The 144,179-nt window shown below is 37.7% G+C and overlaps 1 pseudogene; it reads right to left on the reverse strand.

Moving 5' to 3' along the window:
* Positions 1 to 54,955: 54,955 nt before the first annotated feature.
* LOC100342880 (uncharacterized) lies at positions 54,956 to 109,122 on the reverse strand (annotated as a pseudogene).
* Between the last annotated feature and the right edge of the window lie 35,057 nt (positions 109,123 to 144,179).

Here is a 144,179-nt window from a genome sequence, read left to right on the forward strand (position 1 = left end):
AAATTGAACTGTATTATAAACATTCAAAAAGTGCCAAAATTTGTCTCAAAAATACAGTGAGTAGTAAATTACAGATGCTGTTATCTGATCACAGTTTAAATAGCTAACAAAATCCATAAGAATATGAAAGGACTGATTTTGACTAACATTACTTTTTTTTAATTTGATGGTTCTTTATTGCTGGCAGTAGAGAGCAGGCTCATGCCCTAAAGAACTCTCAACCCCAAAGCTCAAAGCATATAAAGTTTATAAAGGCTAATGGTTTATAAAGGCAAAAACCACAAGGAGGAAGGGCAATACATGGTTGCTAGGATTGCGGGGTAGGGGGAGCAGGATACATGGTTTTTAGGTTGGGGAAATACATACCATTACATATTTACCATGTTAGGATTTCCATAGCTGTTTATTCATTTCTTGTTAAAAAATAAAGAGCACAATATTTAGAGTCAACCACAAAGATAATAAATCCCAACTTTGCCAACAGCTATATGACTTCATATTTAACTTTAATAATATATTTTTATATATTTTACTATTACAGATTAACTAGTATGGACCAGATGGAATTACTGTAAAGAGTAAAAGAAATAATGTGTCCTATGAAAAGGCATTATAGGGGCCGGTGCTGTGGTGCAATGGGTTAATGCCCTGGCCTGAAGTGCCGGCATCCCATATGGACAGTTCTAGTCCCGGCTGCTCCTCTTCTGATCCAGCTCTCTGCTGTGGCCTGGGAAAGCAGTAGAAGATGGCCCAAGTCCTTGGGCCCCTGCACCAGTGTGGGAGACTTGGAAGAAGCTCCTGGCTCCTGGCTTCAGATTGGCGCAGCTCCTGCCGTTGCAGCCAATTGGGGAGTGAACCAGTGGATGGAAGACCTCTCTCTCTGTCTCTACCTCTCTCTGTAACTCTGTCTTTCAAATAAGTAAAATAAATCTTTAAAAAAAAGACATTATATTATTGTTAGCATCATTGATGCTTATGAGAGCACTAAACAATAGCTTTATGTATGTCAAGGTAAGATTGGTTCTTGGTGACCTTCATTTATTTACACAAGTATATGTATCAGGATAATATGATGTGCCTGGTTCTTTGAAGGCATTAAGATGGAAAGGAATAAAATATATTTTCCTCCCTGGGATCCTCCACTCCTATGTAGTTTCTACTCCCCCAGTGCCTACCAGTTTAACAAGAGAAAAGAATATCTAGCAATCCATTAGGGTATTAAGGTTGTTTTATTTGTTATTTGTTTTGCTTTACATTCTAAAAGATTTTAAAAGGTGTCTATGTGATTCTATTTAATAAGTAGGATAAGAGGGGTATGTTTGCATATACACACAATAGTCAGGAGTCCACTACAGTAGTCCATGGAAAAGCTTACAGTAGACTGGGAAAATCACTGGCATTGGAAATGGAGAGATGAGGATGAACTTGAGATATTGAAAAGAGGCATCATGAACAGGTCTTCTAACAGATAAGATATGTGAGGAGAGATAAGGGGAGGAAAAGAAGAATAGCTAATACTGGTTTGGGCCAAAGGGACTAAGGATGTAGTAGATTTCCATGGGGAAGCCAAAAGGTCAGCTTTGGATTTGCTGTATTTAAGATGTGTATGATGTATACGAACACAGCTGTAAAAATCCATCATTGTCTACAGGAAGGTGGAAGAGCTAGGAGAAGTTGACATGAAGATGTGTGTTTTGGAGTTTCTAATGGGCAAGTGTATTAAAAGTTGGTAAAATGTGAATTAGCATAGCTCTTGCTGGAGATGGTGTGGAAGTTTCTCAAAACTTAAAAGTAGAGCTACCAGGGGTGATGCTGGGGCTCAGTGGGTTAAGCAAATACTTGGGAAACCCATATCCCATATTTGAGTACCTGAGATTGAGGCCCAGACATAAAGAAAATATTTATATCTCCACTATGCAATATTATTAAGCTGTAAAGAAGAATATCCTGGATCGCATCTTGCCTCTGCTTCCGACAGATTCCTGCTAATGTGCCTGGGAGGCAGCAGATGGTGGCTTAAATACCTGGGTTTGTTCCACCAACATGGGAGACTGAAATGGAGGTCCTGACTCCTGGTACTGGCTTGTTACAGTTCTGTCTGTTGTGGGCATTTTTTTTCTCTCTCTCTCTTCTGTCTCTCCTCTCTCCCAGAACCATCATATGATCTGGGTATATATCAAAGGATCCAGTATCTCTGAAGACATAGATACACTACTGTGTTCATTGCAGCATTATTCACAACAGCTAAGGTACATAATCCCCCAAATGTTCATCAGTGGATGAATGGATTTAAAAAAAAAAACAAAATATATACATACAATGGAAAAGCATTAAGCCTAAAAATTCCTGTCTTTTTCTGACAATATCGATGAACCTGGAGAACATGTGCTTAGTGAAATGACCAGGCACAGAAGGACAAATACTATAGGATTTCACTTATGGGTGGAATCTTAAAAAGACTCATGGAAGCAGAGAGTACAATGGTGGATAATAAGCAGGTATTAGTCAAAGGATACAAAGTCTCAGAAGGAATAAACTCTGGAGATCTATAATACAGCATATTGGTTATAGTTAACAATGAAGAATAGTTAAAAATTGCTAAATGTTTCTTACCACAAAAAAGAGAAGTATGTGAGATGATAAATATGTTAATTAGTTTGATTTAGTCATACTACAATGTAAATATATATGAAAACATCATGTTGTATAAAATCAATATATACAATTTTTATTTATCAGTTTTAAAAAGTTGGTGAGAAAATAAAGGAGCATTTTACCAAGCTGTGAAAAAAATCCAATGTTTCAAGGTCAGATTAAAGAAGAGAGTAAATGTATGAAAGGCATTTGCAGAGTGCCTTATGCATATTTAAGTATAAATAAAACTTACTCAGGAGTAATAATTAATTACATTTTTTGCTTGCCTCAAATACCCAAGAAAGATTAATACTACAGTAAAAAGTAAGACAGCTAAATGCACCTTAAATATTTCAGTAGTTTGTAGTTTATCAGTAACAAGTTACAGTTAAGTGGTTGTAGACAACTATATCTTGCATCTGTTAGATTCCATTGATCTATTAACTCAATTTTGACTTGTATTACTTTTTCCACCTTTTTATTTCTCAGAGAAGTTGATAGCCTGTACTTTGTCTTACTTTTACTACTTAAACCAGAATAAGATTTTTTAGGCCAAAAACCTTTCTTTTTGATGTAGCTGAGCAAAAAGAAAGGCAGAGAACACTGCAAAGATGTTTAGAAATATGTTAGGTGGTCTTAGTTTTCTTCTTCCTCCTGCCTTATGATTTTGGATACTCTGAATGCTTTCATTTGGAATGCAAATCTGCTTTCCAATAAAGGCAACTTTGATTAAGTTCTATAAGTTGTTGGGTGAAATGTTAGCCAAATATTAAACTCTTCAGTAAATTTTCACTTTATTTTTTAGTTGTCTTCTGCCTTATTAAAATCTAGGACCTGTGAATTTTCTGAATGGGTGTCATTTACTCTTCATCTTTCAACTTACTAGGTGCTTTTTTGCTTCCATATTTTTTAGGAGAAAAAAACATGCGAATATTGGTTTTGCTTAGTCTGTAAAAGATGAAAAGTAATTTATGTTCATATTTGCATTTTTATCCATGTCTTTCAGACTTATTCATCATAGTTCATTTGTTTAAGGTTATTTCTGTCATGTTTTAAAATTTCATGACTGACAGGAAAACTTGGATGTGCCACTTTTTTCTGATGCTGAATATAGATGACAGGGAGCATTTGCTCAAAGGTCGCAGTACACAGATGTCTAAGCTATTGTCTTGGGCCAAACCCTCACTTATTTTGCCAAAAGCACATATCAATTAAATGGAGTCAAAACTTTCTGCAGTAGCGCATTCACATTCTGGCTCACTGCATGAATCAACATTAACATTTTTGGGTTTGTTTGTGGTTTCCCTGTGAATGATCTAGGCATTGTTTCAATCTTTGCTTGTTATCATTTTTTCCATCTTTTAAAACTACCAAAACTTTTTTCATGAATCCAAAGTTGTTTTTAGTCTGCTCCTAAATAAATTCATAAAACTTGAAAATAAAAATATCTCAAATTATCCTCATACATTTTCTGTTTTAGAGGAAGAAAGGAATAGTAGAAAGAATCCCCATTACCTGAACTTTTTTTTTTTTTTTTAAAGATTTTATTTGAGAGGTAGAGTTACAGACAGTGAGAGGGAGAGACAGAGAGAAAGGTCTTCCATCCGCTGGTTTCCTTCCCCAAATGGCTGCAAAGACCAGAGCTGAATTGATCTGAAGCCAGAAGCCAAGAACTTCTTCTGGGTCTCCTACATGGGTGCAGGGGCACAAATGCTTGGGCCATCTTCTACTGCTTTCCCATGCTTTAACAGAGAGCTAGATGGGAAGAGGAGCAGCCTAGACTAGAATTGGCATCCTTATGGGATTTCGGGGCCACAGGCAGAGGATTAACCTACTACACCACAGTGCCGACCTCTGAACATTTTTTTTTTTAATTGCTTATTTAAAAGTCAGAATCACAGACAAGGAGAGACACAGAGATCTTCCATCTACTAGTTCACTTCCCAGATAGTGTGAAGAGTCAGGAACTTCATCCGGGTCTCCCACATGGGTGATATGGGCCCAAGCACTTGGGCCATCTTCCACTGCTTTCCCAGGGCATTTGCAAAAGCAGGTTCAGAAGTGGAGCAGCTGGGATTCCAATGGGCTCTAACATGAGATGTAGGCATGGCAGGCAGGACTTCAATGGCTACTTTGTAACTTTACAAGGCCAGCACCCTGAACTGTTTTTGTGCCTGATGCTTTGCATAATTACATTTGTGGACTTGGGCATTAAAAAAATATTGTTTCTTTTAATTATTAGTTTATTTTTCACACAAAGGGAATAGTAAAATTGTAGGAAATCATTAGACAAGAATCTGAAAAGTCTTTCACAAGTCAGATTTGGATCTTGTAGGACCAGAAAGGCTAGCAGTGAATTCCTAGTGTGACAGCTTTCTGACTGCAGCAAGATGGTATTGTTCAAACATAGGTTAGCATACCACTTCACCTTTATCAGTCTCACAGCTCACTATTGTCTGAATGTGTCCCCCAATTCATCTTAAAATCTAGTTGCCAATATGATAGTATTCAGAAGTGAGATTCTCAGGGGGTGATTAATGCATGATGGCAAAACCCTCTCTGGATAGAATCTGGACCCCATCTTTCACAGATAGGATTATGCCCTCAGGTGGTACCTTGGTCTTGAACTTGCCAGTGTCAAAGACAGCACAAAATAAACTTCTATTGTTTATAAAGAACTATTGCATGTTTTTTTGTTACAGCAGCACAAACGGACTAGGAGTGTTTTCCCCAGTATTTCTACCTAGGATCACTTCTTGCTGCTTCCCCACCAATTCCATTATATGGCATTTCTTGGTGAATTTTTATACAATATTCCTTATTGAAGTCTTTCTTACTTTGTGTCACCAGAGTTGATTCTACAAATGATCAATACAGTATAGATTTATATATGACAAGTAAGCAAAATACATAATTTATATAAGGCACTGTTTTTTTTCTGTTGGAGGGGACATTCTTATTTCAGTTAAATTTTATAATCAGAAAAATTATTTTCAGGGATTAGAATTTGTAACATGAGACTGACTAAATGATATTAATATACCCATTCATATTTTAAAAGAAGAGTAAATATATGTATAAATATGAATATATTACACATAAAGCAAATATAGCAAGGTGCTATAAATTGTTAAATCTATGTGTGCTCATTTAAAAATGCAATAGATACCAAATATTTTTAAAAATAAGCATTAAAAAATCACATTGTATTTTCTTTGCTAATGATTTTTAAGTGATTTTTGTATCTATTTTCATGCAAAAGATTTGGCCTATGATTTCTGTTTTTGTTTTCATCAAATTTTGCTAATAAAGACTTGCTTCTCATAAGATAAGTGTATAAGTTTGGAAGTGGTCCCAGCCTTTGGACAAATTTGTTCACATTGTTATTTTTCTTTATTATTTATTTGGAGAAATTAATAAATTAAGATGTGTACTAAGGAGTTCCTTTATAGAAAATATTTTAGTAAAAATTCAATTTAGTTGGCAACAATATTAAATTTTTCATATTCTTTGGGTCCATTTTGAGCTTCAGCTTGTTTTTCTATATTATCAACTTCAGTACACTTATCCTCTGAATTTGTTTTGAATATTCCCTTTTCTGTTCCTGAAATTGAAAAATTTGTATCTTTTCTTTCCTGATATGTTTTACTGGAGATAATCTACCATATTAATGACTTTAAAGGGCAAACTTGTTTTTGTTAAATGTTCCCGTTATGTATTATATAATATTTTATTCTTTTATCTGGATTATTTCTTTTACTCTTTTCCCTTTATTTTAATTTGGTATCCTTTTCTAACTTATTGAAGTTGACATTCATATTATGGATTATCTGTCTTTTTCTTTTCATAACATATTAAATTAAGGCTAAAATTTTCTTCTTAATATGGCTTTGTCTGCATCACACACTTTATGCACTAAGGGATATTCTTGGATTCTGTGCTATCAATAATGACATTTTTATATAGGACTGAATCACATCTCAGAACAAGAGGATGGCAGTACTGAGTGGAACTCAGGTGCTGAACTAATGGCAGGAGGTAGCAGGGCAGCACCCCAGTCAGATCTACTGTGATGGGGTCTTCTCCTTAAGATAAATGCTGCAATGAGCCGGCAGAGGAGTTTGAAAAGAGGATCACAAACATTTATTCAACAGAATTTAGAAGCAAAGAGGGAGCTTAGAAATCAAAATGCAGACTCCTGACAGACACAGACTGTGTGGGTGGATTCGGTCATAATCACCAGTCCTGGTCCTGAGAAACCAATGTCAGACTGCAGTCCCCTCCCTTGCTTACAGTGCCTTATTTGGCAAAGCTTCAGCCTTTTGGTAAATCATCTATTAATACTGCACATGCCAATCTGAGTTTTGTCCTATGGTATGTATACCAGGCTTTCACATAGTATTTCTGCTCACTACTTAGCTTGGCAGTGTACTCATTAGTTTCAATCTAACACTTTCCCCATTGAGCTATTTTGGCAAAGATCACTAGTTTCAGTACATATTCCTAATCTTCCCACTTTTTTAAAAAAGGATTTATTTATTTATTTGAAAGGTAGAGTTACAGAGAGGCAGAGAGAAAGAGAGAGAAAGAGAGAGAGAGAGAGAGAGAGATCTTCCATCTGCTGGTTCACTTCCCAATTAGTGACAATGGCCAGAGCTGAGCCGATTCAAAGCCAGAAACCAGGAACTTCTTCAGGGTCTCCCACATGGAGAAGGGCCCAAGCACTTGGACCATCTTCTACTGCTTTTCCAGGCCATAGCAGAGAGCTGAATCAGAAGAGGAGCGGCCGGGACTTGAACCTGTGTCCATATGGGATGCCGGCCCCACTGGCAGCGGCTTTACATGCTACACCACAGTGCTGTCCTCCTGATATCCCTTCTTAGGGATTCATTTTTATATACCTTGGGTAGATATTATCATTCTAAAATTTACATTTGAAAGCTATTTATGAAATTTGTATAATTAATATTTTCACTCTTTGGCTCCTCCAGCAATCAAAGAAGTGAGACTTCTCTGATAGGTACTGATTCTTAGGGAAGTATGATTAATTTCCATCTTTTTTTTTTTTTTTTTAGAAAACCTGGGAAGTTATTGGAAGGAAAGGAATTATCCCATAAACAAAGAAATATTGCATAGCTTAAGGTATATTTTCAAATAATTATCAATCAACATAAAAACTTCTTAATCTACCAATCCAGCTTAGGAACAATTTTATCTCAAAAAACAATCACCTGAGATCAGGTTATCATTGTGTATTTCCTCCAAAAAATAGATCATGTGTGGTAAAATGAAGAGGAGTACATGTTCTTTGCCACTTTTCTCATTGAGAAATGAAGTTGTTTGCTCACCGGTTTTATGGGTGCTTAAATGTGAACTAGATTATGACTGCTCTGACCAACAGAATAGAGGAACAACGTGTGACAGAAATGACACTGCATGGTTACTGAGACGAAGTGCAAGAAGCCTGACTATCCTGTTATCTTTGAATGATCAGTTCAGAGACCCCCGAGTTACCATCTAAGAGTTCAAGGTACAATGAGACTGCTGTGGGCCCATGTTAATGGTATAGGATTTCTTTTTTGCTCTATATTCATGATCCTTTGACCACAGAATGCTCTCACACAGAGGGATGGAGGAAACCAGTACTAACAAGGGGACTATCTACTTGAGGGGCTGGAGAATATGGATACACTAGCTAGCAACACTGTTTGCTAATCATTTGGATTTCAGTTCTCTAGTGTTTGATTCAAAGATCCACTTGAGTGCCTGTGTTTTTACAGTGTTTGTAGTTCACAAATAAGATTTTTAAAGCCCATTATTGCTCTGAACTTCCTATTGACTATAGATAGGAACTTGACCTTCATTGTAAGGGTCAAAGAATACTGAGTCACAGAAGGATTAGGTGAGATAGAAATGTGCCCTTCTACTGCTGTAACATGGACAGATAAGATATAGAACATGGAGCAAGGCAATACAATGAAAAGGCTTCTTTTAGATGAGTGGAAAGAAGATGCTCAGTTTAATCTATCTCAGATTCTTGGCTTTCTTGTATCTGTCCACTGTTATGTTTTAAGTGGAACTAATTTTCCTTGTTTAATGAAGTTATATACCTGGTACTGATTTTGCCATTTAAAATTCTTTTTAGTTTTGCTAGTATGACCTAATGAAAACAACATTAGTGATGCTATTATGTTCTGTCACCATCACAAATAAGGAGAACTCATGTCCTCAGATAAAGTACACAACCCATGGTTCTTAGGGTCTAGAGGTAGTCAGGTAAGAGGGAACATCTTAAGCAGCCCATGGATGCCCAAAAGACTGGACAATACTTTTCCATAAGGGCAGAGGCATCGTTTCCATCAGAGGATCCTACTTTGTAGAGCAGTGACAACTGTGCCAGACAGTTCCTTCATTGTGTAAGATTGAGCTAAGAAATTCTGAGACTTTTCTTGATTTGTTGACACTGGATGCACTTAACCATTTGACTCACCACTTCATTATAACAAATAAACTTACTAATTCAACATTAAAACCAATGCTTGTCTTATCATAACAAAATATATTTGACTGCCTGACAGCAAACTCTAGGATATCTTAGAATATGATACATTAAAAAAATAAGAAAATCAGTCTCAAGAAAGGTTTTCCTGGGAATTCTTTAACTAAAGTATATTTTCCACACCTAATGGTTGCAATATCTTTTATGTACAGATCTGAAATATTACAGCAGTCCACACACATTAAGTCAATTAAGAAATACAGTAATGGCTTCCTTGTGACTACTTCTGGATTTGTCTTCATTCTACCTCATCTTCACTTTGTGTTTCAAAGAATTTAGGTTACCCTGGAGTAGTGCCATGTAACAATGTTCTTATTGCACAGTGCAGATCCAGTGTTGTAAACCAAAAGCAAAGTATCTGTTGATTCTACTTCTTCAAGGTAACTCCAGTCAACGATGTTAGATTGCAGAGTGTATTTGTTACTGAGGGTTTTTTTGCTTGATATAGATATATCCTGATGTTTGCATTTATTTCATTTTCATTTTAACCAACCTTTTGGTGCTTTCTGTAGTCACTTGGTTTTGTCTGATTTATTGTTGACACTTGTTTGCAGCTTCTATTACTTCCGCTATTCTTTTCATTTAATTATTTGAGTGATTAAACCATTTTCTGTTAAAATAGTGGTTCATTTTAAAGTCCTGCCAATTAGTATCTCACAACCTTATTGATGTTTACTATAACAAATAGCCAGATTTATTTCAGACCTCAATCTCTCTTCTCTCTTTCATCCTCTTCCTTCACTATTACTTTCTCTCTTGATAAAAATCTTAGAAAGAAAATTGAAACAATAATGTGATGAAAGAAACACGGTTTTGAAAAATTGTGTTCCAATCTTTCATTACTGAGAATTTCAGAAATTTACCAACTGAAAATAAATCACAAAAAAACTTGACAGTGAATGTGCAAGGATATGGACTCTAAGTGAGGTGAAAACAGAAAATAGAGATTGTGTTGCAATGTTGTAAAACCAAATGACCAATTAGGTTTTCCAAATATTACAAAAAATATATTTTATTATTCCTAATTCTTTTGAAGTATATCTCACGAGACTCAACATAGTAATTTCTCATGTAGGTGTATAATACTCAAAAATTTTTATGCACATATGGATACAAGAATCTTAGCAGACAAGAGTCATTAAATGTTGTTTTCAGGAAACTCTCATGTCATTTCTGATTAATGAAAAGCAAGAAATTATGATGTAATGTATCAGAGTGAATCGGTATCATTAACCTCATAGATATATTTCTACAACTTTGGGGTTTGTAGAAACATTATGCGTTTTAATTGAAGGAAGCTTTTTTGGCTCTTACTTTAAGCATCAATTTCATCTGCAAAGATCTTCTCTGTGGTGGATGCTACAAATCTGTAAAAAAAAAAAAATCCATGCTCCTCATCCACAGTGTAAAGGAGATGGAGAAAAGTGCTTGACCAAGCATTATACAATTATTTCTCAGTCCTTTTGTATCTCAGCAACAACTGAGATTAACTCTGGCTAATGATAACGTGGGCAAAAACAAGGAGTATCACTTATTCAATGAGTGAGTTACAGATGTTCTGTGCTGTCTTCATGCTTTCTCCCTTTGTGGCCCCAAGTGGAAGATTTCAACATTAGAAAATGCAAAGTGTCTGAGTCACTGAATCTGCTTAGAAGAAAGCTGTCTAGTCAAGCTTGCCTGTTTAGATAGGCACATTTTTTTCATGAAAGGTTCATTTTGTATGTATTTTGAACTTTGTGGACCAAAGTCTCTATTCCTCTCTCTCTCTACTACTCTTCCTCCTCCTTTCCTCTCCTTTTCCTTTTTCCCTTTAAAATATAAAAAAAAAATTAAAAACAAAGCAAAACAAAAACTTAAGAGCCACACAAAAACCATTCATGGGATAGATAGGTCCTAATTTGCTGATCTTCACATTAAGACACTAAAATTTGAAGGTTTTATAGAAACAATGAGTATATCCTGAGTAATTAGAGGATATTTTGAGAAATTCATGGAAAATGGGATTAAAAGATAAGTTCAGGGATGGGCATTTGCTATAGCAGTTAAGATGCTGCTTGGGACAACCATATCGCACAAGGGGATGCCTGGGTTCTGTGTCTGATTCCACCTTCCTGCTAATGGGAAACTTAGAAGGCAACTGGTGATGAGTCATGTACTTAGATCCTTGCCATCCATGTGGGAAACACGGATTGGATTCCAGTTTAGTGGTTTCAGCCTGGCCCAACACCTGCTGTTGTACATATTTGGGGAGTGAACCAATGAATCAGAGATCTCTGTCTGTCTGTCTCTATATGCCTTTCAAATAAAATAACAAGTCTATTTGGTACACTTTTTTTAAAGATTTATTTATTAATTTTGAAAGAGTTACACAGGGGTTGGGGGGGGGAGATATCTTCCATCTGCAGGTTCACTCCCCAGATGGCCTCAACAGCCAGTTCTAGGACAGGCAGAAGCCAGGATCCAAGAACTTCATCCAAGTCTCCCACATGGGTAGCAAGGGCCTAAACACTGGTCATCTTCCATTGCTTTTCCCAGGCCATTAGGAGGGAGCTGGATTAGAAGTGGAATATCTGGGACTTGAATCAGTGCCCATATGGAATGCTGGCACCTCAGGTGGTGGTGATGCCACTATACCACAATGATGATCCCCATTCAAAATTCTTTGCAATTCATACATATGACAGATCTTCAAAAAGTTCATGAAAATGTATAATATAAAGAAATCTCATGGATTTCAAAAAACATTTTGCATGAAAATAAATTTATCTTTTAATTTCATCTGCCTATTAAAGTTTTGAAATATCTTTGTATACTCTATTACCAGGGATTGGCAAACTTAATGCTACAAACAAAATACAGCCTGCCTCCTGTCTGTGAAAATAAAGTTTTATTGGAACACAGTCATAGCTGTTTACTTTCATATTTCTTGATAGCTGTTTTTGCACTTTAAGGGCAGAATTGAATGGTTGTGACAGCAGCAATATACCCAGAAAAGTCTGTTTACTACATGAAACTTCACCAAAAAAGCATCTGACCCTTTTTATTTAACTTTGATAATAAGTTCTCTGGTATCTAGAAGTGCTTCTTCACTAATGTGGCAGCCCCAACTCTCAAGGCAGCTAATTTTCCACCTTGATCGAAACTTTTTCCTCACAGTAAGCCTGAGTCTCTTTCCTGGTAACATCTCTGCATTGAGCCTAGTTCTTCCGCCTGCAACTTCAGAGTACAAGACAATAATTCCTCACTCAGAGCAGCCTCCCTAACACTGCAGAAATGCTGAACAGAGGAAAACGACTTACAGTGCTGTGTCACTTGTTCCCCACAACAGGTGCAGTTCATTCTCTTTTCCTTATAATAATTTCCTGAAGTGTTTGTTAGAGCACAAAAAAAAAAAGAAACACCTGGTTCAGGGTGACCGCAAAAATGACTTCTTGCATTAATATTAAATTTCAGCAACACAACAAAAAGAAAAATATCCAATTATGTTTCTACTCTGAGACATTGGATATGTTCCCTTGGTGTTATTGACATTTTGTGGAAGATTTTATGATGGAGTAGGGAAACTCTACGGTCAAGCTGACCTACACTTTACCCAAAACTTCATCACTTATAACTGTGTATCACTGGGCAGGGTTTTTTTTTTATTTTTAATTTATTTTTTATTTTTTTGACAGGCAGAGTGGACAGTGAGAGAGAGAGACAGAGAGAAAGGTCTTCCTTTGCCGTTGGTTCACCCTCCAATGGCCACCGCAGCCGGCGCGCTGCGGCCGGTGCACCGTGCTGATCCAATGGCAGGAGCCAGGAGCCAGGTGCTTTTCCTGGTCTCCCATGGGGTGCAGGGCCCAAGCACCTGGGCCATCATCTACTGCACTCCCTGGCCACAGCAGAGAGCTAGCCTGGAAGAGGGGCAACAGGGACAGAATCCGGCGCCCCAACCGGGACTAGAACCCCGTGTGCCGGTGCCGCTAGGCGGAGGATTAGCCTAGTGAGCCGCGGCGCCGGCCACTGGGCAAGTTTTTAAAGTCTTTTATGATTCCCTTTCTATTGTTTTTTTAAATGAGAAAATTATTTTATTCACAAACCTTGTATCTGAGGTGTGTTTTGAGAATTAAATAAGACAATACATGTGTGATGTCCTATTCTAGCCTCAGCACATTGAAGAATCAAGAAGATGTTATTGACCATGATGTTAAGGCATACTTTGGCTTCTGCTATAAATATGCACTAAGAATAGCAAATCTGCATTCATGCTGCCCACATATGCTATTATGCAAGGAGTATAGTGTGTGTATTTTGAAAATGCTTATTGAATTTAGCTCACATTTAACTTAAGAGCTTACTCATTGCACAAGTTTTCAGTGTTTTATGATTTCCCAATATGATTGCATGTTTTTGTATATACATAGTCTTAAATGCATAGGTATGATCCTTGTAAAGATTTAGAATGTTCTGAATACACAGCACACTCCTTGTACACACTGTCTCCTGTTTGGTGCCTTTATTAGTTCTGGGCTAAAAGGAGAGTCACCGATTTTTAGAGTGAATGAAAACTTAATCTCATGGCACTCCATCTAAAGTGCTAGTAGCTTCAGCAGCATTTTCTCAGTACTCAGCATGTGCTCACTAAGTACCTGTCTGTGCCTTACATAGTTCCCATTTTTCTCCTCTTTGAAAAGTTCAGCCTATTGGAGGAGAAAGACACTCAACAAGTTAACAATAGTAATATAGTAATGAGACTCAGTGACATTTCCTTTAAAAAAATTTGGGAGGGACAGTGTTGTAGCTCAATGGGTTAGGATGCCACATGCAGTGCTGGCATCCCATATGGGCACTAGTTCGAGTCCTGGCTGCTTCACTTCCTATACAATTTCCTGCTAATGCATCTAGGGGGGGAGTGGAAGATAGCCAAAGTGCTTGGCCCCTGCCACCCATGAGATAGACTGGGATGAATCTCCTGGCTTCAGCTTGGTGCAGCCTGGGTCACTGCAGCCATTTGGAGAATGAATCAGCAGATGGAAGATCTCTCTCTCTCTCTCTCTCTCTCTCTCTCTCTCTTTCTCTTCCTTCTAATCTCTCTCTCTCTCTGCTCTCTCTCTCTCTGACTCTGCCTTTCAAACAAATAAATAAATCTTTAAAAATTAATTAAAATGTAGGGACCAGTACTATGGCAAAGTAGGTTAAGCCTCTGCCTGTGATACCAGCATCCTATATGGGTGACAGTAAGAGTCCTGGCTGCTCCACTTCCAATCAGGCTCCTTGCTAATGGCCTGGGAAAGCAGTGGAAGATGGCCCATGTGCTTGGACCCCTGCACCCATGTGGGTGACCTGGAATAAGTCCCGGCTCCTCGCTTCTGATCAGCCTAGCTCCAGTTGTTGTGGCCATCTAGGTAGTGAACCAGCTGATGGAAGACTTCTCTCTGTCAATCCTTTTCTCTGTCTGTAACTCTGCCTCTCAAATAAATAAATCAATCTTTAAAAAAAGTTTTAAAAAGTCAGACATGCAAAACTGTACATATTTATGAGTACCATGTGATGTTTTATTGCATGTGTTCATTACATAATAAATAATGTATTTATGCTTTCACGCTGTCAGCATTTATTTATAGTAGAGCATCCAAAAATTGTATCTTATAGTTTTCATTTAACAGAGAAACATACAATAAATTAACATTATCTATCTTTACTCTAGTATATACTAGAACCCCAGAACTTCTTACTGATATTTATCTGTAACCTAGTACCCATCATCAACCTTTGTTATTCCCTTCCCCACTGCCCTCCCCAGCCATTGGTAACCACAGTTAGATTTTTAGATTGTATGTATTAGTGAGATTGTTTGATATTTCTCTTCCAGTCACAGTCCTAGCCCCACCTTGACATCTCCAGCTTAGCTCCATCTTGATATTTTCAACAACAATCAAAGAAGATGGCCCATGTGACTAAGGCTCAGCTCAAATGCTACTTCTTCAGAGAAGATACCAGGAAAGAGCCATCCAGAATAAGAATGAGAAATAAAACTTCGTGAGTCAGAAATGGGCTCACATGGGGCAATGTGGCATCAAGTGACAGGTCGTTGGCACATCTTTAAATTCTGTGTTCCAAGTGGTATTGCTAGTAGAAAGCCCTTATTACAGAAAAAATGTGTCTTTATTAACTTCCTAACAGTTGTTTCTAATTGATTTCTTTGGAATTGTGCATTATCAAATAATTCTAATATTTGTCTTCTTTAAAACTAAATTTCTTCAATTCTTTTGAACATGGCTAGGAAGTATGTTAGGAAATATACTGGCTTTGGTGTTAGATAAATCCAGTTCATTTTCCATATACATATATATGTGTGTGTGTGTGTATAATTTGTGATACAGGGAGAAATACTTATCTTTCTGAGCTCTAGTTCTCATTTTTTAAAAAATCACACTTAGCTTTCAGAAATATTGTGAGGATTAAGTGAGAAAATCAAATAAAACACATAAACAGCCCAAGGTCCATAGCCCGTGTTAAATGAAAAAGGATGAGAATAATTAATAATGGCTATTACATTCTTATTGTCCTCATTTTTTTGGTGGCTCTTCTGTTTGTTTATGTTCCTTTGGAATGGAGCTCTCCAAATTTTACACAGAATTTTAGGTGGTGTGCATTGAGGATGTGAGTTAAGGAGTATTGCAATTTTTGTTCTGAACACTTCACTTTTTTTTTTTTTTAATTTATTTTATTTTTTGACAGGCAGAGTGGACAGTGAGAGAGAGAGACAGAGAGAAAGGTCTTCCTTTGCCGTTGGTTCACCCTCCAATGGCTGCCGCGGCCAGCATGCTGCGGCCAGCACACCGCGATGATCTGATGGCAGGAGCCAGGTGCTTCTCCTGGTCTCCCATGGGGTGCAGGGCCCAAGCACTTGGGCCATCCTTCACTGCACTTCCTTGGCCACAGCAGAGAGCTGGCCTGGAAGAGGGGCAACTGGGACAGAATCCGGCGCCCTGACTGGGATTAGAACCCGGTGTGCCGGTGCCGCTAGGCAGAGGATTAGCCTAGTGAGCCACGGCGCCAGCCAACACTTCACTTTTAAAGGTGAAGTTTATGATGCTTTAACAGTTGTTGGTAAATATGTGATGCTTATGTGATCTCATGTTAGACTAAGATCCCTGACGTTCCCTGACTTACTTTGAAGAAAAGCACCTTTGCTCTCCTTTTTTAATTGAGAGATTTCTGGAACTCAAACAAAAGCCAGTGTAACACAGAGGCTCAGAATACCAACTTTTTGAGCAGATGTGAGTTTGAATGTTGGCTTTATCCTATCTGAACTAGGGCAAGTTGTTGAAAATTCTAAGAATTTTCCTTATTTGCTGAGTGTTCATATTAATAAATACTCTGTAGAGTTTGATAATGATCAAATGGTATAATATATTTAAAGTGTTTTGCATGAAGTCTAGAAATTATTAATTGAATGATAAATGGTAGTTATCATGAACATTCCATTAAAGTGTATTTTGTTAGTTTAATAATTTTACTTTTAGATCTTATTCTGTAAAATTTATGTTCCCCCATTTCTGAGTAAAACATAAATTTTAAGGGCCGGCGCCGTGGCTCACTTGGTTAATCCTCTGCCTGCAGCGCTGACATCCCATATGGGCACCGGGTTCAAAGTCCCCGTTACTCCTTTTCCAGTCCAGCTCTCAGCTGTGGCCCAGGAAGGCAGTGGAGCATGGCCCAGGTGCTTGGGCACCTGCACCCGTGTCAGAGACCAGGAAGAGGTATCTGGTTCCTGGCTTCAGATCTGTGTAGCTCTGGCTGTGGCAGCCATTTCAGGGGTGAACCAATGGAAGGAAGATCTTTCTCTCTCTCTCTCACTGTATAACTCTAGCTGTCAAATAAAAAAAAAAAAAAAAACATAAATTTTATTAGTGTTCTAATGACCTCAACTTTGAAAATGATAAGGTGATGTGTAAGAGCCTAGGACAACCCTCAATATATTTCCCTGTAAGCAAATAAGTCAATTATTAAGTATCTTTTGTTATGGATAATCAGTCCCAAAGATAACGTCCTTTGGAGAAATATTTAATTCATGTTTATTCTGGTTTTCTTTCAATTGATACATAGCTATCTAGCAGATAATGGCTAGAAATCAATATGAAAATTAGTTTTATTATCCTTAATTTGTAATGGATATTGATCAAGTTTTAAGACTACTAAAAGATTGTTTTATATTATTTGCACAAATAATTCTTTCACTTATCAGGAGCAAATGAGAATACATATGATGATCACATTTATTGCAGTCTCTATAGTGTTGCCATGTGCATTGGTTTATGTTTATTCATAATTTTGAACAGAGCAATACTTCATTGTAACAAATTGCAATAAAGATACCTGAGTATTTAAAAATCACTTTTTATTCTCTTACACAAAATTTATGGATATATTTTTATAAATGTTTTATTTGCTAAATTCTCAAACACATAATACTTTCTTTTTGTTACTTTGCTATTAGAAATCAATACTGCTAAGGTATCCTGGATTTCAAAGTACTATAATTTATGTCAATAGTTAGAGTATTGGTAATGATTCTGTAGACAAGTGGCACATTTTAGGGCTTCTCAATCACTAACAAGAAGAGCAATCCATTCCAATCTCATATAAAGAACAATCAAAGCTTTCATAAATATATAAAAGAATCAGTAAAGATGAATTCAAATAAGTCTGATTTAAATAATATAAACACTGTCAGGCAATATGTATATAAATTTATGTATAATTAATGATACAGAATATCTTTATTCAATAATAATATACATTCCCTTTTTATTTTAATCCTCAATTACAGGATTCATAGAACTGATAATTCCACTTTAAAGGGGAAAATTGCTTTGAATAAAATGTAAATTTTCAAATCTAAATAATTTATTATATTGTTTTTATTTTACATACAATAAAATCATTATTATGTGCAATTAAAAATATTGTTTTTGTCTGTAACATGAGATTTCAAAAAGACAAATATTACCAAAGAGAAAATTAAAGAACTGACTATGGAGGAACAAACCATAATTACTTTATAAACTTTTAACTAATCAGTCTTCCCTTTTGTCTTTTAATTTAAAATTTGCCTGAATATAAGTTAATAAAGGATTTGTAATTATTTCTCGAGGTTAATAGCATTTCTGGACAAACAAACTCATTGTTGTGGTTTATTGATATTGATATTGGCATTTTAAACTAATCAGACAATGTACACATAAATGAATTGGAGAGAGATAAAGTATCCATTTCTCTGAAAAGAGGTTGCCATATTCCATCAAGTTTAATTTTGGTTGATATCTATTGCATTGGATGTTTTTTAACAAAGTGTATTAGAGAAAATGAAATCCCACAGTGTATTAAGAAGGAGGCCAAGATGAGTGCACATAAGCTGTATTGATTTGAAATTATGCTGGACTTATTTTTTAATCATTTGCTTATTTGAGTTAAATAGAGTTCAATTTTGACTTAATTCACTGAGTGGCTTAAAACTTATTAAAAAGCACTGTTGAAAGACTGGGCTTTGGGAAAAATATGGCCTGCTATAATATTTGGCAGTTTTAGTAAATGGGCTTCCTTGAATCTGTGAGGTTAAGAGCTGGGTCTGGTTCACTGTTGCAATCCCACTCCTCCAAAGAGCTGAGCTGACTTAATATACTATAAAATTTTTCTCGATTAATGAACAAATGTTAGCAAATAGATTCATAAAAAATATTGGCAAGAAAGATAGCCTTGAGTTTTTATGTAGCAGTAAATACCAGTGGTCTTCAAAAAGTTCAAAGATGAAAAACCTGTGGCATGAATTTCAAAAAAATTTTTGTACCAGTATAAACTTGTCTTTTAATTCTGTTTTCCATAAACTGTTATTTTTATTTATTTATTCCGGAAGCAGAGAGAGACGATGCCCATCTGCTTGTTCACTCCCCAGTTGTCCCAGCAACCAGAGCCAGCCAACCTGGAGCCAAGAGCTGGGAATTCAGTCTGGGTCTCCCATGTGGGTAGCAGGGATCCAAATAATTGAGTCATCATCTGTTGCTTCCCAGGATCTTTAGCAATAGGAAGCTAAAATTGAGAGTTGGAGCTAGGAATTAAACCAGGTATTTTGATATGAGAGTTGGGTAGTGGGTATTATAACCATTGTCTTACCATCTAGGCAAAACACTCACTAGTTCACAAACTTTTTAAAGTTCCTTTGTGTATACTCATACACATATACACATAGATGCACTTGTATATATAAAGTCGTTAAGAATCACTTTGTTTTTTTTTATATTGTTATTTTATTTTAATTAGTTTTTATCAGAGTCAATGTGCCTTGTAGATACAATTCTATTTCTATGACCATGATTTTACCTTCCTCTCTCCCTCAATTGCTCCCCCCTCTCCCTCCCATCTTGTCTCCCTCTCCCTCTTCTTTTTTCATTTTTTATATAACATAATTTATAAATTTACCTTACAGTAAAAAGTCTAATTGCTTCACCAAATAAGAAGTTTAACAAGTAAAACACAAAAAGATCCTAGTTTAGTGGGAATATGGACAATGGCTATAAACAATAATTGGAAGGAAAGAATGACCATTTCACCCATATATGTACATTTTAAAGTAATTACAGACCATTAAACCTATAGTAGTATAACATTCTTTTTTTTTTTTGACAGGCAGGGTGGACAGGGAGAGAGAGAGAGACAGAGAGAAAGGTCTTCCTTTGCCGTTGGTTCACCCTCCAATGGCCGCCGCGGCCAGCGCGCTGCGGCTGGCGCACCGCGCTGATCCGATGGCAGGAGCCAAGAGCCAGGTGCTTCTCCTGGTCTCCCATGGGGTGCAGGGCCCAAGCACTTGGGCCATCCTCCACTGCACTCCCTGGCCACAGCAGAGGGCTGGCCTTGAAGAGGGGCAACAGGGACAGAATCCGGCGCCCCGACCGGGACTAGAACCCCGTGTGCCGGTGCCGCTAGGCGGAGGATTAGCCTAGTGAGCCGCGGCGCCAGCCCAGTTGTATAACATTCTTAACCATTGGTTTCACAAGGTTTAAAACAAACAGAACCCTATTTGCAGCAATACTGATACACACACAAACATTTCTTTTTTCTTTCTTCTTTTTTTTTGCTTGTTTTTTAAATTTTAGCTCTCACATGTAAGGCAGAATATGTGGTATTTGTCTTTCTGGGTCTGACTTATTTTATTCAACATGATATCTTTCAGCTGCATCCATTTTGCTGCAAATGGTAGAATTTCATTTTTTTTTTTTTTTTTTTTTTTTTTTTTTTTTTTTTTTTTTTTGCTGAATAGCATTCCATTGTGTATATATATCACAATTTCTTTATCCATTCATCTGATCATGGACACCTTGATTGGTTCCAAATTTTGGCTATTGGGGACCAATGCTGCCATGAACATGGTAGTACAAGTATCTCTTTGATACACTGTGTTCAAGTCTTTTGGGTATATACCCCAGTAGTGAGATTGCGGGATCATATGGCAAGTCTATTTCCAGATTTTTAATAAATCTCCACACTGTTTTCCACAGTGGATGCACTAATTTACATTCCCACCAACAGTGTTTGAGTGTTACCTTCATTCACATCTTTCCCAGCATTTGTTACTCTCTATTTTTTATTTCAGCCATTCTGACAGGGGTTAGGTGATATCTTATTGTAGTTTTGATTTATATTTCCCTGATCACTGGTGATGTTCAGCATTTCTTCATACATCTGTTGGCCATTTGTATTTCTTCTCTTGGGAATTGTCTATGGAAGTCCTTTGCCCATTTCTCAACTAGATTGGTTGTTCTTTTGTTGTTGAGTTTTTTTTTTTTTTTAAGTTGTTGACATACTCAGGATATTAATCCTTTGAAAGATACTTTGTAATCCATTGTACTTTAAAATTCTTTGTAACATATTTGCAAATAATTTTTCCCATTCTGTTGGATGTCTCTTTACTCAATTGATCATTTCCTTTGCTGTGCAAAAGCTTCTGACTTTGATATAGTCCTGTTTAGTTTTGCTTTCATTGCCTGGGCTGTGAGGATCTTTTCCAAGAAGTCATCCCCTACACCATCTTGGAGTATTTCCCCTATCTTTTCTTCCAGAAACTTCATAGTCTTAGGTCTTAAATTTAGATTTTTGATCCATATTAAGCTGATTTTTGTATATGGTAACAGGTATGGATCTAATTTCATTCTTCTACATATATATAAATCTAGTTTTGCCAGCATCATTGGTTGAAGCAACTATCCTTACGCCACTGTTACTCCACTGTCTGAGTACTTTTGTCAAAATTAAGTTGACTGTGTGTATGTAGATTAATTCTGGGTTCTCTATTCTGTTCCATTGATCTATATATTGGATTTTACACCAATAACATGCTGTTTTCATTACCATAGCTTTGTAGTATGTTTTGAAGTCAGGTATTCTGATGCTTCCAGCTTGACTTTTCTTATTCAGGATTGCTTTGTCTATTCTGGAACTTTTGTGATTCCATATGAATTTTAGGATTGCTTTTTCTAGTTCTATTAAGAATGTCATTGGTATTTTGATAGGAATTGCATTAATTTTTATTGCTTTTGCTAGGATGGACATTTTAATGATATTGATTCTTCTGATCCATGAGCAAAGAATATCTTTCCATTTTTTATGTATGTTCTTGATGAAGAATTAGTTTAGTTTTATTTCTGATTTTCAGTGACATAAAAAATATTCTCAGAAGTAAGTGATTAAAGATGAAGGAAAAATATGTGTCAGAATATAAAGTTAGAGTTAATATTTTGCAGGAAATCTCACCATGTATCCTATAAAGCTATACATGGCCCTAAGCTTCCCTACAGCTATATTAAAGAGGAAAACGGATTCAAAACATTTTTAAAAAGATTTATTTATTTATTTTAAAGACTGAATTATGGGATGGGGGAGAGGGAGGAGGAGGAAAGAGAGATATCTTCATCTGATGATTCACGCCCTAAATGGCCTCAGTGGCCATCCAGGGCTAAACCAGGCCAAAGCCAGCAGCCAAAAACTCCATCAGGGTCTCCCACATGGGTGACAGGAGCCCAAATATTTGCATGGAATTAGATTGGAAGTGTAGGAACCAGGGCTCTAACTGAAGCTCATATGAACTGGGGCTTATATGAATGGACAACCGTAATGTGATGGTAGTGTTGCATACAGTGGCTTAACCCACTGTGAAACAACAGTAGCCCCTGATTCACAGTGTCTTTACAGCAAGCTTTTTAGGTGAAGTTAACAGTTTTCCTAAAACTTAAATCTGAAAGGAATTTCTCTCATGGGTCCACAGTTAAATTTCTCTGACCAAAAATATGTCCTCCTACATATATTTGTGTGCTATTTCTCCTGTGAATATAGCACAGACAGTATGATAACCATAACCTATCTGAAATTTGGCCCAATGTACTCTGAATTGTACTCTTATCACTGATAAAATGAACTCTCTGGAGCAGCAATTTTATCCAGTATTCTGCAGATTGCAAGAGATACTGGCAAATAGGTCAGGGGCTTTCTTCAGGTACCTGAGTGAGAGGTGATTAAAGAGAAAGCAGTGAGAGTAGGAATCCCTTTGGTTTCTGGGTATGATTAGAGAAATGCTTCTTCTTCCATTAGAAAAGAAATTTAGAAAATCACTGATCTAAAGAAGTGTTAGATGGTGTGACTTTCAGACAATCAGTCACAAATTTTAGCTAAAATAACTTTCTCTTTTGGAAATAAAATGAACAATAGAAAGTTTAAGGTTTTTTGTCTATATGCACTCGAGGTTCAGAGAGGCATCAATATCAGTTAAGGAAAGAATTTAATGTGTTGTCAATTAATTATTATTTTGTTTTGGCCAAGAAACTTGTTTTTTTTTTTGGTGAAGAGCCACAAGATACTACAGTGTTCTCAGTTTTTGGATCGTCAAAGAGCAGACAGGGCTGCGACGTTGGTTTTCACACTCTTGTTCATCTAAGTGGCTTCCGTGTGACACACAGCTCTCTTTCTTTTTGAGGGCTCTATAGAACTTAGGTTCAACATCGCAGCAAAGGGGGTATGCAACAGAGTGGCTAAAATCCAGAGAGGAGACCACCACGACACAGAAGGTCTGTGCCATGCCCAGGGCAATGGACTTCAAAGGGTATCGTGACCTGCCTTGCCCCTTGGTAAACTCTAGCACCTACTGTACTTGTGAAGACTCCAGACTCCAGCAGTCACTGGTCCCATGAAGCCCATCAACAGGATGCTTCCACACGTGAACCTACCGTTTTGTGATGTCTGAGGGTGAAGAGGGCCAGTAATCCAGCAGGGACATGAAAGAAAAGGGACAACACTGGTGCCCCCAGGAACACACAGTACCACATCCCTGGGAAGAATAGGGAAGAGGAGTTGGGGCACAGGGTCCTTCTGTCCACCCGCGGCATTAGCTTCAGCCTGAGGATCTCTGCAGCAACCCCACCAAAACCCCACTGCCTTGGCCACCCTCCTTGTGCTCCCATCAAGCCACCATTCACACAGAGGGGAGGGCACCCCAAATGCTGTGGAGGTTCTCTGGCCGCATCTCCGTTGCCCCAGTGTCACCTTCCGCAGCACCTGCTGCCTATCTCCCACTTTTGTTCTCCCAAAGTAAAGCCTTGCAGGCGCTGGTGTTTGCAGGGCAGACAGGGGCGGCTGTTAGTGTGGGAGGCCATGCAACATGGTTCAGGCACCTCCCTTAGCTGCCAACGGTGGGCGAGCTGTCTGTGCATTAGTAGTCTAATGGCATGCTCTGACTATTACTGGGTCAAGGTGTTATGACGCCACCTTGTAACAACTTGGCTATTAGAATCTTCAATATTAAAGTGAAATACTCAAGGCTCTCCAGCAAAGCCCTCTTCCTCCTAAGGTGCCTTGTAAGGCTTTTATGTTTTTCAAAGCGCTGTTTTTGATCAACAGGTTTCTTACTATCATGAGCTCCCTCCTGCTGTTCAGTGATTTCAGCTAAAGGGGGTGCTGATCATTGATATTCTGTTGCTCCTGCCAGGAGTTTTTCCAAGGTTGCATACCAACTACTATGCACCCAAAAGCTATTGAGGTTAGTCCTACCGTGAAGTTTCGACTTGGGTGACTAGCACTCACCTCAGCCCTGAAAGCAGTCACAGTGGGACAAGCTTCATCTTTAAAATACTGAGCAGAGGGGCCCACATTGTTGCATAAGGACTTAAATGCTGCCTGCAATGCCAGCATCCCATATGGGCTGGTTTGAGTCCCAGCTGCTCCACTTCCTATCCAGCTTCTGGCTAATGAGCCTGCAAAAGCAGCAGAAAGTGACCCAAGTGTTTGGGTCCCTGTACCCACATGAGAGACCCAGAAGAATCTCCTGGCTCCTGGCTTGGTGTTGCTATTATGGCCATTTAGGTAGTGAGCCACAGAATGGAAATATTCTCTCTATTTCTAAGTCTCTCTCTCTGTGTAACTCTGCCTTCCAAATAAATAAAATAAATCTTTTTTTTTTTTTTTTAAGATACTGAGCAGAAAAGGGTTATGGAATAAGGGATTCTGCAGTTTGCAGATTTTTAACAACACAATGAACAGATTTTATGGGTCCATACTAAAATTGCTAAGTTTACAATTTGCTAATTGGGACATGTTCTACTTTTCTTCTCCTGGTCCTGGCAAAAGCCCTTGACAATTTTTCACATGTGAATATGCACCATAGAAATCTAACCACATTAATTTTCTAGCAAAACAAGAGATTATTTGGCCAGCGCCGCGGCTCACTAGGCTAATCCTCCGCCTAGCGGCACCGGCACACCGGGTTCTAGTCCCGGTCGGGACGCCGGATTCTATCCCGGTTGCCCCTCTTCCAGGCCAGCCCTCTGCTGTGGCCAGGGAGTGCAGTGGAGGATGGCCCAGGTGCTTGGGCCCTCCACCCCATGGGAGACCAGGAAAAGCACCTGGCTCCTGCCATCGGATCAGCGAGGTGCGCTGGACGCAGCGTGCTGGCCGCGGTGGCCATTGGAGGGTAAACCAAGGACAAAGGAAGACCTTTCTCTCTGTCTCTCTCTCTCTCACTGTCCACCCTGCCTGTCAAAAAAAAAAAAAAAAAAAAAACCAAGAGGTTATTTAATGTAAAGTATTGCTGGTGCTACTCTCTTTCAGCATTTCTTTTAAATAACCTCCACTGTCAATGTGTTCCTGTGGATGAATGCAATATTTCTGATTTCCCAATACTAAATAACTTAATTTAAAAATATCTTAGCATCCTATACCATACACTTGTTTCAACCTTTGTTTTCTTTTTTCTTTTCAACTTTTATTTAATAAACATAAATTTCCAAAGTACAACTTTTGAATTATAGCAGCTTTTCCCCCAATAACCTCCCTCCTACCCACAACCATCCCATCTCCTACTCCCTCTCCCATCCCATTCTTCTTCATGATTCATTTTCAATTATCTTTATATACAGAAGATCAACTTAGTATATACCAAGTAAAGATTTCAACAGACTGCACCCACAAAGACACACAAAGTATAGAGTACTGTTTGAATAGTAGTTTTACCATTAATTGTAATAGTACAACACATTAAGGGCAGAGATCCTACATGGGGAGCAGGTGCACAGTGACTCCGTTGTTGATTTATCAATTGACACTCTTATTTATGATGTCAGTAATCACCTGAGGCTCTTGTCATGAGCTGCCAAGGCTATGGAAGCCTCTTGAGTTCACCAACTCTGATCTTATTTAGACAAGGCCATAGTCAAAGTGGAAGTTCTCTCCTCCCTTCTTCGATGGCCCGTTCTTTCCATTGGGATCTCACCCATAGAGATCTTTCATTTAGGTCATTTTTTTGCCATAATGTCTTGGCATTCCATGCCTGAGAAACTCTCATGGGCTTTTTAGCCAGACCCAAATGCATTAAGGGCTGTTTCTGAGGCCAGAGTGCTGTTTAGGGCTTTTGCCGTTCTGAGTCTGCTGTGTATCTTGCTTCCCATGTAGGATCATTCTCTCCTTTTTAATTCTATCAATTATTTGCAGACACTGTCAACCTTTGTTTTCTACCTAGTGTATGATCTTGGTATGGTCAAATGCCACTATCAGTACTTCTATAATATGTCTTACTAAATTTTTTTAATGGCAGCAAGCAGAAATTGTTAAAATGCAGAGCAATACTTTTTCTGTTCATGCATAGTCAGCTCTGATTTGCTTCCACAAGAGGTAGACCAGTATATTATTTGGGTCATGCTGCCCTTCATAGATCAAGATGTTCTGCGTAAAGTGTAGACTTTGGACTGCTTTCTAATGAAAATGTTAATAAGTTACTATTATTCAGTGTTCTCATCCATACTGGTAGCTCCTTGTGTTAAGATGATTCTGCCAAAGATCACATGACTCAACCCAGATCCCTAAAGAACTAGATCCCCTTGGCTGATTCTGAGTACCTAGCTTGCAAATGTTACTTATAATAAAAAAAAAAAAAAAAAAAAAAAAAAAAAAAACACATTAAAATGTCAGAATCCACACTCTGGACTTCAAATGAATTAACTTTCAACATATTTCTGAATCATTTTAATGATTTTATGATTGATCACAAATTCAAGACTGCTTTCATTTTTCGAGAGCTAGTACTGTGGGTCAGACTCTATTTTCCAGTCATTCTTTGTCTGAGCCATAGACTTGAGCAGCTACAAGCCTGGACATGCCACCAACTGAGATTCAGAAGATCAGCAGTTAAGAACATTTTGGGATGTTCAGTTTGGGACAAGTTAACTTTTAGATGTCTACGGGGTAGCTGCCATGACTGTGCATCTAGAGTTCAATAGGAAGTCTTAAGAGGTAAAATGTACGAGTAAGGGTTTGGAGAATATCTGAAAAGCCATGAGACTAAATGAGATCTCAGTGGAGTGAATGTGCTGTAGAACACACATAAAATGGATAAGGAGGGTGACCTGATGCGTGTAGTCTCTAAGGGTAGGTACATTGGATAATGAGCAAGTGAGCTGGGAGTACAGTCCTCTAACATTGCAGGGGCCTTGACAGTTGAGATTTAAGATAATGTATAAAGCATTATCTTGGGCAATGTTGTAAAGCAAAGCTCAAACAAAAAAGTTTTGGATGAACCAAATTATTTGGTCCTTTTTATGCAGGTAATGATGCTACTGACTAGATATAGATGGATAGATAGATAGATATTCATTTTTTAAAAAACAAATAAGTGTGATTCATTGAAATATATTCTGAAACATACTTTATATCTGAAGTCATATACTAGGACCAAAAAGGCAGATATTGAAAAGAATCTATAAATTTTGAAAAGGGAGGCCTTTAACCAATCCTTTTCTTTTAAAGTTAATTAATTTATTTAAAAGCCAGAGTTACAGACAGAGAGAGGGAAAAATGAGAGAGAAAAAGAGAGAGAGAGAAAGAGAGGGAGAGAGAGAGCTTCCATCTACTGATTCACTCCCCAGATGACAGCAACAATCAGGGCTGGTCAGGCAGAAGCCAGGCAACACATTCAGGTATCCCGCAGTGGGTGTCAGGGGCCCAAACATTTGGGCCATCTTTCATTGCTTTGCCCAGGACATTAGCTGGGAGATGAATGGGAAGTGCAGCATCTGGGATAAGAATGAGTGTTCATATGGATTGCCAGCATAGTGGGTGGTAACTTTATCCACTATGCCACAAGGATGGCTCCATTGATCAAACCTTTGTTAATATTTGATGAACAAAAGCTCCTTTGTAGACTGAAAAAATTGAGAGTATCATTGGTTTGATTTTGAAATATTTAATAATGTAGGTTTTAAAAATATTTTTTTATTTGAAAGGCAGAATAACAGCAAGATAGGGAAACAGGGAGAGAGAAAGAGATCTTCACCCACTGGTTCACTAACCCAAATGGCCACCAGGGCTGGGAGCATGGCCAGGCAGAAGCAGGAGGCTGGAATTTCATCCACATCTCCCACATGGGTGGCAGTGACCCTCATCCTTGGGTCATCTTTCATCGCCTTTCCAGGCATATTGGTAGGTAACTGGAACCCAAGCAGAACAGTCTGGACTCAACTGTGCTTTAATATGGGGTGCTGGCATCGCAAGCAGCTGATTAATCTGCTGCACCTCAATACCAGCTCTGACAAGACAGCTTTGTTTTAACTGTAATGCTGACAAAAATAGGAGCATGCAAGACCGAGAGAAAAGTAGTTAACAAAAAGGAGCTTGATGGCTAAATCATAAAGATTTATAAGTACCTATTTGTATTTATGTATGTGTGTATACACTTGCATACATATGCATAGGCATATATATGAAACATTCCAATTTGAAAGAAGTATATATCCATTCACAAATTTACAAAAAGATGAAGAGATAATAAAGATATAGACTATGCCAATAAGAGATATTATTTCTTACCTGAAGTATTTCCTAATTTTCCTATGTATAGATGGATTTTTTTTTTTTTTTTGACAGGCAGAGTGGACAGTGAGAGAGAGAGACAGAGAGAAAGGTCTTCCTTTGCCGTTGGTTCACCCTCCAATGGCCGCCGCGGCCGGCGTGCTGTGGCTGGCACACCGTGCTGATCTGAAGGAAGGAGCCAGGTGCTTCTCCTGGTCTCCCATGGGGTGCAGGGCCCAAGTACTTGGGCCATCCTCCACTGCACTCCCGGGCCACAGCAGAGAGCTGGCCTGGAAGAGGGGCAACCTGGACAGAATCTGGCGCCCCGACCAGGACTAGAACCCGGTGTCCCAGCACCGCAAGGCGGAGGATTAGCCTATGGAGCCACGGCACCTGCCCCCTGTATAGATGGATTTTATAGTTAGATTATAGTTTTCAATATTATTTGCAAAATGTTATATAATAAATCTTTTAAAGTAAATATATAAATATTATAAACATAATTTTAATGGCTATGTAGCATAATATTTCTTGACTAAAACATAATTCATTTAGCCACATTTTGTTTTTGCAGAATTATGTATATCCCCTCTATACTCTAAGATTTGTACCTTAATGCATATTCACCAGCTTTGAGGTTTATATATATTAGTTTGAAAACAATAATAACAGGGCTTTATTTTGCATGTTTATGCTTAAAAGTAAGATTAAATATTAAGTTATATCATCTGTGCATTTTATATCTACTTACTCATTCATTTAGTTGAGTCTTAATGCTTACCTCTTATGACTTTCTGGATATTTTAAGTACTAATTTTGAAATCAAAGGAAAGTTTTTTTTTTCTTTAAATGAAAGAAGAAAGTGCTTTAAAGGCACGTATTTAAGTTCAATTTTTTTGTTTTATTTTTAAGATTTATTTATTTTTTGAAAGGCCAAGTTACAGAGAGGCAGAGGCAGAGAGAGAGAACTTCTGTCCCCTGTCTCCCCAAATGGCCACAATGGTTGGAACTGGGCCAAACCAAAGCCAGGAGCCAGGAGCTTCTTCCAGTTCTCCCACATGGGTGAAAGGGCCAAGGACTCGGCAATCTGCTGCTTTCCCAGGCTCATTAACAGGGAGCTGGGTTGGAATTGGAGCACCTGGGACTCCAACAGGCACCCATGTGGCATGCCAGCACTTACCCGCTGCACCACAGCATCAGCCATTTAAGTTAGGTTTAAAAGGTAAACCTATATATACATATACAACATATATATATATATGTATACGTATATATATGAACTAACTTTCCAAATTCAATTTCAGATGTCTGAAAGACAAGGTGGTATATATCCAATATGATCACAGTTTTGTGGAGTGCACTAAACCCTATATATGTACTCAATGTTTTAAAAAAATCTATTAGTCCTACCTTCCTTTACTTATCTCTTCTCACTTCAAAAAGTATCCTTGGAATAAATTGCATGATGAATCTTGATATTTTCCTAGATGAAGTTCAATTTTTTCAACTATATTAATTGGCTCATCAGAATAAAACAGAAGCATAATTAAGATGGTGACTAAAACCAGAAAGTCAGCATTTACATAATGAAACTTTGAGTTATTACTGGAAAATTTGGCATCAACACTCAAGTGCTCTTATTTCAAGATAAATCAATACATTACAAATACTTTGTACCTTCAAACAAGTCCAGAAGGAGTAAGTAAAATGAATGGGAGGAGAAATATGTATATTAGGTAAATATCCAATTTCTTGCATCATTGAAGATCAAATTCACTCTCTTGCCCAAAAAAATGAAATAAAACAAAAAATAAAATCTTTTGAAGTAGTGGCTAATAGCATGGTTCAAAATGAAGCTCCTCCAGGAAGGAGGAGGTCAATCAAGTTGCATAATGTCTCTGGCCACAGTTTTTCATGTTCATAATAATAGCACCTATTCATAGAATTGTTACTCTTGCTCCAATGCAGAAATTATACATGCAGGAAAGTTAATTCTTTACAAATGAGATCCAGGAAAAATCAAAGACAGATACTTTTAGTGCTCTATAAACAGTGGAAATATTCATTTGAAGTGTGTTGAAGAATGCAAGTAAGAAGAGGGAATTTATATTATGTCATGTTATGTAGTTAATTATTTCTCCAAAATGAAACAGATTCATTATCCATACAAGAAATGTGTAGCTAATTTTGTTTGGTATGTGAAATACACACACATGCATATATGTATATATATGTATACATATATATGTATGTACATACATATATATGTATATATGTGTATATATAGGAGTGTTGAAATACATGTGCTCATATATGCTTTCGAATCCATGAAAGTGAGCAAAATTATTTTGCATTTTATATCTTAGTATTTTATAAACTCGTACATATTAAGCCTAGACCTTTTTTCCAAATCAGAACGTAATTTTCTAGTATGCCATTGAATTTAGCAGATGAACACAGAGAAGCCTTAGCAATTAGTTTGAATTGATTATCACAGAGCTCCAGCCATTCTTGGAAATTGGAGACCTCAACTGTCAGCAGTATGTCCATAGATGAGGGTAATGAAATTTACTCATCCAGTATGATTTAGTTAGAATACCTCATAAAAGATGAGAGTGAGGAGATAGGAGGGGTCACGCTATTTTATGTTCTTTGAGAATTTTCTGGGTGTATTTTTAGGACATCCTCCTGTGTAGAACTATTTCTACCCATTGTATTGCTTTACAACATCAGTTTTGATTGATACTCTCTGATCCACCTTAATTTGTTTCAAGTGAAACTAACCCTGGGAAAGAATAGCTTCAGAAAGAAAGGAATTAATTATACCAGCAATTCAAAAACTACTGCCTTCTAAATTGGTGAATCTCTTTGTCTTGATTATTTTAACAAGACTCTCTCCATTTACATAATTTCCCCTTCCTGCAGTCAGTCCAATTACCTTATTTTCTTGTTTTATGACTCTGCTAATAGGCACCTCATTTATAATCCACCCAACTAGCTTTCCTATTCTGTTTGTTTTTATCTCCAACTCTCCTTCCCTTAAATACCATTTGGAAATAAAATATTTTTTAAAAGATGTGCTGTTTCCTGTCAGTTGTAACACATTCAAATTCTCACTCAGAACCACTGATACCTGTGTGTGCTGTAGTTTTAAGATCTGATTTAATTTTTACTTATTTCAGAAATTAATGGCAACACTAAAGGTGAGGCTATTATCTCCTATTTGCAAATTTATATGTTTTTATGAATACAAATCAAGCGAAGGAGTTAATGACCTGGTAAATATGCAGCATGTTGATAAAAATATTCTACTAAGACCAAACTAACAGCGTAATATAGATAAACCAGCTTTCCACTCTGTGATCAAACATACCCTGAGCTGCCAATGACTTATTCAAAGGTAATTTAATAATGGAGTAGCCAGATTGAGTTCGAGGAACTTTATACAAAAGGCTCTGAGAAGGGAATTTCCTAAAATGAGTCCCCTCTCATGTCCTTAGGACAAGATCTGGCCCTGAGGAGTGGATATGGTAGCTTAAGGTGTCATTATACGAAGGACTGTGCACGTGTGCTAGCAATGGAATCCCATGATGAACTATACAGAATTTCTTGCCCTTGGTATTTCCACGGCTAAACTTCATTTGAAGAAATATGAATGATTACTCACAGCAGATATTCAAAAATGTATTATTCAATAAGTGCATTAAATTTGTACCATAATACACTCCAAATCAAAATTACTGGTTTTCATTCCTATTTTTAGCACTTAGTTTGGCATTGTGCATTGCAAAGAAAGTATATTTCTGAATTAAAACACTAAAGACAAGTATAGTACAAATGCTTTCTTTATTCAAATTCTAGTTCTCCAAAGGGAGAGAAAAATATCCTCCTGAATAAATTACTCATAAATCATGTTTTCACAAATAACCCCTCAATTACATCAATAACAGAGCATAAGAAAAAGTAGAATTGTTCAAGAACCTAGGAATAAAAATGCTATACTTCTCAATAGTTGTCTCAATCCATTTGTATGAGATACATCCATCCATCAAACTGAAAACAGAATAAGAACTCTATGCAATTCTGTCATATTCATATAGCAATATAGTAACAAAATGCATTATTAAAATGATTTTTTTCTAAGCTTTGCAGAAGAGCTGTCTTTATCTGGCCCATGAGTGAAAGAAGAAGAAAGGAGAAGAAGAAACAAAAAAGAGCAGGCATTTAGCCTACTGGTTTAAATGCCCATGTGCCACATCAGAGTACCTGGGTTTCGCTCCCTCTACAGTTCCTGATTCTTCCTTCATGGTAATGTAGATCCTATGAGACAGCAATGATAGCTCAAGAATTGAGTCCCTGTCACCCACCTGGAAGACCTACTTGACTTCCCAACTCCTATCTTTAACCCCAGCCCTGCTCTGCTATTGTGGGCACTTCGGGAGTGAACCAATGAATAGCAGCTTTCTTACTCTGTTTCTCTCTCTCTCTCTCTCTCTCTCTCTCTCTCTCTTTCTGTATGTTTCTTTCTTGGATTCTCTATCTCTTAAAAAATAAATAATATTATTCAGGAAAGCATTCAATATATTTTTCAATATATTCAAATGAGAAAATATTTTTGTCTTCGCAACTGTTTGAAATTTTTGGTAATTTTTTTTCTTTTTAGAATTTTTTAAAAAATTTATTTAGTAAATATAATTTTCCAAAGTAGAGTTTATGGATTACAATGGCTTTCCCCCCATAACTTCCCCTCCCACCCACACCCCTCCCATCTCCCGCTCCCTCTCCCATCCCATTCACATCAAGATTCATTTTCAATTATCTTTATATACAGAAGATCGATTTAGTATATATTAGGTAAAGATTTCATCAGTTTGCACCCACACAGAACACAAAGTGTTAAGTACTGTTTGAGTACTAGTTATACTGTTAATTCACATTGTACAACACATTAAGGACAGAGATCCCACATAAGGAGTAAGTACACAGTGACTCCTGTTGTTGACTTAACAATTTGACACTCTTGTTTATGGCATCAGAAATCTCCCTAGGCTCTAGTCATGAGCTGCCAAAGCTATGGAAGCCTCTTGAGTTTGCTGACTTTGATCTTACTTAGACAAGGTCATAGTCAAAGTGTAAGTTCTCTCCTCCCTTCAGAGAAAGGTACCTCCTTCGTTGATGGCCCGTTATTTCTACTGGAATCTCACTCGCAGAGATCTTTCATTTAGTTGTTGTTGTTGTTTTTTTTTTTTTTTTTTTTTTTTTTTTTTTGCCAGAGCATCTTGGCTTTCCATGCCTAAAATACTCTCATGGGCTTTTCAGCCAGATCCGAGTGCCTTAAGGGCTGATTCTGAGGCCAGAGTGCTGTTTAGGACATCTGCCATTCTACGAGTCTGCTGTGTATCCCACTTCCCATGTTGGATCGTTCTCTCCCTTTTTTATTCTATCAGTTAGTATTCTCAGACACTAGTCTTGTTTGTGTGATCCCTTTGTAGAATTTTTTAATTTATAAATAGGAAACAATTTGCATGAGTTTCATATATACAGTTATAAGAGCCCATTGAGTATTCCCACCATACCTTCCCATCCTCCCTCACTACCACCCTCCCTCTTTCTTTTCTTATTTTTCTTTTAATTATTATAATGTCATGCTTTCAATTTTCTTTATAATCACAGATTTTCAAATGAAAATCAACTTTTAAGTAGGTATTTCTTTTCTTAAACTGCCAGACACTTCCTATGCTAACATGGGAAGACAATGGAGCTCTCTCCCTAAGATGGAAGTTCTAATGACAATGGCATCTGTTTCTTTCCAGGTCTAGGTCACTTCAGGATTGCATCTTCTATTTTACTTCCTTCTGTCAGACTTTATATTTCTCCTGTTTCCAAAATTTTTTACTCCTGTAGATTTACAAAAAAAAAATGGAAATATGGACCAGGTCAGTGGGTATCATATTAAACTATAATGAAATATAACATAATACTATTATAATTCTGATGATGTTCTATTTATAGTTAGAACAGATGATCTTTCATTATTACTGTTTGAGTTTTGAGAAAGTGTGAGAAGCTGTATCAAGAATATCTTTGTTTCTATTCATATAAAAATGTGACTTTGATTTCAGCTCTAACACTTATCTTGCTGAGTAGCCTTGGGCAATCTTTTAAGGTTTCTGAGTTTTAACATCTCCAGCTTTAAAAATGGGGCGAGTAATGCCCGTCTTGAAGAACTGCCTAAAGATCTACAGAAAAAGTTCAGTTAGTGCAATGCATAATATTAATCAATTGCTTTACAAATCACAGTTTCCCTTAGTACTTGTGGTGCTGAATTTAGGTTACCTACTATCTGCAGTGGCTGTATCTCTGCTCTGTCAATAGTACCTGGCTTTAAATGGGCATTCAGTATATGCCAATGTGATAAAAGGAAGGATAGTGTTTCTCCTAATGACCATTAGCTGCATCACTTATCACATGTGGCTTCCCTGGATCGCTGTGTTCTCACTATCATGTTCACATGCAATTTCTAGCTTTTTGTCCTTAACGTTAGCATATTTCTCTCTCTCTCTCTCTCTCTCTCTCTCTCTCTCTCCCTCTTTTGACAGGCAGAGTGGACAGTGAGAGAAAGGGACAGAGAGAAAGGTCTTCCTTTTCCATTGGTTCACCCCACAATGGTCGCTGCGGCCAGCGCACCGTGCTGATCTGAAGCCAGGAGCCAGGTGCTTCTCCTGGTCTCCCAAGCAGGTGCAGGGCCCAAGCACTTGGGCCATCCTCCACTGCACTCCCAGGCCACAGCAGAGAGCTGGACTGGAAGAGGAGCAACTGGGACAGAATCCGGCGCCTTGACCTGGACTAGAACCCAGGGTGCCAGCACCGCAGGAGGAGGATTAGCCTATTGCACTGCGGTGCCGGCCCTAGCATACTCTCAATAGAAATGTGGTGATGAGGGGCCAGCACTCTGAGTAAAATTGCCACCTGCAGTGCCGGCATCCCATATGAGCGCCAGTTCAAATCCTGGCTGTTTCACTTCTGATCCATCTTTCTTCTGTGACCTGGGAAAGCAGTAGAAGATGACCCAAGTCCTTGGGCCTCTGCATCCACATGGGAAAACCTGGAGGACTCTCCTGGCTCCTGCTGCAGATCAGCACAGCTCCGGCTGTTGCAGCCAATTGGGGAGTGAACCAGTGGATGGAATACCCTTCTCTCTCTCTCTCTCTCTCTCTCTCTCTCTGCCTCTCCTCTCTCTGTATAACTCTGACTTTCAAATAAATAAAATAAATCTTTAAAAAAAAAGAAAAAAATGTGGTGATGTGATGTTTTTTTATCACTCTCCTTCAATCAGTTCTCTGAGTTCCATCTAAAGTGAAGCCTCTTTAAAGAGACCAGTTACTTTTTTTTTTAGAGAAAGCTTTCATTTAATAAATATAAATTTCATAGGTACAACTTTTGTATTATAGAGGTTCTTCTCCACATATCCACCCTCCCACCTCCGAACCATCCCACTTCTTCCCCCTCCCATCCCATTTTTCATTAATATTTATTTTTACTTATCTTTATATACGGAAGGTCAAGCTTTCAACTGTTTGCATCCACACAGACACATAAAGTATAAAGTACTGTTTGCAGACGAGTTTTACCGTTAATAAAGACGAGTATCTTAAATTTCTGATCCCATAACTTGTCTCTGGGATTATACCATTTAATTGTTGTTACTTCAGCTTTTGTGGATTTTATCTATTTCCTTGTCTTTGACACCATAATTATGTGTGTTGGGGGTGGGAGGGAAACAGCTGCATTATAGTTATCTCAATTATAAAATATTACTTGGTTTATATATAATTTTTTATATTGCTGTACCAAATTAGCGCAGATTCAGAGGCTTAAAACAAAACAGAGGCATTAGTGTTTGCATAGCAGATAAGAGGCCACTTGGGACTTTTGCATCTTATATGAGAGTGCCTGGGTTTGAGTCCCAGTTCCACTTCCAGTCAAGGTTGTTGCTTCTGTTGCTCCTGGGAGAGCAGGTAATGGCTCAAGTAGTTGAGTCCCTGCTATGCACTTGGGAGCTCCAGATGGAATTCTTGGTTCTCAGCTTTGGCCTAGGCCCAGACCCAGCTATCGTGGGTATTTGGAGTGTGAACCAGAAGATAGAAGATCTCTCTTTGTCTATCTCTGTCTCTATGCCTTTCAAATAAATATCATAAACATACATTTAAAAAGCAATACAAAAATTATTGTCTCACAGCTTTGGAATTTAGAAATGTAAAATGTGTCTCATTGGGTTAAATAAAATCAATGTTAGTTGGGGCTCTCTTTCTTTCTGGAGGTTCTAAGAACAGGTGTTCTTGCCTTTTCTAGATTCTAGATGCTGCTCACAGTCCTTGGTTTATGGCCCCAACCATCTTCAAAGTCATAACAACTGGTTACGTCCTTCTCATCTCACATGACTTTACACTAAGTCCCCTGCCTCTCTTTTCTGCGTGTTTAAACACTTATAATTACTTTGGACTCACTCTAATATGCTGAATAATCTCTGCACCATGAAGTCTACTGACTTGAATTCCATCTACCAGAATAACTTTAAACTCCTTTTCCACATAGGCTAACCTATGCACACATTCAGAGAATTAAGATGTGGATGTTTTGGGGGAGGCCACCACTCTGTCTACCACAGCTCACTATTCTTAAAACCATCTGTGCAGTCAGCTAGGATAGAGCATAGTCCAGCCGGAAGTCCAGCCCTGACACATCTGTGGCTCTAGCTTGCTCATTAGTTGGGTATAACTTTTGATCTCTAGTCCTACTGCTTAATCAAGTCAAGCATCACTCAGTTGAACTTCTGCCTTGTTTCTGTTAACAAGGCCACATCTAGCCAACATGTCTCATGTGGATTTTCCTATCTTGGTCCTCCCACTTGTGTTGGGATCAAATATCTTTAAGACCAATGCCCTTAGCCTGATGTTTTTCTACCTACAGGCAGAGTTTTGCCTGTATTGTGAACTATGCTTAGGATTCCAATTCATGAGACTTCCATATGTATCTGCTTCTAGGATATCTGCCAATACCCTACAGATAATTGGTTCTCAAATTTTCAGAATTCAACCTGTTCTGTGATTAACATCTTCTTTATTGCTGTGCCCTGGATTCCAGCCTCAGACCACCACACAGACCTTGTCATATGGCACATGCAACATTCTGATAGATAAGTTCAGATTTGGTTAATACCACTCTGAGTTATTGCTTTTATTTGGTGGTTGTGGGTCATTTTTGAACCTCTTTCTTTAAACAGAATATTTCTATTTATCTACATGCATATCCCCCTGCTTTAAATTAAAATGCCTCCTTTGATTCTGAAAGGAATTTCTATCTGCTTTCTATTCTTCTGCAGAAGCAGGGGTACTGGGAATGGAAGAGTGGAGCTCATCACAAAAAATTTAAAGAGGCGCTTGCCCTCAGGGTCATGCTAGTGCTAGGTTGGCACTTTCCTGACTCTGAGAGTGAGTATCTCCATAAATTTTGCAAAACAGTCTCTCTCTCTCCACTCATGCTCATCCAGAATTGGTGCTTCATCCTGAAATTTCAAAGAAATTATAAGTTTACCACATTTCCTCACAACATCATTTATCGTTATAGATGAGACAGAGAGCTGCACGCTGTCCCACAATGAGGGAGTGATTCTTCAGTATTTTCTCCCATTGGAAGTACAGTAAGTCAACCCTGAGCTCCCCCATCAAGAACTTTCACCTTATCTTTTCTCATCACGATCTGTCAACTCTGACATTCTGTCACTTAGACCTGTCACCCCAGCTTCTCCCCTCATAATTTTGGACGTCTTCTACCAAAAGGTATTTTGCATTTTCTTTAAGGAAGTTGCATGCAGACAATGAAGTTATATTGTGCTATCCTGTTGCTATACCTGGATTTCAGATTTCATGGATGGTAGCAGTTAGAGAAAACTGTCATCAATTTCAATTCCCCAAGAACGTGGAAAGAGAGGAGGAAAAGCAGTTCTTTCCATCCTTCCTCTACCTGGGTGACTTCCTCCATTGTACACTATAATAAATCTCCATCTTAAGAGTCCCTGCTGCATTAGGCTTCCACACTTCTCTCCATTTTTCTATCACTTTTTATTCGTCTCCTGACATTAATTGACTCTAATGAAACTCTTTAGGCTTTTACACTTACAGAATTATTTACACAGTACAGAAACGAAATGCAGCCTACAAGTGAGATTTTCTTCCGGCTCATGATGTTCTAAGTCTTACATTAGTTTCTTCTTTATGACATAAAATTAGATGCTTGTATTTAGGGCAATTGGTAGTGTAAAGAGAGTAGCCTAGTGCTTAATTTCAGCTGCACTTTAATGCTTTTTATTTTTACTGAAATATTTCAAATATTGACTACATCTCATTAAAATGTTTCCATTTTGTCTTTTGTCAATTAGGAATCTAAAGTTACTTTTTTGCTCAAGATTATATGTCACAAATTAACCATATAATAACTTGTAAAAATGGTGACATATCACCATTATGAAGTATTGTAACTATAACTTACTTATTAATAAAACTAATTCTTTTTCCCGTTTCTTTCCTTACTTGCATATTTTGAATGTTGTTTAGTCTTATGAAATGACATGACTCACTTTCATGGACTTTCTTTTACAGTCTTGTTAGTTCTAAAATATCATTAGAATGGCAAAATGTTCTAAGGAATCTAGAAAAAAAAAGATATGCAATATGTTCTTATTCCAAATTTACTTCCCTAGGTATCTTTACAGTTGAGTGTGTGTGTAAGAGAGAGCCATATTCACTATTTTTTGGAAAAGATATATTTACTATTCAGGGGAGAAATTTTTAAAGATGTCCTTAAATAAAGAAAATGAGCTTGTCTTAAATATAAACTATATTTGAGAGTTATCTTTTAAAGATTCTTTTTCTCTTAATGGTACTATTTCAGGTGTTTTTGAGAAAAATCTCAATTAAATGTTAATTTATTTTTAACACTTTCACATCTGTCAGGGTTCAGTTGGGGAAACATGGCTACTGAATATGAAGAACATAAAAAAAGAAAAAAAAAAAACAGGGCCAGCGCTCTACAGTGCCAGCATCCTATATGGATGCTGGTTCAAGACCTGGCTGCTCTACTTCCAATCCAGCTCTCTGATATGGCCTGGGAAAGCAGTAGAAGATGATCCAAGTCCTTGGGCCCCCTCACCCACGTGGGAGACATGGAAGAAGTTCCTAGGTCCTGACTTCAGATTGGCACAGCTCCGGCCATTGCAGCCAATTGGGGAGTGAACCAGTGAATGGAAGACCTCTCTTTCTCTCTGCTTCTCCTCCTCCCTTTGTGTAATTCTGACTTTCAAATAAATAAAAAAACTTAAAAAAAGAAAATAAAGAACTTCTGAAAGAATATGAACATGTATAAAATAAGAGAGACTAAAGTATTGAAACTCCAGATGGCAGAATTGGAAAATGAAAGAGGATTATGCCTCATGCTTCACTTCACCTTTTAAATCCTTTTTTAACTTAAAGATTTATTTATTTATTTGAAGGCAAAGTTACAGAGAGATAGAGTGGGAGAGAAAGAAATCTTTCATCTAAGGTTCACTTCCCAAGCTGGGCCAGGCTGAAACCAGGAGCCTGGAACTCCATCTGAGTCTCTCATGTGAGTGGCAAGGGGCCCAAGTGCTTGGGCCATCTTCCACTGCTTTCCCAGGTGCATTAGCAGGGATCTGGATGGGTAGCAGAGCAGCTGGAACTCCAGCTGGTGCTCAGATGGGCTGCCCACTGGCAGGCAACTTACCCACTGCGCCACAACTCCGGCTCTACACTCCAAATCTTATACCATTTCCTCTCTTGGCCAATTTTCACCTGCAATCACAAGAGTAAGGGGGATCAGGGAAACATGGCCCTCAGATAACCAATTAAAAGAGCACAATCTAGTATACTTCTCATCTTTCCATAGCCCTTGCTGAGAAGAGAGTTTATTCCCCAGGGACAGTAACAGTCCAAGCAGACTGGCAGGATCCATGGACTCCTGTGAAAGACACCCGAAAAAAGTTGAACTTGGAAATAGTTTTTATAACAAAAGTTGATTCAACCCAACTATCCTAAATTTATTAATTATTTCATGGAAAAACTTAGGCAGATGTTGCCACTTACTTTTGAACAACGAATAAATCTCTAAAATCTCTGAATTTCAGTTTCTTATTTATGAAATGGACATGATATTACAAGTGGCTCTCTTTATAGCAGGTTCCCAAGAAGCAAACATTATGGAGGATTCTTGTGGAACTGATCCACTCAGAGATATTGCTAAGAATATCTGGCAAATGATTTGAGAGTTACGGAAGAGAAGGAAAATAACTCAAACAAGAATGAAGCAGCACAGAGCGCAGAGCACAGAGCAGGGTTTGGTTCAGTCCTAAAAGGGAATTCTGATGACAACATAAGGCACAGTTGAGGCGACTGAACAAGGGACAATAGAACGGATCATTTGTATTTTGCACCATCAGTCATGTGTTGAATATCCTGGGGTAGGTTCCAGGAACTTCTCTCTCCATGGGCACAGGCAAAGCAGCCTGCCAATATGAGGTCAACCCTCATACAAAGAGACACAGATGTTGGCTGTTGGCCACAAAGCACAAGAAATCAATGTGCAAGGAATTTGTGAATGTGTTGCAAAGAAAAGTTTAGGGTGTTGGTCATTTGCTACAATAATATGAAGATTTTTGTGAAGCCTTAATAAAAATATTTAAAATACAAAATCTACAAAATCCAGTAATATGTAGCCAGCATTAACAGCAAGAGCAATAGAGGAATAGATGATTTAAGAACATTCGGAATATGCTACATCATATGAAAAAAAAGGAAAAGTAATATGGTCATGACTGGCTTAGGCAAAAATACGAGTGTGGGAAGCCCAGTGTTGTGGCTTATCGGATAAAGCCGCCCCCTGCAGTGCCGGCATCCCATATAGGCGCTGGTTCCAGTCCTGGCTGCTCCATTTTCGATCCAGCTCTCTGTTATGACTAGGGAAAGCAATGGAAGATGGCCCAAGTCCTTGAGCCCCTGCACCCCTGTTGCAAGCCCAGAAGAAGCTCTTGGCTCCTGGCTTCAGGTCGGAGCAGCTCTGCTCATTGCAGCCAATTGGGGGAGTAAACCAGCAGATGGAAGATCTCAATCTCTCTCTCTCTCTCTCCCTCTCCTTCTCTGTTTAACTCTGACTTTCAAATAAAAAATAAATCTTAAAAAACAATAAGAGTGTGGTTGGTGAAGCTATGTTTATTCAATAAAACCATGACAATCCAGGGAGAATGTCAATTTTAGCCCCACAAGTTATACAAAATATTAAATACAAAATTCTGTGCCATAAATTTGTTTATCTACATATGTGTTTATTTACATATGTGAAGGCATATAAGGCAGTCACCAAACTTTTTAGAACACAAAGAAAATTGCAGTCTGAAAAGCTTCATCACTTTGATAATTTTGATAGTGTTTGGAAATTGTGCTAGCAGCTTGTATCTGGAAGTCAAATAATGCTTAGCCACCACAATGTTTGCTGTCTGTTTATTCTGTAAATTGGACAATCACTACATGAAATACCAGGAGAGCCATGTGAGAAATCAGCCTTGCCTGGCTTTCTGAGAAATCACATTTATTGGAGTGGGCACTTGGACTGGTGGTTAAAACCCTACTTAGGATGCCCATGTCCCATATTAGAGCACCTGGGTTTGCATTCGAGCTCTAGTTAGGCTTCTAGTGTCCTGCTATATGTATCCTGGGAGGTTTGGTCCAGCCCCAGCTGATATGAGCATTCAGGGGAGTGAATCAGTGGACAGGATATCTGTCTCTGTCTCTCTTTATATCTTTTTTTAAAGTATATTTATTTTATTTTATTTTATTTTTATTTTATTTTTTATTTTTTGACAGGCAGAGTGGACAGTGAGAGAGAGAGAGAGACAGAGAGAAAGGTCTTCCTTTGTCCTTGGTTCACCCTCCAATGGCCGCTGCAGCTGGTGGGCTGTGGCCAGCGCACCGCGCCTATCCGAAGGCAGGAGCCAGGTGCTTATCCTGGTCTCCCATGGGGTGCAGGGCCCAAGCACTTTGGCCATCCTCCACCGCACTCCCGGGCCACAGCAGAGAGCTGGCCTGGAAGAGGGGCAACCGGGACAGAATCCTGGGCCCCGACCGGGACTAGAACCCGGTGTGCCGGCGCTGCAAGGCGGAGGATTAGCCTAGTGAGCTGTGGCGCCGGCCCCTCTCTATATATCTTTAAAATAAATATATAAAAGTTTTCAAAAATCAGATTGAGAAAAAGCTGGCAGGCATCCTGCAAGTTATTTCAGCCATCAAGTCCACTTTAATCCTTACTGATTCTTATACCCAACTGTTACCTGCCTAGCACCTATATTGTTTCAGGTTTTGTTTCTTTTTATTATCATTTTGCTTAATACCAAAAAATCTTGATGAAGACAAACTTCTTTGGCTATAATTCAGTGGTTGAACTTATGCTACCTTTGCATAATAGTTAAATAAGCTGATTTTAGTACTCCCTGGAGTGTGCTTTGTTCTTTCTACACAATAATGTAATGGCAATGTGTAGTAATGCCCCTCGTAGTATGTCACACACGCTTTGAAGTAAGTACAACCAGTGGCTGTGGGACACAGTAAAAGCAACTGGTGTTAAGGGCTTTGGTGTCAAGGGCTCAATGGTATCTTTGAGTCAAACAAATATTATGTTTGGAGACTCCAGAGCAGTTGGAGTTTTAAGATGAAACATAATGTGCTTAAAGTTCCCCAGCTCTCTGTGGCAACAGAAGTCTCCTTTGAGGAGCTGCTTAGAGAAAAGTGAGTTAGCTGGCACTTGATGCGGATCAGAACCAATTTGGCAGGAAAATATCATAAAAGTGAAAGCTTTTTAGGTAATCCTATGTTAAACCCACATGATTAGGTCAAATCCAAGTCTATCATGGCCGTTTTCAAAGTTGAGATGAAGATTTTTTTTTTATCTATCTCATTCTGGGAAATCTACAGCTTTAACTTGAGAAGCAAATGAATTTTAAATAAAGCAATGGACCAACATTGCACAGTCTCAGTTGACTCTACAAATGAGTTGAGTACCCTGACAATGGATTCTTTTCCCTTCAATCAGAACTAATTGAAACCCAGATGTCTCTTAATCTGCCTCAGAAAGTTCTTAGGAAGGTATAATTGACTTGGGAAATGAAATAAATATACAAAACATCATGATTGATCCAGTCAAATTTCAACTTTTATCTAATAGCATTTCTAAATTCAGAGAAAGAAACTTAAAGTATCTAATTCATATTTTAACATTTCCATTTGTCTGTCATTTGATCTCTCTTTTGAGCTAAATGGCCCCCGCATACTCATGGGGAGACTTGCAAGAAAGTGAAGTCTTATTTTTTAATTAGAGCAAATGCGTTAAATGGATATAAAGTAATTTGAATACAGCAGAGACCGCTTAAATCTGTATTAATAAATCCGGAACAGCAGCAGGACTATCTCTGCACCATAGATTTTGTTAACGTTGGGCCTGAAATACGACAGTGAAGTGAATTTGTTGCTAATGCAATCAAGTATTTCAGTAATTCATGAGAAAGTAATTCCTCAATGTACATGAGTCTCTTAATAATTTAATATTTTTCAGACTTGATAATAGAACCAATGAGTTCTTCATAGACTACAAAATAAAAGGGCTTCAGTACTTGTTCCTAGTATTATATTTCTTAAATGCATTTTAATTACTGTACTATTTATATCATGGAATAAAAATTGCTTGGGTAACAGTCTGTTTCTGTGTGGTGTTTTTTATCAACTCTTCACAAAAATCCTGTTTCTATGCAATTAATGATCAGTCTGGTTTTATATGCTAAGTATTTTAGAAAAACACTCAGTGATTCAACTAGCTGGACATTTAACATATATAAGACAGATTTATTAATTTGGGATTTTTTTTGAGAAGCAATGATCAGTATAAAAGTGATGGTTGGGGGTTTATAAATATCCATTTCTATTTAGTCTATTTTATAGGCAACAATTTTTTTCTGGAGACATTTATTTGAAAATGCTGGCCAATGCATATTGCTCATGCTACAAAGGAGAGAAATAATTTGATAAGAAATAAAAGGGTAAAATGTGTTTTTTTTAAACTGACATTCACTGCCTGCCCTTTGATTTATAGTGCAAAAAAAGAGCAGTAAAATTATATCTGCTTTTATCTCTTTTTTATACTTCCAATTGACCACTGTATTTCTCTGCTTAATCCAATATTTTGTATATTGTAGGCATTGCCTCCAATATTATAAAAAATCCTTATTTTCATAACATTTAGCATTGGAAGATTAAATGTCTCTTGAAAGAATTGATATATAACTGTTGTGTCTCTTACCTTCATGTTTCTTTCAGCTCCTTAAAAATTCTAATAGTTTTTCCTTCACATAAATAATGTTGGCTTTTATCCAAAAGGTTGCTTGGTTTTTTAACTTATGTAAAACATGTTGCATTTGTCACTGGGCTTGGAGAAAGCAGAGAAGGTTGTTTAATTTAATACAAGCTGAATTCCAGTTGCAGGGCACTCTGAGACAATAAGTGGATTACACAAGGTAAATAAAAGGCATCCAGTTACCCAGGAGAACTCTTACAGAAGGAGTTTTAATGCCATTAGCATTACATGTTTTCTTAATCTAGTTTGGGTTCAAAATCAGCAGTAGTTTAGAAGCCAAGGGGATCCCCTAAATACTCCTGCTGAACCTCTAGAACAGTGCCTTTTGTAAAGTAGTCTGTAATCAACTCCATTAGACTGTCTTACATGGAATACTTGGTCTTATAAAATTTTTATCTATCCATTTTCTTCATTTGAAAAGAAGGCAGAAAAACAGAGAGAGAAAGAGAGAGAGAGAGAGAGAGAGAGATAAAGTGAGAAGTGAGCAGAGAGAGATTCCCTCTAGGGGTTTACTCTCTTAGAATATCTGTTCAAATACGTGTTACCAGGTATCTGTCAACATCCAGTAACTCACTCATTGATGGTCAGGCTGGAACTTGGGAACCAGAACTTTGACAAGCTCCTCAGGTGGTCCTCATGCACACTCATTTTTAGAAATTCTTCCTGCAGCCTTCTCCAGTATGTGATGCTCTTTGGGAAAATTTTAAAGCTTTGAGTGGGGATGTGAGCCAGATGGGATGCAGATTAATTCTCACACATGCCAAGACTTTCATTCTGAGGTTTTATGGAAATTATGGTAAATTAAAGATGCCAGTGTCACTGAGAAATCTCAACACAGCTCTACTCAGAAGACTGACAGCATGACACAAATTCTATGCATCTGTGTACAAACAACTGACTCTGGATAAAATATGAAGAGCCTTAAGTTTATGGCTGTGCCTCTGGATTCACAATGTCCTAGTACTCAAAGGATACTTTGAATCATTTATATTCAGAGATCACAGAGATGTTTAGTTTTCAAGAAAAATACTTAAGTTGGTATGTTTGCTTTACATAGATCTTATATCTATACTTTGTCTCTAACTGTAAAATATGTTAATTTTTATTTCCTATTAAAATAAATTTAAGCATCAGCATAGAGCTGAAAGAAAGTCGTCACAGGACCAGCATTGTGGAGTAGTGGGTAAAGCCACTGCCTATAACACCAGCATCCCATATGGGCACCGGTTCCTGTAGTGTCTGCTCCATTTCTGATCCAGCTACCTGATAATGACCCACGAAAGCAGCAGAAGATGGCCAATGTACTTGGGCCACTGCCACCTACATGTGAAGCCTGGATGAAACTCCTGGCTCCTGGCTGTTGCAGCCATTTGGGGATTGAACCAGTGGATAGTAGAGATTCTCTCTCTCTCTCTCTTTCTCTGTGTGTGTGTGTGTGTATGTGTGTGTGTGTCTTCTCTCTATCTCTTCACCTCTCACTATAACTGACTTTTGAATAAATAAGTAAATCTTAAAAAAAAATTACCAAACAAGAGAAAGTCCTCACCCTGCTATCAATCCTAAAATTGTAATAATTTATCAGTATTCTAGTACACAAGCTCTATGAGAGTGAGGCACAAAATTTTAGGCAATTTTAGGCTCTTTCTGCATTTTTTGCTAATGCCATTCTTCCCGTGAGTCATTGACTTCTCTGGGTTTGCTGAAAAACAGGTACTGTTTAGGGAGATAATTGGTCAATCCTTGCAGTCACTGCATCATTCCTAGAACTCACCTTGTTCTAGTAGAAGTGTATTAGATGAAACACTTTTCATCCACTCCCACAATTAGAGTCTGTTTGCTTTTATTGAAGTTATATTTACTTATTTATTTATTTATTTAAAAGCAGATGACAGCAGGCGCCGCGGCTCAATAGGCTAATCCTCCACCTAGTGGCGCCGGCACACCGGGTTCTAGTTCCAGTCGGGGTGCTGGATTCTGTCCCGGTTGCCTCTCTTCCAGGCCAGCTCTCTGTTATGGCCCAGGTGATTGGGCCCTGCGCCCTGTGGGAGACGAGGAGAGGCACCTGGTTCCTGGCTTCGGATCAGCGCGGTGCGCTGGCCGCAGTCGTAACGCGCCGGCCGCGGCAGCCATTGGAGGGTGAACCAACTGCAAAAAGGAAGACCTTTCTCTCTGTCTCTCTCTCTCACTGTCCACTCTGCCTGTAAGAAAAAAAAAAAAAAAAAAAAAAAAAAAAAAAAAAAAAAAAAAAAAAAAAAACAGGTGACAGGTGACAGGGAAGAGAAAGGAGAGGTGTAACTTCTATCCTCAAGTTCACTCCCCAAATGCCCACAGTATCTACACCAGGCCAAGAGCCAGGAAATTCATCCTGGTCTCCAATGTGGGTGGAAGGAACCCAAATACTTGAGCTGCTATCTGCTTCCTCTCAGACATATTAACAGGAAGCTGGCTCTGAAGGGGGCAGTAGCTAGGACACCAACCAGCAGTTAGGATATGGGCCATAGGTGTATCGATTTGTGGCTTAAACTGCTGGGCCACAATGTTAGCACAACTGTTCTCTGTTATTTTCTGACACCCAGAGAACCTCAAATAGCCTCAGACATCCATAAGCCTTAAAGAAATAGAGAAGGCAATATTGAGATGTTCTACCACATCTTTAATTGATTCACATGTATAAGTGTCGCTAGATTTGCAAATAAGTTAGATAATAACTTCACTTTCTAGAGGTTTAAATAACTAATATTTGATTTAAATGCATCATCACAGTTTATAAGTGCTTGGAGGAAACATTTTAACATTTAAGCCTTAATGTCATGAAGCATCATAATGAGAATGAACATTGGTAAAATGTGTGAGATTATTTTGTGTGAAGCATAAAATCTTTAATTAAGAAATAGCTCACCAAGAATCAAAAACCTGTACCTTTATGTGACTTTGGCAGAGTAACTTAATATTTCTAAAGCTTAACTTTTCCATAAATCAAAACTGATATTTATCTGTTAGAATGTGTGTAAGAAATAAAACTGTAACATGGGGAAGTCATTTGGCTAAATGGTTAACAATTGGCTAAGAAGTCTGACTCTCATATCATGTAAGAATTTCTGGGATCAATCAGCTCCAGTTTCTGACACTAAGCTCCTACTAATAAAGACTCTGGGAGGCAGTGGTAATGGCTCATGTAATTGAGTTCCTGCCACCCCCATGGTAGACCTCACTCCTGGCTTTGGCCCCAGCAGTAGACTACTGTCATTTTCAGATTAAAACAGTAAATTGGAGTCTCTCTCTTTCTCCCTCTCTCTTTCTCTAATCTCTGGTTTCAGAAATTTTTTGATTTATCTTTTGATTTCTTCATGATCCACTTTTCATTTAGGAGCATGTTGTTCAGCGTCCATGTGCTCACATATATAGAGATTCTGAAGTTGTTGATTTCCAGTTTCATTCCATTGTGGTCCAAGAAGATGCAATGTATGATTTAGATTTTTTTGAATATGCTGAGACTTGCTTTATAGCCTAGCATGTGGTCTATCCTAGTCCATGCACTGGTGAGAAAAATGTCTATTCTGCAACTGTAGCATGAAAAGTTCTGTAGATAAACGTTAGGTCCATTTGGTCTATAGTGATTAACTCTGTTGTATCCTTGCTGATTTTCTGTCTGGTTGATCTGTCTATTGCTGAAAATGGAGTACTGAAATCCCCCATTACCATTGCATTGGAGCCTGTGTCTCCTTTAGATCCATTAACATTTCTTTTAAATATCCAGGCGCATTGTAATTCGATGCATGCACATTTATTATAGTCACATCTTCCTGTTGAATTGATCCCTTAATAATTGCCTAGTGCCCTCCTTTATCACCTTTTTTGGTTTAGGTTAGCATGGAATATCTTTTTCCATCCTTTCACTTTCAGGCTGTGGGTATCTTTGTTGGTGAGATGTGTTTCTTGTAGGCAGCAAATAGATGGGTTTTGTTTTTTAACCCATTCATCCAGACTGCTTCTTTTAACTGTAGAGTTGAGACCATTTACATGCAAGGAGACTATTAATAAGTAAGGAATTTGCCCTGCCACTTTTCCATAAATATTCCTATTGTTAACTTTAGATTTCCTTTGTATTTTTACTGGGAGATTTTCTGCCTTCAGCTTCTTTCATAGTGATGACCAAGTTTCTATGTTTCTGTGTGTAGCACATCCTTAAGCATCTTTTGTAAGGCTGCACACATGTTGACAAATTCCTTCAATTTCTGTCTGTTATGGAAGGTCTTTATTTCACCTTCTTTCATAATTGAGAGCTTCGCTGGCTACAGTATTCTTTGTTGACAGTCTTAAGACTTGGAATATACATCACCATTCTCTCCTAGCCTGTAGGGTTTCTGATGAGAAGTCAGCTGTGAGTCTAATTGAAGATCCTCTGAAAGTAGTCTGGAGTTTCTCTTACGCACATTTTAGAATTTTTTCTGTATGTTTTACTGTGGAGTATTTGAATACATCGTGCTGTGGTGAAGATCTTTTCTGGTCATATCTATTAGGAGTTCTATGTTCTTCCTGTACTTGGATGTCCCTCTCTTTCTCCAAATTAGGGAAGTTTTCTATAATTATTTCACTAAAAGCACCTTCTAATCCATTGGAACAAATGAACACAGAATTTTGAGGTCTTTTCTCAAAGTGTGTCAATTCTTCCAGTTCATCAATTGGTCATTACATTTTCCTTGGATTCACCTGATGTGGAGCCTAATTAGATTACTCAGAAAATAGGCCAAACCAACTCCTATTAAACTAAACCACTGGCCTGTAACTTCTTAAAAATATGTATTATAAAACCTGGGAGGATTCTTAGGACTCCATAAGTACAGTTTTACCCATTTTGTTTCTTGGACTATTTTGGGAAACTAAGCATTTCTAAGAGTAAAACTAAATGAACATATTCAAGTTCTGAGATGTCTCAGTATGATAAATATATGTTACTTTATTTCATTAATGTCTCTTGATGTCTTTGTTATCCCAATGTCTCAACGTTTATTTTTTTATCTAACCAAAAACTCCATAAATCTATATACATTTGATTATTTTTATAAAACACCTTTTATCATTTAAGAATGCATTAGTTTAGAAAACAAAATGTTGGAAAACAACAACCTCACCCAACTCTCGCTGTGTTGAGAGGACACTGAGAACTCTTAAAATTAAGAGATTTATAAAGGAATAAGTTAGTTAATGAATCGAAGTGCGTATATGTGTGTCTTTGTTTAGTTGTCAAACTCATTACATAGGAAGATTTTTCTGTTTTCTTATCCACTCAAACAACTCTGAGAATCTGACAAAGATCATTTAAGAATTATTTTTCCCCAAAAGGGAAGGGTCTTATTTGAGCAGAACATAGGTTTCTTTCAGAAATGATTTTCAATAAATTTGTTGATGGCTTGACTAATTTTGGAATAACCTCATAGACATTGAGGAGACAATTTTATTCCTAAGAATACCTAATAAATGTTGTTTTAACTGCATCAGTTCTCTCCCAAGGGGGGTAAAATGTACTAATTTGAAGTGGTCAGCTGTAAGTCACATTCTGTATCCTTCACCTGGGTTTCAAGAAGTCTGTTTTGTGGAGAGCAGGTGTTCCTATCCTCTATAGAAACCTACGTGCATGCTGTTTGCTTTTACATTTATAACTGAGTTTGGTACCAAAAGAATGTTGTTCAGTTATAGTCCATGCTTGGGGTTTACTCCTGTAAATTAAATTTGACAAAGTAGGGGTTGTTTGAAAACCAACTGTGTAAATTTTCAGAACCTCTTTTACCTGACAGTATTGTATATAAAATTGAACCCTGTGTGGCCATCAGTACAGTATATCGAGTACAGAATGATTAAAGGGGTCTTTCTTTGTAACTACTTTGAGTCTGCTGGTCTAAGATTTTAGTGATTTTGTAAAATTTCAAAGGAGACTAAATGGCCCACCACATTTTCTGTGGTTGTTTTCTTTCTTTTCCTTTTTAAAATGTTCTGCACTAGAGTCCTGCTTGCTTTGGATTAATGAGGCATGTAAACTTCAGTGGGAGCTGGTTAGAATTATAGTACACCATAGCAGAAAAGGCATCATTATCCCTCAGCTTATTGTATACAGTGGGTAAAATCCACCAAATAAATATGGGATACAGGACCTCTGATCTGGTTTCTTAGAGTTCATATTTAGCCACCTGCATGCAAAATGGTCATCACTAAAAAATAAAGAGAAGGGGCAGATTGTTCAGATCCAGAAGGTCATATAGCTTAGTCATTTACTAAATCTGCTTAGAGAACTAAGAATATATGTGTCCATGTCTTATTTTGTGTTTTCTCTTCTTTCCTTTATTTTTATGTATTTTAAAAATTTTTATTTATGCATTTGAAAGGCAGAGAGACAGACAAAAAGCTCAAGAGAGATCGCCCATCTGCTAGTTCACTACCCAAATGCCAACAACAACCAGATATAAGGCAGGTTGAATTAAAAAACCTGGAACCTTCTATTTATGTACTTTTAAATTGACAGATAAGATTGTATGCACTTACCATATTTACTACGACGTTTTGAACTACATGTTAACATATATTGCATTACTTTGAAAAATTACCAATGAGGGCTTCCAATAATAGTGATGAGAACTAAATTAAAAAAAAAATGTTGGGCTGGCACTGTGGCTCACTTGGCTAATCCTCCACCTGTGGCACTGGCATCACATATGGGTGCCGGGTTCTAGTCCCTGTTGCTCCTTTTCCAGTCCACCTCTCTGCTGCGGCCTGGGAAGGCAGTGGAGGATGGCCCAAGTGCTTGGGCCCCTGCACTCGCATGGGGAAACCAGGAAGCAGCACCTGGCTCCTGGCTTTTGATCGGCACAGCACTGTCCATAGCAGCCATTTGGGGGGTGAACCAATGGATGGAAGACCTTTCTCTCTGTCTCTCTCTCTCACTATTTATAACTCTGTCAAATAAATTAAAAAAAAATAAAAAATAAAAATGTGTTTTGTGAATGTAATATGTATTGGAAGTGTTCTTGGTTTTAAAAAGGGAATGCTTCAGGGCCGGCGCTGTGGCACAGCAGGTTAAAGCCCCAGCCTGAAGTGCTGGCATCCCATATGGGCAGCAGTTCTAGTCCCAGCTGCTCTGCTTCCAACCCAGCTCTCTGCTGTGGTCTGGGAAAGCAGTAGAAGATGGCTAAACTCCTTGGACCGCTGCACCCGTGTGGGAGACCCGGAAGAAGCTCCTGGCTCCTGGCTTTGGATCAGCTCAGCTCTGGCCATTGCAGTCATTTGGGGAGTGAACCAGCGGATGGAAGACCTCTCTCTCTCTCTGGCTCTACTTCTCTCTGTAACTCTGTCTTTCAAACAAGTAAAATCATCTTCAGCAGATGATTTGGATGACTCTGCTATGTCAGAAAATATAGCTGAGTGGGGACAGAATGTCTCTAGAACTTTCCACTCTCTAGCCAACTTCCCTTTTCCTCCCCCCAATTAAGATGAAAGAAAACAGTGATCATAGAAATTTTTATTACAGCGATTGACCTTATAAATACAGTGCAGGTAAAGTAAAGAAGATGCTGGGTATCGTTTTCCTGTTATGAATTTCATTGGTCTTGGTTTCCTAGCTTTCCTCATTCATGGAATTGCTATGTCCCTCTGGCATTTCGTTGGTTTGCAGTCTTGGACATGTCATTCTCTTTTCTTCTTCTTCTTCTTCTTCTTCTTCTTCTTCTTCTTCTTCTTCTTCTTCTTCTTCTTCTTTTGACAGGCAGAGTTAGACAGACAGAGAGAGACAGAGAGAAAGGTCTTCCCTCCGTTGGTTCACCCCCAAATGGCCACCATGGCCAGAGCGCTGTGCTGATCCAAAGCCAGAAGCCTGATGCCTCCTCCTGGTCTCCCATGTGGGTGCAGGGCCCAAGCACTTGGGCCATCCTCCACTGCCTTCCCGGGCCACAGCAGAGAGCTGGACTGGAAGCGGAGCAACCGGGACAGAATCCAGCACCCCAACCAGGACTAGAACCCAGGGTGCCGGTGCTGCAGGAGGAAGATTAGCCCAGTGAGCCGTGGCGCCGGCCAAGAAATGCCATTCTCTTACTCTGTCTCAGAATCACCTCCTTGAGGCCAACACTATAGCTTGGTGGGTAAAACCTCCACCTGCAGTGCCAGCATCCTTTGTGGGCACTGGTTCTCAGTTCTGGCTGCTTCACTTCCCGCTGATGGCCTGGGAATGCAGTAGAGGATGGCCCAAGAGCTAGGGCCCCTGCACCTATGTGGGAAACCAGAGGAAGCTCCTGGCTCCTGGCTTCAGATTGGCCCATCAACAGCTGTTGCAGCCATTTGGGGGAGTGTACCAGCAGATGGAAAATCACACCCTCTTTGTCTTCTCTCTCCCTCTCTGACTCTGCCTTTCAAGTGAATAAATAAACCTTTATATAAAAAATAAAGAAAAAAGAATCGCCTCCTTGAGTGAAATGATGGCTGTTGTCTGGAGTTAGCTTCTTCAAAGCCTACTGCCATGGGACATAGAAAAGATTTGCTTCAGGATCAGGGTAGGGATACTTCACGTGGCTAAGAGCTGAAAAGGTGGTGAATAGGGGCATGAAGTTCTAAGGCTACTTACTTATATATACACGGTACTGGCAGAAAAAGTGCTTAAGGTGTACATAGATTAGAACATTCCTGAGTTCGGATTCTTCTTTGGTTCTCTTTCTAATCATGCAGCAACCTGCACAGCAACTTCTCCAGGGTGAAAAGGGGACAGTGTCAAATGAATTAGGACCAACAAACCACATAAACACTTTTCTCCCATAGTTGAACCATGTTCTGCTGAAGAAATTTTACCTTAGGTCAAGTGTACCAGTGAAAGATTTTAAGTATATAAATGAATGCTTCATTCATTTTTAATTTTGGTAAGCATTAAAGGGTTAGAGAAAGGACCCTTTAATGTGATGTAAATCAGTGTTTCTCCATGGGTTGAAACCCAACATCAAAATCACCTGAGACTGCTGGGGACAGACTCAGAAATTAGTTTTTCCAAAAGCTATCAGCTGCCATCTCCACTAACATCTCTGATTCACCTTTATAAATAACTTAATATGGGGTTTAAAGAAACAGAGACATGGCTTATGATCTGGTTTAGTGACTGACCCTTATAAAGAGCTTAATAGGGACTTTTGAGAAATAGAGATATGGCTTAAACCATGGTTTAGTCTTTTACTATTTGTAAAATCTTAAGGATCATGTAACTTAACTGACTCTTTGATTTGTTATATGAAAAACAGGAATATTTCCAAAATTTCCAGGTTAAGAAAATGAAATGAGGTAATACAGGTAAAGTGGGGAAAATGTTTAAAATATTGTGTATAAACAGAAGTAGTTTTAAAATAAAATGCATTTGCATACATCGTTTCCAACTGTCTGGAATGAGCCCTACAGATAATTCACATGTCACATATATTATGCAAAATTAAGGTTTTTTTCTCTAATCAGATAAGTCTGCTGCTCTTTCTATTGTAACTTCTACAGTACTGTACTCCTTCTATGTCTTATTTTTATGCTATGATCAGAGGCATTTTAAAAATTCAACTCAAAAATGTTGAGAACTTAATGTTTGTGTTGGGTGGGTTTTACAGCTGTCCAAGAGTAGACTTTCTTTTCAAGAATATGCCTACCTTACATGGTGTGTACTCCCCCAGCAGCAAGATCCAAAAGTACAGGACAGGAAGTCATTTTGCAATATGGTTACATCCAACAGGAGTAGACAGCATCACAAATATGTGGGAAATGCTGATAAAATAGGGTCTGAAGGGTATGCAACTATAAGCTACTCTGTGGAATGCATTTCTTCACACACATGTATAACAACACAAGAAAACAATTAGTCCCTATTTTTCCTTTTTGAGGAAGATCTTTATTATTACATACAGGGAACTCAACAGTACTCATTTATCTCAGCCTCATAGCACATTCTGTAGCCTTGGCCTTTTCCAGCTTGGCAATGTGAGCCATAGATTTGGGACTTACAACATTGCCTCCCCACTGGCAGTGGCTCTCATCATATCTGTCGTTATGTTGGTCCTGATGGCTTCTACCAGCTTAGCCCGAGCCCCTTTGTCTATTAAGTTCACCTGCATAGAGGTGACAGTGATACAAGTCTTCCTGGGGACCAGGTGCCCTACCAGAGACGGTCCCTTGATGATGCAGTTAAGGACCCACTTTTTTTTTTTTTTTTTTTGACAGGCAGAGTGGACAGTGAGAGAGAGAGAGACAGAGAGAAAGGTCTTCCTTTTGCCATTGGTTCACCCTCCAATGGCCGCCGCGGCCAGCACGCTGTGGCTGATGCACCACGCTGATCCGATGGCAGGAGCCAGGTGCTTCTCCTGGTTTCCCATGTGGGTGCAGGGCCCAAGCACTTGGGCCATCCTCCACTGCACTCCCTGGCCACAGCAGAAAGCTGGCCTGGAAGAGGGGCAACCGGGACAGAATCCGGCACCCCGACCGGGACTAGAACCCGGTGTGCCGGTGCCTCAAGGAGGAGGATTAGCCTAGTGAGCCGAAGCGCCGGCCTAAGGACCCACTTCTTTAGACACAGGGCAAGCAAGAAGACAACCAACTCAGTGGGATCCACATCACGTGCAGTCACCACCAGCTGAGCCTTCTTATTCTCCACCAATGTACTGCAAGTATTTATGCGTGCCTGGAGGAAAGGTGGTCTCTTGATCGGAATGTCTCCTTGGCCAGTAGCTTCCTTCTTGGCCCCAGGCCAACAGTCTCTGCTTCTTTTTCTGCTTTGTCTCTGCTCTGTATTTGTGAGCCAGCTTTAGCAGTTGAGTAGCTGTCTGATGGTCAAGGGCTTGGGTGAACTTGTTAATGGCAGAAAGCACTTTCAGCTGCTTATACAGCATGGCCCTCTACTGTAGCAGACAGATGTAGCTTAGCCCTTTGACAAAATGGGTGAGGTCCCACTTGGGTTGAATGTCTTGCCCAATGCCAAAGTTCTTAGGACTTTTTCTCAAATAGAAGGTTCACCATCTTATTGGCCTCCTGCTTCTTAATGATAGCCCGGGTCTGCAGCTACCTTCTTCCCCTTGGCCTTCTTTTCTTTGGGTATCTGGGGAGACTGGAAGAGACAGTTTCTCAATAACAACTAAAAAGTTGAGTTCTGTCAAAAATATAGGCACTTAACATATAACTTTACTTTTAAAGCATTTTATTTGTTTATTTGAAAGACAGAGTCAAAGAGCTCCCACCAGCTGTTCTACTCCCCACAAGCCCATAGCGGCCAGAGTTGAATCCAGGGAGTCAGTAGCTGGGAACACAATCCAGGTGTCCCACAGAGGTGGCAAGGACATGATTCGTGGGACCATCAACTCCACCTCCATGGACTGCATTGGTAGCAGGCTGCAGGTATCAAACTCAGATACTTGGATGTGGAATGCAGGTGTCTTAATCACTAGGATAAATACTTGCTGCCAACATGTAATTGTAAGAGCTCTAAGAGTAATCTTAATGATTTTCTAGGAAATTACACAAAGTAGAATTTTAGAATTCATGAGTTTGTGGGTTCAATCTTATAGTAGGATTATAAGCACAAATTGTGTCTCTCTGGAAAGCTGATGTCTCCCATCTATCAACAAAAATAATAATATTCAGCCAACCTTGTGAGAGGAAAGATGAACTATATTTACATGCTTTTGACAGTAAAAATCATTGTTAAATAATACTTCTATCCAGGGGACAACCAAACTTGTGCAGTACAAAATAAATAAAATGCAAAATATATTTTATAAGAATGTTACACACAAATAATAAAAATTATTGTTACAGTAAGTCATCTTTATTTAAAGTTTGTATTTTGTTATATTTGTTTTTCACTTTAAATAAATGCATTTATATTAATTTTTCATATTTTTGTTTTTTTTTCTTTAATTGAATTTGATCCATGTTTAAATTTAAATTCCACTCACATGGACCTATTTCTATTGCTATCCAATTCAAATGGTGGTGAAGGCTATACTTGTTAATAAACATCAGGAGATACATTTGAAAAGCTAGCTTACAATAAAGATTTATATTATAGAGTATGAACATCTAACAAAGCTAGCAAAAGACGTGAGAATCAAATGTATCTGTATAGCATTATATTTCATCTAAGAGAATCAATACAGTGATCATTCTAAGACAAAACTGAGTGAGGATTGACTTGTCTTTGATAATATAGCTACAGGGTCATATCATAGATAACAAAATAATAACTCACTTAGGCTTATGTCTTTGTTCCATCGCACAGAAGATAAATAACACATTGGAGTTGGGAAGATAGGAATGAAATAAGAGGGGTATCCAGAGTTTTAAAAACACATTCTTATTTCCCATGAAATGCTTCCCTGCCTTACCAAGATTGTATCAGTCATGGAATACAGGATTTTAAAACTAAGCCTCATTAAGTACTTTTCTTCACTACTGATTACTTTTTCTCAAGTACCTTTCACAATGTTCTAAGTGGTTAAACAAAAGTTAGAAATATTCTGTTTTTCTTTTTCATAAGTGGACTTAGAGGTCATTAGATCTTGTGGGAAAATGCAAGCTCTTTAAAACTATGGCTGTTAGAAGCCAAGGAAATGCTATTGAAAACTAGCATCAAAGAGTGAAATTGCCTTAGAGATATAATTCAGATCATTGAGGAGCCATTACATACAATTACCCTAGACTCATTGTGACTCTTTTGAGGAGTTATTTTCAAGGGAGGTACTGAATCTTGAAGCAATTGGAGTAACAAAGTATAATAGGAAGTGAAAGTAAGGGCTGCTAAATATGTTTTTTAAGAACTGAATTCTAAGACAATAATGTAAATTATGTTACATTATTAAAAGTGGATAAGAGTTAGTGGAGTTAAAACTATTTGCTCCTCATTTATGGTTTTCATTCATTTGTAAAGGACAGATATTTGCATACATAAAGCTCTCAGCAATCTACATTACTTTGATTCTGATCATTACCTTAGCAGAATTATAAATCTGTCTTATTAACATTTGAAGCTTTAGAAAAAAGATGTACTTGAATTTTACTTAATTGCCCTATAACTTTTTGTGAATATTTAGTGGTGGTTATAGTTTTCTGTCATGAGTGGGTAATAATTTTCTAGTAGAAATAAACCAGGTTGGGGGGACTATTGAATTTACATGAGCTATTTTTCCAAAACCTCAGAATTGGGTGGGAACATTTGGAAGTTTCTAGACATAACAAATTGTATATACAAAGGAGACTTTAGTACTGGGGATGGGGAGGAGGATTAATGTACTTTATTAAGGTTTTTTCTAGGCTTTACTTGTGAGGATAAAAATAACATATTGAGAAAATCTAAATATATTCAGATAATATGTTTATGGACACCAGCCTTTTAAATTATAAGTAATTAGATTTGTAGTTGCATGAAAATTCTAGTGATTATTTTGGTGAAAAAGAATAAAAATTATAATTATCATGCCACCCAACATTCAAGTTCGATTCTTTATCCCTACTGTTCAATCATATTAAAGCAGAGTCTTCTCTATCAAGATTAGGAGAAAAATCACTGTATGTAGTGTTGTCTTAAAAACCATGAGGAAGACATGAAATCCAATTACAGTTAATACTTGAAGCACTTTCCAGTTTATTTGGGAAGATAGGTGATGGAACAAAGACATAAGCCTCAGCCATTCTTGCTCACTGCCCAAAACAAAGATAAACATTTGAATTTATTCCTTGCCCTTGAATCTCAATTGGTCTCACACCCTATTGCCTTCATCCTCCAACCCCATGGCCACCTGAAAGACTGGAATAGTTGAAAGACCAGTTCCAGGAATTCCCCTCCACCTGCTGCCCACTACCCCGCCCCCATCCCTAGCCTTCCTAAAATATAAAAAGGCCTGGCCCCTGGGGGTCAGGGTCTTCTGCCACATGTTCCATCAATGTGCACATGGGCAGTGGGTCACCCACGTCTGTGAATTTATTTTCTCTTGAATAAATTCGGTCTGGCTGTAAATTTGTACACTGCCTCCTCTCTGTTCTATTTTCCTAACAATAGGGGGCAATGAATTTAATTTTGCCTACATAATTAAGAAATAGCACAGAACTAAAAAACAGAGGTGACATGAAAAAACATTGTAGTAGAAGAGTAAAAAATTAATGGATGTCAGAGGAGACTAAAATTGGAAAAATTGCTTTCATCATGGACTTGATCAAAGAGGCAGGACTTCAAATTAAAAAATCAATAAATCAGAAAATTAGACAAACTATATCAGCACATTTCAATTTCATGTGCTCACACAGACACCTTCTCAGGATCAATCCAACATCCAATGGCCTTTTTCTATGAAATTTTTGACTTCAAGTTTTTTTTTTTTTTTTTTTTTTCTTTTCCTAGGCTGCTGGTATGTATTCAGGAATCATGAGAATTTTATTGCTGTCATTGTTGTCAGCATCTTTTGGAGATAGTGGCAAATGTTTTCATTTTGATAGATGTACTCAGTAATCTCGTAGACTCTTTGTCCTTAGTTGCAATGCCACATTTTAGAGCTTTAAATAAAATTTCTGGTTCTCTTAAGTTCCCATTGAGAGTTTTTCAGCTCCATTATACCTACCTATTACATGTGAAGTATACATAGTTGTTTCATCTTGGTTCTTTGTAAGCACAATATCAATGAATTTTGTTTATTGTTCTTATCTCAAGATTGATCAGTACTTTCAAATACAATCTTCAAATGTGTGATATTATATTAATCATTGAAAATGTATTTTCTATTAATTTTTATGTGTAGTATACATTTATATATGTTTCAAATATAGATATATGTGTATATACACACACTCATAAATGTTTCTATGAAAGTAGAATCACATTATAACTGGATTTGCAAGTTACTTTTCCACTCAGTATTAGATCTTTATGAAATACATAACTCATTACTTGTAAGAGTATTATATATTCTATCATTTGAATAATTTTTAGTAATCATTCTTCCCTTTAGGTGCATGTGTAGTTTATTCAAGAAACGTTGACTTATATGTGCTTGGTTTTATTCTAGGCACTTTGTAAATATTAATATATTTGATCATCATGTGAAGTAAAGTCTTAGTTATAACAATTTTTTCTATTACTCTCTTCAGAACTACATCTTTACATAATCTTCAGGAAAAAGTCTTAAGTGTAGCATATACAGATTCAATAGATACAAATTTTAACACTGACTGATACTGGCAAACTACCCCCTGAAAATACCTTATCAGTTACTTCTACTATCAGAAGTATATTGATGTGTACATTTACCTATCTTGCCCACATTTACATGCTTTCTCTTTGAGTTACTTCAAGAGTCAGCAAGTAGGTCCACCTGAAGCCAGTCATCTCTGTGAGGAACATAATGAACACACCAGAGAACTTAACAGTATGGTATCGATGCTAGAGGTGTGTATCATTCAATAAAAGTCTATATCATTACCACTGTGCAATGTCAGATTTAGGAGTATCTTCTTAGCTCAAGAATACATTTCCTATGCATTATGAATATACATATCTGCTATAAGAATTTTTATATAGTTATTTTAAAAATTACAATATCAAAAACATTTATTGGCTCTTTCAGATCTCCATGATTATTGTGTCCATAATATCAATTACTATCTCTTTAAACCTAGTAAAAAAGTAAAGATAAAGGTTTTGCTTTGATTCTTGACTGATAAATGTAAGATAGCTATTCCTTAATAAAAGTTTATTGTTGTTGCAAACATTGTGGTATAGCAGGTGAAGCTGCCAGCTGCTATCCTGGAATCCCAATATGAATGCCAGTTCAAGTCCCAGTTGCTCCACTTTTGATCCAGCTCCCTACTAATGAACTAGGAAAAGCAGCAGAAGATGGCCCAAGTGTTTTGATTCCTGCCACTCACATGGGAGATCTGTATGAAGCTCCTGGCTCCTGGCTTTGTCCTGGCCCTGCATTGGCCATTGAGACCATCTGAGGTATGAACTTGCATCTGGAAAATTCTCTGTGTGTTTCCTCCTCTCTCTTTATCTCTGATTTTCAAAATAAATAAATAAATATTTTTTAAAAATAAAATATTTCTTATTATTTTCTATGGAACATGAATATTAATAAAGGAAGTTGGACTATTCCTGCTTGGTTGTTAGTGAAAAACATTTATCTGTTAATGTATGAATCTATATTTGTTAAAATATTTCTGGGAGACAGAATTGTGGCATAGGGGGTGAAGCTGCTGTCTGCAACACTGGCGTTCCATATGGGCACCGGTTTGTGCCCAGCTGGTGCAGTTCCAATATAGCACCCTGATAATGGCCTAGGAAAGTAGCAGAAGATAGCCCATGTACTTGGCTCCCTGCCACCCACATGAGAGACCTGGAGAAGCTCCTGGCTACTGCCTTTGGTCTGCCTCAGCCCTGGCTGTTACAGCCATCTGGGGAGTAAGCCAGTGGATAGAAGATCTCTTTCGTTCTTTCTCTCTCTCTCTCTCTCTCTCTCTCTCTCTCTCTCTCTGTGTGTGTGTGTGTGTGTGTGTGGTTCTCTGTAACTTTGGCTTTCAAACAAATAAGTGAATATTTAAAAAATATAAAGATTTCTGAAGAGCTCTTGTCACTTTTTTTTTTTTTTTTTTTTTTTTTTTGACAGGCAGAGTGGACAGTGAGAGAGAGAGACAGAGAGAAAGGTCTTCCTTTGCCGTTGGTTCACCCTCCAATGGCCGCCGCGGCCGGCGCGCTGCGGCCGGCGCACCGCGCTGATCCGATGGCAGGAGCCAGGAGCCAGGTGCTTTTCCTGGTCTCCCATGGGGTGCAGGGCCCAAGCACCTGGGCCATCCTCCACTGCACTCCCTGGCCACAGCAGAGGGCTGGCCTGGAAGAGGGGCAACCGGGACAGAATCCGGCACCCCGACCGGGACTAGAACCCGGTGTGCCGGCGCCGCTAGGCGGAGGATTAGCCTAGTGAGCCGCGGCGCCGGCCGCTCTTGTCACTTTTAGTTTAAAAATTATGCCATCAAAGAAAGTTGATGTTTACCTACCAATAATTAAGCTTTGAGTTTTTCACTGTCTTTACCTTGGACCCTCAACTTTACAATAGCAATGTGACGTGCTTGTGAGTCAGCACAAGATATGTTTTTTGCTAGATGACTATAAATGTGCTTTCCAGTGTATCCCTGCCCCATTGTAGTAGCTCCGGTATGACCAGTTCTGGCCAATGTGCCACTTCTAGATGGAAGACTAGACAACACACTCCATGTTCTAAATGGTACAACCACAAAAAGTGGGACCTCTGTCAGTCATGGCTGCCTGAGTAACATTAAGTAGCAGAGTTCTCCATGAATGTGCATTTTACACATAAACTAAGTGAGAAATAAACCTCTATTTTTGTTAATCCATTGGAATTGTGGAATGATTTCTTATTACAGCATCACTTCATTTATCAGAACTAACACTGTTTGAAAAGTTCGTATATTTGTTATTAAACCCTGGGGTTCTAATGGAAGCTTTTCCAGAAGGAAACACAGATGTAAGTTTCCCTTGTCAATATGTCTGTGTGTGTACATACAAATACACATATACACACACTCACCAATGCATGAGGCTAAATTCAGGGGGAAGGCTAAGACAGGGTAAAAAGAGCGATGTGTGGATGACATTTTTGTTTTTTTGAAAACATCATATGGTTTTGTTATTTGAATTTTTAAAAAAGGCTCATTCTTGATTGTATAATAGAAAAATAAATTTCTCTTCTAAGATTTTAGAGCATGAAAAGTAATTAGCTTATCTGTTAATCATTGTCTTAGTGATACTCTTCATTTTGACTTGTATTGTGGTTCTGCAAGTTGGTGCCATGATTTTCCTTTTGCTTGCAGGTATTGTAAGAGTCTCAGCATTTAGTAAACTGGCCATCTCAGGAAAAGACTCTGCCATGGACAAGGTAGTCTCCCAAGGACCTTTGTCAGCATTCTAGAACCACATAAGCTTTACTAACTTTTACCTGATGCCTAAAAACCTAGCCTGATTCAATGATCTACCACCAGCATCTCTTTACATCCTATACTCCTGCCAGCCATCTCCCCGAAACCCTGACTCAGAAGTTTTGTTGTGCTATCTGCTATGATGCCTTCTGTTTTATGCATCTTCCAGTTTCTTTGCTTACCTGAAATGAATCTATGGTTTGCAGCTGATGTCATCATGAGCATCTGCCTATTTTATGTGGTTTTCTTTTGTTTGCCTAGCTCTGGATTATTTGGCATTATTTTTACTGACAAATGAAAACCATTTAAAATGTCATTACAAAATCAAGCTTGAAATAGTATTTTAATGGCTTTAAGTTCAGTGCTAAATTGGAGGATACAACCTATGGCAGAGTCAAACATCTGGAATAGCATCTGCAGATAGAGGGTGAACAGCTGGCAGCAAATCAAACCCCTGACCCAGAGATTGTAAATATTACCATGGATTCATCTTATAATATTCTCCAGAGTTGAGTGAGTTGGGCAATGTGAAATGTCACCAGCTTCATGCTGTAGTCATTGTGGTAGTGTCTTTTTATCAATCCTCCCAATAGATCAATTAAGCTGGAAGCATGTAATTTGATGCAGCTTGTCAATTGTCTGTCCAAGGTGAATAAGCAAGAAATAGGAAGGGTGTGTACTTTTCACTGAAGGGGTCTTTATCTCTCTTAAACTCATGTCTTTTTGCTTAAGATTTATCTATTTGAAAAGCAGAGTTATATATAGAGAGGGAGAGATAGAGAAAGGTCTTCCATCCTTTGACTGCCTAAATGGCCAAAACTTCCAGGATCTAGGATACCAGATCCAGGAGATTTTCCGGGTGTTTTACATTGGTACAGAGGTCTACAGAGTTCCACCATCTTCTGCTACTTTCCCGGGTGCATTAGCAGGATGCTGGATCACAAGTGGAACAGCAGGGACTCGAACCAGTGCCCATAACTCACTATACCACAACACAAGCCCCAAGTTCATGTGTATGAACATTTCCCTTACAAGGAAGGGCTTGAAATTTACAGGCTGAAAAGTATTACAGGACTTCTTTTTCATGTTGGCTGAATGCTATTTCTTTCCTTGTGTTCTGTAAAGTTAAATGAACATATGTGGACAAATAGAGTACTGGAAATATTTTTATCATTTCTTCTTGTATGATTAAAAGGTATCAATACAAGGAATATGCTGTCTAGAGTAAAAAAAATCAGAAATTTTTTTTGTTTTAATTGCCATGAAATTTTGCATAACATATAATTTCCCTTTAACCATGTTCAGGTGTACAATTCAGGTTTATTAAATACACTTACATTGTTGTACAATCACTAACAGAACAACTGTTTTATCATCTAATACCAAGAATCTATACCCAGTAAATGACAACTCTTCATAACACCTGTTCCATTACCCTTGTTAACTTCTATTCTACTTTCTGTTTTTATGAATCTGACTATTGGTACTTCTTATAAATGGAATCACACTGTCATATTATGTCCAGCCTATTTCCCGTAGCTTAGTGTTTTCAAAGTTTATTCATGTTGAGACACAGTTTTCTCCTAACAGGTATTTTTTCATGAAATTTTTTAAGACCAATCATATGCATGGATTTTAAAACTGTTCACACCAAATTAAATCTCTGTTAATTCCATTTTTTCATGAATGTTTTGAAGTAGTACCCTCCAATATATATACCACATTTTGTTGACACATTCATCTGTCAATGAACATGTAGGTTGTTTTCTCCTTTTTGTAATTGTGAAAAATTTTGCTATGCAATTTTATATATATATATATCTTTTGGAGTCTTCTATAAGTTTCTTTTTGGTGTATAACAAAAAATCTGAATGCTCAATCATAAGGTAATTCTAGGCTTAATGTTATGAAGAGCTATCATTTTCTACAGCTGATGAACTATTTTAAACTCCCACAAGTAATGTTTTCCACATCTTTGTCAAATCTTTGTATTAATAATAGAAGTACTAGTATGTATGAAGTAGCATTTTGTTTCCATTTCCATAATGCTTAAGAGAATGATGTTGATTATCTTTTCCTGTATTTATTGGCCCTTATCTTACATAGAGAAATATCTACTCATGCCCTTTGTGTGTTTTTCAGTTGGATTTTTTGGTATCTTTCAATGAACTGTAGGAGTTCTTTATATATTCTGGATATTAATCTCTTACCAGATATATGACTTGGATTTTTTTCACATTCTATGATTTGTTTTTCACTCCCAATAGTGTCCTTTAAGGTATAAAAGTTTCTTGCTTTAAATTTATTTTGAACACAGAGAAACAGTTGAAGAGAGATCTTGGTTTTTTTTGGTTCACTTCCTAAATGCTCTCAAAAAACAGGGCTGGGCCAGACCAAAGACTGGAGCCTGGAACACAATCTAAGTCTTCCACAAAGGTTAACAGGGACCCATGTTTCTTTAGCCATCTTTTGATACTTCCCAGGGTGCATATTAGCAGAAAATTGTATTAGAAGCCAGGTAACCAGGAATCAAAAGATACACTCTGAAATGCTATGTGGGCATCCTAAGCAGTGATTTAACTGCTGCACCAAACATTTACAGCCAAAAGTATTATTTTATTCTTAGTAAAGTCCAATTTTCTATTTTTTCAATTATTTTCTGTTTCAAGTATCATATCCAAGCGTTATTCCAAACCCAATGTCATAAATATTTTTCTATATATTTGTTATATGTATTTAATATTTTTAAATCCTATATTTAGAGTTTTGATCTATTTTTATTTAATTTTTGTATATGCTGTAAGGCAACGTTCCAATTTAGTTTTTCATATGGGAATGTCCAATTTTCCTACCTCTAATGAAAAGACTATTCTTTCTGCATTGAATGGTCTTGCAGCCTTTTTGAAAATCATTTAATCATGAATAAAAAAGTTCATTCTTGTATTGCATAGTCTACTCCATTGGTCTCAGTATATTTGTGTCTATGTCAGTGCCACACTGTTTGATTATTGTGGAATTAGAGCAAGTTACATTTAAAAAAAAATCCTAAGATGTATTTATTTATTTATTTGAAGGGCACAATTTAGAGAGAGAGAGAGGGAGAAGGAGAGGGAGAGAGAAAGGGAGAGGAAAGGGGAGAGAGGGAGAGGGAATGAGGGGAAGAGAGAGGGAGAGAGAGAGAGAGAGAGAAAGCAAAAGCAAGTTCTATCCACTGGTTTACTCCCAAAATATCCTCAACAGCCAAGGCTTGGCCAGGCCAAAGCTAGGAGACTGGAACTCCATCTGGGTCTCCCATGTGGGTAGTGGGGGTTCAAATACTTGGGCCATCCTCCTCTTCCTTCCCAGACTCTTTAGCAGGATGTTGGATTGGAAGCTGTGCAGCTGGGACATGAACCAGCACGCACATGGGATGCTGTTGCACCAAAACGCCAGACACTGTCTTTCTTCTTCTTATTCCTCCTCCTACTCCTCCTTCTGCTCTTCCCTTCTTCTCCTTCTCTTTCTTCTTCTTTTAAAGGTTTTATTTATTGGGGCTGTCACTGTGGTATAGCGGGTAAAGCCACCTCCTGCAGTGCCAATATCCCATATGGACACTGGTTCGAGACCCAGCTGCTCCACTTCTGACCCAGCTGACTGTTATGGCTAAGAAAGCAGTAGAAAATGGCCCAAGTCCTTGGGCCCCTGCACCTGCATGAGAAGACCTGGAAGAAGCTCCTAGCTCCTGGCTTTGGGCTTCAGATAGGTGCAGCTCTGGCCATTGCAGCCAATTGGGGAGTGAACCAGTGGATAGAGGATCTCTCTCTCTCTCTCTCTCTCTCTCTCTGTCTTTCTCTCTCTCTCTCTCTCTCTCTCTCTCTGCCTCTTCCTCCCTTCCTGTGTACCTCTGAGTTTCAAATAAATAAATAAATCTTTAAAAAAGTTTTTATTTATTTGAGAGGCAGAATTACAGAGAGAGAGAGAGAGAGAGAGAATCTTCTATCCACTGGTTCACTTTCCAAATGGCTGCAACAGAGCTGGGTCAATCTGAAGCCAGGAACCAGGAGATTTTTCCAGATCTCCCATATGGGTGCAGGGCTCCAAGCCCTTGGGTTATCATCTGCTTTCCCAGGCCATAGCAGAGAATTGGATCGGAAGTGTAGTTGGATTGGAAGGGACTCAAACTGGTGCCTGTATAGGATGCTGACACTGCTGACAGTGGCTTAACCCACTGTGCTACAGGGCAGGCCTCTGTCCCCCTTCTTAATAGTAGTGTCTTATAATCATTTTGTATCAGTAAAATTGGTAGTAACTGCATCACTTTAATTCCTGAATTCAGTAATTTGCCTCTTTCTTTTGTCTTAGTCAATGTAAGTAATTTTGTTTTTCTTTTTCAAAAAACCAATTCTTAGTTGTATTGATTTTCTCTATGTTATTCTTTTATTTATCTATCTCCTAAACCATTGTTTCTTTTCTTCAGATAGTTTTGAGTTTATCGTATTTTTATTTTCAGTAATTATTTGGATATTTGGTATCTTTCCTTTTTTTAAAAAAAAAAAAATTATCTGCCTCAAAGAGGCTTTGCCACTGCTACTTAGCCTTCTTTACCAGAATTTTCTAAAAGAACTTTGTTCACAAAAAGAGGAAAGATATAAAATATACAATCAATTGAATGAAAGGCTTCGTAGCATAGATTCTCTTCCCCATGGCAAGCTCAGAAATGGGCTGACTATGGACAAGGCACAAGGCCTGATTCCTGTTTTAGGCGGCCTCTCTCAGCCACTGTGCTAATCAGTTCAGAGTTGGAGACCAGCCAGGTTGTCTTGCAATCCTCCAAAGCCTATTTCCTAAACCCTTTCTTCCCAGGCCCTTCTGTATTGTCCCAGGACTCTGCAGCTCTCAGATGAAGCCTTGTCTGGCTTTTCCTGTGTCTTCACTGCCTTCTATTTTAATGTAATTCTTTACAGCTACAAATTTCTCTCTTCACACGACTTTTGCTGTGCCCCATACGTTTTGGTATATTGTACTTTCACTAATCACATATTACTTCCTAATTTCTCCTAATTTCTCTTGTAATTTCCTCTTTTTTGATTGGTGTTTGCTTAGCTGCTGTAGACCTCTCATTGTTTCATGGGGTCCCATGTGGCTTATTCAGTGATTTCTGATTATTTTAATTTTTTTTATGAAGAAAAGAAATGGCATTTCTTTTTTTTAAAGATTCATTTATTTATTTGAAAGAGTTACACAGAGAGAGAAGGAGAGGCAGAGAGAGAGAGAGTGAGAGGTCTTTTATTTGCTGGTTCACTCCCCAACTGGCCACAACAGCCAGGGCTGCACCAATCCAAAGCCAGGAGCCAGGAACTTCTTCCGGGTCTCCCATGCAGGTGCAGGGGCCCAAGGATTTGGACCGTCTTCTGCTGCTTTCCCAGGCCTCAGCAGAGAACTGGATCAGGAGTGTAGCAGCGGGGACTGGAACTGGCGCCCATATGGGATGCCAGCACAGCAGGCGGCAGCTTTAGCTACAACACTACAGCACTGGCCCCAAGAAATGACATTTCTTGCCATTTTTCTGATAACACTCTTGGGAGTTATTTTTAAATAGCTTATTTGAAAGCAAACGCAGCCTTTATGATGGAGCAGATGTGTAAGTAATGATATAGTTATTGGTTTAAGCCATATAATTAACATCTCTGATGGAGCTCATATAAGGTGTACAGGTTTAGAGTTACACTGTTCTGTTTCAAATTGTGGATCCGCAGGATTGTCATCTAGCCTAGTGGCTAAGACTCAGTTAGGATGCTTGCATCCCACGTTGGAGTAGCTGGATTCAAACTCTGGCATCAGCTCCTGACTCCAACTTCCTGCTAATGCAGACCCTGAGACGGAGCAGTTATGGCTCAAGTAATTGAGTTGTTGCCACTCATGGGAGACCTGGATTGAATTCTCAGTTCCCACGTTTGACCCTGGCCCAGTGTCGGCCTTTGAGAATATTTATAGAGTGAACCACTGGCTTTGAGCTCTCTATCTCTCTCTCAAATAAATAAAAACAGAAAAATCACAGATTCTCCCTATACTCACTTCTTTGTCCTTACAAATTACCAAAGTATTTTATTGTCTCAATTTTTTTCTTTTGAAGACATAAACTTTAAAAGTGCTTATCACATACAAACTTCTCCACAAATGTTTAAATATTGTTAACATGTATTAATCTGTGTATATCAGCATTATAAAGAATACTAGTTTGTACAATTGAGCTTGTTGAGTAGTTTAAAAATATTGATGAGTCAGTTATATTTTGTGATTTCTATATTATGTATAGTATATATTGCTATAGTATGTACACATTGCTTAAATATTTAAATACAACTTTTTTCAATATCTTTGTACTACAAAATCTCATACAAATTTTAGTTTTTTATTGAAAATATTACAAAATTTGTTCAACTACACATTGCTTTTTTGTATTCTTTCCAATAAATACTTCAAAAGTATGATAACAGAAATAAAAATATCATCTACCGCTAATTGAGGTGATTTATGTATCAGGTATCATCTTGCCACTTGGTTTGCAAGTATTATACTCACAACAATGATGTGAGACATGTACAACTATCATCTTCCCTTTATATTGAAAGAAACTAAAATTAACAATTCATTGTTTGTGCTTTCAGACTCATATCTCTATCCATGAAGTATAATCATAAAGTAACAGCAGTTGGAAAAGCTCTCTCACTACTGAACAATTTAATCTGTAAAATAATATAATGACAGAGGATTTTTCTTACCATTTCCTTCATAAATTTTGCCTCATTTATTTACCTAGAAATCAGAATATAAACCAATATATAAAATATAATTTCATATGATTCTGTTAAAAATATGCAAATAATATGCAACCATTTCAATGCATTTTATCATTGTAATTTTACAGGTAAATGCCTATAAATTTCTTAAATGAAGAAACTCATATTTTATTCTTTTCATATGAATATTTTATTCATTTAAAACAAATAAAATATTACCTCATAAATCTGAAGGAATGTTCTACAGTTTATTCTATGCCAAAATATCCTCTCACTGTTTTTGATAGTAATGGCCATGTCTGCCTTACACCTTGTGAAACTGCATAACAGGTACAAGCTGACAAGTAGGTACCTTATCTTCATTGTTCCACTGATGTCAAATTCACAGGCAATGTTTTGGATGCCAATGACAAATCTAAGGATAGAGGCAGAAATTGTGAAGATGATAATGATTTCCTGAAGGGTGAGAAAACCACCTGGGAGAAGTCTACTTCAATCTTTCATTATAAAATTCATTTTTGCAGAAACAACGTTCTGTGTCCTTCATTTTACCTTTGGTGTAAAAAATCAAGTGAGCAAAACCCCAGCTAACAACAGAGGATTTTATTTCTTTAGTTTTTAAAGCAAGAGCTTGCCTATTTTTAGGATAAGTGCTCATTTACTGCTGTATACTTTAGCACAGTACAAATTCTACATTTTATAATGAAAATCAAATGAGACAAATAGTCAAGTGAAATTTCAGCCATTTTGAGTATGCTTTGGTAACAATAACAGGAAAATGTATATTTAAAGAAAGATTTATATTAACAGGTTTAAGATATCACAGAAATATATACATATACTTTCATAGGAACGATTAGAGAAGTATATACTTCATAAAACCGAAGCCTAGAGTTCTCTTAACAAGGCCCATTTCCAGAAACAGTTGTTTTCCTTGCTTCTCCTGGTCTCCCATGGGGTGCAGGGCCCAAGCACCTGGGCCATCCTCCACTGCACTCCCTGGCCACAGCAGAGAGCTGGCCTGGAAGAGGGGCAACCGGGACAGAATCCGGCGCCTCAACCGGGACTAGAACCCGGTGTGCTGGCGCCGCTAGGCGGAGGATTAGCCTAGTGAGCCGCGGCACCAGCCTAATGTCTTTGCCATAAAGGGCCAGATATATAGAAATATATTTTGCAACTTGCTATCCACTTGTTGTTCATAACAGTTACTGGACTCTGCTGTTTTAGTATGATATCAACCACAGAGAAATGCATAAATCAATGAGTGTGGCTTTGTTCCAATTCGGTGTTGTTTCCAACAACAGGTGGAGGGCCAGATTTATTCCACAGCCTATAGTCTGCTAACCTGTTCTGCAGTAGCATTGCTATATCTTGGAGATTGAAACAGATTTAAGTCATTGTCAGTGAGAGGGGTCTGGGAAACTTTCATTAAGTTATGAATCTTGAAACAATGGTGTGCTTTTCAGAGGTGAGTTCTATTTCTCTCAACATATTTTATTTATAGCAATATTAGTTATCCAAAAGAATCAGTAAAATATCCATAATGTATCTTATTCTAGGTCAATGTTGCTTAAATTATTAATTCAAAACTTCTGCCTCTGCTACAGTTAAGTCATGGATTCCCTAGGTCATCAAAGAACCTTGAGGGGTATCTAAGAGAGAACAGGGTAATTTCCCTATGAGGAGAGCCCTGGGGAGATCTGTAGATCCATTACTGTCAGAAGAAGCTAAAGACTGGTGGATAGCTCTGCTTGTATCTCTGTAAAAGTGATTAAAAAAAAAAAAAAACGCGAATAGGCTCCTATCTAATAAACATACCCTTTCAATTCCCGCATCTAATTTAGAGATAGCAGCATGAAAATACCCATCAACCTGCTACTGCACAGTCTGGGGGACGTAGAGACCTCATGACGGATTCCTGGGCTTGTGACTAATGTCTCCAACATGACTTGTTAATCTCTGCAATGATCAAGTGGCTATTAAAAGTAAAACTGTGCTAACCTTTTCAAAAATTAGAAGAGCATGACTACAAGTGGAGTGACAAGGACTTCCTGGAGAGGCAGCCTTAGAGGTGAAAGATCGCCCTATCCAGGCAGGAGTACTGTATGCATTATTTATTCCGTGTGTCGGGGGCCTGCATGAAAGATGAAATCCCAGTCTGGGAAGTGTCTTTCTCAGCAGGACTGTTTTAGTTAAAGTGCACAACGTAGTCTGCTGCATTTCCATAAACTGAGTAGAAGCGGAGAACAGGAATGTGATATGATTTCCTCTTTGCTCTGGGCTTGAGCCTGCTTGAAAACAGTACTAGTGAAAATCGATGTGCTGGCTTCGTATCTTATTTTGAAGAATTTTTAGTGGCATAGAAAACAACTACTTAAGTTACTAGCTTCTTTCTCTATATTTTCTTTTATGTGTATCATTATTCAATGCATCTATTCCACCCCAAAGAGAAGTTTGTTCCTCCTCAAATCCAGAGTCCTCTGCTTCCTACCTTTCAATAAACCTTCTCAAAGGTAACAAAACAACAGCCTTGATGTCTGATTGTATATGTGTAGGGTAAGGAGAAATACATTAGGGGAAAAATTCAAAATTATTAACACTAAACATAAATGTTTTGCTATAGTACTTCTGTACTATCTCATAACCTAAATAACTCTGTGTAATATGCTTTAGCCAAACTCAAATTCTCACATATCTCAGAACTCAGTTAATGCTTTTCTTGACTGCAATGCGTTTGACAATGCTGCTCTTGATGCCCGAAATGAATTTTACCCTTTTGTACCTGACAGCTGTGGATCACCCCAGTGCAGCTCTCTGGGTTTCACAGTGCAAACTTATGCATAGGCTTATGATGAACCTTTGGGCACCTGTCTTACTCAATATTCTTTAATAAGAATTTTCTGTGTCGTTTCCATCTTCCTCTCCCGTGAATTTTTTGCATAGTATAAAGTTAATGACGATGGCATTCAGTTCATGATCCGTTCTTGAAGAACTAGTTCGGGGACAGAAGTTTGGAAGTCACTTGAGAGTCCAGCATCACATAGCATCACATGTTGGAGTGCTTGAGTGGGAGTCTCGGTGTCTCCACTTCCGATTCTAGCTCCCTGCTGGTGAACACAGTGGGAGTCAGCAGATGATGGCTCAAATATTTATGTCCCTTGTGCCCAATAGGAGACTCAGATTGAGTTTCTGGTTTGGGATTTGGCCAATCCTAGCCCCAACTGGGCAGGCATTTGAGGGGTGAAACAGGGAATGGAAGATCTTTCTGATTCTCTCTCTCTCTCTCACCCCCCCCCCTTTTTTTTGACAGGCAGAGTTAGTGAGAGAGAGAGAGAGAGAGAGAGAGAGAAAGGTCTTCCTTCCGTTGGTTCACCCCTCAAAGGGCCACTACTGCCGGCACTGCACCGATCCAAAGCCAGGAGCCAGGTGCTTCTCCTGGTCTCCCAAGCAGGTGCAGGGCCCAAGCACTTGGGCCATCCTCCACTGCACTCCCAGGCCACAGCAGAGAGCCGGACTGGAAGAGGAGCAACCGGGACAGAACCGGAGCCCTGACCAGGACTAGAACCCAGGGTGCCGGCGCTGCAGGTGGAGGATTAGCCTAGTGAGCCGCGGCGCCAGCCATCTCTCTTTCAAAGAAAATGAAAATAAAAATTACACCTCTAAGAAAAATTATATGTAAATAACTATGTGCATATTGTTTATTACATTCTCTCTGATGCTTTCCCGCTTTTGAGATTTGTAAATGCCACCCCTGTGTTTCCACAGCTTTGTATACATTGCACTCTATGTACACACCTCTCTCTACTTTTTGAATTAATCACTTAGAATTCTAATTAATTTTTAATGTAAGATTTTTATTAGATATTAATTATATGTAAGTACAAAGTGGAATGATGGATGAATGAGGCAGTTTTAGTTCACATTATCATGAGTTTTATAGGCTACATTAATTTCACTTATCCAACTTTACCCTCTGAAAGCCTTTTTATGTCACATAAAAATTGCCTGTGACTAACCAGTGTGGTTACATTCAACTCTATCAACTTTTCTTTATCCCTCAGAATTTTTTGTCTTTTTATTTAACTATTTCAAACAATACAGAAGATCTATAGAGTTCAGTAAATTCACATAGATTTAGCAATTTATAACATTATGCAACATTCACTTTACATGTAAAGACTGTATGCATACACACACACACACACATACTACTCTCTTTAAAGTTGGGCTGCATATATTAATATCACATAATGTGATTCATGACAAAAACCATGAACTGAGAAAAGAAGGATATGTTACCATTTAAGGGATATAGTTCAGTGTACACAATATTTATAATTACCTATGTTCCAAATAATATGGCATATATATATATACATAAGAGAGAAAACATATGCCATTTGTCTTTCTGTGTCTGACTTGTTTCGCTTAGCATAATGATTTCTGTTTCCATTTATTTTGCTGCAAGTGTCAGGATTTAGTCATTTGCATGGTTAAGTGATACTCCATTTTGTGTGCATGTGTGTGTGTATCTCACATTTTCTTTATCCACCTAATTAATGACTTTTATATCTATATACTAATAGTAGAAATAGAAGCTTACAAGCTGAATGCCAACTATACTATATAAAAAATTAACTGGAGAAGAAAGTGGAAACTACACTGAAAATTCTTAATAAAGAATATTGAGAAAGACAAGTTAAAGTTGGACACAAATTTCTGGCTATTTATCATACTGAGGAGATTAAAATTTGGCTTATTTTGTGACTTGCTTCATCAGGAGTATTGCAATAGCAGTGACTTCCTTAGATTTCTGGTAGCAGATCACAGGTAGCCTTGTCGGTTCTGCCTGTGACTCTTGAGATACTTGTTTCTATGGAATCCTCAAACTTTCGACCCATATTGTGTATCCTTTCTTTCTCCTTTGTTTTTGACAGGCAGAGTTAGACAGTGAGAGAGAGAGAGAGACAGAGAAAAAGGTCTTCCTTTTTTCATTGGTTTACCCTCCAAATGGTCACTACAGCCGGTGCTGCACCAATCTGAAGCCAGGAGCCAGGTGCTTCCTCTTGGTCTCCCATGCGAGTGCAGGGCCCAAGCACTTGGGCCATCCTCCACTGCACTCCCAGGCCACAGCAGAGAGCTGGACTACAAGAGGAGCAACTGGGACAGAATCGGGTGCCTCAACTGGGACTAGAACCCGGGGTGCCGGTGCCTTAGGCAGAGGATTAGCCTAGTGAGCTGTGGTGCCGGCCCCATATTGTGTATCCTAAGTAGTTCCTGGAGAGGCTCATGCTCACGTGGTTAAGAACCAAAGCCTCCAGGTGATGTCTGAACTTGATACACAACCAATAGCTGACACCCATTGACCAATCATGTGTGGGAACCCTCTTAAAAATGGACTATTCAGCCTCAGTCAAGTTCCATAGCTACTTCCACATGAGACAAACACTGCCCACCTTGCAAACTACTGAGTAAGGTAAATTGTTGCTTCTGATCTAAGATAATAATGCGAGGATAATTAATGCAGCCATAGATAATTAGAACATTGATGACACAGTCATTTTAAGAAAACAGGACTGCACTAGCCATAGCCATTCTTAGATATACGAAGGGAAACTTCTGAAATATAGACACAATACTCGCATCAGTTGTGATTGCTTTTCCTTTGAACAGAAGTTACTCTTCTAATGCATACAATACCCAAATGAGGAAATAGAGAGTAGGAAATATTTATTCTTTATCATCAAATGATAAAGTTTATCTCTAAAATCAACCACCACTTAATAGAAAGAGTAAACTGAAGGTTACATAGTTAAGTGACTTAGGTAGGTCAACATTAGCAAGATTGCTCCTTTATTCTAGTCTGAATTCATGAAAATTAAACACTAATTTAAATCAAAGTAAAGATAGATAAATAGGTGGCTGATGGATAGATATAACATGTTATTAAACTTTTATTTTCCAAAATTCTCGACTAGCAATATTGCCTCAGTTAAAAGACCTTTAAGCATACACATTCTCCTGTATCAGCATTTGTATATTATCATTTCAAAACTGTGTTCAGTGACAGACAGCTGGGTCATTCATTTACTGGAGGTCATAAATATTTCAAGACTGATAATATATGGGTCTCCAAATTAGGGAATAAAAATATTTTTATAACCTCACTTTCCTTGCATTAAAAACTCCCCTTATAGGCCTGTAACCAAGTTTATTTAGCTAAGCCATCGAGGCCCATTTATTTTGTAGAGCGGTCTCAAAAACTAGAAATAAAACCCCAATAATTCACTTTAATGGATGATATTTTCAAGAGTATTTCTAGAATAAGATATCCTTTGTTGCCACATTTCAGGTTTATGCAATTCTTCCATGCCTATTGTGTAGAACCTTAAAAAAACTAGTTGAGAAAGTTGAGTAGAATGACAGTGTGAGAATTTATGACAGAAGGTGGAGATTAGACCCCCTTTCCTCATTATTGGAGCCACAACACAAGGCTCATGACCTTTGAGATAACTACTCAATGAGTGTCTGTGCATATGTACAAGAGGCTATGATAATATAGGAATGTTACTTCCTTAATGGTTATTTTGTGGACTAGGAGTCATATGAAAAATGTATGTTTAGAAGTGCTTCCATTTTTTTCTGTTTTTTTTTTCCCCCTAGAAACCTTTTATTTAAGGTATAAAAACTTCATGTATTTCATAAATACAACTTTAGGAACATAGTGATACTCCCCACCTTCATTGTCTAGTACTTTGTGATCCTTCTCACATTTCATTGTCTAGTATCTTGGTCCATGCACCAAGAGTCTCCTCTGGTTTTTGTGCTACACATATGGTCCCACCTCCTTTCTAGGGTCTGCCCTTCTCTTGAAAAGCATAAGGACATCTGATCTCAGGCTGCCCACAACCTTGGTAGTACTCTCTTCCACCCTCAAAGGGTTTAATCTTTCTTTATTTTGAAAATAATTAGACTATTTTCAGAAAAAAAAGAGATATCATTTTAGATATATTTTTTTCTTTCACTACTGAAATAAATATCCCTGATAATAAAAAGATTATGTGAGGACCGGCACCATGATTCACTTGGTTAATCCTCCGCCTGCAGCGCCGACATCCTATATGGGCGCTGGTTCTAGTCCCAATTGCTCTTCTTCCAGTCCAGCTCTCTGCTGTGGCCTGGAAGGGTAGTGGAGGATGGCCCAAGTGCTTGGGGCCCTGCATCTGCATGGTAGACCGGGAAGAAGCACCTGGCTCCTGGCTTCGGATTGGCGTAGCTCCAGTCATGGTGGCCATTTGTGGGGTGAACCAATGAAGGAAGACCTTTCTCTCTGTCTCTCTTACTGTCTATAACTCTACCTGTTAAATAAATAAAAAATAAATAAACAATAAACTTATTTGAAATGGGAGAATAGAAAAATAGAGGGAGAAATACATAAACTATTTTCGTCATAGATTACCTTATTGGTGTTAGATACTCAGTTGAGGAAAGTGGCAATTGATAAAATGCATATCATCTATGGAGGTTGCATGTTTTGTTGAATGGCTGGATGTCCTCTAATATTAGCAGTAGAGATCTAACACAAAAGATCAAATTTCCTTTTGCATATGACCAATTTGAGATGAAAGAAATTTCAAATGAGCTGCCATGTTGGCAGTTGGATAATTGTGTCTGGAGCTTGAAAGAGAAATATGGACTGGAGATAAATATTTGGGAGAGTTGGATGATGGTGATGTAGATGCCAGTGAAAGACATGGAGTGAGATTATCTAGGGACATGGAATGTTCTGAAGACTGATTTGGAGGATGTGTGTAAGAGGATGAGATGGCAAACATGACTGAGAATGAGAGTACAGAGATTCAGAAGGAAAATAAGAGTGTGGTATCAGACATGTTAAGGGAGATGGTGTTTCAGGGGACAAAATGATCATCATCACCAACAACTCCTCATTTGCCAAGTGAGACTTTTAATTCCATTTTAACTACTTTCCACTAGCACAATTTTTAAGTATCTTAGGCATGCTGTGATCTTCCTCAACTCCGAAATTTCACAGCTGGTGCTCAATCTGTGTCTATTCCTTTCCTTATTATTGAATTAGTCATTAATGTGTCTTTAAGATTTTAGTTTAAAAGCTAATTTCTCTGGAAAGACTTTCTGATCTTCCCCAGAATAAGTTAGGGGCTAAACCTATACACTTGTGCTGTATCTTGAACTTTCCTTATCATAAGATTCATTACTCATTAGTATCATTGTAAATTCCCATTGCACTGTAACTTACATGATGTCTAATATCACACTTATTGTTAAGACCACTACTGCCCTGAGAGTATTTGGCACATGGTAGCAGTCATTAAATTTATGCTGAATTAAATAAATAATGTGAACAGGTTCAGTGTGCATGAGTTATCATTGAAGCCCACTGCAACTTTTTATGATTCATTAGTTTGTTTATTTATTTGAAATATTTGAAAAACAGAGTGACAGAGTGACAGATAGAGATGAGGCGAAGAGAGATGGATTTTCCATCCACTGGTTCACTCCTCAAATGACTTGGAAGGCCAGGTATGGCCCAAGCTCAGGCCAAAGTCAGGAATTCCTTCTAGGTTTGCCATTTAGGCGGCAGGAGCTCAAGCGCTTGGGCCATCATCTGCTGATTTCTCAGGCATATTAGCAGGGATGTGAATCAGAAGTGGAGCAGCTGGGAGTCTAATTAGCCTTCAGATTTGAGATGCTTGCATGGCAAGCAACAGCTTAACCTTCCACACCACAATGCTGCTGCCAGCCCACTGCACTGTGGGCTACAATTTCTACTACTAAGATGAGTCACGTGAAACAGAACACTCACACAAGTTGAACAAAGAGACTTTATAACTGATAGGCAGTGAGGAGTAGCAGGTGCTTAGAGTTCATGATGAACTGGTCCCTAAAGGCTCAAGAAGGCTGCCCAGGGTGGATGAAATCTTTACACAAGCTCTGCTGGCAATGCACCTGAAGGGCCCTGGAAGGCAGCCTCCCCTGCAATTGAAACTCCAGCAACCACAAACATCACTGTTCTAAATTACTGAAGGACATTTTGTTCTGGGAAGCATGGGAACAGACCCAGGACTGCTCTGGCCAGAGTCTCCCTACCTGAAGATGTGGTGTTTCAAGCATATTCTGCAATTATTCTTGAGAACTGCAAGTACGAAAATGGGGAAAATTTGGTCAGTTCATAGCAATTTGGAGGAGAAATGCCCAGTAAATAGCAGAAACTTCTTTTATTGAAAAAGTATCAAGCTCAATTTTTTCTTTTCTTGACTTCTCGGATTTCTCTCTGGGTGATGCTTCTCATTCTCTTTGGAGGTGTCTATAGTTCCATTGACAATGTATCAGAACTCCCTATACTGAATCTGGTAAATATCATGAATACATCTTTGATCATGATTTCTTCCTGTGATTAAGACCCACATTTGCAGCTGGATATCCCACAGACTCCAATATTGAGTATAACTGGTAATGATAAAAATTCTTTCCAATCTCTCCCTACATCTGCCTTCACTACCCCAGACATTAACATGAATTTTCACTTGAGCACCAAAGGAAAATATCTGGGATTCGCCATATAACTCTTTCTACCATAACGGATCAGTTGTCACCCTTCTTAATATTTTGAAATCTTGGAGGAGGCCAGTTTGAGTCCTGGCTACTCTGCTTCTGATCTGGATCCCTACTAATACACCTGGGAATGCAGTGAACGATATACTCCATGTGGGGAGCAACCCGGACTAGACTAAGTTACTGGAATTAAGACTTATTCTATGCATCTGCTCTCCCACAATATGGCGCTGAGAAGGGAGAAACAGCTTCTACACAGCTGCCTCCAGTTCAACCAATAAACAGCAGGACCTGCTCCTGATTGGAGGAGAGCAGCGTACTCGGCGTGTGGGCAGCCGAGTTGGGATTGGTGGAAGAGGACTATAAAGGAGGAGAGAGACAACATGCACCAGGAACACCTGAGGAACACCTGTGCAGCCCCCGAGAGAGCCGGCCGGCGGTGTGCCGCTCCCCCGCGGAAGTGGGGAAAGTGGCAGGGGGAACCGCCCTTCCACGGAGGTGGAAGGGTCAGTAGCCAACCCGGGAAGAACCAGCAGCAAACCCGGGGAGGGCCGAGCAGACAAAAGAACAGCGCAGGGTCCTGTGTCGTTCCTCCACGAAGAGGGGGAGCGACACTCCAAGTGCTTGGACTCTTGCAACTCCTGTGGGAGACGTGGATTGAATCCCTGGTTTCTGGCTTCAGCCTTGCTAAGTCCAAGCTGTTGCAGCCATCTCAGGGAGCGAAACAGTAGTTCTCTGTGTAAGAGAACAACCGCCATTGTTGAAATGCTTTTCTGAAAAATGTCCTTACCAAGGTCATTCGCCTTTCACTTTAGTTTATTGTGTATACTGTTCTCTTTAGAAATGGCTTGCTTCAGCTCACCTGCTCCAAAGCTGCCATGAATCATCTTCTCATAAAGGTCCTTGTAAGACACAAAAGACCCCTTCTGACATGATCCTTACTCCCACTTCGAAACACCTGTGCCATCCCTCCATCCTTCACTACATAACTATAATTTCCTGAACATGTGTGTTCCTCTCATGCCAACCTGACTAGGCACACATACTACTTCTCCCTAGAAAGCCTCTCTGTGACTCTTGTTGAAACTATCACTTACCTCACAAGGAGGTCAAATAGCATTCTTTTTGTGATGCATGCAACTCCCACTCCCAGACCATAATTCCTTCTCAAACACATCCCTCTATGATACACAAAGTTCGATCACTTAAAGTTATCATGGATCTCTCAAGGTTTTTTTGTGTCTGTCTTTTCAACTTTTATATTATAATATCTTTTCAGCTCAGAATACTAGAACTACCTTTGTATTTTCAAGGTCTAGCACAATATATATGCTCAGTAAATGTTTTATGAATTGAAATAAAACCACTTCTTGAAAGAGAATTTTATGAATTTAAAAACTGATTCTCACTGTGTTAGAATTCAGTTCTACCTACAATTAAAGCCTCTCCCCTAAATCAAATGACAACAATACTATATTCAAAATTCATCATTAAATTAAATTTAGATGAATTAATGCTACTTTTTCTATTAAGATGTTGCCATTTCATTTGGAAGTTTTTTATTGATAGTGGTGGTAGTACTATTGTTGCAAGCTTAATTGATAATCTTTTTAGTAAAATCCTGCACCCATCATGTTTCTGCTAAGGCAAGTCAAAATTTAGTAGCAGAGAACTTTTATTGTATGTAAAATATTGGAAAATAAGAGGATGATACTAAAGCTATCAACTAGAAAATGACTTTAGTACTGTAGCATATAATTTCCTCATGCATAAACTCCATAAAGTCAAGTATGAAAAAGAAATCCAATAAATCCCTATGGCAGTGAGGAATGGAATTAAAATTCAACTGAAATTAAGTTCTAAAAGATTAATGTTATCAGGTTTTTTTGATGACAACAATAAACATAATGCAATTTTGATAACATTCCTTTAAAACACAAGTTGACTACCAATAATGGTACCATTTTAGTACAGGTAAGCACTTATGCTTGAGTACCCCAACAAGTAACTTGGATTGCAGTAATGAAGAGTCATTTAAGTCAACAATGTTTTGTAGTGTCTTAAAAACAGCAAAGTTGTTTCAGAATTCCTAGTACATTCAACTAGTATATGAAAATTCTGTTGTCCAGGTTTTTACCTATGTACCTATCTTCAATTAAATTTCATTTTCTACTCATGTTTTATGGAAATAAAGATGAATCATCAGTTTCACAATTAGACCTTGCAATGTATGAGACTCTTTTAAAGATATATTCAGTTTGTGTATTTGGTAATAATGAGGGCTCCAAAAACTTTATGAAAGAGCTATCTTTGTTGAAATCAAATAAATCTAGCTCCTGTTTATTTCACAATTATTAAACGATTGTATAGATCATTGAATCCATTAATCAGATTAAGAACACTGACTCCAAAATGCAATTCCATAGATCTGCATCAAAACCACCTTGGAAATGGTTGAAAATGTAGTTTCATAGGCTCTTTTCCAGACTTACTGAGTCAGAAATTCTGTATATGGAGAGGAGCAATCTGTGGCTTAATAAGTCTTCTTCTTGATTCTGATGTATTCTGAAACTGGGTAACCATTGCCTTAAAGGTAAAAAGGTTCACAGAATTATGAAATCTAAAGGAAACTTAGAAACTAACTGTCTCATTTTCTGGATGTTGCTAATGATGATTGAATGATTGTTCAAAGAAACTCTATATATAAAATATCAAATTTCTAAAATTCTGGAGCTATGCAAGCTTCTAATCCTGTGAAACCAAGCATAGAAATATGTTTAAAATCAGACACACACATATGTACAGCCTCAAAAAACTATTTACTTTTTAAAGAAGTTTCTGTAATTTTTACAGACCACTCATATACATTTTACTTTATTACTTTATAAGCAATAGTCTCAGTCACTTCATAGTTTAAGAAGTAGAATTATGTCTTAATATTCTAAACAATAAATATAGCATAATACCAGGAAGAAATCGGACAATATTAATGAAGTTAATTAAATAATTGATATGTGGGGAAACATTCCAGGAAGAGACCATAAATATCTCTTCTGTCATAAATTATTATCAAAATATATTCCAAAAATAAAGATTTACATTCCAATATATTTGTATTTGATTAAACTTACCTATTTAAAACCAATACAGATTAGAAAACTTGACAGTTTTGAAAATTTTTCAATGTGATTGCAATAGAATTATTTCAATATTTATATGTAATGACTTTTTTCCTTAGTGCAGGTAAACACAAAAGTTAGTCAGTACTTTACTGAGTTTTGTATCTGTGTGAATAGACATGGTACTCTTCAGAAATTAAAATGTTCACAGTGAAAAAAAGTCCGCTTCCCTAAAGAAAACATAGAAGAAATGGATGGAGACAAATACCCTATAAAGAGCTGAAACTGTGCCAAAAGGAAATTGCATTTTCCCAAACAGGTCCCGTTGTTGGGGAAAACACAAGACACAGGCTAAATAAATCAAAGTCCCATTTCAGTGAGCCTATCTTAACAATACTGCATGCATTACATTCATTATCTAGGAAAATGAGTTAAATTCTTGGGGTTTCTCAAAGAATTCAAATTTGATTTTAATTCTTACTCTGATTATTAATAGATTTAGTCAAAGAGGTAGTTAAAACACCAGCTTGAAAAAGTCAGAATAGTCTGCTATACTTAACCAACCCCATCACCATCTCCTCATCCTCCTGAACCCAGTAAACAAAACAAAATGAGCTAAATTATATTCTGTGCTTTTGTTTAATATGCCCATATCAGATCATGTCAGATAATGAACCTGGTAGTTTCAAAAAAATAATTTAAGAACAGATGGAACTCTCCCATTGTAAAATAAGAATATAACTTCCCTAGGCCTTAATGTGTTCCAAAGATTAGGTTACCAGCTATAAATTCTTTTATGGGAATGTTTATTGTTGAGCTCATTTGGGACCTGTTACCATATCCTAGAATTCTATGACTCCCCTTGAGTAGAACAAAGGAGAACTGTCTGAAAGTTTTATTATTTAGAACCATTTTTTCCTGCATCTAGCTATGCACAGCACTAGGGTATAACACTGATTTAAATTCAAGCACCACAAGTTGAAAGTGAAATATGTCCCATTTCCAGATTAAATCCTGATGAGAATAATATGCTGTTCTGATGTGGGATTGGGATGTGTTATTCTTGAAACTCATGGAACATATAAATAACAGTTTCTCATTTAGTGTACACAGAACCAACTTTGAAGTAGTTCTACCTTAAAGGTAGTTATTGCCTAGTGCCTCACAGCACTGCAGATGTTTGAACAATAAGATAATATTTGTTAACTATTTACAGCTAAATTTTTTGAATTTATATCATGTATTACATAGGAAACATGTGGGGGAAAAGTCCCAGTGGTACCTCCCTCTTTAGAGAACATGTAGTAATTTAAACTTTCTGCCTGTGTATGGTCCCATAAAATTTATACAAGAAGAAATTAAATGTATAAAATGATTTATAGGTGGATTTAAAAAGCTTGCAAGTTTGGGATTCCATACATCTTCATGAAAACTGTTATAAATCTCTGTAACCTAAATTGCTTATCCTAGTTCTACAGAAACAGCATAAACAGAGCAAGCAATTATCTGTAATAAACTTTTTCTTTAATATTGTGGCAATCCCATTTTCTTAACACACTGTTCATAATATATCGTGTGCTGTCCTATAGTCAGACACTGCATTTTAGTTGTTTGTGTCTCTTGCAATTGTGCAGATACTGGTTATGGGGGTCAGGCAATGTGGTTGTAATATTGGGAGTAAAAATATGAAGAAGAATAAAATCTTATGTGCTGTGTATATGAAAAATCTGTGTTTTTTTGTAGATGTACATACTTTTTGCAAGCTAAACTTTAAAGTTCTTACTACTTACAAAGTTCCAAACTAAAATGTCATGTTTATAGTCCTGATACAATTTGTTAAATAAGTTCCAGATTCTATAAAATTCACTGAAATACTAAATACATTGAACAATGTAATAAACATTAACCACTGAGGTAAATATTTAATCTGCGGTACTAACAGTTAATAATTCATTATTTAAAATGTGCATTTATTGTGTAAACATGGTAAAGCATTAAAATAGCATCATCTTCAAGGCTGAAATCCTGTTAGCTAACATGCAATGAAAGCTAGAAAATAAAGTGCTAAGCTAATCATTGATATTTCTTTTGTGGTATATTTCAGTCATTTTTATGCAAATTTAAAGATATGTGCAAGGTTCCTTTTCAAAAATTAAGTTATTTGTTTTCTTTATTTTTGTTAAATGTGAGTCCTTCATATACATTAACTTAAATGTGGCAGCACTGATCTCCTGGAAGGGAACAGGAAGGCACTGAAATTTAGAACTAGGAAAACAGCTGCAACAAATAGAATGGGGTAACATTATACTTTCATTGAAAAATTTTTTATTTATTTGAGAGAAAAAAATACTCTAATAATTCTTGCCTTTTTGAAACCCAAGTCAGGAACATTTCTCTTCTTGCATAAAATGACAAACTCAGATGGCTTCAAGGGTGATCCAGGTCGGAGGACATAGCACTTCTCATTTGAGTGACAAGAGCAGGCCAAGAAAAGTAGCCTTCAAGAGAGCAAAACATACTTCTTTTATAATAGCTATTTTTCTTGACCAGCTGAGTGATGACATTAGGTAGTGGCAGGCCATATTTTTCAGTATGCTGGATAATTAAGAAAGCCAGGTTTTAGGTAGTACTTCACGGCTTTTAAATATTGGCTTAATTTACTAAAATATGCTGACCTAACAATAATTATCCATCTCTATATTTCAGTCTCTAAGCTAGTCTCAACAGATTTAGGGCATAAAAGTGAAATGTTATGGGATTTATCCTCACAATCTAGTGAAATTTCTTTTGGAAACTTACACACTTGTGTACGCAAACTCATATCAAGCTGGCTCTGAAAGTGAATGTTTTTAAAACTATCAGTATGTGCTGTGTCCATGAAATGGTTCCTGATGATTTAGATGAGAGTAAAGAAAGAGAAGACCTAGGGTCTTATACTTATTTTGCAAAGTTTAAAACATACACAATTCATGTGTTTTGCTATTACAAATGATCTGCTAAATATATTAGTATGAGCAGTGACTTTGGGGTGCCTTTTTGTTTATATCTTGGAAGAGTTGCTCATTCTTTATTGACATATTACCATTGGCCAATAAAAATAGCAAAATATTCTGCAATGACACAGTGTTATTTAGTAAGTTCCTGTGTTATATACTAGAAGCAGAATATTTATATTTAATAAAATATATTTTATAATTCACAGAATAATCTAGATGCACATACAGAATTTGGAGTAAAGGAATGTAAATGACTTGTATTTTGTCTCCCATTACTGGTTGAACTTAGGCAAATTATTAATTTCTGAGCATTGGTTATCTAAACTCTTAGGTGAAGATCCTAATCATTATTGTTCTACATTGGAGACAGTCTAGATAAATATTAATTATCAAATGCACAAAACTATGAAAATGCTATTACCATTAATAAATCACATACACACGAAATCAGAGTGGCCATAGACTAAAAATATCTCAATCAAGTTGGAAATGTTCTTTCATATAGTTTCATCCAGTGACTGGTTTTTAAGAATAGCCCACTTTCTAATCTGTCATATGCCATCATTTTGAGCAACTTTCTTTTATAAGTCTTTCCATATTTTTAAAATCACTTTTTCATTGTTGATTAAATAATTTTGTCAGGCTTTCACACTTTCTAGCTTGTTATCTAAATGTGCTTATTGCAAATGACCATTTTTCACCTTGGAGAGCAAAAGTAAAATAATTTATTGAGTTAACTACTATGCATGATCCTCAAGCTTTCTCTTAGTATTTTTATGACAGTTAATCAAGTCTATTACGCAGATTTCTAGCACCATTTCTCTCCCCCTTTGTGCACTATACAAATTCAAATATATGAAACTCATTTTTTAAAATGACAGTGTACATAGACAATATATGGCCTACTTACAGAAAGATAGCAACTCCAAACCATGACAAGGCATACATTATTGGAGACAATGCTATTCATTCCATAAGGGGTTCAGTCAGCCTTCATTCTTAGCCCTGAAATCACTGACATGCTTCTGTTATGTTTACAACTAAAAATATATATGTTAAATTAAATAAAGGTGTTTAGAGGCATTTTTCATCCACCAGAAAGTACAATGGAATAGAATTGTGCATGACAAGTTTTAGCTCAACAGGAATTAAAATTGATATGTGATAAATCACTGCAGAGTGGAAACTTCAATAGAAAGCAGTGAAAGATTTACTACCAGCTCTTGCCTTTGTGTATATAATTAGAGGAGGTATCCATCCAAACAGTAGATCTGGTAGTTGTCAAAGTCAGTAGCTACATGACGCGAGAATATCTGGAGATGATGGATTGTGATTGTGTTTTTCACTATTAATTCAGATATTTTGGCATCCGTTGGAGAGCAATGAGAAACGTTTTGAAAATATATTGAGTTCTTCAGGCTAGACTTTCCTGGGCGAATCAAATCAATATTAGCAAATTGTTCAATCTAGATGCTTCTCTACTAAGTGAATAGAAATTACAAGATGAAATCCTATGGCAGTTTTAGCTACTCCCATTTGAAGAAAGTAGTCTGAGTGATTAAAAGGGAATGGCATTTAAAACCACAAACACTTCTGGTTTGGGTTCCCTAACCTGACATTTAACAGCTAAAAAACCATGGATAGATAATCTGATTCTAAATTTCTTCAGCATTAAGAGGAGGAGGAGACAAATGTATGCTTTAATAGACTGATTTCTATCGTCTGTGTTCATGATCAAGATAATTATGTCCTGTCCAATGATTTGAATAACATCAAGATCATAGTATCAAATGATCTCCAGCACAGGTATCACCGCTTGAACTCTCAATTTATGTGACCAATTGCATACTCTGGATATACACTAAAAGTCTTAAACCTCACATACCCTGGAACAATGCCTGTGATCACACAATAGCCTGAAGCTCCTTCTCCAAACTACCCATATGTCATGGCACCTAGCATCATTCTGTTGCTTAGACTATTAATGTTGTCATTGTCTTTAGTCCTCTGTAACTCTCCATCAATATATCTGAAGTAACTGAAAAATTTCATAGAAAATTGAATCAAATGATACATTTATTTCAGTGCAAAAGCACTTTGAAATCTATGTATAGTTTTTTCATAATATGCCTTTTTTAAACTTTCTGAAGATTCCTTGAATGCACAAATATCAAAAAATTTGCATAAAAATAAGTTTATCTTTGAATTCTGTCTACAATCTTTTTTCAAGTATTAAAATGATTCATATTCACTTATTTGAGACACACACACAGAGACACATGGATAGGGAGAGGGGGAAGAGAGAGAGAGAGCATGAGCTCTTATCCGCTCACCCTCATCTGCAAATGCACACAACAGCTGAGACTGGACCAGGACTGGAGTCAGAAGCCAGCACCAGGATTTGAACCCAGGTACTCCTGTAAGAGATGAATGCATCTTAACTGCTAGGTCAAACATCTGTTCCATCTATGAACATTTTGAGAAACCGTTAGATATCCAATCCACTGAGTCTTCTTCATATTCCAAATATACCATCTTGAATATACTCTATTTTCTTTGACATGTTCTTTTCCGGGCCACCTGCCCTGGACTTGGTCTTCTGCCATAGATTTCTAACAGTTTTACTGTGGCGGACTGAATGATGCTTTTTCCCAAATACCCAGGTCCTGGTCCCTGGCATTTACTAATATCACCTTATATGACAAAGGAGATGTTGAATGTTCTTGTGGTTGGAGAATATCCTGAAGAATACAGGTGGAACCTAAATGTAATCAAATGGGACATTATAAGAGGATTCGGGAAGATCAAAGGAAGAGTTAAGATATGTGAGAACAGAAGATTAACACCATCTGAGCAGTCCTAAGGCAAAAAATGGCAGGTGGCCTCAAAAAGCTAAACAAGGACAAGGATTCTCACCAGAGCCTACAGAGAAAATCAGTTGTGTGGTCATCTTAGCATTGTCCCAGTGAAACTGCTTTTTGAACGGCTGGCATCCAGATCTGTGAGTGAGTGTAGTTCTGTTATTTTATGCCACTGAGTTGTGGCAATTTTATATTGGTAATAGGGGTCAAGTATATTCGCTTTCTTCCAGGCTTCCACCTTTACAATTTTTTAGTAACAAAATATACAGTGTTCTTTTTAAAATACAGTTAAAGTCATTTCATTCCCTGCTTAGAAATGTCCAAAGACTGTCTATTTCCACATAAAATCTGAAATCAATATCAGGGACCTTGTAGGCCTCTAATCTTTCATACATATCGCTCCATAGTCTTCATTGCTCCGGCCATGCTGGCCACCAGGCTGCTCCTCAGACACTTCAGATGTGTCCCTGCCTCTGTTGTTTCTCTGGCGCTTCGTTCACGTCCGAGGTCAAATGTCCCATCGTTAAAGGATACTTCCCTAACCACCGCACACAGTGTCCTCCCCCACACCCAAGCATATCGATGATTTCCTTTGTCTTTTCCTTCTCCAGGTTTAGCTTTAACTGCTATTATATCATCTGTTAACTTCTTCATCATTTTCCTCTAGAATGTAAAACACATAGTGAGCTCTGGGACTTTATTAATTGCTTTATTACCAGTACTAACTATAATGTCTTCCATATAACAGAGAATCAACAATTATTTACTGTGAAAATTAACTACCTATTGATAGTAACAATAATTCTTTCTGTATTTTTATTTACCTAAAGAGCACACGTACAGCCTGTACGATGTTGTAGGTACCATTTATCTTACAAACTATAATAAGTATTCTCCTTATATTACCCCTAAAAGGTAGGTAATAAAATGAACTAAATTTTATGCATATAAGGGAATGAAGGGACAGAAAGTTTAAGCAATTTTCCTAACATCAAAGAGTTTGTAAAGGATCTACCCTTGAGAGTCTATGCTCTTAACCAGTTGGCCACGATGCCTCTCTAGTAGCTGTACCAAGCAAACATACATTATTTCAGCAAATCTCACTGTTTTTCTAAATATGATGCATTTTACATTTAAATATTTATTTTAATTTTTAGCTTTTATTATGAGTAATTATGGGTTTATAGGAAGCTGTAGAGACAGTGCAAAGCATCCTGTATAATCTTTACCTACTTTCTGCTAGTAGTTACGTCATCTTACAAAATTGTGTTAAAATAACAAGTCTAGGAGGGAATGGCATTGTGGCAGAACAAATAAAGCCACCACCTGCAAAGCAGACTTCCCAAATGGGTACCGGTTTGAGTCCCAGTGGCTCTACTTAGAAGTCCATGCCCAGCTCCCTGCTAATGCACCTGGGAAAGCAGCTGAGGCTGGTCCAAGTGCTTGGGCCTCTGCACCCTTGTGGGAAATCTGGAAGAAGTTCCTGGCTCCTGGCTTCAGCCTGGCCCAATCCTGGTTCTTGAGGCCATTTGGGAAGTGAACCATCTTATGGAAGAAATTTCTTGCTCTGTCTCTCTTTGTCTGTCTCTCTGTCTGCTCTCTGTGTGTGTTAGTGTGTGTCTGTGTGTATTTCAAATAAATAAAATAAATCTTTTAAAAAATCACCAATTCTAGGAAACTGACATTTGGATACTATTTGGACATTGTGTATACCAAGTATATGCCATTTTGTCTACCTGTAGCTTCTTATAACTCTAAAGTCAATCAAGATACAAAATTGGGGACCAATGTAGTGGCATAGCTGGTAAAGCCTCTGCCTGCAATGCTGCCATCCCATATGTGTGCCAGTTCATTTCCCAGTTATTCCATTCCAATTCCTTGCTAATGCCCTGGGGAAATCACTGGAATATGGCACAAGTCCTTTTGCCCCTGCCACCCACTTGAAAGACTCTAAAGATTCCCCTGGCTCCTGTCTACATTTGTGGCTATCTGGGGAGTAAATCAGAGGATAAAAGATCTCTCTCTGTTTCTGTGTGTGTGTGTGTGTGTGTGTGTGTTTGGGTGTGTAGCTCTGACTTTCAAATAAACAAATACATCTTTTAAAAATAAAGATACAAAATTAATCTATCCCTACAAAGATCCACTGGGCCCTCTATTATTCCTACCCCATTTCCACCATTTGTAACTCCTGGACAGTACAAATCTGCTCACCATCTCTATGATTTTGTCACTTCAAGAATGTTTTATAAGTGGAATCATGCATGATGTGACCTTTTGAGATTGGCTCTTGCATTTAGCCTAATACTCCAGAGATTCATCCAAGCTGTTAAGTGTATCAATGGCTCATTTCTTTTTCTGAGTTGTATTCCTTATTCTAAATGCAATGTATGATGATCTTTTTCTCAATATAAAATAATTAAATATGAGAGCAATACACAACTAAATCCATATTTTGAAAGGCACAAGCAGATTTACCTAGAAAAAAACTCTTCTTGCTACATGATCAAAATTAATAATATTCTTTTAAACATTATATAAATAGGTTCAAAATATGACAGGTAACATATTTTAGAAAATTTATGTTTAATTTCACATAAGTTAAGTAAATTAATGTTCAGAAATGTGTACACATTTAAAAATCAAATCATTATCTACTCGCCACCTCTTATGATGCTGTACCTTTGCAGTTGTGCTTTGCAGAGCCCTGGGAGCTAGCTGGAATGAGCACAGAAACCGGCCCAGATGAAATTAGGTATGTTATGTAGCAGAAGGTAGGCAACAATCCTCTACATATGACAGATGATCTCTACCAAGATGACTTTTTTATTGCTTGTTGAGGCCTGGGCAGTGTAGGCAAGGCAGAAAGTTTCTGTTGTGCTCAGTGCAAATGTGACAGGTGGTGTATTCCAAATCGTTTGGGGTAGCTGGTTTCTGGGTTGGCCTCTGTGTCTGGGTCAGTTCAAATGTCAGGGTGATGGGGGTTGAGTGTGATCATTATCTCTGGTCTGTTGCTTTGCTCAGATATTTTCATTTCAGGCTGTATTTGTCTACAAGGGATTTGATCTGTTCAGGCTGTGAGTTATTAGCTGAATGATATCACTGTGGGCCTGAGTGAGGCCAAGCTTCTCTTTCACATCTTTGGGGATGTGACTTGATAAGAACCATGACCCGGGAAGAGAGAAGGGATCACAGTTTGCACTTGTTGGAGTTCAGGTGCTTGCTCCCTCATTTCTTAGCATTCAGCCAGGTTTTAAAATATTTCATGAATCATTCTCAGTCCCAGAATCTCTTCTCCCCGTGTGGCCAAAGCTGTAGAGTTGGGGAATTCCTAACATAATAGGCATAACAGAAGCAATTACTTAATTCTGAGCTTTAATTTTCTCATTGTTAAAAAAAGATAAACCCCAAAAAAGATAAATACAAAGGTACTTCAAAATTTTATGGAATATGAATATTATGAAAAAATCTGCATGGATTTCATAAGTTTTGCACCAAAATTAACTCATCTTTTATTCCATTTTCCATGAACTTTGTGAAATATCCTTGTGTTTTCCCTACAACATTGAATGCATTAATCCAACATTAATCCATTGCTTTTCACTTTAAAAGCATATATAGCAGTGATACTAATAAAATTTAAACTCTAAAATGTTTGATCATGAGAGATATAGAGTATAAATTATAAACACACGGCTGGCGCCGTGGTTCAATAGGCTAATCCTCCGCCTTGCGGCACCGGCACACCGGGTTCTAGTGCCGGTCGGGGCGCCGGATTCTGTCCCGGTTGCCCCTCTTCCAGGCCAGCTCTCTGCTATGGCCCGGGATTGCAGTGGAGGATGGCCCAAGTGCTTGGGCCCTGCACCCCATGGGAGACCAGGAGAAGCACCTGGCTCCTGACTTCAGATCAGCGTGGTGCGCCAGCCGCAGCGCGCTGGCCGCGGTGGCCATTGGAGGGTGAACCAACCGCAAAAGGAAGATCTTTCTCTCTGTTTCTCTCTCTCACTGTCCACTCTGCCTGTCAAAAAAAAATTATAAACACACATAAACATAGAAATCATCTGGAAATAAGAAAGCAATGCTCTAGCTCATGGAAAAACTAGCAAATTGAAGTAGTTAGGGAATTAGAAGATGTAGGGGGAGGAAAAGAATTTTCCTTCTATACTTCTAAGTTTTTTTTTTTTTAACTTTTATTTAATGAATATAAATTTCCAAAGTACAGCTTATGGATTACAATGGCTGCCCCCCCATAACATCCCTCTCACCCGCAACCCTCCCCTTATCCACTCCCTCTCCCCTTCCATTCACATCAAGACTCATTTTCGATTATCTTAATATACAGAAGATCAGCTTAGTATACATTAAGTAAAGATTTCAACAGTTTGCTCCCACACAGAAACATAAAGTGAATAATGATAGATGATTTTTTAAATGATGATGAAATCAGGTCAGACCTATTGTCATGTTTAATCCCAGTGAGAGTCAAGTTGGGAATTGATAATTTCTTTTTTTTTTTTTTAACAGAAGATCAGTTTAGTATGCATTAAGTAAAGATTTCAACAGTTTGCACCCACATAGAAACACAAAGTGAAATATATTGTTTGAGTACTCGTTATAGCATTAAATATCCATGTACAGCACATTAAGGATAGAGATCCTACATGAGGAGTAAGTGCACAGTGACTCCTGTTGTTGACTTTACCAATTGACACTCCTGTCTATGGCATCAGTAATCTCCCTATGCTCCAGTCATGAGATTCCAAGGCTATGGAAGCCCTCTGAGTTCTCTGACTCTTGTTTAGACAAGGTCATAGTCAAAGTGGAGGTTCTCTCCTCCCTTCAGAGAAAGGTACCTCCTTCTTTGAAGACCTGTTCTTTCCACTGGGATCTCACTCATAGAGATCTTTTTGCCAGAGTGTCTTGGCTTTCCATGCCTGAAATACTCTCATGGGCTTTTCAGCCAGATCCGAATGCCTTTAGGGCTGGTTCTGAGGCCAGAGTGCTATTTAGGACATCTGCCATTCTATGAGTCTGCTGAGTATCTCACTTCCCATGTTGGATCACTCTCCCCTTTATTTATTCTATCAGTTAGTGTTAGCAGGTACTAGACTTGTTTATGTGCTCCCTTTGACTCTTAGTCCTTTCATTATGATCAATTGTGAACTGAAATTGATCACTTGGAATAGTGAGATGGCATTGGTAGATGCCACCTTGATGGGATTGAATTGGAATCCCCTGGTATGTTTCTAACTCTACCATTTGGAGCAAGTCAGCTTGAGCATGTCCCAAATTGTACATCTCTTCCCTCTCTTATTCCCACTCTTATGTTTAACAGGGATATACTTCTAAGTTCTTAACAGGTTCTCTTTTAAGAAAAGACAGACTAAGAAGTGGAAAACAAATTGAGGTTTATCAGTGCATACTTCATATGTGTGTAAGAGAAAACTCACAGAATGAGTACATTGCAAGATGGTGGCTTATGCCTTTAACTTACATAGACTCTTCAACAAACAATTGTACATTTATAGAGAAGTGACAAGACAAAGGAAAATGATTTTTAGTCCTCATGGACAGCAAATTATAGAAGGTCACACATGTGGGAAACTAATGGTAGATAAAAGTTTGTCACATAAGTTCCTTTGGTGTAAACCTTATGTTGAGAATGGTCTAAAATTGTCTGTCTGGTGTTTAATTCTTATCCTACTAGATACAACTCAGAAAGAAACTACGTAACAGTAGGCACATAAAACAGAATGCTTTTTTTTTAATCTATTTTCTCCCATTTGCCTGCAGATCAAAATAATTCTTATGCCAAAGTGGCATGTCCTGAGGTGTCATAGTCTGTTGTTTCAGAGAGAAATGTAAGGGTATTAATATTGTTCTCTTACATAATAGAAAGTCACGCGATAACATCAAACATAAATGAAACAACTGGAGTTTGATAATGTAAGACCATAGACAAACTATGGTAATGGGGAAGAGGAAGGATAGAGGTCATATAAATTTAATTATAATCACATGCATTAAGTTTTTTTATATAAACTAGAAAATAGCATTTTAAACATACACTTTCAATTTATCAAATAACCTTCAAGTATTAAGACAAAATGTTAGGTCTGGTGGAAAGAGTTTGATAAGACCAATAATCTACATTTTTATTCTTCTCATACTGCTAAAAAATTTTTATTGACATTAAAGATAACAATGTTTTTTAACTCGTTAGTTTTAAAAAAAGTTTTATTTATCCATTTTAAAATCAGAGTTACAGAGAGAGAGGGAGAGACAGAGAGAAAGAGGTCTTCCAACCGTTGGCTCACTCCCAAAAGTGGCTGCAAAGGCTAGGGCTGAGCTAAGCTGAAGCCAGGAACCCAGAGTTTCATTTGGATCACCCGCTTCGGTAGCAGGGCCCAAACACTTCATCCATCTTCCTCTGCTTTTCCCAGGCCATCAGAAGAGAGCTGGATTGGAAACGGTGCAGTCAGGACATGAAATATCTCCCATATGCTGTTGCAGGCAATAGCTTAATCTGTTACATAACCACTTAGATTTAAAACAATAGAAATACATTAAGTAAACTTGCTATTGTAACATGATTTTTCAGAACACCTACTGATTTGACAATTATCTGGATAAATTTGCCCTTAAGGAGAAGAAAATAATCAGATTCATAAAATATGTAGCCATAGCTTTAAAGCTTTGTCTTTATTGCATGTTGTGTAGTCTGGTGAATATTCCTGGCATTTAGATATTGATTTTTCTCATTTAATTTAAAACATATTATTAACGTGAAATAATGAAATAGTTATCTATTATGTTTATTTTGGATATTTAAACAAAAAAATAATAAAATTCACTTTAATTCGTTGGCTAGTTCTTTCTCTCTCTCTCTCTTTTTTAAGTTTTACTGATTTATTTGAAAGGCAGAGTTACAGAGAGGCAGAGGCAGAGAGAGAGAGATCTTTCATCTGCTGGTTCACTCTCTAAGTGGCTACAATGGCTAGAGCTTCACCGATCTGAAGCCAGGAGCCAGGAACTTCTTCCAGGTCTCCTACGCAAATGCAGGGGCCAAAGCACTTAGGCCATCTTCCACTGCTTTCTGAGGCCATAGCAGAGACCTGGATCGGAAGTGGGGCAGCCAGGAAACGAACTGGCACCCATATGGGATATGAGCACTGTAGGCCAGTACTTTACCCACTACGTCACAGCACCGGCTCCTAATATACTATTTTTAAAAATTTATAATGTATAAATTATTTCAGCTCTAAATTTTCAGTTATAGGAACATTCAGTCACAGCTTTGTTATATAGTCTCAGAAGAAGATATTAACTACAGCAGTAGTTACATGAGAAAGATAACTAGTGAAAAAAGATGGGAAAGATTTTTTTAAATGCCACTAATTCTCATTTCACACACATATATAGCATTACTTGTCCAGTTGAAGTATGACTTTTACCCTCAACAAAGTAAAAATTACGTAAAAATTAAAATGTAGCATACTTTTTTTGTAATTCGTAATTCAAATACCATTATAAAAGATCTGTGAACAAATAATGGATATGTTAATGGAAAAATGAAAATACAGCAAGCATTATAATTATGATAATAATTTTGCCAAGTTTCAATGTTGATAGAGTTAATATTTGCAATAGACCTCTTTGTCATCATAACCCTTTATGTGTAATTAATTTGCTATATTTGATTGAGAAGTTGATTTCTAGATCATCTGGACTTTTTAATCATGACATTCCATAAATTACAAATTCTAAGAAAAACACACAGCTAATTGCTAAGTACACAAATGTACATAAAGAAAGCTTTTTCTCAACTACAATACTATAAATATGAATTCGCATACAAGAAGTATCAAATTGAAACTCATACATGTTCCTAAAAGAAGCTTTACTGATGTTTTTCTATGAAGATTTCTTGATAAGATGGGATCCATAATGGAAATTAGGGCTTGAAGGAATTCTAGGATGAGAGAAGAGCAAGAAAAACAAGGTAGGGAATAAACAGATAAACTGCAGAAACTTTTAAGCCTGTGCCTCTCGAACTTTTCTGGGAATATCAATCACTGGGGCATCTCACTAATCTGATGGTTGGAATAAGTCAGTAGGAGCGTAAGCTGAGATTCACAGGATAGAAGAAGCTCCCAGGTGATGTTAGTGCTGCTGTTCTGAGGCCCTTGTTGGTTTTCAACAAGGCTAATCCAATAAAATACAAACAAACAAAAAAAATTGACCTGTGAGCATATTTACTGAAGCAATGGAGAAGTGATGTGCTGGCAAATGATCGATGGAGAAGCTGTTATTCCTTCTGGGTGCTCAATTTACCTCTTGCTTGCAGTCTTCTAATTCCTAGGATAGCAGGATCCGTGTGGCTTTTGAGTCCTACTTATATGTGGATGCTTCCTTTGCCTTACCCTTCACTTTTCAGAAAGTGATTGGCCAGGTTCCAAGAAGTTATGGCTTGTTTACTCTACAAACAGTTCCTTGGTCTGCACTTTGAAAAACAGTGCTCCTTTCCTCCTCAGCCAGCTTCAGTTTTGCTGTTAGTTTACTTGTGTTGGATATTTCACACCTTGAGGATTAATACAGATCTTAACTCTCGCTATATGATATTTCTGACCAGACTCTATGTGTTGACTATAAACCACAACTGAAAATATATGACTCAATATAGATGGTCACTCAGTTACATGTTATATCTTTCATGGTGAACATTTTTCAACATGGGAATTTATCTGCTGACTTTAACAATAATGTCTTTGTACATGAAAAAATCACTAATGGCTCAGAGATTAAGATGGCAGAGTAGGGAGGGAACTTTCTGCTCTAGTCTAAGAGAACATTTAAAAAAAGTGAAGAGAGTGCACTCTCAGGGAAGAAATAGGGAGAAAACAGTAGAGGAAACACCACACAAATTAGAGGTGGGTGCCGGAGACCAGCTCCAGTCAGTTCAGGGGCCCCAAGGTGTGAGAGGTGTTGGCGCCCGAAGAAATGAGAGACACTCACCGCAAGGCTGATGGCATGACTCTGGCTTTTGAGCACCAGATTTTATTTTTATATTATAAGCCACACAATGATTTTTTCTTCTTACAATGAAAAGCCTGTTGTCCATTTTTCCTAATTACATTTTTTTTGATTTTCAAGGGCATACTCAGAGCATGGGTTACAATCACAGACAGGTGCAAGATAACAGGCTGCCCACACAAGCCAAGGCCTCAAGTGCTGCTGAACTATGCAGAAATTGGCTACATAGGCTAGAATAGCACCTTCCTAATCTAATCTTTACTAGAAGCCCAAAGTTCAAAGCAGACCCTTTTTAAAATGTATCCCCTCTGCAATTTTTTCTGTAATTCTTTAATTTTTTTATTGCACTTATTTAAAGGTTTACTTAGACCCATTTTATAGTTTTGACATCCTAACCATTGTAGTATTTGTAGCATATAGTGAATTAAAGCTTTATTAACATCTATCTTTATTCCAGTGGGAAGTTTATACCTGTTGCCTTTTAATTCTTTTCTACAAACAGCTCGACCTTGCATAAGGCATTAACCCTTTCTTCTAACTAACATTCTGCTTGATTAAAATTCTACAAGGCAATGGACATTTTGGAGGTTATGAGACTAAGTGCTCTTCTATAAAATTCGGAATACAGCAATCATTAGCAGGCCCACCAGGAAGCTCCAGCTTGTAGTTCCCATCAAACCTAAAACCACCAAGAGGACCACAGCTGTTCTTCTCATGCCTTGCTGAGACAGACCTTCTGCTGTGACCTTGTCATCCAGCTGAAGTTGCCTTGGCATCGTCAGATAGGGACACAATGTACCTACTTGGAGGGTATGCACATGCACAACTCAAGACCCCAACAGCTGAGATCTTCTGCAGCAGCTTTGGAGAGTTAGATGAGAACAGACTGAGCCAGCCCAAGCAACTGGCAATAAAGTTGCAGGAAAAGCCTTGAGGGAATCTGGCTTGGAGCTCTGTGAGGAATAGTGTATCTGCCAAAGTAGAGGAGAAAAAATGTTGGGGGGGGGGAGGCTGTTTCTCGCTCCCCAGTCACCCTGCAATGGCACCTGTAACAAGCTGATAGAGCAGACCATTTTGGACACATGTAACAGCTGCACCAGTTTGTGTGCATCCACGCCCATCAACCAGCTGAGTGGAGACTCCTGAGTATGGCTGTGGGAATTGAGAGGGGGCTAGGTACTCGAGACTGTGAGTGGCTTGTGTGTTGGGACTGTGAAAGCACTGAGGCTGTGTGGTAGGGCTAATGGTGTGGCTGGACTTTGGGCAGTCAAAGTAGGAGGCTCCAAACACTCAGGACTCCCTGTTTCCCTGGTGAGGGACATTGTTGGAGACTTTGTGCTTATGCCGAGAACTGCACAGATCTATTCTGTGGTCCTTGTGGCAATAAGGATGAATATCATAACCACTGGGGCTAGTTCCCAAGCACTGCACTGGTCTCTTTAGAGGAGAAGAGGTAAGCTGAGTCTACCCCAACAGAGCAGAATAAACTTCCCTTATGATAAATAATAATTAAAAATTTTAAAAAAGAGCAGATTTTCTATGTCCAATTTGGTATCACCTTAACACTCCCTTCACCTTGGAGCACTGGCCACACCCACCACGCAACACTAGATACTCAGTAAAAAAGTAAACACTCCACAAATCTTGAGGCATAGTCCAAAGTTAAAAGCCAGCACAGAAAAAAATAAAAATAAAAATAAATGAAACCAATGAGTATTGAGTATCTCCACACATGCCGAATAATAAAAGCACCCATTCGGCCAGCACCATGGCTCACTAGGCTAATCCTCTGCCTACGGCACAGGCACCCCGGGTTCTAGTACTGGTTGGGGCGCCCAATTCTGTCCCAGTTGCTCCTCTTCTAGTCCAGCTCTATGCTGTGGCCCCGGAAGGCAGTGGAGGATGGCCCAAGTGCTTGAGCCCTGTACCCGCATGGGAGACCAGGAGGAAGCACCTGGCTCCTGGCTTCAGATCAGTGCAGCACAGTGACCGTGGCAGCCATCTGGGGGGGAACCAATGGAAGGAAGACCTTTTTCTCTGTCTCTTTCTCTCTCTCACTGTCTAACTCTGCCTGTCAATAAATAAATAAATAAAAGCACTAATTCAAGAAACAAAAATAAGGAACACAACATGATGCCCCCTTAAGAATATAACACTTCAATACTAGATTGTGAAGATGAAGAGATTGCTGAAATGCCAGAAATGGTATTAAAAAAAATTGATGATAGTATTGCTTAGAAGGAATCAGAAGCAAATGCATGAAATAATGAAATCTGTACATGACATGAAAGAAAATTTCTCCCACAAATTTAGATCTTAAATATTAATAAAAATGAAATCTTAGAAATGAAGAGTTCAATAGAACAAATAAAAAATATAGTGGAAGGCCTTAACAACAGAATCAGTGAAGCAGAAAAGTGAATATCTAACTTGGAAGACAAATTGCAGGAAATCATACAGTCAGACCAACAAAAAAAGAACTTAGAAAAAACACTGTTTGGAATCTATAGGCAATCCAACATATGGGTTATAGGAGTTACTGAAGGCGTGGAAAGAGAGAAAGGATTATAAGGCCTGTTTAGTGAAATAATTACAGAAAACTTCCCTAATTTGCATAAAGAAATGGACATCCAAGTACAGGAAGCACATAGAACTCCTAATAGGGGCTGGCTCTGTGTAATAACAGGTAAAGCCACTGCCTGTAGGGCCAGCATCCCATATGGGTGCCAGTTCAAGTCCCAGCTGCTCCACTTCTGATTTAGCTCTCTGCTATAAAAGCAATACAAGATGGCCCAAGTCCTTGGGGTCCTGCACCATTATGGGAGACCCAGAAGCTCCTAGCTCCTGATTTCAGATCAGCCTTTCTCAGGCCATTGCAGGAATTTGGGGAGTGAATCAGCAGATGGAAGACTTCTCTCTCTATTTCTCCCTGCCTCTGCCTCTCTGTAACTCTGCATTTCAAATAAATAAATAAATCATTTAAAAAAAATCTCCTAAAGGACACAACCAGGAAAGATCTTCACCATGATACATTTTAATCAATCTCTCCACGGTAAAACATAAAGCAAAGATTCTAAATTGTGCACGAGAGAAATGCTAGATTACTTTCAGAGGATCTCCAACTAGACCTATAGCTGACATCTCATCAGAAACCTTACAGGCTAGGAGAGAATGGCAGAATAGATTCCAAGTCTTAAGAAAACAGTCAACCCTGAATACTCTACTCTGCAAAGCTCTCATTTATGACTGAAGGTAAAATAAAGAACTTCCATAACAAACAGAAATTGAAAGAGTTTCTCACCACCCATCCAGCCTTGCAAAAGATGCTTAAAGACGTGCTGTACACAGCAACACAGAAATATGGTCAAAACTATGAATGAAAGTGAAGGCAGAAAATCTCCCACTAAATGTACAAAGGAAATCCAAGGTAAAAATATGAATATTCATGGAAAAATGGCAGGGCACATTAGTTACTTAAAATAGGCACTGTGAATGTAAATGGCCTCAAATCTCCAGTTAAAAGACACAGACTGGATGAATGGATTAAAAAACAAAACCCACATATTTGCTGCCCACAAGACACACATCTCAACAAAGATGCACACAAACTGAAAGTGAAAGAATGGAAAAAGATATTCCATGCTACTAGAAGCCAAAAAAAAGCTGATGTAGCAATCATAATATCAGACAAAATATACATTAGCACAAAAACTATTAAAAGAGAAAAAGAAGGGCATTGTGTACTGATTAAGGAATCAATTCAAAAGGAAGATGTGGCTATTATAAACATATATCACCTAATTCGAGGGCACCTGTTTTTAAAAGAAATGTTAAGGGATCTAAAGGGAGACATAGACTCAAATAAAAGTGTAATGGGTGTCTCCAATGACACACTTACATCAACAGACAGATCAATCAGACAGAATATCAGCGAGGAAATAGCAGAGTTAATTGACACTACAGACCAAATGGACATAACAGATATCTACAGGATTTTCTGACCTTTGGCTGCAGAATACACATCCTTCTCACCAGTGCATGGAACTTTCTCTAGGATTGACCACATGCTAGGTCATAAAGCAAGTTTCTGCAAATTCAAAAAAAAAAAATCAAAATCATACCATGCATCTTCTCAAACCACAATGTAATGAAGCTGGAAATCAGCAACTCAGGAATCTCTAGAACATATCCAAACACATGGAGACTGAACAACATACTCCTGAATGAACCATGGGTCAATAAAGAAATCAAAAGAAAAATCAAAAAATTCTGGAAACAAATGAAGACAACAATACAACATATAAAATCTTATCGTATAAAGCAAAAGCAATGTTAAGAGGAAACTTTATAACAATTGATGCCTACATTAAGAAACTGAAAAGGAATCATCAAGGATCTAGAAAAACAACAGCAAACAATACCCAAAACTGGTAGGAGAAAATAAATAATGAAAATTAGAGAATAATTCAACAAAATTGAAACAAAAAATATAAAAATATCAGCAAAAAGTAATAGCTTTTTTTTTTAAAAAAAAAAAGACATACAAAATAGACATACCATTGGCCCGATAAACCAAAAAAAAAAAAAAAGAAAAAAACTCAAATTAATAAAATTAGTGATTAAAAAGGAAATGTAACAACAGACACCACAGAAATAAAAAGAATCATCAGAAATTACTACAAAGAACTGTATTCTGACAAACCAGGAAACCTAGAAGAAATGGATAATTCCTGGACACATACAACCCACCTGAGCCATGACAACATAAAAAACCTAAACATAATAATAACCAAGACAAAAATGTCTTGTATTAAAGTATTAAATACCCTCCTAACACAGAAAACCCAGGACCAGATGGCTTCACTACTGAATTCCTCCATATATTTAAACAAGAACTAACTCCAATTCTTCTCAAGCAATTCAAAACAATTGAAAAGGATGGAATACTCCCAAATTCTTTCTATGATGCCAGCATCACCTTAATTCCTAAACCTGAAAATGGTAGAACAGAGAACTACAGACCAATTTCCCTAATGAATATAGATGCAAAAATCCTCAGCAAAATTCTAGCCAAGCAAATTCAGCAACACATCAGAAAGATCATTCACCTGGACAAAGTGGGATTTATACCTGGTATTCAGGGATGGTTCAGCATTCTCAAATCAATGTGATACAAAATATTAAAAAAACTGAAGAACAAATACCATATCATTATCTCAATAGATGCAGATAAAGAATTTGATCAATACAAAACCCTTCATGAGGAAAATTCTAAGCAAATTGGGTATGAAAGGAACATTTCTCAACACAATCAAGGCACTCTGACAAACCCACAGCCAGTGTCCTATTGAATGGGAAAAAGTTGGAAGCATTTCCACTGAGATCTGGTACCAGACAAGGATTTTCACCACTGGTATTCAGTATATTCCTGGAAGTTTTAGCCAGAGCTATTAGGCAAGAAAAAAAAAATCAAAGGGATACAAATGAGGAAGGAGGACAACAAACTACACTTTCTTGCAAATGACATGATTATGTCATGAGTTTGATATAGTAGCAGGATATAAAATCAATGCACAAAACTCAATAGCCTTTGTGAATACAGACAACTCCATGACTGACAAAGAACTTCCAAAATCAATCATTTTAACAATAGATACAGAAAAATTAAATACCTTAGAATAAATTTAACCAAGGATGTCAAAGATCTCTATGATGAAAATTACAAAACATTAAAGAAAGAAATAGAAGAAGATACAAAGTAATGGAAAAATCTTCCATATTCATGGATTGGAAGAATGAATATCATCAAAATGTTCATACTACTGAAAACAATTAACATATTCAATGTTCTACCAATCATTGTTCTCAGATATAGAAAAATATGATGCTGAAATTGCCATGGAAACACAGGAGACCCTGAATAGCTAAAGCCATTTTATACAACAAAAACAAAGCCAGAGGCATCACAATACTAGATTTGAGGACATACTTTAGGGCAGTTGTAATCAAAACAGCCTGGTACTGGTACAAAAACAGATGTATAGACCAATGGCACAAAATTTCCATATGCAGCAGTAAGAAGCAAGACGTCTATCTTACACCTTACAAACAAATCTACTCAAAATGGATTAAAGACCTAAAGCTATGACTGGATACCATCAACTTAGTAGAGAATACTGGGAAACACTGCAAGACATTGGCACAGACAAAGAGTTCTTGGAAAATACCCCAGAGGAACAAGCAATTGAAACCAAATTCACAAATGGGATTACATCAAATTGAGAAGCTTCTGTACTGCACAAGAAACACTCAGGAAAGTGAAGAGGCAACAGAGAGAATGAAAGAAATTATTTGCAAGCTATGCAACTGATAAAGGATTAATAACTAGAATATATAAAGAGATTGAGAATAACAACAAAACAAACAAGCCAGTTGTGAAATGGGCAAAGGTCTTAAACAGACATTTTTCAAAAGAGGAAATACAAATGGCCAACAGACACATGAAAAATTGTTCAGGATCACTAACCATCAAGGAAACGCAAATCAAAACCACAATATTTCACCACACCCCAGTTAGAATGGCTTTTATACAGAAATCAACAAACAACAAATACTGGGGATGACGTGGGGAAAAAAGGACCCTATTCCACTGTTGATGGGAATGTAAACTGATAAAACCACTGTTGAAGACAATTGTGAAGTGAACCAGCAGATGGAAGACCTCTCTCTCTCTCTCTCTCTATCTCCCTTCTCTGTCTGTAACTCTGACTTTCAAGTAAATAAATAAATCTTAAAAAAAGAAATCTGAATTTAGAACTACCACATGACCCAGCCGTCATACTCCTTGGAATTTACCCAAGGGACATGAAATCCATAAATGAAAGAGTTATCTGCACCCCCATGTGTATTACAGCTCAATACACAATAGCTAAGACATGGAGTCAACCCAACTACCCATCAACTAAAACTGGATAAAGAAATTATGGGATATGCACACCTTCGAAAACTACTCAGCATTTAAAAAAATGAAATCCATTCATTTGCAACAAAATGGATGAATCTGGAAAACATTATACTTAGTGAAATAAGCCAGTTCCAAAGGGATAATTACCATATGTTCTCCCTGACCTGTGATAACTAATAGAGTACCTAAAAAGCAATCTGTAGAAGTTACATTGACACTCTGAGAAGCAATTACTTGAACTGTCTTTTTCTTGACTATCAAGGAACTGTTTTTTATTTTTATTTTTTTTTGCTATTTGTTTACTTAACACAGAGTTAATATATGTGTATAAAGTCAATTGAAAACAGACCTCAGTAAAAAATAAGAGTGTGAATATAGGGAAGAGGAAGAGAAGTGAGAGCAGGGGTGAGAGGGCAGGCATGGTGGGAAAAATTACCATGTTCCTAATGTAATTATGAAGTGTATGAAATTTGAACTATAAAGCTGTATAGTTCTACATACATTCCTATGAACTTACTTCTAATGGTACAGTTTAAAATTTGCCATGGCACCCCAAATCCCTTTAATCTGGATGATAAAAATACAATCTTAAGTGTTAAAGTGATCATATGGATAAGGCTAAGTGTCTGGTAATAATAATAGATAGAATTAAAAGCAGTGAATGCTCCAACATGGGAAGAAGTCCACAAGGCAGAGTCATAGAATGACTCTGACCTCAGAATCAGCCCTTAAGGCCTTCTTGTGGGGAACTGCAGGCTGGCCACCTGTGGGAACTTCCTCACTTTGCTGTTTGCATGGCCTGTTGTAACAGCGTGTGCAAAACAAGTTAAGGAAGTGCTGGCTGCTGAGCAAAACAAGCAAGGAAGTGCTAACCACAGGATGTCCTGAAGACACACAAACAACCCCGATGGAGCAAGATGAACTTTCGACCTGAGGCACTATGTGCCCTTCAACTTGATTGGACTGTGCCTGCATGGACTGCATGTGAACGGACTTGCCATTGGCTGGGAGTGTCCTGCTAGGGGAACCTTGGGTATATAATGGGGATAGTATTGTGTAGGGGAGCGGGGGGCTTGGCTTCTTTTCTTTCACCTTGTATCTGGATGAATAAAGTTCCATGAGAACCGAGTAAGCAGCGATCGTGTCTTTACTATGCTGGACTCTCGCTGGCGAGCGTCCAGCACCTTCTGGTCTGGTTGAAAAGCCCACAAAAGCATTTCAGGCATGGAAAGCCAAAACAGTGTGGCAAACATATCCTATATGAAAGACCAGTGGAAAGAAGTGGTCATCAAAGAAGGAGGTATTTTTCTCTGAAGGGAGGAGAGAACATCCACTTTGCTTATACTTTGTCTAAATAGTGATGGAGTTTGTGGATTCAAAAGGCTTCTATAGCATAGGCAGCTCAATTTAAGAGCCTTGGGTGATCACTGACATCATACACAAGAGTGTTAATTATTAAAATTAACAACAGGAGTCACTGTGCACTAATTTCCCACTCAGGACTTCTGTCTTCAAAATGTTGTATTATAATTATGTCTAAGTGCTCACAAAAGATGTATCATCCTTGTGTGCTTCCTTTAAGTTAATTATTTCTAAAAAAAACACTGAAATTAACTTCAAGTTGCAATGACATAGAACAGCTCTTGTCTCAACTGTTGAAGGACATTTTTTCTGTGTGTGTCTGTGTGAGTGTGCTAATTGTTGAACTCCTTACTATTATAGAGCTGATCTTCTGTATATAAAGTTAATTGAACCTGGATTTTATTGGATACTGGGACTGGGAATGGGAGAAGGAGGAGGAGGAAGAGTGGGAGTGTGGGTAAGAGGGCAGGTAGGGTGGGAAGAATCACTAAAGTTGTACTTATGAAATGCAAGAAGCTTGTATTCCTTAAAGAAAATATTTCTTTGGAAAAAAATAAATATAGGGGAAAAAAGAAAATGAATAATAAACATCTTTAAAATATTTGAAACGTAGATCCCATTCTATACATTTAAAATTATTATTCAGAATCTCCTGTGTAGACTAAGAAAATTATATGTTTAATTTGCACCTGATTCTGACTTCCTTTGAACTTGTACTCGGAAATTACCTTCCCCTTCTAACATGGGGGCATCAGCTGGATTGATGAGCATGAACTGAGGCATTTGACAACCCCTCTGCAGGTGGTCATTCTTAAAAATGATATGTTATCAATTTGAACCATTAGGAGTAACTGTAACAGATTCTGTTGGTGATCTGACCACAAACTAGATGAGTTATTTTGTTATTAACAAAGAAAGGAAGAAATTGACCTTCAAATTGGGTTCATTTTGGACTGTAAGGTAGAATGTCACTCAACTAAATGCTCATTATTCCTGATCTTTAGATGAAATATAACTTATCCCCAAAAGATATGAAAAAATGCTATGTTAATTTCACATGTTCAGCAATGGATAATGCTAAGATGTCAAAATGTCTCTGGAATAGGAAAGTAACTAATGTGTACACTAGAAATATTGCAAATAAAAGATGATTGCTATTGGGAATTTGCATGAACCTGAATCTTAAGTAGTTTTTCCTGTGTTAAAATTATTCTCTGAAAGAAGACATTAGAAAACAGAGGACAGGGTTTCCATTAGGTGTTATTCTAAATTAAACCAATTAATCAGTAATTTTAGAAATACAGATCCAAGCTAAATTACTTATTAGAGCAGAATGGAGTATGACATTTTTTGTGACTATGTATCAATCATCAATTCCTCTTCAGATGGCCATTTCCCATCAATAGAATTATAATTTATAATATAATTTTACAATTTTCAAAGAGAGTCAATCTAAAAATAACATTTTATCCATTATTACATCAAATGATAAATTTGAAGCTTTGAAAACATGTTAACCTTTAACAAATGAGAAATAAATGTCCATATTCAGAATAAAATCTAACAATAAGTGACATAAGATTTAAATTAAAAAGACTTATGTCCTCCCAAGAAACATAGAGCAATGTTTCCTTATATTTCTTTTAGACTAATAATTTACAAATCCCAAAGTGAATATGAGATATAGTTAATATTTTAGTTGGTTTAATGGTTTTAATACTGCATTTTTCATTTATTTTCAGAATTTTTGAGATAAATTATTTCTAAAATAAAAAATTGTCCTATGTATAATATGGAGAAATGTATAAAGAATATATACATTGGACTATAAAAGTGAGATTTCTCCTTTGAATTGATGTATAACTATCACAATAACCTGTTCAGTAAACTTGAGTAAACTGCAGTTGTCATGATGGAACTTTGCAAAACAGTGACCACCAGGGAAAGAGGAACTACTCAGTGGGTTTCAAGGATTTAAATCAGAAACAAAGGACAGTAAATAAGAATAAAATAACTAAATATATTGCTGTACCAGCTGCAAAAAGCCTGCTTGTGCATGCTTTGATTATGCTAATAGCAAATGTCTTCTCCCTATCATAAACAGAAAACAATGACCAAGAGAAGGACAGAGAAATTCTAACATGCATAGGCTTGTCAGGAAAAATAACAGTGGAAGTATCACCAGTTTCAATAATTTAGGATCATTTTCTACCTTCTTACCTTCAGTTGAGCAAACTTGTAAGCAATATGAGCTATATGACAGACTAGTACAGGGCATAGCCTGCCCTAGTTTTGTCTGGCTGTTTAAGGATTATCACTTGATGAATAAAGCCAACTGCGTCAATTGGTGGAATATTTTTACTGTCACCAGCAATGTTACCACAATGAACATTTTTGACATAGTCTTTTTGATTTTTTTTAAATTTTTTGACAGGCAGAGTGTACAGTGAGAGAGAGAGAGAGACAGAGAGAAAGGTCTTCCTTTTGCCGTTGGTTCACCCCACAATGGCAGCTGCGGCCGGTGCATTGCGCTGATCCGAAGCCAGGAGCCAGGTGCTTCTCCTGGTCTCCCAGGTGGGTGCAGGGCCCAAGCACTTGGGCCATCCTCCACTGCACTCCCGAGCCATAGCAGAGAGCTGGCCTGGAAGAGGGGCAACCGGGACAGAATCTGTACGCCGACCGGGACTAGAACCCGGTGTGCCAGCGCCGCAGGCAGAGGATTAACCTATTGAGCTGTGGCGCTGGCCCAGACATATTCTTAACATTGAAGTTCTCTCCATCCCTGGGGACACACCAAGTTTTGTGGTGCATTTCATTTTTTTTTATTTTTCTTTTGTCTTTTCCTTTTTTATTTTTTGACAGGCAAGGTTAGACAATGAGACAGAGAGAGACAGAGAAAAAGGTCTTCCTTTTTCCATTGGTTCACCCCCCAAGTGGTCACTACAGCCGGTACGCTGCACTGATCCAAAGCCAGGAGCCAGGTGCTTCCTCCTGGTCTCCCATGCCGGTGCAGGGCCCAAGGACCTGGGTCATCCTCCACTGTACTCCCGGGCCACAGCAGAGAGATGGACTGGAAGAGGAGCAACAGGGACAAAATCCAGCACCCTGACCGGGACTAGAACTCAGGGTGCCAGCGCTGCAGGTGGAGGATTAGCCTAGTGAGCCACTGTGCTAGCCTCCTGGTGCATTTCAACAAAGTTTGCTTTTTCTGTGACAATGATTATAGCAAGGGTGACCATCATGCTTCGTATGAGAACACCAGCATCTACTGAGTCCACAGAGACTGTACCAGGGCCACCAATATTGTAGATATCCTGGAGAGGTAGATTAAAGGGCTTGTCAGATGGACAGGTTGGTGGTAGGACAGATTGAAGGTCTCCAAGCTGTGTAGTCCCACTGGCATTATCATCTTTGCACATGACTTTTTATCCCTTGAACCAAGGCACATTAGCACTGGACTCCAAAATGCTGCCATTTCAACCAGAAGCTGGTACAACTGCTACAGTGCCAAAGTTTTTGCCAATTTTCTTAATGTAGGTGTTTCCTTGCATCTCTCCATTTTGCTAACACCAACAGTTAGCTGTTTCACACCCGGTGTGAAAACCAGAAGAGCATGCTCACAAGTTTTCCTGGAAATAACAGCTTCAAACTCCCTGACAAGAGTAACAATAATCAGGACAGTACAGCCATCTTGATTTGGTGAAGCCTGTTTATCCTGGGGCATCAATGATATTAAAGATACTTGTAGCCTCACACTTTCATAGGGAAATATCAATGAGGATACCATGATACCTTAGTCACACTGACATACGTGAAAGAGTCCTTTCCCATTTTAGCTGTCCCCTTCTCATACTTTATACTGGTTTTTCTTTGTTGTTTTTGTTGTTGCTTTGTTTTTTGTTTTTGGTCAATCCCATCACATTTGTAGATCAGATGGAGGGGCGTACTACCAACATCTCTGTGTTCAGTGACGATGATTTTGATGTGAAGATTTCCATTTCCTATTTGAACTTTAATTTAACAGTGATTTTTCATTTCTCTTGTGTTCTGGCAGCAAACTCATTGAAAAAAATAAAAAGCAAATAGGTTAGGGATGGTGTTGTGGCACAGTGGCTTAAGTTAATACCTGTGACACCAGCATCCCTTTTGAGCCCAAGTTCAAGTCTTCATTGCTCCACTCCCAATCCAGATTCCTATTAATGTTCCTGGGAAAGCTCAGAAGATGGCTCTAGTACTTGTAACCCCACCACCCATATGGGAGACTCAGATAGATTCCCAGTTTCCTGGCTACCATCTGGCCCAGCTCCAGCCATTACAACCATTTAGAGAGTGAAACAGTGAATGGAAGATCTCTCTCTCTCCCTCTCTCTCTGTTTCTTCCTCTCTCTCTCTCTCTGTGACTCTAGCTTTTAAATTAATAATCTTTTTAAATTCAGATAGATATTTAAATAGTACAATCACACACTGTGTAGTAAGATATTGACATTCTGGAAGACACATGCAAACTGAGGAAAATTACAGCAGTCACACATGCACATCTCCAATGTCACCTTCACTCTGGGAATGAATTCTTGTTAACTGATTTACTGGCCTCATACCTTCTCTTATACATCTCCTCCATTTGGCTATGTCTGGGTTGTATCATTTACTTTAAAACATGTAACAATAGAAATAACTACTGAATTTTAGGTTCACGTGGGACAGGTATTTCATGCAGCGGATGTCACTGCTTGGGTTATCCACATCTGATATCGGACTGTCTGGTGTGAATCCTGCATACCTTGCTTCTGGTCCAGGATCCTACTAAAATGCACCCTTGTAGGCAGTATGTGATGGCTCAAGTACTTGGATGTCTGCCACCTATCTGCAAGACACTGATTAAGTTATGGGCTCCTGTTTCAATCTTGCCCAACTTTTGCTGTTGTGGGCAATTAGGGAGTGAACTAATGGGCGGAAGATCTCTGTCTCTGTCTCTCTGCCTTTCAAATAAGGTGAAAGTAAAAATTTAGATGTCTCAAGGAACACCAGGATTGTTGATTACATGAAAGTAATGTGAGGGTGGTGCAAGTCGGTGAAGATGGAAGCTCTATACCTCCTCCCATTCCCTGTCTTGCCTATGAATCTCTTCCATTTGGCCATTCTTGAGTATTGTCAACTGATAACTGATAAGTTTAAAACTATAAAGAAAGATTTCTCTATGTTACTGATCATGAATGATATGAAAGTATTGCTTATGGAATTTATCTTAATCAGATAATATTGGTATCCATATACACATACAGAAACAACATTAATACTGGTTATTGACTGGTCTACATAAATGGACCATAGGTGAAATTACATGGCTCATAGTAAAGCATTGTGATTGAAGAAATCATTTCTTGAAACACCACAAAGAAGGCCCTAATTTTAATGAAACTCCTTACAGAGGGGTCATTGAAATGATAAAGTGGCAAGAATGATTAGAATTTCAAGGAGAAGCATTACATTTTAATGACAACCATGTTCACACATGTTTTGCAAGAATGGAATATGGTCCCTGAACAAGGACTTGTTAGACAGGAGCCAGGCTTTCAATTTGACTGATTGGATATGGTGATTTTCTGCCTATTTTTTGATGATGTATTCTAAAAAAAAAAGTTCTGGAATTAGTATGCCAAGCTTTATTTTATGTATACCACTGGTCTTCTACTCCATGGTTACTCTCTCTATAGTGTGTGATGGTAAACTCTTTGTCCCAGCTCATTAGCTAATATACTAAGAGAATTCACTGCTAAATAATGTATTCTCAAGGAGTTTCATCCTATCACTGACAATAAGAGAAAAAGAAAAGGAAAAAGAAAGCAATATAGGAGTAGATATGTCCCTGATGTTAAGGTACCAATGGAGGGAAAACTTTAAAAAAGAAAAGTAAAACTCCCCTAAATTATGTTGTAGGAATAAAATACTACTTTTTGCTAAATTATAAGACTGCCTGAGTGAGTCACTGACTTGGGAAACAAATAGAAACTGAGGCTTTTTTTTTCTTGAATTTAAGTACACAAATCATTACATTATTTTGCTGTTTATTTCTATACTTAAATCAGCTCAGACTAGGCAATTATCTGCTTTTTCTATTTATTAGTGATTTTCTATTGCTGTTTTTACTTCAGTATTTCATCCTTGTTTCTTCCTCTGTTCCCTCAAATCAAATATTCTCTTTGATGGACTTCATATTTTATTCTACAGCTGAAATGGCAGTATTTTCCTGCCAAAAATTTAGTCAGTAGGCACCATTGTGGACTTACGTAGCTCCTAACTTGAAGACTAATTAAGAATCCAGTCAGTAATCAGTTTCATTCCTTCCTGAAGTGCCAGCTTCCATCTCCACTGAGGCCACGGTCTCCCAAGATGAATGGTGCCTTCTCTCACTGCCATTACAGATTCATGATGCAGTGCTTGCTTGTCTAGACCAGAGCTATCAAATAGAAATGTGACGCCAGCCTCATAGGAAATTTTACATTTTCTAGTAGTCACATTGCAAAGGGAAAATGAAAGCTGTGAAATAAATTTGAGCACATATTTTGTGTAATGCAATATATTCAAAATATCACTTAAATATTAAAAATTACAATCCTTTTTTAAAAAAGCAAAATCTTTGAAATCCATCTCAATCCACACTAGTCATATTCTAAGTACTTAATAGCGACTTGTGTCTAGTGACTACCACATTGCAAGGAATCTGTAGTATTTGTGGAGAGGGATGTTCTCATGAATTTAGCAGATCTGAAATATTCTTTCATAAAAGTGTCATATGGGGTAGAGAATTTAAGATTAAACAACAAATAAATCAGACATATTGTGTAGAAGGGTCTCTAGTTAGAGGAATATATGCCTAAAGGTAGTAAACTTAATAAGAGAAATACAATCAAAATTTCAAAAATCCAGTGTCATTTATTAAAAAGTATATTTCTTCCAAGATCAGATGAGATCAGGCATGTTCATGGTGATACTGCCGTAGACTAAAAAGCATATTTCTTATAAAACAACAGAAGTAATAGCTTTGTGCTGTAATGTATCAACTTTTTCAGAATATGTTATTTCTGATGTAAATATGCAAATAATACACTTTTAGGTTACTATTTAAACGATGGCAAATACTTCCACTTAAAAATAATCCTCTCTAACCTCAACTTTTACTCTGTAGTTCTCATGACTCTAACCCTTCTATCACCATTACCTCTATTATTTCTATTTTTCTCAAGCAGCAGTGTGGACCTGGAAGATAAGGAAGACAAATTTGTATTTAAATCTGCTGTGAAATGGATAGCCACATCTATGACAGAAAGAGAGAGAGAAATGTTTGTACAGACTTGTTCGTGGTAGTCAAAATAGATATTTTGTTTGCATTGAAATTCTCTGGTAATTGCTTTTTAAATGCTTGTAATTGTTTTAAAGCTGCTGTGCCACTCACTCAGGGAGAGAGGTTTTAATAACTGCACAGGATGCATAAGTATGGGAGAGCCACCAGAACTAGTGAAAGAAATGTTTTTGTAAAAAAAATGATATATTTGGAAGCTGTCCAGTAAGACTCTGAAGCAACTAATCTGTCACTCCCACTGACCAGTCCAGTTAGTGGTGGGGGGTGGGGGGGTGTGTGTCATTTAAATTAATTGTTTGACTGGAAGAAGTGAATGTTTTGGGGCATAATTATGGTTTCAGCTGTAAGTAAAGGAGAAAAGATATAAAATTATACAGATGATTTAGAGTTGTAACTGCATTTGTCTAAACTTTTTGGGTAAGTGAGCTAGCGTTCACACTTGGTATTGTGTATGAAGACACACTTGAAGGGTGGGAGAGGCAGAGAGTCGTGAACTTCAGTGGAAAAGACTAAAAGTCAACAAAAGAACAGGAACAAAAACACATCAGGCCAGAATGAAAAGCAAACAGAATCGACAAGAAGAGCTTAAACAGAAGGAAATGTCAATGCGATTGAGGTGATTGGTAGGGAAAACACACCTGTTTCTTCAAATTATTTTCATTTTCTTCCATTTTTAAAGATATCTTTTTTCTATCTAGGTTGCCCATAAGGACATATGAGGCAGGAAATTTCTAATGTTTATGAAGATTTTTATTTTGATAAGCTCTGTCAAAAGCAATTTTAGAAAATAACGCAATAAATCTTCACATGTAAGTATGCTGCAAGTAACCAGCATCATACGCAGGGAAGTTTTGCTTTCTCTCCAAATATCCATATCTGCCTATTTAATTACCTACCTTTGAATGTATGTATTCTACGACAAACAACCACTTCGGATATATTTAAAAAGAGAGAAGATAAGTCCACTTTGAGTAGAATGAATCTGTTTTGATTACTGATTCAAAATATTACTCTTGAAGACTGTGTAACTCACACCACCCTCAAAGGCTGACTTCCCCTATTCAGGTTCTATTCTTTGTTAGTGTGGCTTATTTGTCCTTTCAATAGAGACTAAGAAACCCTCTATGAATAATCACAGTTTGTGATTAATTTCACGAACTTGATAGACAAATTTATGTTGAAATCCTCATTCTACTACCAACTGGCTGCATGACTTGGTATGCTTCTCTCAATCTTTTTATTGTTGTTATTGTTGCTGTTTTGAGAATTATTTCATTTATTTGAAAGGCAGAGAGATAGAGAAAGAGAGACAGAGAAAGGAATCGTCCATGCACTGGTTTACTCCTTAAATGCTTGCAATGGCCAGGCCTGGGCTAGGTTGAAGCCAGGATCCAGGAACTCTACCTGGTCTCCCATGTGGGTGGCAGGGTCCCAGACACATGGGTCATCATTTTCTGCCTTCTCTGTCACATTTGTAAGGAGCTGGGTGGAAGTAGAGAAGATGGGACTCCAAAACTGGTACTCAACATGGGATTTCAGAGTTGCAGGCTAGCAGTTAATTCACTGAACCACAATGTCAGCCCCATCTCGACCTTTCTATATCTAATTTTTTAATGACAAAATGGAAGAGTTATCTAAAATAATTCAATGATTTGCATTCAAATAAATGAAATTCAACCAGGACAGGTGCAACCATGGCTATCAGTACTCAGGTGAAATCCCTTACATTCTGTATGCTGTAATGTAGTTTGTCACATGTCATATATTTCCTATATGTGTTTCCAGGAAAGGAAATTCAAACCAAAGATCTTTGCATGCTATATGCATTATTTCTAGTACAGCTGTGTTGCATCGATGTTTGTTCTGTCTAGAAATTGCTTCCTCTTACCTTGAGTGTGGAAAGTTAGTTTTCTTACCTCAAAAGTCACCTGTTTTCTGGGATGCTCCCTTGACTCCCTTGACCTCTGAAACCCTCATTATTCTGTCTTTATTGTACCTAATCATCCCATAAGGCAAGTACTCAGTTTTATGGGGTTGTTTGAAAATATTTCAACTAAAATAATTTAATATTAATATATGACTATAGTTAATATGTAGTACATGCTAAGGACAGGTACTGTTTTAACTTCCTTTTTAAAAATATTTACCAAGATATTTCAAAGTCAGAGTTACAGAAAGAGAGAGGGAGACAGAGAGGCAGGAAATCTTCCATCTGTTGGTTTACTCCTCAATTTATCAAAATGTCCAGGGTTCGGCAAGGTTAGAATCCAAGATCCAGGAGCTTCATTCAGGTCTCCCACATGGGTATCAAGGGCCCAAGCACATGTACCATCTCCTGCTGCTTTTCCAGGAGAATTAGCAAGGAGTTCGATTGGAAGTGGAGAAACGGGGCACAAACTTGTGCACGTATGGGATGCCAATGTTGCAGGCAGTGTCTTTACCTGCTATGCCACAACACCAGTCCCTTAATTTCTTAACATATAGTTAATTATTTGTTTTTAATAAAGCTCTGTGATATAATATTATTGTGATCCCTACTTTAAAAATGAGAAAACCAAAGCTGAGAAACATTAAGTAACCTGCCTAAGACCGCATTGTAATTAAGTTATGGAATAAATTTCTATGATTTGGAGCAGGAACTCCTGTTTCTAAACTTCCTTAACTTTTATTTTTTAAGATTACGCAGAGTTACACAGAGAGAGAAGGAGAGGCAGAGAGAGAGAGAGAAAGAGAGAGGTCTTCCATCTGCTGGTTCACTCCCCAATTGGCCGCAACAAGCTGGAGCTGCAGTGATCCGAAGCCAGGAGCCAGGAGCTTCTTCCAGGTTTCCCACATGGGTGCAGAGGCCCAAGGACTTGGGCTATCTTCCTGCTTTCCCAGGGCATAGCAAAGAGCTGGATTGGAATAGGAGTAGCTGGAACTTGAACCGATGCCCGTATGGGATGCCGGTACTGCAGGCTGCGGCTCTACCCTCCACGGTACCGGCCCCAAAACTTCTTTAACTTTTAACTTGAATGCTTATTTTTCGTATTTGCCACATAGACTATTTTATAAATTTTAGTGAAAAATAATGAAATAAATCCAGGGATTGTAGGTTCACAGACACATTCAGCTTGAGAAGAATTCTGCCTTGATAGATTGAGAAAGTCCAATAAATATGCTAAATGTGTGCCTGAGGTAGGGCTTAAAAGGTGCTCAATGTGTGTTTGAGCCAGGATTTAGTCTCAGTGATTTTCATAGCATATTGAGAATGCCTTGATTGTTTCTCTGTCACATGTCAAAATTGGATCAAATGGGTGACTCACTAAAGTCGAGTAGAGAGGCGAGAAGACAGAAAAGCCCCGCTTGTTTAATAATACCCAGACTCGGTCTCTGATGCTTTCTGATGTGTGTGCCTTCCACGACTGAACTTACTCTCTTTTGCCTGTTGAAGACCTCAAGTAAGAATTGTTTTGGCAAGGACTATTATCCGAGGCATTGCTGCCTTTAAGGCTTTTACCTCTAACTGGAGGGAGGAAATTAAATTATATGAACCAATTCACAGAGAAACTAAATCTGCCGCTACTGCAAATTATGGAATCCGGATGACAAATGAAAAGGGAGATCAGAGACAAGAGAAGAGATTTTATGGAGGGAGGAGTCTTGAACTGCATCTCAAGGATATGTCATGTTGGGTCAGGGAGAGAGGAGAAGGAAGGAGGAGGCACGTTTACTTGACAGGTTTCAGAAGGAAGAAAAGCTCTGAGAAAGGCAGATTTCTATATTTGAGGGCTACAGGTATTTGAGTTTGCGTTTGACAGTTAGTCAGTAGCCACACTATTTTCAGGATGTATGTCTCAGAGACAGTTGCCAAAAGGTTGTCTATCACCATTGACACTAATTATAATAACATTACTCCTAAGGCCACTGTTTTGAACCAGAATTGCTACGTAGTTATTTTTATTTCCGTCACTTTGAAACACTACCACATTTTCCTCCTCTTAAACTTAGATGTCTTTAAAGCAGATATTAAATGAGCACAGATGGTGCAGACAGGTTCCTTAGTACTTGTTAACGAGGTGGCAATCCCTAAATCTTCTCACCATTCAGGCTGCAAAGGGAGTGGAGGAAACAGTTGATCAATAGTGACACAGCTTTACAGAGAGCTAAACAAGACAAAAATGGACTTGAATCCTACTAAGACATTTCTGCAAGATATAGGAGAAATTCCTTGATGGTCAGGGAAATTAGACAGTGAAATAGGTTATCAGCACAGCTAGTAGAATCTCTATTCTAGAAAATCAACACATTTTGAACAGACCATATGCTCCAATGAGTTTGTTGACTAGCTTGCCTGGCTCAGATTGCAGACTTCTTAGGATTCAGACTTCTGTAGCAGGACTAGATTTCACATTTTGGCTGAGAGAATGTGCACACACTTGTTTTCTATCCCATGTGTTCTGGTTTTTAAGTAAGAAGTATTGTGCATGCTTCTTTCATTTTCAGCAAAGTTAATTCTCATGTAGTTTAAAATATGGATAGCAAAAATTAAATGTATATATTTACACCTAAAATTTTGAATTTATGAAGTACCGAAATCCTTTTAACACAGAGTTTTATCATAAGCATAATTTCCATGACACTTTGTCCTTTGATTTGTATTTAAATTAATTAAGCAAGTGGTTAGTGATTCTTTACTATGCTCTCAAGCTGGGTAAGGACTGGGTGATAACACAGGACACAGATCTTGCGTCAAAGGAAATTTTAGGGAAAACCACACAATGCTACAATTTATAATTCTTACTTGGTTCATATTAGTATGTTCTAATGGTAAGGGAATAACAACCCTACACAGAACAGATAAATCATGCTGCAAAGTGTGTATAGTAAACTTCCTGTTGAGCATCAGAGACAAGAGTGCTCAGAACTTCACAGAAGGGGGAGATCAATGTGCTCTCAGCTGTCTGGGTAATAAATGTTCATTGATCTGAATTGACTCAAATTGCTTGGCCAGTTTCGTTAAGAAACAAATCTCTTCTTACTCCTTGGGGTCCTATCTCTCTGCTATGGGTTATCCTCCAGCTACCAAAGTGAGGCATAGCATGGCTTTTGAGTCCGTGTATCCTTCAACAAAGCATTTCCAGGGCAGATATTTAAACTAAACTTGTGGGGAAATATGGAAGCAAAATGAGCCCTGATCTTTACTTTTGAAGGATTAAGATTTTGTTCATTAAATTAGACTGAATACATGAAAACATATAAGCACTATTTAGCCACGTGATTCAGAGAAAACACTAGAGTTCAACAGGGAGAGTAATGGAATCAGGAAAGACTTCCAGAAGTTTAACTTGCCTGGGTCTTGAAGCATGCACATGCCTAGTGGATAGAGTAAGGACAATATTGCACTTGATGATCAGATGATCACAAAATCTGCCAACAATACTTTTCTTGGAAAAAAGGTTTCACTTTAAACACTAATTATTTCTGGGTAAGGATGGTACAGTTGGATCAGTTTTTCCCTTTGCAGATTTCCATTCAATATTCATTTATTCAGCTATGCTGCAATAAAATTCAGTTTATGTTGATTAACATTCAGTGAACCTATTTTTTTTAGAGTTATGTGTGACCATAAATGTTATGTTTCAGAGAGATAAGTTTTGACGTTATTTTAAGCAAAATTATATGAGATTCTGAATAAACTTTTTCAGTTAGTAATGAAGACAAACAAGGAGAGTAGTGACTACAAAAGCCAGTTATGCAGTAACAAAGGTAAATTGAATGATTAGTTTCATAGTCATGGATTACAGATATCTGTTCAAGGCTCAAGGTTAATGCCAAGAGCCTAGGTAAATTGTGAGTGTCATTTCAAAATGACTCAATGATTTTCCATGTCTCAATGAGGTTAGGACATCATAAAGATTTAAATATTCTACTATATATGGAAAAAGCCCCCAAATCAAAAATTTTAAAAAATAAGAAATTCAGTGATTAACCATTTGGTATACAAGAGATGACGCCATATTTTCTACTTAGGCAAGTGTAGAATCCTGCTCGCTATGTTGCTCCAGTTTTAGTAACTGGGTCCCTAAGTGAGCTCTACTTACCTGAGCTTTAAGTATAATCCTTTGATCAATTACATTACAATAACTAAATATATAATGATTGCTTTATCTCCTTCACCTTTCAGCTTAAGCTTTTTCTGTATGTTCTACATGTTCTTTTCAATCATGCAAATTTCTTTAAACGTGTTATTCTCATAGGAAATACTTAAAAACAAGCGCTAAAAATAATGCATTTAAACTTGCATATGTAAATATAGGGATTTTTTAATAAAAACTTTGAAAAATAGTCACCTGAAGGTATTGGATATAGTTAACTATTTTAAGTTAATTAATTTATGCTCCATTAATGCCCCTAGGTTAGCTTCCAGTTGACTACAAGTCAGCAGCATGTAGAAACACAAATCTTTGTTAAAGAAAATAATAACATTTTCATAATTTTTAAGACTGAAAGACATAGGCTCTAAAAATGGTGTAGGCTTAGCCTCATCAATATACTACCACATCATCTAATTAAAAGATTTTAGGAGATAGATGGAAAAGCATAGATTACCAGCTAGCATGTGAATGATAATTACAACTGATAACTTTTGAGTACTTATACAATCCTAGTATTATTTAAGTGTCTTACATTCATCGTCTCATTTAATTACCATGTGAAATCGTGTAACTATTGACATGCATTTTATGGATAAAAGTTAAAAATCTCATAGTGGTTACATAATTGGCACAAAGTTGTTTATGCCAGATACCCCCACCTATTAGATAAATCTTGCATCAATTATTTATTATAAAAATAAGTCATTAATGACACTCTGTAGGGGTGTTATGCCTTGACATCGTTTTCCCTATGGAACATGCTCATTTTTCTACATGAAAAAGTTATAAGGGAATAATAAAGAGCACAGAATTTGCTGAAAATTAACACTTGTACTGTAATTCTCAATACATTAGGTCTTTTGCATCTTATAGGTACTATTATATAAGGGACTATAGTTTCTAAACTCATGATCAGAACAATCATTTCCTATCCCCATTTCCAGATAAGAATCAGAACTCAAAGCTCACACAGAAATACTTTTTAATGCTCCTTGTATGTGGAGAAAGGACATCTTCTAATTTGAGGACTTGTGGATATTCTTCACTCTAAGACAGATAACACATTTATTTTTTAATTAAACAATAAAATTTAAATTCTCTTCTATAAAATAAAAGTTCTGTATGAGTTCACCTCCCAGAAGTCAAAAACTTAAATAGAAATGAACACTTTATATATGTAGCTACCTTTTATTTTTCGCCATTTTGCATGCAAAGAAATTATGACACAGAATAATTAGAGTAGAGTAAAATTGAAATTTTTTTAAAGGTTTATTTATTTATTTATTTGAGAGGTAGAGTTACATACAGTGAGAGGGAAAGACAGAGAGAAAGGTCTTCCCCTCTGTTGGCTCACTCCCCAAATGGCCGCAATGGCTGGAGCTGCGCCAATCCAAAGCCAGGAGCCAGGTGCTTCTTCCCGATCTCCCACGCTGGTGCAGGGGCCCAAAGACTTGGGCCATTTTCTACTGCTTCCCCAGGCCACAACAGAGAGCTGGATTGGAAGAAGAGCAGCCGGTACTAGAACCGGCGCCCATATGGGATGCTGGCACTGCAGGTGGAGAATTAACACACTGCACCACGGCTCCAGCCCCAAAAATGAAATCTTTCAGGAGGCATATTTACCTTCATTAGTTATTTGTGTATTCAAACAATTGCTATTAATTTTGGGGAATCAAAAGAATGAACTAATCTACAAAATATACAATATACATACAGGGGTAGAATCCCTATATGCTTATGGATATAAGTAAGGAAAGGACACAACAAAATGTAGTAATTTAACATAATTCTGAACACTTTCATCTGCAAATAAAAACAATATTTTCTAACAATGTGTTCTTAATTATTATCAGAAATAAACAAATCTTTTCATGGCTGCTGATTATCAGACAATTATTTTTGATTAGCAATCATTTTATAAACATGTTTACTGCTACAAAACATTGATTGCATTTCCATATGAACCTGCTATCATAAGACATATTAGCCTTGTGTTTCTCTCATCAAAATGTAATCTGAATTCCTGATTTTGGAAGTGTTCATACATTCATTCATTCAATTCACATCCTTGTTCGCTCCACACTAGGCATAGGGTCATTTTTTAAAATGCTGGACCATTCAGGTCAGAACCTTTAAAACTTATTTCAGTGAAGTTATTTCACAGAATAAATTTGTTAGCTGCTATCTTCTAGAGAGTGTTTGCCAGTAATATCAGTGCTTATCAAGTTAGTGCCTAAACTTTCATATCAGCACACCAATATCTGATAGCAGGTAATGACGCGATGACCTTTCTCTGCTAAGATTTCCTCAGGCTCATTGCTGAAATAAACCGAAGCCTCGGATACACCTTTTTTTTTTTAGGCAGAAAGAAACCCAGAAAAAGATCTAAGTCTTTGGAGGCATGAAAGAGAAAATAACTTGAAAATAGAGGTCAAAGAGTAGATGAAATATCATCAGAAAGACCTGACAGTGTAGCAAAAGATGTAGTCAACATGTGATTCTCTCAGACTTGACCCCTGGTTGGGTAGATTTTTGAGGCATGGGGTATCTCTAATTCAGCTATAAAAAGCTGAGAGACCATTTTCCAAACCATGTCTCTCATAAGACTTCACTGTGAAGCTGAAATTTAGGATTGCAGAGGAAAACATGTTGTTACACGGAGCAACTATTCAAATCCTGTTCACAAACCAAGAGAAGAGTCAATGTTTATAGTGTGTCCTGTCCATGGGTAGAGCAGTGATTCTTAAAATCTGGCATGCACTAGAAGCAGAAGATTTGTTTAAAAGCAAATTTCTGGGTCCAGTTCTGCAAATCTCTGATTCAGTAGCTTGGGAACAGAGAATTTGCTTTTCAAACAACTTGACAGTTAAAATCAATACTTTATTGGGTTTAGGAATGATTTGATTCTAACCATAAAGAAGAAATAATTTGGAAAGAACATTTAAAAAATTATTTGAAAGGCAGAGTTACAGAAACAGAAGGAGGGAGGGAGAGAGAGAAAGAGAGAGAGAGATTGATTGTCCATCTATTGGTTCACTCTCCAAGTGGCTGCAATGGCCAGAGCTGGGCAAGGCTGAAGCCAGGAGCCAGGAGCTTCTTCTAGGTCTCCTATGTGGGTGCAAGGGCCCAAGGACTTGGGCCATCCTCTGCTGCTTTCCCATGCCATTAGCAGAGAGCTGGATAAGAAGTGGAACAGCTGGGCCTTGAACTGGTGCCTATATGGGATGCTGGCCTTACCAGTGGCAGCTTTACCCACTACACCGCAATGCTGGCCTAAGACCATTAATTTTGAAGCTGGAAAAACCTGGACTAGATTTGTTGTGTTTCAGTTGCTGACAATCTAATTAAAAGAATCAAAGTTACTTCACTGAAAAATTTAGATTGCTGATTCAAGGGCTATTGTGGGGATTAATAAAATATGTATGCAAAAATATTTTAAAATACTTTATTCAATGATTCATCTGTAGTAGTTTTGATTAACATTGATTGTTGAAAGGAAATGATACTATTTTTATAAAAATACCTATGCATTAACCAATTGAAAAATGGGATCTAATAAGTATTTTAATAATAACTATGCCATTTGCAATAGTAGCTGGGAAGAACAATCAGCTCTCTCCCACCATAGGGTGCTAATTCTCTTTAAAGATATGTGTATGTATTTGAAAATAAGAGTTACAGGGAGAGAGGGAGAGACAGAGAGATCTTTCATCCACAGGTTCATTCCCAAGATGACTGCCACGGTCAGGGCTGGGCCTGTCCGAAGGAACCAGGAGCTAGGAGGTTCATCTGGGTCTCCCACATGGATGCAGGGACCCAAACGCTTGGAGCATCTTCTGCTATTTTCTCCAGGCCATTACCAGGGAGCTGGATGCAAAGTGGAGCAGTCAGGACTCAAACTGGAGCCCATATGGGATGCTGGCATTGCAGTTGGTGGCTTTATCTGCTACACCATAATGCCAGCCCCAGGTTTTACTTCTTGGACGTTTGCAAACTCCCCTCCCACTTCCAATCAGGAAGGTCATCCCAGCCATAGCGAAATCAGTTCTCTTCTTGCTTTTACTAAACATTGAAATCAGAGTTTCACCATATGATTTAATAATATCTCATTTGACCTCAATCTTCATGGGAAGCCCAAGCATCCTAACTTTCAGTCTCATACAGGCACAAATTCCTAAATGATATGGGATGCATCCTAATATGATCTATCGTCCATTCTCACCTCTCTGCTCCAAATGTTCTTTTTTGTGTCTCATGTGATTCAAGGTCTGTCATCACCAGACTTCTCATCTTCAGACGCTTCTCCAAACATTGCTTTTCTTATTGAAATGTGCCCCTATCCTGACACCCCCAGATTTTTCTGATTTTGTTCCCTTCCACTCTCACTTCAAACCTTAGTAGTGTTATGCTCCACATTTTCATACTTATATAATTTCTCCTTTTTAGAAATTACTTGCTCTTGCAACATGTTATTTTATTTTCCTGGTGTTGCCCATCCTTGTACTTATTTCTTTCTGTTTTCTCCCTCATTCACCTGGATAATTGTCTACCTTTCAGCACAATGCTGCCATTATCTTAGAGACTTCAACATTGAGGCACATGATCTAACAAGTAGACCTCTTGACCTTAGAAATGAGGATGTGTTCTCTACCCCAACCCAGCCACTCAATGCAACAATTGCATCCTCATCGTTGATACCACAGGCCCAAAGGGATTTCAAAAGCCAACTGTCCTTTGTTCATCCCTTCTTTTCTGCTCTGTTCATTCACTCTGACTCCTACTTAGCCATAACATACTCTATAAAAATTAACCTTAATAAATTATTAAATATTAAAATCTGTGGCAGGGATTTAAAGAGTAAAGTCTTAAATAGCACACAATGACCCAACATTACATCTCTCTTCTTAATATTTGGTATATGAAGAAATGAAATCCAGAAAATTTAAATAACTTTTCAGCTGTGGAAGTTAGAAAGCAAGTTAATTTTGAGGATAATTTTGTTCCTGGCTATATGTCCCTGTAAAAAGCAACTTGTCAATTTCAGAAATTCTAGAAAACAAGTAATATAAAAATTATCCACTCATTCTTCCACTCTGTCCCTTCCTTGTACCCCTTCATAAACACATACATGGGACTTGGTTGAATTGAACCCTGAATAGCTATCATATAGATAATCTATAAAGAAAGTATAAATTAAATATTTTAGTTTTTTGCATCTTCATAACTTTCTTTATAAGACAAATCCCTCAACCCTAAATGATAAACATGATTGAGTGGCCTTTTCTGTTTTAACTCAACAATTAGTTCTTTAAATCATGTTTTTTTTTTTTTTTCTTCACATAGGTGACTAAATTTAACCAGTTCCACACAGGATAATGAACAAACCTTTCATGGCTAAAGAAGATGATGGCTCTCTTCTTGCAAATTATGTAAAATACAGGACCCAGATCCATGTGCTGGAGTCAGTGGTCTTATAGATTTCATGGAGGGAGGTACAATACCTTTGCTTGGTTTGACTCATGTGGATGTTGTGTGATGGATAAGACCAGATGGTCAATGGCCAAAGAAGAGATAAGCTCCCTTTCTGGTGTTGATGCAGATGGGAGCTTTGGAGCATTTCCAGGAGGGTGATTGATGACTGTACCATAGCCTCCCTTATTACCAGCTGACCTCTTTCCACTTTTTGGCAAGAAAACAAACAAGAACAAATGATGACAACTACAATGAAATACCTTGAAATGGCAGATTCTGGCTGTCAACATTTTAAAGCAATCTTAATCCTAAGAAACATTATTTCGAAGGGGGTAGAATTATCTCCTTAAAATAGAGAAGGGATAGAGATGAAGGAAAGAGCTTAAAGACACAGTAGAAGTACTCTGGAAAACAGATAATTATCATATTTAGATAGCAGATTGTGCAGTATATGATAGGCATATAACATGAACTCATTGCTGCCCAATAAATATCAAAAGTTTGATTGGAATGAGAGAAGCAATACTTATCAAGACGTTGAATGCATTGCAGTTCATCCATCTTTCTAGCTATTTCAAAATGATGCACACTTGGATTTGCAGAGACAAACAGAGAACTAGAATCTGAATTGCATAGCATTGTTTCTTCACCTTTACTATTGCCATATTTGTATCACTGGCATTATATATATATATATACATACATATATTTTTAAATTATTTTAAACGATGGTAACTAGGAAAAGACAGAAACAGGAAGAACTATCTTTCCTTCTTTAATCTGCCCAAAAGGATGGCCTATATCTCCCTAGTTAAAGTGGTCCCTTTTTTTGTTACAGGATGGGAAGAAAGCATTGGGCTATCTTCTGTTGCTTTCCCAGATGCATTAGCAGAGAGTTGGATAGGAAGCCGAGCAGCAGGGACTTGAACTGATGTGTCCCATTTGGGATGTCGGCATTGCAGGTGTTGACATAACCCTTTATGCCAAATGCCTGCCACTAAACATTTTAATAACATTTTCTACAAAATTTTGAAATAATCTTGTATATCAGGTGCTAACTTAAGTACTAAATATGTATTTCTGACATTCTTTTAAGAATGTCTGTTACACTAAAGGGTGCATGGGGTTTGTTTAAACTACAGATGTTAGAGATATCAGTATTATGCAAACAGGTCTTACCTGATACTGCACATCACCAGCACTTGAAACACTATAGAAGAATCAATGCCAGGCTTTTAGTCCAAACCAATTAAATCAGGACCTACAATGTAGATAAATTTTTAAGCTTCAGAAGAGATTCTAATATGCAACCAGGGTTAGAGAAATTGCCCTAAAGCGAAGATTAGTCATAAAAAATGGGGGATAGAGGAAGGTGAGAAGGATGGTTTTTATTTTTTTCAAGGTGTCACTGAGTGGTGAGGTAGTTTCATTCTCCCAAAAGACCTGTCCATAAATAATAAATCCTCACTCACAAGTAGAGAAAATTAGGGAATAATTCTAATTGCATGTGACTATTCCTAGCAATACCATTCTTTATTTTGTTACCAAATTGCCCAAAGGAAATTTCTTTGTGGACATGAACCATCTCAAGTCTCATACTGCATTCTTAGAAATCCAATTTACTTTGCATTTAATTGATAGGCAACAGGGGAATTTTCACACAGAGTTTTGTTTTCATATTTGCATGAGTCACTTTCTTTAAAGAATCAAACTGATGATCTAATAGTTTCAGCTGTATTTCAGATCTTGATAGATTTTGTCTTTCTTTCTTCAGGTAATGTTCAAATTTTAGCTGAGAGCACCTGGAAGAAATGATGGATTTGGGCATGATAATTAAGTGATGGTAACTTAGGACATCAGCCCCATCCAGGAGGAAAGGGAGCATCTGTCAGGGCTGGGGCCTCTTTACAAAGTGTAGCTTGGGCTTTTACCAAAGCTGATTTGACAGTGCTCATGCATTTTAATGAAGTTCACATGACTAATTTCTTTGTCACCTGAATATTGATCCTTCTATACAACTTCACCTTCCTCCATTGAACTTTCTGCACTGAAATGATTGCTTCACTTCTTAAACAATCCAGGAGAAAGGGAAACATATCTCCAATAGCTGAAGGCAAGGCAGTAGCCTGTACTGTGATAGCCGTCTTTCACCTGTCATCTGGATGAATTTTGATGTACCAATGCAGAAGAAAGAAACATACTTTTCAAAGTTATTTTTCAGCCGATTGTAGTTGAATCAATGAGTCAGACACAGCAAGGACATAACTACACAAAGTCATATTAGTAAAAATTTTGAATAAGAGAACAATTATTTTTCCATTTAAACTAGCATGAAAACTTTAGACAAGCAGAATGTTATTTCCTCATCAATCCAAATTATTGAAATTTTATAACATTTCTCTTTTGTTCTTCTCTTCAGTGACTACATCGTGGCAAGTATTTCTTCTTGGAAAACACAAAGTAAATGGATAGAGTGTCAGTATAAATACTTTATTCATTAAAATAAAAATTATTTTTACTCAATATTAACATGAATGGCATTCATGTGCAGGGTGACTCTTGTGATTACGCCTAAACACCCAGGGTAACAGAGACCACCCATGCGTCTTTCCTTTTCCCCTAGAATTGGCTCTCCATCCTCTTTCATAAGTAAGACCTCCCTAGTCTCTTTAAAGCAAAGTGGTATGTTATTCTATATCATAAACGTGTGTCTAATCCAATCATTTCACTAGGACTTATTCAGACAATAAAAATGCTATTCCTGTGTTGGTTCTCCCTTTTTATTTTGTATCTTAGCCTAAGAGTCTCAGCTAACTAGCAAAGTAAACCCAATCAATTGACAAACTGCGATTGTAGGTTATAAATTTATTTATTTTAATGGAAGGACAAGGAGCAGGAAGTATGTTTATCCATTTATATTCCCACTTTTTGTTAACAAAAGGCACTAAAAATGGGCAAACTTCTTCAGAAATATTTATTAAGAAACTATGATATATTACGATATATTTTGTATCATTTTAATTTCCTGGTACCAGAGCAGAAAACAGAATTTACAAAAAATGCTTCCTTTATGATATTTACATTCTAGTGTCATGTGTTTACATGGAGATAAATTTAAAGGAGTTGAAGGTAGCAGAAATCAATAGAACTGTTAAGATTAAAAATACAATGTGTTGGGATTAGCATTGTGGCATAGCAGTAAAGCCTCCATATGTGAGGCCTCTAGTATCCCACATGGGCACAAGTTTGAGTCCCAGCTACTCTACTTCCAATCCAGCTCTCTACTAATGTGCCAGGGAAAGCAGCTGGTTAAGTGTCCCAAGTCCCTGGGCTCCTGCCACCCACTTGGAAGACCCAGAAGAGGCTCCTGGCTCCTGGCATTGAAGTGGTCTGGCTCTGGCCATGCAACCATTTGGGGATTGAACCAGCAGATGGAATCTCTCTCTCTCTCTCTCTCTCTCTCTGTAAACTCTGCATTTGAAATAAATAAATCTTTTTTTAAAAAAGTATAATGTGAAATTATAATACCCACATTATAAATGACAAGGCTATCAACAATCGCCACTTACTGATGAATTACTATGGATCATGAATTGCTCATTAAATGGAGTTTTTGTTTAATACTCACTCTCTTGTGAGTTTTGTGCCTTTATTACTCCCATTTTGCAGATGGGGCAATTGCAAGCTTCAATAATTTACCCAACTGGTAACTGGTGAAGCTTGAGTGCAACTCATGCACATTGAATACTGCATCTGTGTTCTCCATCACTTGACTGTGTGTCAGCTTGTGTTAGTAAGTCCAAACCATGGAATAAAATTAAATATTTTAAAGTTGATCCAATGTTTGCCTGTAGTGTTATGTTATTTTCAGTATTAACATAATAACTTAGAATAGGCTTACTATTGTTTTCTTACAGTAAGCCTAGAATAGGCCTATAGTAAGCCTAGAATAGGTTTTGTATTGCCATTCTACTTAGAATCTAAATATTAATTGAATCTGTCATCTAAAATTGATTAATATTGATTTGTCAGTTTGCATCTTCATTGATTTATCTTTCAGATGAGGCTGTTTGTCTTCTTGTTATCTGCTTACAAAAGGAAGTCAGGAGAACGCTATGGAACAATTACGATTTATGTCATAAATGATCTTTAGTGGGCAGTCCTATTGTTAGCCAATTCTAGTGTTTATCTAAAATGAAACCCAATTCTCTTCTTCCCAGTGGGAAATGAAAACATTTTCCATGCTTACTTAGCCCCATTCTAATTTCTATTATTGTTGTTTTCCAAAATTATATTAATTAAGGTCACTTAACAGCAATCCATTCAATAACACTATTTTGAAAATGTTTCTGTAGTCTTTAAACAGACCTTCTTATACTATCTTCTCTTTGTTACTACATTCTTTTCCTCCAATTCCTTGTATTTTTCCTGATGTACCTGCTACAAAGTTATGCTTCCTTTTTCATTTTAATCAGTTCCCCTGACTCCAAGGCCCAAGACACAAAGCCTTTTTGAATATGACTTCTTTATGCTTTTAAATATTCCTTCTCCTGACTCCATTTCCAAATTATCTTCTCTTTATTGTTAAGCATCTCAAAAGAGGACCCTCTGTTTCAACACTGTTCCAAAATATACCTGGTCGTATCACAAATCTACTCTACTGTTCTGCTCAACTTATCAAACTCCCTTTAAGATAACTAACAGCTTCCTGTTAGATATATTCATGGCTGTAATCCATAAAATTATTTAACACCATCTTTTATTTTTTACTTTCTTTAGTCTTTTATTCACTTTGTTTTCTCCTACCACTTATATCTATGATAACTATTCTTTCATAGATGCCTTTGCAACTTCTTTCCATAATTGCTTAACTATAAGTTAAGCTACCTTTTGAATAACCACGTTTCCTATCTTTGCTTAACACTTTGGTTTTAAAAGTATCATTTAACTTCAGAGTTTCACCTTTCACTTTTAATTTCATGATTTCCAAGTCCATATCTTAAAGGCTTAATTCCTACCTAGCTTTTAAATATCTCAATGGAACCATTCTGCCAGCTCCATTATCATAGCGTGGCATTTAAAAATCTGCCTTATAAAGTTATCAAAAACCTTTCCACCTACCTAACTATAGTCATCAAATTCTTCACGTATCATTCCTTAAATATTTCATCTACTTTTCTGTCTCATTGATTTTTTTTTTTTTTTTTTTTTTGACAGGCAGAGTGGACAGTGAGAGAGAGAGACAGAGAGAAAGGTCTTCCTTTGCCGCTGGTTCACCCTCCAATGGCCGCCGCTGCAGCCGGCGCACCGCGCTGATCCTGGCAGGAGCCAGGAGCCAGGTGCTTTTCCTGGTCTCCCATGGGGTGCAGGGCCCAAGCACCTGGGCCATCCTCCACTGCACTCCCTGGCCATAGCAGAGAGCTGGCCTGGAAGAGGGGCAACCGGGACAGAATCCGGCGCCCCAACCGGGACTAGAACCCGGTGTGCCGGCGCCGCAAGGTGGAGGATTAGCCTATTGAGCCACGGCGCCGGCTTGTCTCATTGATTTTATTCATATTATTTTCTCAAATGACTTTATCCCCTCAGCTCTTCCCATTATTCTTTAATTATCACACCTTTCTCATATCCCAAAACCTAGTTATATTTCTTTTGATATTCACACACTCTGTACTGAATCATGGTGCATGTTGTGTTCATTTTGAGGCACTGAAGTGAAAGTTTCAGAGAGTGAAATTTAAAGATATTGTATATACCTATAATGAAATATTTCTGTATCTATGCTTTTAATATATTTGATGTTTATAATAAAACTGATCACACAACCTAAATTATATTTTTAAAAATTTGTTTTCCACATTTTGTAAGCTTGAAATGGTAGTAAATATATAATGAGATACCATATACTCTGAGAAATGTTCTGGGCATCCTAACCACCATCTTAATTGTTGAGCCAAAATCTATCCCTGGAGTTTAATTTTAGATGTGTTATTAAGTAATTTTGATCAAAGCCTTTCAGTATCTATAATTCAGTTTCCTCACCTGTGATAAGATAGGTATGAAGATGAGAACCATAAAACCATAAGTTGGCTTTCTTCAGCTCTTCAAGACATTTTGTCAAATTGTGTTTGAGTGTGCGTGTCTGTGTGTTAAAAGGTGAAAGTAATCAGTGAGAAGTTATAAAAAGAAAGTTTTTCTAAACAAAGGAGAACAATCAGCTAAATTCTAAATATAAATTTAGAAAGAAACATCTATTAAATGTCCTTCTCATTCCCTAAGCATTTTAAACAATTACACAATGGCCTATACCTTTCTCTAGGATGCCTTCTCATCATTGGGCCCTATGATACAGGATGCTGATCACAGTGGGACTGGGTAGGTTCTCTAAGTTGAGTTTCATTGAGCATTTGCTTGCCACAAGTACCAAAAACAGCCAACAAATTTTAGGAAATAGGTTCTGTTTATTGGTAGTCTAGAGGCTTTGTTAATTAGCATTTATCTATAAGTAATGCAGTATTTAGCTGACATTAAGTACAACTCTGTGTGATGTCTTACTTTAGTGCTACATTGAAAGAGAGCTTAGGGAATAATCACAGAATAGACTAAGCTTTCTGGAGATTAGGGTAAAACTTTTACCAGTACTTTAAAGCCAGAATAATATTCTTATTTGCCTTTATAATTCTAATTTTGTTTAGAGAAGTTTCATAAGAATTGTCCTCCAATCACTTTTTAAGGACATTTTCAGAAGCCTCTCTCTCGGTTACTTCGTGTTCCCTTTCCCGTGTTGTAAGGAGTGTAAACACATTCATGTTCTCGAGTCTCTCATTTGTGCAATTAAAACCACTTCTTCCTATAGATAAGATACTTATCATCAAGGCACTGCACCCAGTGTCAGATCTTGAATTTTCTACCACAAAGTAGTCAGACTTCCTTCCTTGTTGTGTACATGAATTGTCCTAGCATTCTCCCATCTCTGCTGCCTGGGACAGTGTTGTCCTTTTTGTGAACTTTGTGATCCCTTTCTTTTGTGATTCAATAAATGGTTGAGAGTAAAGAATCACTGTGTCCTTGCATATTCTCAAGCAAGACCCACCTCCATGCTTCTCGAACGTTCAGAAAGGCCTCCCCTTCACCCTTCCCCATGATTTACTTGTTTGTCTGCCTCTGTCCAGCCTGAAGTCTCCTTCCCCATTTTTTTTAAGATATTTCACATTTTTTGAGATTTATTTATTTATTTGAAAGTCAGAATTACAGAGAAGGAGAGGCAGAGAGAGAGAGAGGAGAGAGAGCAAGAATCTTCTATCCACTGGCTTATCCCCCAAATGAGCACAATGTCCAGATCTGGGCCGATCTGAAGCTGGAGCCAGGAGCTTCTTCCTGGTTTCCTATGTGGGTGCAGGGGCCCAAACACTTGGGCCATCTTCCACTGCTTTTCCAGGTGCATTAGCAGGGAGCTGGATGGGAAATGCAGCAGCCAAGACATGAACCGGAACCTATATGTAATGCCGGCGCCGCAGGTGGCAGCTTTACATGCTACAGCATGGCGTCAGCCCAAAAATAAGGCTTTTTAAACATATCTATAACCATTTTTTTTTTCTTTTTTGTTCCCCGTGGAATTTTGAGGCAGAAGGCAATATTTCATTGAACTGATAATGTACACGGTGGCTCAATAGGCTAATCCTTCACCTGTGGCGCCAGCACCCCGGTTCTAGTCCCGGTCAGGGTGCCGGATTCTGTCCCGGTTGCTCCTCTTCCAGTCCAGCTCTCTGCTGTGGCCCAGGAAGGCAGTGGAGGATGGCCCAAGTCCTTGGGCCCTGCACCCGCATGGGAGACCAAGAGAAGCACCTGGCTCCTGGCTTCGGATCAGCACGGTGTGCTGGCCGCAGCGACCATTGTGGGGTGAACCAACAGAAAAGGAAGACCTTTCTCTCTGCTTCACTCTCTCACTGTCCACTCTGCCTGTCACACACACAAAAAAGAAATATATATGTATGTAGCAATAGTATTGAACATTAACAGAAAAGTGGGATGAAAAATAGAAGATTGAGGGAATTTCAAATATGAAAATTGTATACAGCTGTTTGAAAGACATATATACTATATCCTTAAATTAACGAGCTTCCTCAAGTTTTAATTCACTCTGAACAGAAAAATTAGATGAAATCTGGCTAACTATCAGGAGTTTGTGGTTCCTTACCCACTTTCTTTTTAGGTATCCAGGAGACATCATACATATGAAAACTTATTAAACATTTTTGCAAATATAAGGTGGAAGAATTATTATATGTATAAGGTATGAGCCATCAATACTTGGTATGAAGTATGGGTAATACAGTTGAAGCAACAAAGTAATGTAGAAATCCACTGGTTTTAAGTGAAGTCAAGAAATGTGTAATGTTCTTTCCTTGCATCTTAAAAATCAAAACGATTATCTAATGTGTAACGAGAACAGCCACCTGAGAATAAATTGTCTTTGGGAAACGGCTCAGTAGAATTATAAAATTAGTAACAAAATTAAATCTTAGTATAGCATTTAAGCATTTGATTGATGTAATGAATAGGGCCAATATTTGCAGAAGTCTGGAAATTCTAATAGACAAGGTACGGAGTAATTTTTTCAGCTGCATTGTTCTTTATCTAATTTATTTTTCACTCATTATGTTAAGCTTCAATATACAAATATCCTAGAAGGGGCTGGCATTAACAGCAGGTTAAGTCACTTCTTGTGAGCCAAGAATATCATATTAGAGCGGTGGTTTGAGTCCCTACTTCTCGGCTTCCAATCCAGCTCCTTGCTAATGTGACTGGGAAAGCAGCAGAAGATGGCTCAAGTGCTTGGGTCTCTGCCACCGATGTGGGAAATCTGGATGGCGCTCCAGGCTTCTTGCTTCTGCCTGGTGCAGCCACAGATGTTGGGGCCATTTGGGGAGTGAAGCAGTGAAAGGAAGATACCGCTCTGTGTGTGACTCTCTGTCTCTCTGTCTCCCTCTCTTTCTTTCTCACTCTCTGTGTCTCCTTTCCAAATAGATAATATGAATCTTTTTTAAAAAAAGCTAGATGGAAATCTGGCTATCAGGAGTTTGTGGTTTCTTACCCATTTTCTTTTTAGGTATCCAGGAGACATCATACATATGAAAACATATTTCCTGTGGCGTACCGGGTTAAGCCGCTGTCTGCAGTGCCAGCATCCCATATGAGTGCCTGTTTGAGACCCAGCTGCTCCACTTCTGATCCAGTGCTCTGCTGAGGCCTAGGAAAGCAATGGAAGATGGCGCAAGTCCTTGGGCCCTTGCACCAACTTGGGAGATCCAGAAGAAGCTCCTGGCTCCTGGCTTCGGATCTGCCCAGCTTGGACCTTTGCAGCTAACTGGGGAGTGAACCAGCACATGCAAGACCTCCATCTCTCTCTCTCTGCCTTTCCTTCTCTCTGTGTGTAACCCTGACTTTCAAAAAAATAAATAAATATTTTTAAAAAAATAAAAAGAACTAGAAACATCAAGGAAAGTAGAAAAAAATTCTTTTCCTCAAAGGGTCTATTTGTACACTTAAGAAGACAAAAATAGGGGCCGGCACTGTGGTGTAGCAGGTAAAGCCGCCACTTGCAGTGCTGGCATCACATATAGGCATCAGTTTGAGTCGCAGCTTCTTCACTTCCCATTCAGCTCTCTGCTATGGCCTGGGAAAGCAAGTGGAAGATGGCCCAAGTCCTTGGGCCCCTGCACCCAAGTGGGAGATGTGAAAGAAGCCAGGGTCCTGGCTTTGGATCAGCCCATCTCCAGCCAATGAGGCAATTTGCAGAGTGAACCAGTGGATTGAAAACCTCTCTCTCTGCTTCTCTCTCTCTGTAACTCTGTCTTTCACATAAATAAATAAATTTTTTTTTTTAAAAGGACAAAAATACTGAAAGAGTAAACAGAGAAGAGCAAGATATGGCAATTGCCAATGCTTTTGAGAAAATGGGATGACTGTATCATCTAATGTATTTAAAGAAGGGACCAAAATTCCTTGCATTTGGTAACGTGATATCTAAGAACATCATCTGCTCTTTATCCTCGGAAGAACACCAAAGGAGAAGGGGTACAAATTCTACTCAACAGGCAAAGGATTTGATTCAGATACAGTAAGGGGAAGCACAAGAGGATACGATCCTAAATAGTGAGACTAGAAAACACAGACACTGAAACAAGATCAATAATAAAAATATTGAGATTCTTTCAATTTAACCTTTTTACTTTATCATATGTTAGTAATAGGCCACAAACCTGTCAACAACACTGGACAACTAAACCCACGGCTCTTCAGGGTGTGCTTGGATTTGTGAAGGACTTTGCAAAATGGACACATAGTTTGAAAATGACCTTACAGATTCCTTTTGTCATTTTTCTTGATAGTCACAGGGTTTAGCAAACAATTTGTAGGGCTAGTTGCAAATAAATGTGAAAATGTGGGTGAAGAAATATTCAAGTAAGAAAATACCCATCTAAGGAGAGTGGGCTACAGGCAGGAAAGACAATATTATTTAAGGGTAAGAGGAAGTGCAGAGTGATGCATAAGAGAATTTATATATATAAATATATATAATATATACATATATATATATATGCCAGTTATGTAATGAGGCCAGATGGAGGGAGTAAAGAGCAAGTCAAGAAACGTAGTTAAGAGACCCTTGGGATACTAAAAAGTCTGTAATTAAACATGCCTACCTGAATATTTTGACAATTTATGACTAACAATGTCATTGCTATTTATAACTGAACTATTGTGTCCCAGTTGTCCCAAATGCTAATAAACAAACACATTCATAGTTAACCATCACTGATTCTGTGGTCAGAGGTTCAAAAGGGGCACAATGGGGCCTCAGCTGGCATGACTTGTTGGATGGCTTACGGGCAGACTGGAATTTTTTGGAAGTTTTTCATCAATTCTAGCATCTGTGGTGCAGTGACCCAAATGGTATCTCCACAGGGGACCATGGACCAGAATATTCAGTTGAAGTAGGACCCCTCTATCCACCATGGGTTTGTTGGAAAGTGGCTCACTGGATCTGAGAAAGAGCCTTTCTAGTAGGAGCCTGGGGAGAAGTGAGCACACTGAAAGATGAAGGAAATGGTTTCAGGTTTCCCCCATCCTTGTCTCAGAAGTCAGTCCTGCAGCATCATTACCCCTGCATTCTAATGATCTGTCACCCAGATTCAAGGGAAAGGGTCATAGACACCACCTCTCGATAACAGGAATGCCCACCATTGTGAGGCAATGCTTCAAAGTTGCCTAATAGATAATGGAAGAAAATGTGCTTCCTATGAAATAAAAGCAGCATAGCAAGTCTTTTCAAAGAACCTATAGAAATATTATTTATTTTTTACATTACTCGTACAGTTCCACAGTCATGACGAGGTTCAGGACACATTTTCCAAGGATATGGCATTTTGACATTTGAGAAAACAGCAGAAACAGGAAAGCCATGCACACTTCCCCCTTGATGCAAGTTGTAAAATCCAGGAAGAATTTTTCTGACTTTTCCTTGAAGCAGGTCATAAAATCCTCATTTCAGTGGTGCCTCCCTATACTCAGAGGAAAGGAACATCCTTTTCTTGTAAGAGAGGGACGTAGAAAAGAATCTGAGCATATAGAGCTAACTTTGTGCCTCTGGTTACCAATGCATTTTACCCACTTTGTCCAATCACACTTCTCTGGGACTATTCACTTGTTCATCAAACTTAGCACAAAAATGCAAAGGTTTTTCTGGGGGTCTTTCTTTCTGAAGCCTCCTATGTATATATTAGATACAGTTGCGTGATTTTTTTTTTCAGTAATGTGTCTATTGTTAGGGAGCACAGCCATGAACTTATTCATAATTGAGGAAATTTCTTTTCTCCTACCATAGTAAAAATTAGGATGCATGTAATGGAAACAGATACATGCGTAACAAAAATCTAAATTAAAAGTTGCACTTCTAATGGAAAATTATCTAATGAAGAGCTCAAGGGCTTTAAAAATAGAACACTGATATTTCTTAGAAATGAATGTTTAAGACTATGGTTGATCCTCAATGCAAGAACCAAATGAATTAAAAATGAGGGAAGTAATTATTCAGATGTTTCAGATGTCATTATTGGCCATCACATTCACAATATACCCATTTAGTTTAAATGATTCTTTATACTTAGGTATTTGGAGTTGTGTATTTGGTTCACTTTTGAGATAGCCAGACACCATATGTTTTGTTCAGGCATGAGAAATGAGACTAACCTACGCCTTTGCCACTGAGACAGGTAAAGGGTTTCCATCAATGGCCATTAAGTTTGAGTAATGGGGTTTTAAAGAGGCAACTTGTAGTTGTCGCTCTTTAGGAACCTCAACAGCAATTGTGCTTTAGCTGCAGGTTCCATGATCCAACAGGGTAGCCCGTGTTCCACGCAGCCCCTTGCCTGCCTCACCACTGTCTGAATGCCTCTCTGGTATGCATCTGTTACCAATTCTCCTTCAAAGAGCATCTGTTGCCAGGAGAGGCAAGCTTTTAATATGTTGATTTATCATTGTCAGATACAGGGTTTTTATTGCTTGCATTTGAATATTGTATTTAAGGTGCTTTTGTGATTACAGATGTTTTACATATAAATTGCTTTATATTAGAAAAATCTTTTTTTCAGTATTTTAAGGAAACTTTGCATTCATGTGTTTTACATTTTAATATCTTCTTCTGCATTACTGAGTGCTTGTGAATTGCTTTCCGTCTGTAATGGCAGTCAGTATGAGCAACAGCATCTGTGACTGTTGTTGCTTCAAGGAGAAAATTAAATGTGGGTGTGGGTGTGTTTTCTTTTTCAAGGGAGCCAGAAATTATTAATTACTTAGTAAAGAAATGATTGTTGTTTAACTACCTAAAGGGATACAATAGGTCACTACAAAAAGTAACTCCCCACTCCATAACTTTTATAACCAAAAAATTTTGGTAGTCAAGTTTCCATACTTTTCTTTCAGTTGTTTTCTAGAGTCTTAAAAGAGATTGTGTAAGGCTTCAGTGATGTATGGTCTTTGAATTCATAGCGCCATCTACTGTCTAGTCCTGAATTCATTCATCAGGTTAAGGAAATGAAGTTGATGGTGATGGAGAATTTGCTCTGAATAGCATACAAATGAAAAATGTGAAAATGCTCAGCTGAAATTTGAAAACAAGAAAAATCATATCTGGAGGTAGTCATTTTAATAAACATTGTGAATTGCTTTTTTCATTAAGAAACATTATGGTATTTAAATTCACACATAAGACAATGTCCTTACTATTATTGCCACTATTATCTTAGTTTTCCTTTGTCTTTAACTGATTTTATATTAACATTATGCTAAAGTGAAGAGTAGGAGAAATAGATTCAAGAGAATACCTTAAGGAAAGCCCTATCACTCGGTCTCATGTCACAATGTAAGCGGAAGTGCATAATTTCTGCACAGAGTGGCAGCCAGGTCTCTTCCTGCGGGTTGCATGTTCCTAGTGAAAGTTGTCTGACTGTTCCCTGTCCTTAAGTCCTCCTCCCAAAGGGATAATGTTATTTCATTACAAACCTCAACCGTCTGGATAAATGGTCATTGAAAATATGTCTCAGGGCTCTCATAACAATGAACCACTAGCTATTTGAAGAGCAGAGTGGGAAATCCAGGAAATTTTCCAATCATTCTTCATGCTGATTTCTTCCAATGAGCATGAGTTCAGTTGACATTCAGCTTCACACACAGTTATTTTCTTAACCTCATTGTTCCAAGAGAACTCTCTCGCCTCCCAAACATCCATCACAGGCTGCCTGTTGCTCTTCCTTCCTCTGGAACTGCCCACAAGTAATTCCAGTTATAATAGCACTTCTACAGCTTCTGTCCAGTTTATTATCTACATTCTAAGTCAATTCAAAAGGTTTCTTTTTCACTATCTGACCTTTTGTGCCTTTTCCTCCCACTACTGTTTTACTTCATCTTTGATTTCCAAAGGAAGCCTGAATTGAATTTTCCCACTTTTAATATTTTTATTCCATATATTAAAATAACCAGTGACCTTTGCATAAGATGGTTGGTAGGAGAGGAATATATTCCCATGATTGATATTCTTATTCTAGTCAATTTCTTTGAGATACCAAAAAGTAAATAGGAAATAGACAATGGCATCATTAGATTGTCAGACAGGGTCCCATGCTTATTCACCAGATATTTGTTAACTCTCCTTTATCTGCCCAAATGTATGAGACCCAACTCCAGCCTTCAGAGGAGCTGACAGTCATGTAAATCCTTTTTTATCCTCTTCACTTTTATAAGTTACTTTATTATATGCTCATCTCCTTTGTAAAAGCTAAATACTACATAGCTACTCCATTTTATATTTAGTCTATTGCTATCTTGGTTATTGTTATAATTTTAGTAGGATAATATTTGAAGATATTAACTTGTTTTTATTGAATGAGCAAGATTGCGGCTTTATATAAGCACCATCTCTGAAAGGGAATGAATGCAGTTAGCAATTTAATAAAGTCATTGAGTTGCCAAATATGTATTTTTAAGTTCATGGTAGAAATCAATGTCTATGAAAGTCAATGCATTTAATTTACAAGTTATCCAACCCCCCTGTTTTGTTCTGTATATGAGGAAAGGGATTTTGTGAGGCAAAAAGCCAGGCTCCAAAGACTGCAGAAGATACTCCACAAGCAAAGATAATCCTCAAGTAAGATAATCCGCAAGCAAAAGTAGGGGTGATGATGAATGCTAGTTTCCCACTCAAATGGAATCATAGCTCATTGCTTGTGGGAGAGACGGGAAGGATTGGAGAGGAGAGGTGCCTGGTGCTAGAGGGAGGTAAGAGAGAGGTGCTTGCCCTTTGGTTGCAAAATTTAGGGGTATATGAAAAATTCAGTAATCATGCAATATTTTAATATTTTAATGCAATATTTTAAAGGATCAAAATTAGTTTTAAAAATTCAAAATGGATGAAATATTGAGAACTTAAAAATAGGGGCTATCACGGTAAGTGAGTTTATTTGAAAGGACCACAGGTCTTGAACATACCTTATGTGAGTCTGAGAAGGAGGGTGAAATCATTAATGGTAGATGGGCTTAAAGGGATTGGGAAGCACTAAAGTTTTGCCTTACAGTGATGTCTTATCTCAATGTAGTTCTGGAAGTTATAAGAGTTTTGGAGAATCACATGTATTGTACAGTGCTAGTTTGTTGCTTCAAAGGGAAGTGTCCTAAAGTCAGAGACATTAGGATGATGGTGATAGACAGCTAAGGGTTTTGTAAGATTCAAAAGCCCTCAGAAAGCCCAGATGAAACAAAAGGTATGAGTTTCAGATAAGGAGGATTTAGAACGAGCCTGGCAATTGGCCTTGCCAAAAAGAACAAAGACTCATCAGCAGAAATCCAAACTGACAAGAACACAGTGAGGCCAGGCAAGCCTCAGCAGTGGCCCCTAGAATACAGAGAAAAGGCATGCAAATAATACCTGATCCAGAGTGAAATTTCCCTTGCATGTCAGAATTAAAGCCATTCAGGCATAAATATGAACAATTATTACATATTAATTAAAAAGAAAAGTAAATAAAAATTTTAAAAAACTACTAAGGAAATAGGAGGAGAAGGAGAACTATGTGTTTGACCCCAAAGAGATTGAATTTTAAATTACGAATGACTGAATGAAAATGGAGCTTTCAAAATCTAAATTTTGTTTTAGAGAACTAATGCATAATTTTAAGATTTTCATTCATGTTTTCATTTATTTATTTATTTTTTAATTTTTTTATTTATTCGACAGATCGACAGTGAGAGACAGAGACAGAGAGAAAGGTCTTCCTTCCATTGGTTCACCCCCAAAATGGCCGCCATGGCTGGCACTGCACAGATCTGAAGCCAGGAGCCAGGTGCTTTCTCCTGGTCTCCCAAGCGGATACAGGGGCCCAAGCACTTGGGCCATCCTCCACTGCCCTCCCGGGCCACAGCAGAGAGCTGGACTGGAAGAGGAGCAACTGGGACTAAAATCAGCGCCCATATGGGATGCCGGTGCCACAGGCTTAGCCAAGTGAGCTACGGCGCCAGCCATCCATGTTTTCAAAAGTATGATTTCAAATTATCACTGTTAGTATCACCTGGGTGTTTGCTTATTTGTCATGCAGAGCCATTTCTACCATTAGATCTATCAAGAAGAACCCACAGTTTAACTAAATTCCTTCTGTGGGAAAATAAAACAACCCGTCTTAGAAAAGAACCCTCTCTACTAATTCAGAAGAAGAGAGGGAGAGGGAACATAACTTTAGTATTATGTAAGCATTATCATTATAAATCAGCATACAAGGTAGTGTGAAAATGACTAAAAATTCATTCTGGGAGAGATTTCACACGAATTTATATAAAAAAAGGAAATAATTATTAAAACTTACTTCCTTGAGAAACAAGAAGACAAACTTGGCAGTTTTCTCATATATACCTGGTAGAAACACATGAAGTAATTCTGGAGGGAGTGTTCACAGTTGCAAAGATCAAAAGTCCCATGAACTTTCGTTGTATAATCAAAAGTTCAGGCAAATTAATCAGGTATATTGTGTTTGCAAGGAGACACTCTAAGGAAGGGAGGCAGGGCAGGCAGCTGTTTTCCTCCTTAAATAAATTATTATAAAGGTATCCTTCCACTCACAATAATATTTAAGAAGTACTATGTTACTCAGTTGAAAGAAAAAAATTGACATTGTTCCATTTATCAGCACCCAGGACTAGGACTATATAGATAAAGGTTTAATGATTGAGTCATACTTGTTGATTAACTTCTGGGAGATTTGCAGTAATATCTAAGAGAGCAAAATCAAGAGCAGGATTATCATACTTTTTGGAAAGGACCAGATAGTAAACAATTTGGCCTGTCTTGGTCAGTTTTTCATTACTATGTAATACCTGGATAAACTAATTTATAAGGGCAAGAGTTGTATTTTGACTTATGGTTCTATAGGTTCAAGTCCACAATTGTGTGGCCCCACAGTTGGGCATTTAGTGAGATTGGCAAATGACAATGATAAAGTGTGTGTAGAAGAGTTACAAAGATGGGCAGAAATCAGAGAGAAAAAGAGAGACAGAGAGAGAGACAGAGAGAGAGGGAGAGAGAGCAAGCAGGTGGACTCAACTCAGCCTTGATAACCCTTTCCCTAGAATTACCTTCCAAAGGCACTCCCCGGATGACCTAAGGACCCCTAATAGGCCCATCTCCCAAAAACTATGATTGGATTAATATTTTACTTTATTAATACCCTTATCACATGACTATAAAGTCCTGGGTGGATTTAGAGGTCAAATCTTATTCAAATCATAGTAAGACCACCTTGTTTTGTAACAACTCAACTCTCGAAATGCCATGAGAATAGGGATAGCAATACATGTTTGAATGAGCACAGCTATGTGACAATAAAACAATAAGCATGCAAGATTGCCATAAAGGTCATGGTCTTCATAAACTCTTTCTGGAATGTTCTATGGAATGATTTTTCAAAATATAAGGTAATACTAGGCAAGGAATAGGATTTGTCACTCCTCTATGAGAATTTCTTCATACTTCCTACATTTTCTGTTATTACAGTCATTAATTCTGTGTTACGATATCTGAACCCACGGAGGTAACAGCTTTGCTTTTGTCAATCCTAGATTATGGCACATTAAAATGTTCCAGACCCCGTGTGCTTCTGCTGATAGTGAAATTCCTTGCTATTATCTTTTTACATGTTAAGGTTGGATCTGTGCAATTCTTAAAATCAATATAGGAATATTTCATGTTTCTAGCAAAGTATGCCAACCATATAGTACTTGTACAACAAGAGTGTAATAATAAAGTAAGAGCAACACTAGTATCTTTGGAATATTTAAGGCTCTGAAATATCTTATTTGCCCTTTGATTAAAAACCAATTGGTCTAGATATATGGAAAAATATTTCTGAGGATTCAGAAAATTAAATACCAAGGTCGCATAGTAAATAAAAGTCAGACCTGGGCTTAATTCTCCATTTCCACGTTCTATTCTAGTATACTTTTCTTTTTCTTCTTATTTTTTTTTTTGACAGGCAGAGTGGACAGTGAGAGAGAGAGAGACAGAGAGAAAGGTCTTCCTTTTCCATTGGTTCACCCCCCAATCGCTGCTGTGGCCGGCGCACCGTGCTGATCCGAAGCCAGGAGCCAGGTGCTTCTCCTGGTCTCCCAGGTGGATGCCCAAGGACTTGGGCCATCCTCCACTGCACTCCTGGGACATAGCAGACAGCTGGACAGGAAGAGGAGCGACCAGGACAGAATCTGGCGCCCCGATTGGGACTAGAGCCAGGTGTGCCAGCACCGCAGGCAGAGGATTAGCCTATTGAGCCGCCACGCTGGCCAATTCTAGTATACTTTTCAACACAACAAAATATCTTTAAACAACAATAGACCTATATATTAATATGGTTGATAAAATCTATAATTACAATTCAAAATTCTCATCTACAAATGAGCCCAAATTCATAAGTGACCCAGATAGTAAGAATTTCTGTATGTTTCTATTTTCTTGTATTATATATTTTATCAGTGTACATTTCCATTTTGCAGAAAAAATAAATTTATTTTAGCTGAATTGCTATATATATTTTAATTTTATGCAAATATAATAGATCAGTTGGCCAATGCACAACTTCCTTTGAGTAAGTTACATTCTTGAAGATTCTGCCAAGTTAGTTGATTTATTCAGGAAATCCCAAAACAAGTACTAATCTCACACTGGTCTTCAGTGTATGTTTGATCTCCCACATTCATACCCAGTTGTTGGAGATCATCTATCCTAATAACCTTGTTCTTTTTTAAGCAAATGTTAGTTACAGCTGAGTGTACACGTTATTGAGCTTCAAATTCCATTTGGATGATCTTGATCTTTATCTGTGTTCTCCTTCTCTTTCTGTTATTGCCCTATATATCTTTAGAATATATTTAATGAAGGTTAAAAAAAGTGATGTCTAAAATGTAGGCTTGCTGCTCGTAGCCTCCCTTCAGTAATCATGAAAGCTTTTAAGCACAGTGGTGAATATGGATAAGGTTCGCAAAGAATGAGAGTAATCTCTGTTTCTAGGTTGCTTCCTTGCTCCCCAAGTACTCTTAGTTCTTTTAGTAAAAAAAAAAAAATGCTGGTACTGCAAAAATAACATTATAATGTAATCCATTGTTGTCAGTACTAGTGTGATTCTTTTGATACTTGCATATAAAAGTCTCTCAATGTGTTTTTGCTATAATGAATGGAAATGTATTCTCTCAAAAACCTTTTAACTTTCTGTTTATGGGAATATTCTAAAAGGAAGTGAAAACCTGAAAAAGAGTGAAAACAGTAAACTAGAATTTAGGTACAGGTGCACAGCGTATAAGTGTATAATGGACTTAGGTTATGTCCCTTATATTACTCACTTTCTTTTACTATATTGACTATCCATTTTGTTTTCTTCTTTATGTATTTTTGCCTTGTCGTAGAAAATATTTGAGGTGG

The sequence above is a fragment of the Oryctolagus cuniculus genome, chromosome 3 (genome assembly GCF_964237555.1).
Source record: "Oryctolagus cuniculus chromosome 3, mOryCun1.1, whole genome shotgun sequence".
Lineage (NCBI taxonomy): Eukaryota > Metazoa > Chordata > Mammalia > Lagomorpha > Leporidae > Oryctolagus > Oryctolagus cuniculus.